At 39.6% G+C, this 139,147-nt stretch overlaps 17 protein-coding genes across 36 annotated transcripts; 9 read left to right on the top strand and 8 right to left on the bottom strand.

Moving 5' to 3' along the window:
• The first annotated feature begins 268 nt into the window (after window positions 1-268).
• LOC103992700 (chaperonin CPN60-like 2, mitochondrial) lies at window positions 269-8,013 on the top strand. Its single transcript, XM_009412509.3, has 18 exons — window positions 269-368; window positions 472-493; window positions 570-719; window positions 1,141-1,300; window positions 1,881-2,056; window positions 2,495-2,590; window positions 2,675-2,779; window positions 4,053-4,139; window positions 4,262-4,351; window positions 4,467-4,547; window positions 4,682-4,750; window positions 4,814-4,891; window positions 5,390-5,485; window positions 5,557-5,656; window positions 5,921-6,024; window positions 6,101-6,206; window positions 7,270-7,348; window positions 7,427-8,013. The coding sequence occupies exons 1-18, from the start codon at window positions 289-291 to the stop codon at window positions 7,533-7,535; spliced, it is 1,788 nt and encodes a 595-aa protein (XP_009410784.2). The 5' UTR covers window positions 269-288; the 3' UTR covers window positions 7,536-8,013.
• Window positions 8,014-10,664: 2,651 nt separating this feature from the next.
• LOC135643363 (uncharacterized) lies at window positions 10,665-21,197 on the bottom strand. Its single transcript, XM_065160204.1, has 7 exons — window positions 20,623-21,197; window positions 20,507-20,535; window positions 19,151-19,207; window positions 18,500-18,686; window positions 17,499-17,681; window positions 17,175-17,359; window positions 10,665-11,001 (listed from the first exon to the last, which is right to left on the bottom strand). The coding sequence occupies exons 1-7, from the start codon at window positions 21,092-21,094 to the stop codon at window positions 10,891-10,893; spliced, it is 1,224 nt and encodes a 407-aa protein (XP_065016276.1). The 5' UTR covers window positions 21,095-21,197; the 3' UTR covers window positions 10,665-10,890.
• Window positions 21,198-26,684: 5,487 nt separating this feature from the next.
• Window positions 26,685-33,838, bottom strand: LOC135642083 (uncharacterized). Its single transcript, XM_065157903.1, has 8 exons — window positions 33,444-33,838; window positions 32,434-32,552; window positions 31,552-31,634; window positions 29,540-29,661; window positions 28,956-29,120; window positions 27,791-27,884; window positions 27,117-27,291; window positions 26,685-26,912 (listed from the first exon to the last, which is right to left on the bottom strand). The coding sequence occupies exons 1-8, from the start codon at window positions 33,484-33,486 to the stop codon at window positions 26,880-26,882; spliced, it is 834 nt and encodes a 277-aa protein (XP_065013975.1). The 5' UTR covers window positions 33,487-33,838; the 3' UTR covers window positions 26,685-26,879.
• A 787-nt stretch (window positions 33,839-34,625) lies between these two features.
• On the bottom strand, window positions 34,626-39,593 carry LOC103992695 (uncharacterized). 2 transcript variants are annotated; one of them, XM_009412504.3, is made up of 9 exons: window positions 39,245-39,592; window positions 39,094-39,161; window positions 38,583-38,730; window positions 38,408-38,488; window positions 37,329-37,415; window positions 36,568-36,653; window positions 35,984-36,104; window positions 35,271-35,405; window positions 34,626-35,083 (listed from the first exon to the last, which is right to left on the bottom strand). In XM_009412504.3, the coding sequence occupies exons 1-8, from the start codon at window positions 39,500-39,502 to the stop codon at window positions 35,313-35,315; spliced, it is 942 nt and encodes a 313-aa protein (XP_009410779.2). In that variant the 5' UTR covers window positions 39,503-39,592; the 3' UTR covers window positions 34,626-35,083; window positions 35,271-35,312. The 2 variants fall into 2 exon arrangements, 1 of the variants encoding a protein (XP_009410779.2); XR_001978978.2 differs by having other exon boundaries at window positions 34,913-35,083; window positions 36,001-36,104; window positions 39,245-39,593.
• A 2,266-nt stretch (window positions 39,594-41,859) lies between these two features.
• On the bottom strand, window positions 41,860-42,995 carry LOC135642480 (cytidine deaminase 1-like). Its single transcript, XM_065158673.1, has one exon. The coding sequence runs from the start codon at window positions 42,949-42,951 to the stop codon at window positions 42,025-42,027; it is 927 nt and encodes a 308-aa protein (XP_065014745.1). The 5' UTR covers window positions 42,952-42,995; the 3' UTR covers window positions 41,860-42,024.
• Window positions 42,996-43,899: 904 nt separating this feature from the next.
• Window positions 43,900-46,981, bottom strand: LOC103992692 (protein CHUP1, chloroplastic-like). 7 transcript variants are annotated; one of them, XM_018828684.2, is made up of 5 exons: window positions 46,653-46,957; window positions 46,244-46,396; window positions 46,054-46,148; window positions 45,185-45,955; window positions 43,900-44,946 (listed from the first exon to the last, which is right to left on the bottom strand). In XM_018828684.2, the coding sequence occupies exons 2-5, from the start codon at window positions 46,386-46,388 to the stop codon at window positions 44,068-44,070; spliced, it is 1,890 nt and encodes a 629-aa protein (XP_018684229.2). In that variant the 5' UTR covers window positions 46,389-46,396; window positions 46,653-46,957; the 3' UTR covers window positions 43,900-44,067. The 7 variants fall into 7 exon arrangements, with proteins under 7 accessions (XP_018684229.2, XP_018684227.2, XP_009410777.2 ...); XM_065158672.1 differs by having other exon boundaries at window positions 44,549-44,687; window positions 44,810-44,946; window positions 46,244-46,981; XM_018828682.2 differs by having other exon boundaries at window positions 46,244-46,956.
• A 652-nt stretch (window positions 46,982-47,633) lies between these two features.
• LOC135642810 (conserved oligomeric Golgi complex subunit 8-like) lies at window positions 47,634-59,708 on the top strand. The gene is made up of 12 exons (XM_065159256.1): window positions 47,634-47,907; window positions 47,974-48,126; window positions 52,179-52,327; window positions 54,065-54,142; window positions 54,266-54,359; window positions 54,479-54,553; window positions 56,596-56,892; window positions 57,589-57,656; window positions 57,747-57,801; window positions 58,472-58,610; window positions 58,894-59,078; window positions 59,160-59,708. Exons 1-12 carry the CDS (start codon window positions 47,752-47,754, stop codon window positions 59,457-59,459), a joined length of 1,749 nt encoding a protein of 582 aa, XP_065015328.1. The 5' UTR covers window positions 47,634-47,751; the 3' UTR covers window positions 59,460-59,708.
• A 7,059-nt stretch (window positions 59,709-66,767) lies between these two features.
• Window positions 66,768-68,910, bottom strand: LOC135642812 (protein ALP1-like). Its single transcript, XM_065159261.1, has one exon. The coding sequence runs from the start codon at window positions 68,424-68,426 to the stop codon at window positions 66,852-66,854; it is 1,575 nt and encodes a 524-aa protein (XP_065015333.1). The 5' UTR covers window positions 68,427-68,910; the 3' UTR covers window positions 66,768-66,851.
• Window positions 68,911-70,549: 1,639 nt separating this feature from the next.
• On the top strand, window positions 70,550-77,855 carry LOC135642811 (probable protein phosphatase 2C 6). Of its 5 annotated transcripts, XR_010498074.1 has the most exons (7): window positions 70,550-70,920; window positions 71,018-72,225; window positions 72,317-72,691; window positions 72,792-72,897; window positions 76,407-76,769; window positions 77,253-77,318; window positions 77,556-77,855. XR_010498074.1 is itself a non-coding variant. In XM_065159259.1 (6 exons), the coding sequence occupies exons 2-5, from the start codon at window positions 71,437-71,439 to the stop codon at window positions 76,745-76,747; spliced, it is 1,611 nt and encodes a 536-aa protein (XP_065015331.1). In that variant the 5' UTR covers window positions 70,550-70,920; window positions 71,018-71,436; the 3' UTR covers window positions 76,748-76,769; window positions 77,253-77,855. The 5 variants fall into 5 exon arrangements, 4 of the variants coding, with proteins under 4 accessions (XP_065015331.1, XP_065015330.1, XP_065015332.1 ...); XM_065159259.1 differs by having other exon boundaries at window positions 77,253-77,855; XM_065159258.1 differs by lacking the exons at window positions 77,253-77,318; window positions 77,556-77,855 and adding an exon at window positions 76,925-77,019.
• Window positions 77,856-82,502: 4,647 nt separating this feature from the next.
• Window positions 82,503-84,431, top strand: LOC135642963 (uncharacterized). The gene has a single exon (XM_065159444.1). The coding sequence runs from the start codon at window positions 82,503-82,505 to the stop codon at window positions 84,429-84,431; it is 1,929 nt and encodes a 642-aa protein (XP_065015516.1).
• A 3,829-nt stretch (window positions 84,432-88,260) lies between these two features.
• Window positions 88,261-89,617, top strand: LOC108953383 (WRKY transcription factor WRKY24-like). 2 transcript variants are annotated; one of them, XM_065158089.1, is made up of 3 exons: window positions 88,261-88,525; window positions 88,614-88,769; window positions 89,034-89,617. In XM_065158089.1, the coding sequence occupies exons 1-3, from the start codon at window positions 88,311-88,313 to the stop codon at window positions 89,131-89,133; spliced, it is 471 nt and encodes a 156-aa protein (XP_065014161.1). In that variant the 5' UTR covers window positions 88,261-88,310; the 3' UTR covers window positions 89,134-89,617. The 2 variants fall into 2 exon arrangements, 1 of the variants encoding a protein (XP_065014161.1); XR_010497885.1 differs by having other exon boundaries at window positions 88,280-88,525; window positions 89,137-89,617.
• A 612-nt stretch (window positions 89,618-90,229) lies between these two features.
• Window positions 90,230-90,882, top strand: LOC103992687 (17.0 kDa class II heat shock protein-like). The gene has a single exon (XM_009412496.3). It carries the CDS (start codon window positions 90,314-90,316, stop codon window positions 90,791-90,793), a length of 480 nt encoding a protein of 159 aa, XP_009410771.2. The 5' UTR covers window positions 90,230-90,313; the 3' UTR covers window positions 90,794-90,882.
• A 1,328-nt stretch (window positions 90,883-92,210) lies between these two features.
• Window positions 92,211-98,708, top strand: LOC135643444 (serine/threonine-protein phosphatase PP2A-1 catalytic subunit-like). Of its 3 annotated transcripts, none has more exons than XM_065160403.1 (6): window positions 92,215-92,755; window positions 93,901-94,015; window positions 95,320-95,428; window positions 95,521-95,598; window positions 96,949-97,127; window positions 98,141-98,708. In XM_065160403.1, the coding sequence occupies exons 1-6, from the start codon at window positions 92,503-92,505 to the stop codon at window positions 98,211-98,213; spliced, it is 807 nt and encodes a 268-aa protein (XP_065016475.1). In that variant the 5' UTR covers window positions 92,215-92,502; the 3' UTR covers window positions 98,214-98,708. The 3 variants fall into 3 exon arrangements, with proteins under 3 accessions (XP_065016476.1, XP_065016475.1, XP_065016474.1); XM_065160402.1 differs by having other exon boundaries at window positions 92,218-92,755; window positions 96,936-97,127; XM_065160404.1 differs by lacking the exons at window positions 96,949-97,127; window positions 98,141-98,708 and adding an exon at window positions 96,296-96,474 and having other exon boundaries at window positions 92,211-92,755.
• Window positions 98,709-110,989: 12,281 nt separating this feature from the next.
• Window positions 110,990-111,807, top strand: LOC135643535 (uncharacterized). The gene has a single exon (XM_065160595.1). The coding sequence runs from the start codon at window positions 111,050-111,052 to the stop codon at window positions 111,656-111,658; it is 609 nt and encodes a 202-aa protein (XP_065016667.1). The 5' UTR covers window positions 110,990-111,049; the 3' UTR covers window positions 111,659-111,807.
• A 995-nt stretch (window positions 111,808-112,802) lies between these two features.
• Window positions 112,803-120,595, bottom strand: LOC135643534 (ras-related protein Rab7-like). The gene is made up of 7 exons (XM_065160594.1): window positions 120,344-120,595; window positions 120,130-120,156; window positions 119,612-119,711; window positions 119,344-119,490; window positions 116,260-116,340; window positions 116,017-116,162; window positions 112,803-113,105 (listed from the first exon to the last, which is right to left on the bottom strand). The coding sequence occupies exons 1-7, from the start codon at window positions 120,394-120,396 to the stop codon at window positions 113,042-113,044; spliced, it is 618 nt and encodes a 205-aa protein (XP_065016666.1). The 5' UTR covers window positions 120,397-120,595; the 3' UTR covers window positions 112,803-113,041.
• Window positions 120,596-121,447: 852 nt separating this feature from the next.
• LOC135643857 (SNF1-related protein kinase regulatory subunit gamma-1-like) lies at window positions 121,448-126,737 on the bottom strand. 3 transcript variants are annotated; one of them, XM_065161227.1, is made up of 7 exons: window positions 126,568-126,737; window positions 126,383-126,498; window positions 124,947-125,169; window positions 124,252-124,694; window positions 123,724-123,990; window positions 122,396-122,568; window positions 121,448-121,994 (listed from the first exon to the last, which is right to left on the bottom strand). In XM_065161227.1, the coding sequence occupies exons 3-7, from the start codon at window positions 125,104-125,106 to the stop codon at window positions 121,709-121,711; spliced, it is 1,329 nt and encodes a 442-aa protein (XP_065017299.1). In that variant the 5' UTR covers window positions 125,107-125,169; window positions 126,383-126,498; window positions 126,568-126,737; the 3' UTR covers window positions 121,448-121,708. The 3 variants fall into 3 exon arrangements, with proteins under 3 accessions (XP_065017299.1, XP_065017300.1, XP_065017298.1); XM_065161228.1 differs by lacking the exon at window positions 126,383-126,498 and having other exon boundaries at window positions 124,252-124,714; XM_065161226.1 differs by lacking the exon at window positions 126,383-126,498.
• A 6,336-nt stretch (window positions 126,738-133,073) lies between these two features.
• On the top strand, window positions 133,074-138,746 carry LOC103992681 (hypersensitive-induced response protein-like protein 1). Of its 4 annotated transcripts, none has more exons than XM_018829454.2 (5): window positions 133,074-133,231; window positions 135,254-135,452; window positions 136,575-136,695; window positions 137,739-137,927; window positions 138,201-138,746. In XM_018829454.2, the coding sequence occupies exons 2-5, from the start codon at window positions 135,264-135,266 to the stop codon at window positions 138,557-138,559; spliced, it is 858 nt and encodes a 285-aa protein (XP_018684999.1). In that variant the 5' UTR covers window positions 133,074-133,231; window positions 135,254-135,263; the 3' UTR covers window positions 138,560-138,746. The 4 variants fall into 4 exon arrangements, with proteins under 4 accessions (XP_018684999.1, XP_009410760.1, XP_009410758.1 ...); XM_009412485.3 differs by lacking the exon at window positions 133,074-133,231 and adding an exon at window positions 133,415-133,595; XM_009412483.3 differs by lacking the exon at window positions 133,074-133,231 and adding an exon at window positions 134,117-134,271.
• The last annotated feature ends 401 nt before the right edge of the window (window positions 138,747-139,147 follow it).

Here is a 139,147-nt window from a genome sequence, read left to right as displayed (position 1 = left end):
TCCACATTTAAAGTGGACAGTGACTGGACTGTACTTCAGCGCTGGCTGCAAATTTAGATTTATGCTGAGTTGCCGCCTTTCGAAGAAAAAGTAAACGTCAGCTCTAACCAATTTAACAGTCAAATTAATATGCAATAAAAGATTCAGTGTGATGAACAAATTGGGCCTCAAAGCCCACCCAACTGTTCTATGGGCCCTTTTTTAGCCCAAATTGCAGGCGACGGACCCTTGCAACCGTCTCTTTCTTCTCAGAGTAATAGCCTACTAAACCCTGAAAACCCTGAAGCAATGTTTCAGCTTCTATCGCGCTCGCTTGGATTCACCATGTATCGGGCAGCGGTAGCCGCCGTTGCTTCCTTTGCGCTCAGGTTTTGTCTCTTCCTTCCTCTTTATCTGAGTTGCCCCTTTCCATTTATTCGGGTGTTCTCATTTCTGATCTTTTCTACCCGTGTTCTCCCTTGTGTGGATCAGGCGATCGTCCTTCCAGAAGCAGGTAGGTTACTACCGCATCTTTTTCCTGTTTGGATAAATATTTTCTTCTTTTGATACTTTGTCAATGTCGGACGAAGAGGGATGCCGGGAGGATTGGGAGCGGTGTACTTCTTTATGCTCGGAGCTACGTCGCAAAGGACATCAATTTTGGGGTTGGGGCTCGGGCGGCAATGCTTCAGGGAGTTAACGAGCTTGCTGAAGCCGTCAAGGTTACCATGGGCCCCAAGGTGGGTCGAAATCCCTTTTTGTCATTGATTCATGTTGCTCTGTGCATGAAACTTTTAACATGACCTAACAATTGAAAAGTTCCCAAAGAACCTTTCACGAGAGTTATGCGACTTTATTATAGATGGAAATTTCGTTAATGTCAAGTAGAATGCTTTCCTTTGTTCTTTTCCTTCAATGAGCTCTTTGGCAGTTCTCAAAAGCGTGCAGTGAATCTTAATTCATCACACATTTACCCTTCTTTGCTGTTTTTCTGATGCATGGGTTATAAATTGAATTGGTGTGGTAATGTTATCATTGATTTGCAAGAGCTTTCTAGTGTTCTGGTTATATATAATTTCACCGAATGACCATTCTTCAGTCTGTCAAGTTGATATAATTATGCTGCATTATTTGATGCCGAGATTTGATTTTCTTTTTTAGGGTCGGACTGTCATCATTGAGAAAAGTCATGGAGGCGTTAAAGTTACAAAAGATGGTGTGACGGTTGCAAAAAGCATTGAGTTTAAGGAGAGATCTAAGAATGTTGGTGCAGATCTTGTGAAGCAAGTCGCTAAAGCCACTAACACTGCTGCAGGAGATGGTAAATTTAGTTATATGTTTTTTCCCTTAGTGTTCATTTTATCAGCACAATTTAGATTATTCCTTAGTGTAACTTAGCGATGTAGGTGACTAGGGCTTGAATCACAGTGCTTAAATCTATATGTGAAATTAGTGAAAGAAATGCTTATAATGAATTGATGGGAGAGGCCTGTTTTATTTGAAGAGCATTTATCATTTTAGGTAACTTCAGTCATAATATAGATTTAAATGTATTATTGCAAACATCAAATAGCTGGTAAAGCTGATGCTAGGCAAATGTGGCAAGCATTCGTAGTTTGTAAAGCAGCTAGTAAAGTTGTACCAGGCAAGTGGGACAAGCTTTCATGGTTTTGTTTGACATTTCTTTTTCTAAATATATAGGACCATGGATGTCCAATTCAGAGTTTATTTGAATAAAGAGCTCTTGATGGAGTTAACAAGGCATTGTCACTATGACATCCATCTAGTACAATATTTCTCTGGATCGATGGGCTATGTATTTAAAATTGATATAATGAATAATTGATATGGGCACATTACAAAAATCTACTTCATTAATTTTCCATTTTGTTGGACAACAGGTACAACTTGTGCAACTGTTCTAACTCAAGCAATACTTGCCGAAGGTTGCAAATCGCTGGCATCTGGAGTTAACGTTATGGACCTACGTCATGGTATTAATATGGCTGTGGATACTATTATTTCCCATTTAAAGCATAGGGCCTGGATGATTAGTACTCCAGAAGAAATCACTCAGGTGAAGATCTTTCTCAGGAAAGAGTTCTTGTTGTTGTATAGACATGTATATTTGCTGTAAGTTCTGATAGCTGGTACTTTGTATCATATTTTTTCTTGTATTATGCCGCATGCTGGAATTTGATTCTGCTTAATGTCTGACTACTGAGCATTAATGTTCATGAAGTTCAATATGTTTTATGTCACATTATGGTAAATGGTGCCTCTTGTCATAATGTCCTGTATTGGACTGCAGACTGGAAGCTGCTCAACATTGACTACCATGTCCATGAAGTTCAATATGTTTTATTTTATCTTGATAACTTATTATTATATATTTTCCTGTACTAAATTGCATCCTGTTTTTTGGTGCTGCTTAATGTTTTACTATGTTTTTGTTTTTGCTTTCTATCTGCACTGGTTACTTTCTTTAGTATGTCATTGAATGCTTGTAAAATAGGTGGCTACCATTTCTGCAAACAATGAACGAGAGATTGGAGAGTTGATTGCCAGAGCAATGGAAAGAGTTGGGAAAGATGGAGTTATCACTGTTTCTGTGAGTATCTTTGAAATCTAAAACATAATTATGCTTCAAACTGATCCAGCTACCTAAAACTTTTGGCTAGTTTACTTGCTGCAGGATGGAAATACATTGGAGAATGAGATGGAAGTGGTGGAGGGAATGAAACTAGGCAGGGGTTATATATCACCTTACTTCATTACAGATGTGAAGACCCAAAAATGTGTGAGTGTTCTTAGCTTCCTTTGGTTAGATTGATAAGCTGACAGCTTCTTAGAACGAGTTCTTACAGTTCTTTCTAGAAATTCAAATGTGGATAATTGTATTTACTAATTCATTTTTTTCTTTTATGACCATGTAATCAAAATAAGAGACATCAATTTTCTTTCACCATTTCAGTTGTAACATGTAGGTTTAATGTTCAATGTGTCACGACCTGGGCTTGGTAGGCTAACTGACCTATCAAGTTCGTTTGACTTAAACTACTGGTCAAAATAACTAAGCTAAAGTTGATAGTAGTTCACTCATCAAACATTTATAAGTCAATTTTAGTCTTGTCCACTTTCGATATGGGACTAATCGAGGTGTTACAATTTCCCCCATTCAAGAGCTTGACATTCTCGTCAAGGCTCAACATAGCCCAGATCAAACCCTAGCATGATGCATGTGAGACATAGTCTAATGGTGGTTCGATGTCGTGACGAGTCATCTAATTTCATTAACGGGTAGGTTTTTCTACTGGAGCCCTATCACCATGCTCAAATATTATGTCAGCTCTGATACCAAATGTCATGACCCGAGCCTAATAGGCTAATTGGCCTATCAGCTTTGCTTAGCTTAAACCACTAACCAAAATACTTAAGTTGAAATTGATAATATTGTACTCATTAGATCCTTATAAGTTAATCTTAGAATTACCCATTTCCGTTATGAGACTAATTGGGATGTTACACAATGTCTTGTTGGAATTTTGTATAGCAGTGATTTTAACTATGAAGATCTTGGATTCTCTATATTTGACTTAGTCATTGGTGATACATGTTACAGTTGTAGCTGAATATTCCCAGAAATGTGATTCTATCAAGATATGTAGCTCGCGTCAACATTGTGTTAGATTTAGATATCATCTGCTAGGATATTCTGGTTGTCATTATACAAGCTCGGTCACAGAATGTTGTTAAGAAATTCAAAGGAATGAACTTCATTGATATAATATTCTGGCAACATCCCCTCAGTGACAATGAGTTTGGACAACATTAGATTTCTCAAATTGGCAGGATCAATGTATGTGATATAAGAGTCATATAGTGTAGGTCTTCAATTACATTTTGTTTGATATGTATAGTTGCTATTGTTTTTACCCAGAAATTAGAACATGTTTTTTTTTTCTTATTTTATTAAGTTTCTGAAGTTGAATGTTTTGACGGTAAACTTCTTGCCAATTGTTGACTGTATTCCTTTTCTCGATTCATTTTCACTTGAATACATTGTTTTCCAGGAACTAGAAAATCCATTGATTCTTATTCATGATAAGAAGATTTCAGACATGAATTCTCTTGTACGAATATTGGAGCTTGCTTTAAAGGTAATACAGCTACAAAGTTTTCTCCTTTACATTTTTCTTGTTAAATGACTACCATATATAATCTAACTAGTAGAAATCTTGTCCAAGGTGACTCAAATGCTTACTTTGATGTGTTTATCTAGAATCATAGAGCACTTCTAATTGTGGCTGAGGATCTAGAAAGCAATGCTCTAGCCATGTTGTTACTGAATAAGCATCGTGCTGGTATCAAGGTACATTCCATATGGAATACAGATGCACGCATACAATAATTCACTTAATCCCCCATTTTATTTATTCTTGCTAATATGGTTTATTAACTTTCTGCTTAATTGGTTGTAATTATAGGTTTGTGCCATCAAGGCTCCTGGTTTTGGTGAAAATAGAAGAGCAAATTTGGAGGATCTTGCCATACTTACAGGAGGCGAGGTTATATGCTTCTCTTGACTTGGAATTTATATGCCCTGGATAGTGATCAGTAACTTTATTCCTCAGCAATCTTTCTTTGATGGATACCATTAATGTTGAGTTCATCATCTTATTTGAGCATTTAAATCATGCAGGTTATCACTGAAGATCATGGCATGAACCTTAAGACAGTCAAAGTGGAAATGCTTGGTACCGCTAAAAAGGTTTGTAGTATTTTATGTGCAATGATGTGAATTCTAAGGTGATACTGATATTTTGTTGTTTAGGTAACTGTCTCTCTTGATGATACTATTATTCTACATGGTGGTGGTGACAAGAAGCTAATTCAAGAAAGGTGTGAACAGGTACTTATGATTAACTTATGAGTGTTGCAATTATTGTTTTCTTAACAAATATATGCTCATCATGAACTACTGGGAAAAAGGTACTATGTTATTCTTTTTTGTTATGATTAGTGAATAAAAGGTATTTTTTAGCTTACTGAAAATAGAAACTAATGTTAGCTTTATGTTGGAAACATTTATATGATTATTTTATTGGATTCATAATACGATTGGCAACTATTTTCCCCTATAAGATATTACGTAGCTGACATAAGTTGACTATGCTGAGCTCTATAATACCTCCATCAAGATAGGACTTCTTCAATTAAGTTCAAGGTTACTTTTCTTGCTATAGTTGGACTTCTAATCCTTTTAGCCAAAACTGTAAGGGTCATGAGAAATTTTGCGTGGTCTCTTTTGCAAGAGTGTTTTGTTGCCAATATATGCTTGAATGATACTAGCATAGGTTTGGTCCCGACTAAGTTTGTGAACCTAAAGACTTTTCTCTTATCTTAATAGCTTAGAACAACTATGGAGAAAAGCACGGCGATGTTTGACAAGGAAAAAGCACAAGAACGGTTATCAAAGCTTTCTGGAGGTGTTGCTGTCCTCAAGGTAAACTTGCTGAAACCCATACTGGAATTGACTCTTTTCCTAGTAACTGCATATTCCCCATCTGTCCATAGATTGGTGGAGCAAGTGAAGCTGAAGTTGGTGAGAAGAAAGACAGGGTTACAGATGCTCTAAATGCTGCAAGAGCAGCTGTCGAAGAGGGAATTTTGCCAGGTACGTTTTTAATAATCACTCCATTTTAATATATATATATGTGTGTGTGTGTGTGTGTGTAATATATATATGTATATATATATACATATATACATATATATATACATATATACATATATATATTATACACACACACACACACACACACACACACATATATATATATAATATTACACACACACACACAAATATATATATATATATTTATATATATATATATAACTCATCTTTGTTTATTCTAATCTTATCTGCGTAATTTTATAGGTGGTGGAGTTTCCCTCTTGTATGCTACAAAGGAGCTTGATAAGATTCAAACCTCCAATAGTGATGAGAATATAGGAGTTCAGATCATTAAGAATGCCCTAAAGGTCCTTACCTGTTTGATTTCTCATGCCTTACTGCATTACCAGTAACTTATCTGCTAACTGGGCTTGGGTTTTGTAGGCACCTACTTTAACTATTGCCGGGAATGCTGGTGTCGATGGTGCAGTAGTTGTTGGCAAACTGCTTGAACAAGAGAATCTTAATTTGGGCTACGATGCTGCTAAAGGTTTGTTTTCTTTTATAGCAATGTATTTTATTCATCTTACACTTAGTATAGGCATATTCTTCAGAAGCATTGGACATGATATGGCAATTTTTCAATAAGCTTCATTGGTCTAGCATTTCCATTTTAGTTTCTGCTATAGTATGCAATGAGATAACAAAGAAAACTGTACTGGAAGGTTAGATCATCCATCCATATTTGTTACTCTTCATGACACTTCCAAAGTTGTGGTAGATTGTTTGGGTGCACCACTGCAGCTAAATATACATAACCTTGTTGCAAATAAGGTTCCAGGATAAGATAGACAATAAACTGTGTTATTTGCTTTATTTGATTTACCTCTTGTACATATGCAGGCATAGCATTGGTATTACCTATAAGTTGTATCGCTGTATTTCATATTTGATTTTGCTTTGATCTTTATTGCTGTTCCTTCAAAGTTGTTTTTAGAGTGGGTTTCATGTCAAGAAATGTTTTTAGGATGATGTGATGTATCATTAAATATCAAGCGAGAGCTCTGTAAGATTCCGAAACTTTGTTTAAATTATGCTTAGCATTTTCATGCTCACGTATGAGGGCTTAGAGGTTGCTGGCAGAGCGTCTGGAAAGGTGTGTATTGTGCTATCACAAGGTTTAAATATGTGCTAAGAGTCTATCACAGACTGCTTTTCATAGTTCACATGCAGGCAGATTCTATGGCAAATAGTACAACCATGCAAGATATCTGGAAATTGAAATGCCGGAAAGTTCTAGCTTCTGGCATTAATATTCTGGAAGTCAGCAAAGTACAAGCTGGTTGTACTTGTAGTGAGGTGAAATTGCACCCATGGGTCATGAATGTTGGTTCAGCAACAATTTCAGTTGAAGTACTATGTTGTAGTTGTTTGTTGTCTTTACTAATGAATAATAAACCATGGTTAAATTAGCTAGTTTGTTAGATGGTTACACTGTTTCTGCCTTCATCGAACAACCAAACATCTGATCCTTATCTTCATACGCCATTTTTGTTCATGTTTTTAATTATTAGAAATGCTAGTAAACACTGACATCTTGGATACTGCCACAGGAGAGTACGTTGACATGGTAGAGGCTGGAATAATCGATCCCTTGAAAGTTGTTAGAACTGCTTTGGTAGATGCTGCCAGGTGACGCTCCATATGTTGATGTGATCACTTTTCTGTTGCTCTCCACGGTTTTTGACATGATTGCAACTTTGATGGCAGTGTTTCTGTCTTGTTGACAACCACTGAAGCAGCAGTCGTCGAGCTTCCTGATGCGAAAAGTGGCCCAAAAGTAAACCGCATGGCGCAGATGGATGACATGGATTATTAATCGGAAGAAATAAAGAGTGACTTCTGATTTTACATGGTTAGTCAACAACATGAGTGTTCCTTGAATGAGGCTGCTCCTTCAATCCACATCAAATTTGGTTGGGATTTTGCGTCTTTGAAGAGTTTTTGTTGTAGCTCAAGGCCATGTGAGTCTAACATCATTTGAGCTTTGGATCATTAAAACTGTTGTAAGGTATATGCCCATTCATTGAGGTGGCTGCACAAGCTGACCAATAATTTTTTATATTTCCTTATTTACTTAGGGCAGGAATATTTAGATTGGGTCCCGAAACAAATAGTCCATGTAGTAGTAGTCTTATGTGTCCAGTCTGAACGTTTGTATTTGGCCCATCCATTTGCCGTTATCAACTCACTGCCGTTGCATCGAGTGTCAAGAAGCCACGAGTTTCTGTTGCGTTGTGATTCGTGTTAACACTAACCTTATGCAAAAAGGAAGTGATTATGCCTTTTGTGTTGAATGAGTTTTGTTTTTTTGTTGTGTGAACAAACTTGGTTTCATCCAATGGGTTTTGATTTCACAGCACTTTCATGTCATGTACTTTTCAGTCATATAATCGAGAGCAGCAAAAATAAACTAATTTTATTTAATTTAAATTTTAAATGTTTTTATCATTAAGTGATACTGTGGTAATAAGGAAAATCAAAGTCATAGGTTCATATTAGAAATTATAAATAAGATGTTAAAACTTGTACATTGCGTTAGCCAGCGCAATGTAGATAGATATCCAGTCTCATTCTGTGTTGAAATCAAAAAGTTATTTTGAAGAACAAAAATAATAGAAATCAATAACACATTCTGTGTTGAAATCAAAAAGTTATTTTGAAGAACAAAAATAATAGAAATCAATAACTCCATAGGGAGTCAAGACAATGCTTTATGATGCTTGTTATTACTTTTCAAGAAAAATAATTTTAATGATCCTCGAAAAGCCCCCTTTTAATGGTCCATATATCTAGAAGTGGAAAATCCGTCGATTAAATATCCCTTATGTTGGTGAACAAATGTACTATTGCTGGTGAGTCAGCACGGCTCAATCCATGGATCGATGTTGGGAGTTCTTTGTCGACTGAGTTGGACGCTGAGGTAGGCCGGGCCTTCGCGACGGGATGTTGATCAACGTTTTTCGGTTCGAGCGTCGTTTGTGTTGAGCAGCGTCTCCCCATTCTCGGGCTGGTTGGCAGCTCGCCTTCATTTACTAGATGGCGATTCCCAGGTCGAGACGCTCGTGGCTCGGGGGTGGCCGCTTGCTCGCAAAAACGGTCTTCGTCGGGTGATTCCCGACTTTGGACCCTCCGACGAGCAAGTCAGTAGTTGTATTGAATCGTTTTTTTGCCTCCCCCCTTTGGCCTGATGCCGACCAGGGGCTTTTATATTATTGTACGAGGGTCGATCGCACGCGGGTTCGACGTGGTAGTTGATCCTCGGGGGATGAGACGGTACTGTGCGACCGTTGTCCCGGACACTCGAGACGGTGTCAAATGGCGCCACCCTAAGCTTTCGAGACGGGACCTGCCAACCAGTGCCTCGGTACGGATTCTGACTTAGCGTGTAGGGGTACTCCCCTTACTGACTTAGATGCCATGGCTGGTGTCGATTGTGACGTGTCTTAGACCCAAAATATACCCTATCACCTTGAACAAAAAAATAAAAAAGTTTATGAACTTCTTACGATTCAAATCAAAGATTTTTGTTTGGTCTCTAAGTGATATGCCTAACTTTGTGACTTGGTGCCATCTTAGAATTGACTCCGACCATTATTAGGTTAAGCAAAAGCTAAGAAGATTTACTTGGACCAACAATATGCTACCGTAAAGAAAGTTCCAAAATATTAAATGTTAATTTCATTCGTGAGGTCTAATATCTTGAATGGCTTATGAATATTATAGTCCATTAGTTTCCCCTTAGTCTAATATTTTTTCAGCATAGTCAAACTTATGTCTAGCACATGGGCTAAGGGGGGTGAATGGGCCAAGGAGGACAATTAATAGTGAAGTCTAGCACATGGATGGTTCAATACCATATCACATCTTGTTAGATACTACATTAGCGACACATCGACCAAGCATCATGCCTATATCAACTCAAGGCCATCTCAAGTACCCAATTAGCCATAACATGCTGTAATATCCATAAAGTGATGTACCTAAGACGTTTTATAGTAATATCATATGATTGATTGGAGTAGGTGAAAGTTAATTCGTGGGAGGCAATTACTTAGAATTGTCAAGCATTATTCAAACATAATAAGTGGCTAAATTGTTATGTTATTATGTATCGTATTAATTTGATGAGATATTTGACTAATGTGTCAGGTTGATAAGGGTTGTTAGATAAGGGATGACATCACATACCAACATTCATGTGCCATATTCCCCCTATCATAGTGAAATGGTCCAACAAAAGTAAGAAACTAAAGATTGTTTAAGTGAAAAATTAGTGTTGGTTTTGAGATTCATGAATATGAAAATCCAATCATCAAGGATCTAATCTACAATTTTATAATTAACTCAAAGGTATCCCATCCTTTGTCAGTAGATTTTGGACAACAGAACTAGATGGAGAACTATCTTATAAATTGATAATGTCAAATTACAAAGGTAGCTTTTCAAGTACTATCTATCGTATTTGGAAGAGAAAGATAATTGACTACTCAAATCTTTTAATTTTTTTTCCCATAGAAATGTGGAGCATTGGCCTCGACTTGCCAGAGCTGGGCTATTTGGTCTTGGGTCCAAGTTAGCTCGATTTGAGTTAGTCAACCCAAATTGACTTGATCGTGTTGGATTGGTCAGTCAAAATCAATATAAACCGAGCTGGTTGGGCAACTTGACCCAACAACCTGTGTCGTCGATCAAAATTGTCTGACTTCGGTTATAAGAAAAAGTCTATTATATTATTGACTGTCCTTTGGATGATTGGTACAGTGGTAAAGGGCAAGACTTTAAAAGGTCGGCTTGGGTTTAACACATCAAAGAGTAGGAACATCAAATTTCTTTTTCCTCTAAATACTCGATTGATGTGATACACCCAACAGGTTCTTCATCATAGATTCAATTTCATATCAAATCAAAAATAATGATCGTATCTAAAACTATCACACAAGACAAATATAGAAGTACTTGGATTCTCGGGGTCTTCAGGTTCATGTTGAAGTCCTAAAGTTGGTCCTATTAATGTGTACATACATAAACATAAATGTGAAATGAACAATACAAGACAAATCTAGTTGAACTTTTGTACCAGTGAAGACCATTATCACGCCAATCTGCAACCACAATCAGCTTGCAGCGTCCATCTACTCCAAATATCAAGACGATCCATGAAACTATTAAGTTCACATATTTGGAGGAAGTTCCCCTCCTTGATACACCTTCCAAGGGCCCCAATAGAATTTTGGCCTCATGATAGGCACCGCTTCACCTGGATGTTCTTCCCAGTATTTTTCCTACACGAACTCATCAAATAAGTTCACGTCAAGGAAATTAAGCATCTTAAACTTTGTTCACCAGATCATAGTACATATATGAACAAGGCAAGTTTAGCCATAAAACAACGGAGGAAGCTCAGCATGATTTGGCAACCCATTGCACTAAACAAGCTAAAAGCAGTCCGGAAGGTGCTTTGTACAGCAAGAAGCATCAATTGTATCCATCGGCAATAGAGGTAAGTTTCATGAGAGAATAACCAATTACACTGATCACAGAAAGATTCAAGAGACATGAACCAACTGAGCGGTGATAAAGAAATATTCAAGAATGACAAACTACATAGCGACAAGAAAAAGAGAGGCAGTTACCAAAAGCAGTGATGCCGAAAGCATAATCACAAGCAGCTACAATAGTGGAAGAAAGAAATTTTCAGTGAAGTTCGTTTGAAGGATCTAAGAACCAGCTCACACACATTCTCTGAAGTAAAAGCAAGAATGATATCTTTGCCTCTTCAAGTGAGAGACGTACCCAAATGCATCGTATCCAGAAAAGTTCAAAGTGGCCTCCTCAGGTTAACTCCTTGAATCATTGTTGGGAAAAACATTGCTCCGATTGCAGTGGACACTCTGTTGTGTGCATGCCAGCCAGTAAAAGAAAGTGATACAACCCACTAGTACTTAGCAAATACAAACCTAGATTAATAACCCTCTGTTTTTCTGCCTTGTTAGGAAATCATGAGTCTTCTGCCAAGACAAAGTATGAATTTAGAGCGAGTCAAGTAGACAACAATTATTGTATTGGTATACTGCTATATTTTTCTTCCCAGATTTAGTCAGATAATCCAAAATATAGCAACTCCATCGCCGATAATGTACTGAGTATAGATACAGAAACATTCCATGAGAACCTTTGGCTGTTTCCTAATAAGGCCCTATCCAAAAATATAGCAACTCCATCGTCAATAATGTACTGAGTATGGATACAGAAACATTCCATGAGAACCTTTGGCTGTTTCCTAATAAGGCCCTAATTAGACGCATGCTGGATATTTTAAAATGCCCTAGGTGCTTAGAATTAGCCTTCCCCAATTAACCATTCGAAAGCCATCAACATCAACATAACAGCCCCATGAAATGCACAAGCATCACTATTAGGTGACACACAAAATCTTAGTACACCTTTCCAAAAGTACACATCATTTTTAAAATGATTAGGCTTTTCAATATCAAACTTACCTATTGTCTATGAACACACTTGAGGAGCCCTTTTATATGGACTCCAGATATCGTTGCTTCTGCACTAGATGTCGGTTATGGCGGTGGTGAACCTCTTCCGAACTTAACTGTGATTGTGGTACACCGAACCGAGGACATGATAGCATCCGGCTCACTCAAACTTGCGTTGAGGTGTCTACCATGTGGCGTTGCGATGTCCACCACATGAAGCTGTGATGCTTGTCATGTAGTGCTGAAGCGCCAGCCACGTGGCACTAAGGTGTTCACTAGGTGTTGAAGGCTAAGGTTCAAATGCTCCAAATCATCTGAAGGTGTAAGGTAATGAATGAGCTTGACCCACTATTTATAGGGGCCGAGCATGACCTTTCATTTACCCTAAGTGATCATTCGACTCTCGGATAATTTGAGATGTGTGACATGGCATCACCAGAATAATCAGGAATTTTTCCAGTCATCATTGTTATCTGTTAGAATCCTCGATAATCCAAGCAACTGACACATGGAGACTCTTGGTGACACCATGTCAGCTTGATGACAGGCCACCATTGCGAAACACCAAGAATCCAATCTTGTCGGATTTTATGCAACGATCGAGATCTCATGCCATGGGCGAAAAGGGCGGTGATGATGCCTTGCACGTGCAGGCGCCATACGAGAACCCTCACACGAGGATCACACCTGCAAAGAACCGAACCCGACGTGTGTGGCCGAACTAGCCCAAAGTGCATCCCGACGACATGCATGGCCGAGTTAGCCCAAAGCACATTTCAACAATGCATGCAAACGAATCAGCCTAAAGCACATTACGATGACGTGCGCAACCAAATCAGCCCAAAGCACATTTCGACGACACACACGGCTGAATCGGCCTAAAGCGCATTTCGACGATGCACACAATCGACTCGACTTAAAACACATTTAGACAATGCGCATGGCCAAATTGATCAAAAGCACATTTCGACGATGCACATGGCCAAATAGACCAAAAGTGCATTTTGACAATGCACATGACTGAATTGGCCCAAAGCACATTTTGACGACGCACATGGCCGAATTGGCACAAAGCACATTTTGATGGTGCATGTGGCCAAATCGCATTTTGACGACATGCATGACTGAATCGGCCCAAAGCACATTTTGACGATGCTCACAACCAAATCAACCTAAAGCGCATGTCAACGATACACACGATCATATCAGCCCACGATATATTTCGGCAACATATGCAGCCTACCAGCCTATAGCGTAATGCAGAGACAAACGCAATCAAGGCAACCGAACGCACACAAATTCATGATATGCTTCAGTGTTGGCAGACCAATTTGGGCCACTTCTTGACTCGACTTCATTATGCTAATGAGCCACGACATGGGTAGCAACTGATAGAGGAATAAAAACATGGGCAACACCTCAGTTAACACCTCGGTACCACATGGCTGACTCCTCAACGCCACATGGCCGACACTACAATGCTACATGGTTGACACCTCAACATAAGGCTAAGTGGGTCGGATGTTATCACGCCCTAAGCTTGGTGCACCACGATTGCAATTAAGTCCGAAAGTGGCACACCACCTTCTTCGTAATTGGCATCTACTATGGAAGTAACGATATCCAAAATCCACTATAAAAGGACTAATCAAGTGTGTTCACAAACACACCTTTTTCTCACAAAAGTTTAACTTGAATCCTTTAAACCTCTTTCTCACTTACGCATCGGAGGGGCATTGTTAGGAGCAATTTCATAAACGAAAAAAGTAACAAGATGTTGCTCAATGCTTATAGAGTTACTGAAACACTTTCATAAAGTTTAAGCTTTACTTAATGTGAATATCTTCTATGTGAAGGAACAAAGTGAACTATAATTCCGTTCCCTTTTATCAAAATATATACTAATTCACATATACTATAAATGACTTCGTCATGGGATATGCACTAATGATCGTGTGTTATAATCTTGATTATTCATGGGGGTTTGAAGGATTGCCCTAATATGTGGTCATATACAGATTCTCTTGAATAGAAGAGGTTGCAATATGTGCATGATATTTCCATAAGTCTCCCAATAGGATTTTAATAACATAAATATAATCATTATTTATATATATTAAATCCTAACATTTCAAAGGTTAAGAAATTATCATAAAATGTAAAATAATATCACCTCGTTGTTCAAGTAACATGCTTATTTCTATAAGGATTAGTAAAATTTAAGCAACACCATGAAAGAAATGAAATCAATAACAACTTTTTTTTTTAAGACAAATTGATAATGGTAGGTAGTCTGAAAACATCTCATTAAAAGAGGTTTTCACAAGTCCTAAAGTTTTCAATTTGTCTTGGAAAAGTGTCACTGATTGATATCACTTTAAAGTGTTGCTTGAATCTCCCTAATCTTTGGAGAAATTTTTAAAATTGCTAGCAAAGTTTATCATTATGTTAAATTGCATATGCAAAACTATTAGCAAAATCTTAATTGATGTTTAATTTCCCTAGAAATGTAGGGCAACTGGGCAGCTTCTAAATTCCATATGTAATATTAAAATCTTTTATATGAATTTATTATATGCATGATTATGAAATTATAAATATTAGCATCTTATTTAAAATAATTGTATTTATCAATTTACTCTTATGACTAGTCATAATCATGCTAGTTGACTTAATAAGGTTATAAATAAAAGGATTATTGTTATGATATCATCGAGGGGATCGATTAGCTTATAACGATTACAATGGGAACCCAACCTCTATAGGTGATTCCTTGAAGCCCGAAGGAGGTTTAATATGTGTGTTGGTCACGGAGCATATTAAAAAATAAAAAAATAAAAATTATATAAGTGTATGAATAAAGTTTAACTCAAAACCTATCAATATAGTGATTGCTTATTGCTCTTATTTAGAGGTATTGGAGGAGGATAACTCTAAAAGAGACCTAAAGTTATATTTTTCATGAGATGTGACTTTACACACATCCGTAACCTGTTACGAGTTCTCCTATACGAGTGAACATGTAAACCGTCATGGACAAAGAACTGGGTACAATCTTTGGAATCTCTCATGAATAATCAAAATTCTCGTGCATAGTCATTAATATGCAACCTTGTGACGAAGTCATTTGTACTATGTGTATAATAGTAGACATTATAAATTAAAAATGATGTATTTTAACACCTAGCTCACTCTGTTTCTTCAAATGAAAGATACCTACACTAAGTGAAACTTAAACTTTACAAAAAACAAGGATCGTTGTTTCGGGTACCTAACCCATTTTGGTGAACTGTCGGACTGGTACATACCAGTGTACCATGTGTCATTACACCAGTACAAATCAATGTTTCAGAGAGGAAGAAAAAGAAAGAGAAGAGGAAAAGATAGCAGGAATAGAGGAGGAATGAGGAAGATGAAGAAGGAAGAAGAGGTGAGAGTGGACTTGGGAAGAAGAGGGAATGCAGCGACGATGACGTCACAAAAGCAACAACATTGTGAAACAATAACAATGACAGCAGCATCGCGAAGCAACGACGACACCGTGAAGTAATGGCAACGGCAACGACAACGACTAAGTAACAACGATTGCGAAGTAACGATGATGGCAGCATTGAACGCAAGAAGAGGGCTCGCAAACAACAGCAACATTGAACATGAGAAGAGGGCTCCCGTTAGCAAGCCCTAATTTCCATTTAGGTTTTTTTTCCTTTCTTAATACCAAGTTGGTCAGGCCCCACCGCTATTTTTGATTTCTTATTATTTTTACTGAACTGGATTAGCCACCTGAAACGGGAATAGTCTGCGTATTGGCCCACGCCCGAACCGATACGTACCGCCCATTTCATATTGTTTTGAGCGGTACATCCATCCTTGATAAGAAGTACTTGACCAATCGCGTAGTATAAGCATCAAGCAACACTATGTTCTCTTTTATTGATTAAGTTTTAATCATCCAAAAACATAAGTTTTTTGGGGATCATTGGAGTTTTTCTGGAGATTCAAAATCTTATAAAAATTAGTTCTTGGTGATTATAATAACTACCTAATTGAAAAGATGTGTTCCTTGGAATAATACCTTTTAAGATACTTTTTAAGGCATTGTTAGAAGCTATAAAGATAGAGTTATAAATACAAAAATTCCACCTCTTTTATTTTTATTTTCAATTGTGTTGTTCAATTTTATTTAGTTTGCTAAAAGAGATCAAGTCAAATATCTCTGCCATTATGCTCATAGGAGGGATGATAAATGTTAAATCTTGGGTACAAATGTCGACTAATTCTCGCATGTAATGAGGAGATGTTGCTTTAAAACAACATTTACCCATCTCGAGGTTCTTTACTGAACTTTTTCTTTAAATTTGTTATCTCAATATTCATTATTTTATTAATCAGATCCATGAACTCTTCCTTTGTTCTAAATTAAATATAGAAAAGAAGTTTCACAATTAGCATTGCTGACTTGTCTAAACATGCATCTAACAAACTAAATAATTATAGATTCACAATTCTACATTATTTCACAAGAGACAAGATGAAACATTAGAGAAGACTCATATTGGGAAAAAAAAGCCATTACCTATTAATTTGGAAAATGAATAGTAGAACCAATCAATTCTCAGTCAACAAGTATTTGTTCTTTTATAATTTTGCATTCACAATAAACCGTATATCTAAAAGAAAAACCAATGCAAGAATAAAATTCTATACTTGAGTATCGTTGCCAATAACTTGCACGAAAAAAAGTGACAGTCACAAAATTATTCAGAAGATAACAATGACTCCATCATACGGTGATCATTAGCAAATCTAGAAAACACACTTACAACATGCCTTACCCGTATAAAATCAATGGTCATAGAAAAGATGAAAAAAACAGAACTCAATATGAAGGGGAAGGGGGAAAAATTTATAGAAATTGACTACTTGACAGAGCTGAAAATCAGATCCAATGAAAAAAAGCGTACCTTATAAAGCTGCTCGGTAATGGCGGATCCGATAACCCCTGTGTAGAAGGCAGCGACATAGATCGAGATAAGAGGGGTGAAGGATTTGGGACGCCTATATGGCTCGATCATATCCCAAAGGACTGTCTTTTCCCATTTGTAGAACTGCCGGTCGGCATACATCCTCCACAATCTACTCGCCATCACTGATTGGCAAACATTACATACAAATATTCTAAGGTCATATTATCGTCCTCAGGACCTTAAACATACTAAACCCCAGGAACGATTTCTAATCTGAATCGGAACCAGACACTTAAGAAACAAACAGAGGAAGAGAAATACCAGAAGCGGGTAGGGAAAGAAAAACTCGGAGAAGAAGGCAAGCGGGTGGTTCCGATGAACCACGAAGTCCAGCATCAAGACGAGGAGGAGGAGATGCTGACGGATTTGCAGGACGGCACGATCGTGGAATAAAAGCGTGAGAGCGGCGAACCTTCGTGACGATGGGTCGGATCCGAATGAAATCTGCTAGGGTCCGAATCCGTTAAAATGAAAAGAGAACCCTAAACCCGATCAGCTGTCCGAAAAATACGTAATTGACCCTCTACCGTCCAATGTTAGTGGGTGATCCAAGACACTTGGGTGAACTCGTCCTTTCATTTCTCTTTCCTGTCGACCACCCGATCACGACGTGAAATATATATATATATATATATATATATATATATATATATATATATATATATATATACTTAATTTTTTATAAATATCATGACCCGAATTCCTTTTTAATAAAAAGATAATTGTTGAAAGAAAAAAAAATGTCGTATTTTTAATCAGAAAAGAAATCATATTTTTCTCTCAACAGTGTAAAAGGGAACTTAACTGAAGAAATAAAAATCAGAAATGGAGCCTAAGTAATTAAATAAAAGAAATAAAATTTCGTATAGTTTCCTTTAGATTATATTTAATTCAGGTGCTCGACTCAGTGCTGGTCCAGAAAAATGCGAGCATCAATTTGAGCTTAGAGTCCAAAAACAAAAAAAAATCAGTAATTGTTTCCTCCTGGCAAGAACTTGGTGGGCATGTGATACACTTGCTATAGTAAAAGGAAAAAAGAATAGTAACACATCTTACGCTGATTCAGTGATCAACTAATTACATTATCAGTTTAACTTTAGGTATGTACAATTTTTTACATATATGATACCAGACACAACACAATTGCATTTCTAAGTTTGTATTTGGAGACTTCATGTGTGACTTTATTTGTATGTGCATTTCTAGTGGACAAACTGCACGTTTCAATGCCTTCCAAAAGGTTTATGACAGATCAGGCTCACCGCAGAATGCGTCCGGCTCAAATGACCTTGCAGATTCATCACTGTATGCCCCAGCTACAGTTCGCTCCCCAGAATCCTTTGATGTATCCCTTGGGTTTTCGATATTGATGAAAAGGAAGGCACATGCGACTAAGGAGATCGCGAGACCTATTAAAGTAAGCTTCACTCTGCTTAACACGGGTTTCACCTGAAGACAAAGTAAAAAATACATTATGATGAGCATTTGATGAATCCGTAAAAAGTACTATCATTTTCCGGACTACTACATGTAATGCTAAATGTTCTAAAAGGAAATCATCCACTAGCTACAAAGAATTCAGGCAAAACCCATCAGAATAAGTAATGTCAATTGCGGTTCCATTGAACTCATTTCAGGTATCAACCTTGTCGTCTCATACTAAACATACGTTTTCATGTGCATCGATTCATATAGTATGCTGCATAACAAATCCACTATATTCAGTCCAGCATCAGTCAATTTTGGCTAGTTGGAAGAACTAAGCATTTGCAAGCCAATCAGCATAAATCTTTTAAACGAACTTGCATGACAACGATTGACTAGTGTATCCTGAAGGAATTCAGTGTAGACCTGAAGGTTACAGAGGATAACCCGAAAAAAGATGTAGTTCGGATATAAATTGGTCAACTTACAGAAAATGAACCTAGAAGACGATCGCGAGCTAAAACTTCAGGGGTCTTCACCCATATCTGTCAACAACGAACAAACATATCACAATACTTAAACCTGAAACTAAAGAGAAAGCAAGCATGCAGTTGGGCATTCAATTGATATTATCAATGGCCCTTTACAAACAAAACATACATTTTTCATGAAAGAAGTGGTGACCCTCATGAAAATTTCAAAAACTCCAAGTGGATATAGTTTTGCACTTATGAAAGTTTATCAGCCCTACTGGCAGTAGGGATGCAAAGAACATTGCAAAGTTAGGTCCAAGTACTCAAAATGTGACACTGGATAAAGCAGAACACTCCAACTCTGGATTATCTCTGGTTTAATTCTCAAAACCATTAATAAGCAAAAGCAACTAAGAACTAATATCCTCTTCTAATGACATCAAATCCTAAAAATTTCCTTCTAGTGCCACCTGCTGAATCAAATAGAAGCCTTCATGCTCTCTAAAAATTTGGCCTTCCATTCATCACTGGCTATCTAATAATTATGTCCGTTGTTGGAGAAGTCGCAGAACTTTTTGTCACAGTGCAATTTGCTTTCAATTTAAAGAAGACGTAGGTCATAAGGAGTGGCAGCTAGTTGCGCCTACATATGCGAGCAGACAATGCAGAATCAGAAAGTGAAGGTGCGGTGTAACTTTAACACTGACTTAAATTAACACCAAATAAAAAAAAGAGTTATAAAAAAAATTCACATTGCATCATTCTTTTTGCACAGCAGATCTTAGGTAGTTTAGGATATTAGACGTGATGTATTACAGATAGAGAGCTTGAGTATTGGGTCAGGGATGTTATGACTCCAATTCATTATGCTCCAGTTCATTTTTTTATATCAGTTTATTCGATTACTAGTAACATAGATCGCATACTATTCTACTCATGTTGCAGGAACTTCTGCACTTGCAACAGGACTATGAGATCGCATGAACTAGAGAGAACCCATTCAATCCTTTAGAGCATCATTATTCTATCAAGCTCATCTGCCATAGCCAACACCATCACAAGATACAGGGATAAGATCTAACTGAGTTTGCAATTTGCTTATTTACAGTTTGCTTTCCATTCAAGAAATTACAGAAAGATCAAAGATTGTGATTAGAATCTTAAGGAAAAAAATACTGAATAGAACCTTTTTTATCTATTTGATTTAATGCTTAACATAAATATAACATCCAAAATCAAGAGGCAAGATTGATAACAACAAAATATGCTCCTTTATCAATGCTTAAAGCTTAAAACACATCCAGACTCAAGAAGGAGAAAAAAGCGCACAATTCGGTACCAAGAAAAGAAGGATCGGCGATACATCCTTACCTGACCATCATACCATCCCGTCTCCTCATCTGTGAGGCGAACAGAAATTTCAATCGGAAATTGTTCGAATTAAGAAAACAAGGGATCGGAAATACGAAAGGAGTGAGCTGTATTACACTCGACAGTGGCGCTGAGCAAGCGGTTGCCGATGTAAGCCCATCCGAGGTACATCCGGAGGACGGCGAGCGTGACGGCGAGAAGACCGGCGGAGACGACCCCGAGGGCGCAGCGGGGGTCGGAGAGGCTGCCGGTTCCGAAGGCGGAGACGGGGAGGCCGACGATGAGGGCGAAGGAGGCGCCGGTGAGGGCGAGGCGGGAGGAGTAGAGGCGGAGGTCGGCGGTGGCCCAGGAGAAGGGGAGGGAGGTTGAGAGGGACTGGTACTCGTTCACCGGCTGCTGATCCAGAGGCACCGGACAGTCCGTCTCTGACGGGCTCCCGTTGCGGAAGGAGGAGGACGAGGAGGCGGATATTGGGCAGATACAATTGCTCTTCTGCTTCTTGTTTGCCGTCCTCCTCGTAAGGACAGGGGTAGAATTAGAAGGGAGCTTGTGTGCGGGGAGGAGAGAGAGGAAAAGAGATGCCGCCATGGAAGGAGCACGGGAGGTGACGCTTCTCCGTCTTCTCCGTTTCTATGGTGGCCTTTGAGTTCGGACTCGGGGGAAAGGGATTGTGCTCCGATGTGGGTAACTACTGTTTCTCTTTCAGCTTTTATTTTTTATTTTTTATTTTTTATTTTTGGCTTCCGTTCTCGGGGTTTGAACTTCCGAGCTTGTGTATTGTTTTTGTTCTCTGAAACTTTGCTTTCAATAGGTATATTCAGTATTTTTTAATAAAAATATCTTAAATCTTTGTATTCATTTTTTAATTAAAAAATAATAGGATATATTATGATGAAAATCTGATTTGAATTTTATGATAAAATATCAAAATCTTACTACCTAACACCATCAATTATAATAAAAAAAATTTGATACATCAGTTTGTTTAGTATTATGAAAAAAAGTCATTGATATCTTGGTCAACCTTATGCGGTCCGAACAATATGTACAGGGTTATCTAAGGTACCTTCGAGATGAAAATATCGAGCATTTAAAGTGTCATATGCAATAAGACCAAAGTCGAAAAAAGTCTCATGACTTAATCCCTCCAATGTCCAGGATAATAACCCGAGGTAGATGAGTGTGGATACGAGTGATCGAAAAATGATCCCCTTTCATTATGTTGAAAATGAGCTTTTATATCTGGCCGTAAAGGGATGAAATATTCTACGATGAGATAATCTCTAACTATCTCAAACAACCTTCCTTTGGCATTTTATCAATGCTAGCCATAGGTATTTTATCGATGCTAGCTATGAGGGGGATAGTTTATGACCGTATATCTTAAACCCTTATCCACATAGGTAGGATGACTTTTATCTTTTCCTTCTACCTTAGACACCATATGGAAGGAGGGGATTGAGATTTCCTAACCTCCAAACCTCGGGCAAAGGAGGGACTGAACATCCATGTCTCAGGCAAAGGTGCTCGCTTTTTTTTTTTTTTTTTTTCCATTGGGCTACATTAGGCAGTAGCCTACCCACCTTAGGTAAAGGAGGGGTCGATGCTTGACCCCTCTATTTTGGGTTTTCTTTTTATTGTATCTCTCATCGTAATAAATTTCTACTAATATAGGTTAGATTTTTTCGACTTACATACCTCAAGAATATTTTGTCTTATGCCTCCTATCATGATGGATTTTTTCTTACATGGGTTATGTTTTCCCGACTTATACGTTTCAAGCACATTTTATCTTATGTCTCTTATCATTGTGGCTTTTCTTTTAAACGGGTTGGGTTTTTCCAACTTACTCACCGCGAGCACATTTTATTTTGTATCTCCCATCGTGATGGGTTTCCTCTTACATGAGTCGGGTTTTTTTGACTCATGCACCTTAGGTATATTTTATCTTGTGCCTCCCATCAGAGCAAGTTTTCCCTTATATGAGTAGGATTTTCTCGACTCATGTGTCTTTAACATATTTTATTTTATATCTCTTATCCTGATGGGTTTTCACTTACGTGGGTCAAGTTTTCTTGGCTAACATACCTCAAGTATATTTTGTTTTGTATCTCTTACTATAACAAATTTCTTCTTACATAGGTCGGGTTTTCCCGACTCATGCATCTCGAGCATATTTTATCTTATACCTCTAGCTATGGTGAGTTTTCTCTTACATAGGTTTAGTTTTTCCAACTCATAAGTCTCGGGCATGTTTTGTTTTATGCCTCTCACAGTGGTGGGTTTCCTCTTACATAGTCGAGTTTTTTCGACTTTGTATCTTGAGCACTTCTGTGCTCTTCAAGGTTCCTCTTACATGAGTTAGGTTGTTCTAACTTATATGTCTTGGACATATTTTATCTTATGCCTCCTGTCATTGTGGGTTTCCTCTTACACGGGTTAGATTTTTTTTACTCACATGCCTTGAACACTTCTACGCTCTCTGAGGTGGTCTTTGTACATTAATTGCTTTTATGCTTTTTGAGATGCCCCTTCATCAATTAGTGTCACTTTTATCAATTAGCGTCACCTCAAATTTGATCCAAAGGGACACTTATCTTCAATATGAGAGAAGAGAGACTGGTCCCTTTCCTATAAATCTCTCTTAACCATGAGGGTGAGGCTCATCCTCTCTCATTTGGGCCTCTGCGATCCCCCTTTAAGAGCTTCTCTCCTTAGCTCTAGTTCTCCTCTACAAAAGGGATCGATCGTTGGTCCTCTTCCTGATGGTAGGTAAATTCCTTAGCATATCATCTTCTAGGCATCTCAATACTTTAGCATCTTGTTCTTCTGCTCATAGTCATCGGATAGCCAAGGAGGTTAGCACTCTGTCCTTGGACAACCCAAGGGTGAATGAAATTCTAACTTAACCCTCATGTAGAGAGTTAGTTCTTGTGAATCCGAAAATTCTTCAAGACTTAGAGTCCATGAAAAACATGTATGATAAAGACTCAATGACAAGCACACAACTCTTGGACCACTTGCGAATCAGGTACTCCATTCTAGTAGTCGAGTTTATTCTATAGGTCTCTCAACCAAATCACCGCCAATATGACCCAATGTTTAGGTTTTTCTACTTATCTTCTAATGCTCTAGAGCCGAGATTTCTTTTTTTTCCTTCATTCGATAATTGTGCCTTACCTCCAATGGTGGAGGATATCACCCTCATATATAGTTCCCAAATCATGATACTACTTGGTAGTGTTCATTAAAGAATGCTGCTACGTTGGTATTACCATGACTTATAAACTATTTGTTACCTACTTTCAAGTGTCTAGCGAAAAGCTGCTACTACCTAGCTGTAGAAGAGGGCTTCAGAGCTAGTAGTGCCCCTTCTAACAATAAATGTTGTAAAGAGCACTATTTCCTCATAGGCATAGGCCAAGATCGGAGATTTAATCTTACATGGTCCATACATTTCATAGATAACACACTTCCTTCTTATCGGACGAGGAAGTGGATCAAGTGCTTCAATTGAGAGACATATTCTCTTCTTCCGAGGTTGTTTGGAAGATGGACGAGGATTGGCTGATCGATGTGGGGTCTCAATCCAACTCCTTGAGGTATGCTTTGAACACTCCGTCTTCTCACTTCTTTCTGCACTTTAAATAATTAATCTATGTAGACTAATGGTTTTGATTTCCTGCATTTATGAACCTTTGAGTTTTGAGGAGAAGAAGGGATGGTTCCTCTTCAGGAATGGCAGTGGCTACCTCGACCCCTTCTCCATTCATTTGAGAGTCATCGCTCGAAGCATCGAGCATGATCTCGCTCAGTCGTCCTTCTACCATTGATAAGTCAAGGAAGAAAAAAGTTGTTAAAAAGGTATCCTATCCTCAATGGGACGAGGAGCTCGAGGTGGGGTGGATTCCCAAATGAGAACTGAATGAAGTACCTCTTGCCTCTAAGACCTCGTCATTTTCAAAGGGCCTTCGAAGCTCAAGGTCATCCTTAGAAAGAAGAGGAGAGAGGTAAAGATCAATGCTAGACCGATGCAAGGGCAAATCCCTATTTCCCTTCATGGCATTATAGATAGCTGACTTACTGAACCCGATTATGGACATGCCACTACAACTAAGATGGGAGACCCTACAAGAAGGGTAGAAGATATGGGGCAAAAGCAGAGCCATAGAGCAATATTACCGAGGGTCCTTATGCTCTAGGATAGTGAAGTAGATTTACCATTCCCCCTTAGAGATTTTAGTTGAAGTGAGCTACCATAATAAAGTATTAGTAAGTTAAGTCATAGCTAACCCTTTCAGTACCTCATTGTTTACCTTATTGTCTTTGACTTATAGCATCATTATTACATCACAACCCTACTTGACTATATATAGAATGTCGACACTATCATTCATAAGTAATTACTTGTGAACGATAATCTCCATGAGGAGGTGGAAGGGCCAAAGAAGGAGAGGGGCAACCCAGCGCTTGTTTTTAAAATAGAGGTTCGAAGAGTCGAGCTAGCGAGGCAACTAGAGGAGGTCGAACGATGCCTCATTAACCATACTGAACAATTAAAGTTGTCTATAGCAACAAACAAAGCATGAAGGATGAGCTACTACGACTTACCCAAGAGTTAAGTTTATTGACATACAACTATGAGCTCGTTTAGCAAATTATCGTGGCCAATAAGTGGATCATGGGTATGATCGAGCAGATTTAGGATATGAAGGAGGTGTTGGAGTTTGAGCAAAGCATGATATCGCGGTATTAAAAGAAAGTGATCGTCGACTACAATGCCTCCATCAGGTTTAAGAAGGGCAAAAGTTCTTTGTTCGAACGTTCATTGAGATAGTTGATGGGCAAATATTCCTATGACATTAGGCCATCCTTTTAGCGTCAAAAATATTATAAAAAGAAGTTATTGACATCCTGGTCAGCTTAAAGTGATCCAAACTTATGTGCATAGGATTGTTTGGAGTCAGCTTAAAGTGATCTAAACTTATGTGCATAGGATTGTTTGGAGTGTCTTTGAGGTAAAAATATCATGCTCCTGATATGTCACTTGCATGAAAACCGAGGTTGAAAGAGGCTTTCCACACAGTTCTTCTAACACTCGTTAGTAGCCCGAGATAGATGAGTATGGATATGAGTGATCAAAAAGCGATCCTCCTTTATTATGAAAGATAAACTTTTATACCTGGTTATAAAGGGATAAAATATTCTATAAAATATTCCATAGCACAACAACCTCTAACCACCTCCAACAACTTCACTTTGATCTTTTATCCACATCGAGATGTAAAAATAATTTATAATCATCTATCTTGAACTTTTATCCACGTGCATATATAAGTAAATATAATCTTTAGCTTCTCTTTTTATCCTAAACACTATATGAAAATCATGGACAGATAAATAATGATACTCTCTCTATCAGAGTATGAATTTTAAAAATAAAATGCATACCAGCAAAACATCTCAAGATGCGTGATTGTATTGGCTTCAAGTCCAATTTGTGGGCCATCTGATATCGAAATTTGGTTCGAAGGAAATTTTGGAGCGTCCCTCGACCAACAATACCCTGATTCCTGTTGGCGGAGAATAGTAGGGCCGAGAACTTGGTTGTGTGTAACGCCCACCTTTGTGCCGGAGAAAAGGGAGATTGATTTGAAACAGGAAATGAAAAGCCGACACTCGTCCCCCAACTCTCCTCTCGGAGATAATATCTGCAACGTCCATGTCAAAGCCGACGGACGACCCCAGGAATTGGATGTCCAACAGGTAACAACAAAAGTGATGGAGAAGTATTGGGAACTCCAAGTAAGCAGAGTCATAACAATTCCTCCATATAAATTTATAATTACATCCTTGATGGAGAGAACTCCATCACTCCCCAGTGGACGCAACCGGCAAGGGCACCAAAGCCACATGAGAAACTCCGGTAGAAACAGAGATGACAGGCATACGTACCAGAGGTGGGATCATCTGCAGGGTTGTCATTCTGTCCAAATTCATCATCAACCATCCACCCAATCCTAGAGATAGTTGGATTTTATCTAACAATAGTAGGATAGGACCCTTCACATACGATGTCCTCGCATTGAACCAAAAATAATAATAACTCCAGGGAAAGATGCTACCTGAGTTCCTCCGAGAAAGCAACAAAAAATGCCATCCACCGGGCTGCAAGAAATAGACTAAGCACTCGTAACATTTATCAATTAGCTTATCCAAGCAAGCTTTCGTACATTTCAACTTCTAAATCACACGCCAAGCCTCTAGTAAAATAGCTTTGAACACCACACATGAATCACCAGCAGCAACATGAGAGAACGCCATCTTGCATGGAAATGGTGTTCTCAAATCTCTGCACAAATCCACAACACATCTACAGCTCTCCCACCACAGCTGCGCCCACAATCTGTAGTCATGTAACTCAAAAGTCACAACACATATATGCTTATTATTAAAGTGGCAACCTTTAAGCACGTCAAAGAATCTAAACATAGAATATCGTATTATCATATTGGTAACAAGGATGACATGATATTATTCTTAGATACTATTATTCTTGGGAAATTCACAATCTGGAAATACTGTATTATCTTTTGCAAGGCCTAAGTACCTGAATGGAGGTTAGGAAGTCTACTACAGTTTTGGCCAGCTCTTCCTGATGCTCAGTATAGCAATGGTTGGCACCTTCAATAATATGTAGCTTGTGACTGGGTATTAGTTTGGCAATTTCCAGGGCATCTTCTACAGGTATAATTTCATCTGCTGAACCATGAACGGTGAAGACCCTGAAATAAATAATCACGTGATCTCCTAGATCTGCATGAAAATTATATAAGAAAAACAAGCAACCTACATAATGCCTTGTAACAAATCCTATTAAGTTTTCAAGCATACCAAAACTAATTTACTTTATATAATTGGAATCAGTTACCAGGCAATCTATCCAAATAATAAGCTATTTCCTTTGGCTTGTGTGCAAACTACTAAATTTATCAGATAAAATATTGCATTACCACAGGATTTGTATGGTTAGATCATTAAAGCAATCTGCTCACTAAGTCAGGGTTGGGATTTTAATGCATGGTTAGTTTAATAACTTCATATTAACAAACATGAGCAAAATGCCACTATTGGCACACCTGCTGCTCCAACTAATCATCCTCTTTATGTCATAACATCTTAAAAAGCAATAGCACATTTATAAAAACTTTTATAAAGGAATTATCACTTGGCGATATAAGCATAATTACTAAAGTGCAAAGCAGTGCAAAATATAATGGTTACCTGCATCCCTTGTCAATTGAGAGACATGCTGCATGCATATCAATGTTTAGCCTATCCATTAGGCTTTCTTCAGTTACCCGAAATAAAACTTTTCCTGTAATACAGTCAAATCCAAGGCACGGTTCAGTAAGACACAATATCAATGGTGAACGTGAACTTCCGAATCTTTTTTTGTAAAACTAAAAAAACAAATCAGAATAAACAAAACAACAGGCAAAGGAACAAGATTAAAAAAACTGGACAGTAAGGAAAGAGCATAAATTTATATGATACAGAAAACACATCATGCCAAATAGGCCAAAGTAACTTCAAATATCAACACAGGATTTTCCTTATTTCAAGATCTGTGTAACTTTCCTCACTACAAGGTTCTATTCTCTTCCATGGTTCCTACTACACACTTATTCAGTACACCAACCCCAAGTGATAAACTTGCTGACCTGTCAACCTCTTGTCAAAGTCCATTTAAAAGCTAGGCAAGATGGATGTGCACTGTTTGAAGAAAAATTTGCCTCTATTTCTTTTTTGCTTTTATCAAACATGTATTAAACAAGAAGCATATGGAACATATAAATAAATTGCCTAATACAGAAAATAAATATAACTAGTGAAGCTGAATATGGAGAAATCTAGTGGATGCATTTAGTCAGGAAGGGACAATTCTAGCTTAAATATATAGTTCTAATAATCCTAACAACAATGCCACAATTTCACAAAGAAAGTTTCATTTAAAAAAATAAAGATATTGCATGTTTCTTTTGGCAGATGACTTTTACTTTTTTAATTATAGTTAGCATTACTTTCTTCTTAACTTACACCTAAAGAACAATCACAATTTGTCACCCTGAATTGGTCTAACTTCCACATGCTTCAACATAGATTCCATCTTTTTCGCTTTCTGCCAAATTTTCATTATTCCTTAATATATATACTGCCTCTTCTCAAAAATCTTAATGTACAGGAGATGTTCCTCTGTTCGAATGGCTGGAACAAACAAAAGAATAAAAGAACATATAAGATACAGAGTCTACAAACATGGGCATGCCATAAATATCAACAAGCATAAATGACATTCACTGGAACATATGGCTATTGACAGAATAAACATTTTCTGTTGAAGGTAGTAACCCAACTAAAAGCTGCATTACTTATTGTAGCCTTGTACCTGTTTTGTCCACCACATCAATGAAACCATCTTTCTTGATTCTCTGGATAAAGTCTTTTCCTAAGAATCTTTCAATGCCTCTATCTAAGGCAAAGCGACCAGAAAGATTAACAACCGTATGCACATCACGGTACCTAGAGGCATATAAGAGCACATCATCTCCCCCTGTAAGAACCATTTCTAGTAAGAAACAAACAACATAAGAAATAACAGGTTTGTTTTACTTTTATGTGAAAATATGATTGAAGCATCAGAACTTTTTCTTCATGGATAAATGATTATACATAATTTTTTGTTGCATATAATGTAAAATTTTATTGGATTAGCAATAGAGTACAAAAGTATCTCTTACATATTTGCAATTGAAAATATTGTATAGTACATTTAAACATCAAAATATAGAGATAAAAGAACTAGTGTATAATGTGAGTGCACTTCAGCTTATTTAATAGAACTAATGAACAAGTCAGCTTGCCATGATATTATATGAAAGCATAACACTTATTAGAACATAACCACCAACATGAGTATAAAAATTGAGGACATAATAAGCTTAAAGACCAACAGGAGAAACCGACATCTACCTTTACTATGTCCAACAATAGCACTTATTTCATACTTTTGCTCAGAGAAATACAAGACAACAGCATGTAAATCTTCAGCCTCTTTCCAGTAGTCGCCAAACTGGAAGACACCCTCACTTTCGCTGGAAATGGAATTCTCATCAGTTTGTTAATAAATGAATAAAAAATTGGCTGCATATATTATTACTGATTTTGTTATCAACATCTAAATGCAGAAGAAATTGAGAAAAAGTCATATAGTTGCCTATAAGTATGATATAATGTCCATCAGAAATAAATTTTCATTAAACCTTACGGACCTATGGCCCATTTGGTTGGCCTATAAGTATCAAAAAATTAATGTGAGACGTTCTAGAATAATGAAAGGAATAATTTATGATGTTTATGTTTCAGATGTTGTTGCAAAAAATAGAGAAAAAGTCAAAAATAAAACATAGATTGTTTCTTCTTAGCATAACAACTAGCAATATGTATTATTTGAGAGTTTGAAAGAAATGGTTATCCAGATTGTTAAGCTTTCTTGGTCAGATAATCTACTCCTAGTATGCGCATCAAGAAGTAATAGTGTTTGAGAAGATATTATGAAATTACTGGCAATCCAGGTGCTAATCCTCAAAGAAATGGGATCCTAAGGTACGTGTATCACAATTCTCAGCCGGCCAGCCTGATCAATTTGTTTTTTGTTCTGGGTATACTTAAGTTTTACAATGTTGCTTTCTGGTTATCAAGTAGAGGAAATCTGCACCCCAAAGTGACCAGTACTTGCACATCAGAAATATTGTTAATTAGGAAAAATCATAGCTATTTTGTAAGGAAACATAGCAATGTTAATGTACCATCCTTCATTAAATGTTCCACTTGGAATTCATGCCCACTAATTTAAATAGTTGTCTTTCAAGTAACAAGCTATGCTACAGGAAATTACAGTTTACATTTCAATTCTTATCTAGCAGAAATGCCAGAAAATTGAGCCTCTTCTTCAGACTAATTTCTTCACCAATCGTTATACCAGAAATATTAGTTCAAAATATGTAAGAATTTAATATAGATTTGATAACGGAACAGTAAGTGACATTTAAAAATGAGTTCTACCTAATAGCAAATGAGCCTAGCATCACTGAACAAAACATAAAACATTAGTAGTTTAGGTGTTCAAGTTTGTCCTAATTTTAAATTGCATTCATAGTAGCCCCGCATTGACAGAAACATCATGCACTGGCACTTCCTTTTAGTAGATGACACCATAATACATCAGAAGATTACAATAGTATTTGCAACTCCGCAGGTATTCATTTTAGAACCATATAATGTCGACTTCATGTTAGAGGTTCAAGTATTTTTTGGTTTTTAGAAAAGCAACGCATATAAGCTAATTCAGATAAAAAATAATTCAATATTTTGTGAAAAATAAAAAAGAAGTCCAAGAAAATATAACATTTTAGTTAAACAAGACTTATGTGAAGTCCACTTCTGAACAAACAAATGGTGGTTTATTTTTTGTTTTACTAAAAGAAGTAGAAAATATGATATTTCTACATTGATGGTGGCCAAAATCTTATGGTTCAGAAGATATTACTGGAATTGTTATATCACATAAGTAAATGGCATATAGTTGCAAAAGATTTAATGCTGTTCAATATGTACAAGGCGCTACGATTTCTGCAATGCAGTACAGTTACAATGTGTATCTGCTAATTTCTTCAAACAAATCAAATATACACACTAGTTAAATATTTTAAAGATTAACAAGATATCAACACTGGTTGCATTCATTCTAATTGTCCCTGTTAAAATTAATCGCTTGGGTCAATACCTAGAACATGCTATTGAAATATATTAACCTTTATATGCTCATCTGTGATTTCCTTGCTTGGATAAGAACAGTTGCATTTGTACAATATAAGGATTATTAGTATTAAGCAACTTATATAAGATGACTACATTACAAGAGCCTACGAATAATCAATAGATCCCCAAATAGCAGTTTTATGGAGTTCTCATTAAGATCATACCCATTTCCAGAAAAATCGAAGCGAAACACTCCGAGACCTTTACTTGTTAATGCAGCAGTAAGGTTAAGTATAATTTCATCATCCTGAAAATGGCACTTGAATTATCAGCTAGCCGAGCATGCCACCAGAACAAAACTCTCAAAAACCTTGTATAATTTATACTGGACGGAAATATGAAAATTTTTGCATGATTAGCTCCACTTTGTTATATTCACTAGTTTACATAACTGAAAAAGTCCAAAAATATCAGAAATTTACCATGTTTCTTCATCACAAAACTGGAACGCAATAAACCAACTAATATATAAGGACAAAGAAATCTTAATGATCAATCCAAGCTTTATTCACACTAGGTCAAACTGCTGCAGACCATTAAAGGAGGTATTTAATTTCTCATAAGAAACCTTCTCAGCATAGCATATGTTTATTCCAATATCTTAGCATATACAAAAATGCAAGACATAACAGTGACAACTCTAAACGAAAACAAACTTTGCTTGAGATCATCACTACAAACACCTTTAAACTGTTTAGAGTTACTATGATCAGATAAATTCTACCGCATTACACGGATGTAATTGTGTCAGTAGCTATCAACTTTGTTTAGAATCATCACCACAAACATTAAGTAGCACTAAACCGATGTAAGTTTGTTGGTATATGCCAACACAGACAAACATAATTATTTCCAAAGTCTCTTGATATTTTGAAACAGATAACCATGCTTTAATGATTCACGAATAAAATGGAGGATGCAAGTCAACACTAAAATTCTAATGAACTCTATGTTACTTGGTGGAAGTAATTACATAAATTTATAGTTTAAGGTAAGAATAACTGAATTCAAACATAACATCTCATGTAGAATCCACAGCAGCCCACCTTCGAAGATCTAAAACCATGGCACAAGATAACAAGCTTCTTTGATCCAGTATCATGTAGCAACCCGACAAGCTTCTCTCCACAACTATTAGTAATAATAACTCTTCGTTGAGATGCAACTGTAACAAAAAAAAAAGTGTGACTTAACAAAAATGAACTGACCAGGTAGAGTCAACAATTTTTTGTCAATCATGGCTGAAGTGTTAACCTGTAATAAACAAAAACTATGGTACTATCTTCTGTCCCTACAAATATAAAAAAACAGCATTTGACAAGAAAAAAAACATGAAGCTCCTAAATTATCACAAACAACAGTAAGATCAATCAGAAAGAATATGACAAAGCTGCTAATCTGCAGAGAAATTATTGTATTTTTTAGCAATAACTCCTTACCAAAACTAATATCAAAACAAACGAAGTATTCAATTTGCTCAGACCAACTAATATGCTAGAGAAAACTTTTTTTTTTAAAAAAAAGATCTAACACGATAATGAGGGTGGGAAGAGGTGGTCGCCCACTTGATTGTTGGCAGTCATACCCACAATTAATTTGATGTTGTAACACACGTTAACACAATGACAAAGGTTAAGCTTTTTTCTAGGATCGAATTAAAGTTTTGGCGTTTATAGGATGCTTGATTCTCAAAGATGGAAGAGGGGGACCAACTTATAGGAAGTATTCCCATTGAATACCCTGAGAAGATGATCGCAAAATAAAGCGAGTGCCTTTCTTACATACTAATTGACTTGATCTCCAACTAACCACTTGGGAAGTGAAATTCCACCGATTTCATTGATCGCCAGTTCCTCCCCCACTAGCCGAAACCTAGGATGATATCACGTCTAGAATATAAGTACACCGTTGTCGCCGTCAAATTGGGTGCGCCAGGGAGGGGCGTGAGTGAAGAGACACATCAAAGAGAACCCCGTTCGTTCTTCGGAAACCGATTTTTGTTATCAACGGCTCTATAAATTTCGTCTGAAAGAATCAAGTTTGTACTAATACTTACGGGAAGCATCTAGGGCATCCTCCGACGGGATCGGTTGCGCCATCGTTAAGTCGAGCGATCTCCCAGTCTCGATGAAGGCACCGTGAAGATTCGGGTCTTGAACAAATCGCCTGCCTCCGGTTCTCCTCTGCCGATCGAGAGAGGCGGGTGGCCAGAAACCTATCCTGCACGCTCAAAATATCTTCGTGATTGGACGAGTGGCTGCAGCATCCAGCCCGGCGCACGTGCTTGGATTTAAGTGTCGCCGTGCCGTGGTGGGATTTTATAATCGGGGCGACAGGACGAGGGCTGGCGGTTGATCCTCTTGCTCCGCAGCCGGACGAGAACTCGGGGTTTTGGGGCATCACCGGTGGCTGTGGCGTCCCACTTGGTTTCATGCTCCATCTGCTTGTTGACCAGACATGGACCGGAAGCAGACTTGTTAGACTAATAAATAGGGGCATATAAATGCAGTACATAATAGACTCGATTCATTTCGGAAGATCTCGACTCTAACTAAACATATGATTTCCTTTGTGATTCGTCGTATATAATCCTTATAGTTAATTATGATTTTTATATGTCATTAATTTTTTCGATCGAAAAAACTGTACATATAAACAAAATACATGAATGAGAAGGATAATTTTTTTAAAAATTTTTAAATTATTAAATATATATTCTTTAAAATATCGTTCTTTTTCCTCCCTCTTCCCATAAGCAACATGTGCTCTCGATTGTCGCCTCTCCTGCACCATTCATCACCGTCGCATAAGAATTGTTCGACCATAATTGCGGCACATAATATAGGAAAAACGATGGTCGAACAAGTTCAATATAGTGATGACGAACGATGTAAGAGAAGTGACAATCAAGCAAAATAGGAGCGATAGCAGTCTAGAGTACAAGTCGAGCAACGACGATTGAGAGCAAAATCGAGTGCAGGAAAAAAGGGTAGAGAAAGAACAATATTTTTTTAAAATATATATTTAATAATTAAAAAATAAAATTATATTTTTATCTTTTTCATTCACGTATCTTTTACACACGTGAATTTTTCCGTCGAAAAAATTAACGATATAAGAAGAATTAAAATTAAATATTTTATATTCATAAATATGAAAACCTCAATATTACTTTTTAAAGTATAAGGATCAAAATGCTAATCATAATTAACTATAGGAGTTTATTTATAATTATCCCTTGAACAACAGAAAAAGCCCACCACATATTTATTACTTGAGTTCCCATTTCACAACCCACGCCAGTCACAATACAGGAATGGCTTGGCTGAAAGAAAACGGTAATATATTCTATCTAGAAGGCTTATGGTGAATGAAACATATACAATTTATATCGTAACAACAGCGATGCCAGTCTACAATGGAACACTGCATTCTGTGAACGGCCGGACCAAACTTTGAACATTTTGCATATAATTTGTTCTTGCTATCAAAGTACTCTGCCATTCACTCGGTCCAGGACACAGCTTCTTTGGCAAACACCTACTCGAAAATGATCTCCGTGAGACTACAAAGGCAATCGATGTGGGGATGGAGACGAAAGCATAGCTCCTACGGCTTTATTAGGTCATGCTGGACATCTGTTTGGGCCTAAATCTGAAGGTGCTGATCATTCTTCTACTGCTACAACGTTGCTGCCTGAATCACGCATGAGAAGCAATTCAAGCAAGCACCTTGACACCAAACAAAGGCGGAATATACAGATAGGTGATAAGAAGCCAATGATATGATACGATTGCTGCACACTCATATAATCGATCCATCATTATTGAAGTCAAAATTCAAACATCGGAAAGTGGCATAAAGGAAAGATTAGCAACTTCACCTTTACTGACTTTCTTTCTTTCTGAGATTTAAGAACACCTTCTCAAAGCAGAGGTGGTTGGTCAGCCGTCTGCTTTCTGGAGTATACAACATACATTGGGTCAGAACGCCCAGGGTTGGGAGATATGTCCACAGCCTGAAAGATTGACAACACATCATGTTGCATGTAAAACCTCTAAATAACTAGAAGATAGGGTTATCAACCTATCACGGTGGACTAGCTGCCGTAACCATGAACGAGCACACACATAAGTATTACTGAGCTATTTCGACCGTCCCAATAGTCGTTTTATTTTCACTGTCGGTACTCAGCATATTCAACATAAAAGAGGCTTCACTCATTTATTATTGACTTCACAGTCATGACTAAAAAAATGCACTTTAAACTCCAAACCTTTTTGCATATCAAAAATCCATCAATCCTAATTGCTTCTAAGTAATTAAGGTTCGGCCACTCTGTATTCAGCTCGACATTGGTCACTAAGAAAATCCTATGGAAAATCATAAATAAACTGCAGACATTTATCAAAAAGCACCAATTATTCAAAAGCATATAAGACCATCCTATATGATCTAATCCCTACTTGACAACTACGAAGAAAAAAAATTGCTAACAAACACAATTTAGGACAAACAAGGTAACAGACAGGAATATCATTTGAGAATATATTAGGAGAAAAAAGATAATTCATGATATAAGGCAATATGACATACGACGGGTGGTTCAAAACCTCCAGCATAATGAAAATAGGCCCCTACAATCCAGGCATGATCAGCATCACCAGTTGATGTCCAAATAGAGATGGCTTTTGTCCAAAAGCATCGATTTGAAAAACTGCAGATCAACATACAGAAAGTCAGCTACAGTAATCTTATAAAAATTGACAGACAAAAGAATCAGCAAAAAAAAAAGGGCCAGACATGCAACTATAATAAATTAGATCAAAATACACACAGTGAACTATGATGTGTTTTCCATTTTTCTTTTTTTTTTCTTTCCCTCTGATTTTTATATTTTTGACACGCCTTTAATATAAACCATAAAAAGAATATTCAGAAACTGTCAAAGATATCAAAATAATTGGAACTTCTCATTTGGGCCTTTGGCCAAAACTGAAACTAAAGTGAAATTTCAATATTTCCTTTGAACGAATTTAAAATAGAAGGTGTGGAGTGTTACCAAATTGAGCTAAGAAGAACTAAAAATGAGCAGCAAAACAAAAATGCTCTCTTCCACGTTTTCCTCTTTTCTATTAGTGGTCAAGTAAAAAATAATGAGTTGCTAGATAGCATATCACCTCATTATAGCCAAACCTCCTGGTTTTAGTATCCGCTGCATCTCTTTGAAAACATCGATCGGCTTGGTCAAGTAATCAACACTAACCTACAAAGTACAGGAAGATAGTTTCCAATATGTTGAGTTAGAACTTGTAAGCCAGCATAAGCTTTGCTATTACATAAGTAACAATTTTTTTAAAAAAAGTGCATCTGATTGACCGCTTATTAATGTGAAAGCACTTGAAAAATAAGTTGATAGACTAGTGACAATGTTGCACACAAAAAGACCAAAGAGCTGCTCAAGTTTTTTTTTCCAAAATATCTGAAGCAAGGTACACCTTGTTAAAGTTTAATAATTTGTCAATGGAAATTAACATATAAACATATTCGTTCTAATAAAAAAAAGCACCAATTGAGGTCATAGTTATTCAAACTAATCATATAATAATAGATCCACAAGTTTCTGAAGAGACATCTCATTCGACCAAAAGGTAGGTCTTAATGATTATTTTAACATAGAATAATCAAATAAATGATTTAAGTTACCATTTCATGAAAAAGACAGATGATAAAGAGACAAAGTTTCAAAGGTAGATGACTACATGTCTAATTATGGATTCCAAACGCAGCTTAAAGTTCATGGCATCCTATCATGACTCCAAATAAAATTATTCTTCACAAGTACAACTAGAATATATAATATGAAGACAGGAGATAGAAAATCACTGGAAAAAACTAATTAATCTAATAACTCTAATATTTCACGAGACTGATCACGTACCACATTGGTTATAACATCAACAGTGTTATCCTCGAACGGAAGCTTAGGGTTAACATTCAGATCTTGCACAATATATTCTGTCAAAACCTGTAAATGTATGAACTTCTTTTAAAATGTAGAAAAAAAGTTTTTATCCAGAAACAAAAAAACTCAGTAGATCATCCAAACTCACTGTGAAAGCATAATATTGTTGCCTCGCATGAAGTGACAGCAAACGCATAACAACTTCCAACTTGTAAGTTCACATGTAATTGAATTATGCAAATTTACAGATAAAAGTAACAGCAACAACAAAAAGCAACTAAAAACGAAAAATGAAACAGGAAAACCACTCTTAGGTTTACCTAGCCAAGAAATTGATTGCGTGTAACATACTATTCACTTTATATGTTGGAACAACAGTCAGAACAACAGTCTTTCCATCCAATAAAACCATAATTATAATTCTTCATTCAGACTGCATGTCTGTCAGGTACTAAAGCCTTCCATCTCTTCCACAACTCTGTCACAAACCATCTATGTTGTTTAACTTCAACCAAACTCCAGCATGCAGAACTCTTCCTGTGCTAATTACCATCAACTCTACAACTCACTTCTGTTGTAAAATATAAACTTCTAGATGCTCAAAACTGATTAATCTTCCCATCTCTCTCTACTTCCTATCCAACATTCTCGTGTTGTTCTATGTAGGTAGTCTTTTGGGCAAACCTAACAAAAGTTTATCCAGCTGTATATCATCCATCTTCACCAAAAATATTAGGAAAATCATTTAAAGGTCAAAGCATAAAATTAAAAAATGAGTAAAGATAAAAGAATAATGGCAAACATAAATTATGTTATATCAAAGAGGAGTAATCCTTAATGAGCTAGTTTGGGGTATATGCTACTAACAAAGAGTCCTACTTTCCACTCAAATTGCTTTGAGAAGATGTTGGATCTCAAGGTGTTGGCATGATTCATTTTGAAATAATAGGGGCAGATACAATCTCAAATTTAATGTATTCTAAAATGGGTCATCTCAGTGGTCAAAAAAGTTATATTTGGTCATCTAAAATTGGCAAATTATCAACAAAACATACCGGATTTCGCTTGAGCTCTTCCTCATTCATGCCCATTCCCACAATTCTGTCCTGCCTGTAGCCAGCTGGATAATGGCTAACCTATATCCAGGAGAAAAGAAAAAAAAAGGTTATGGTGAAAAACAGAGGAAAAAATATGAAAGAGGCCGAACAAAGCAGGCCAAGATTTACTTACCCAACTGCTACATAAATCTACTAGACAAACACCTGATGAATTACTTGGAGGAAATACTTCCGAATAGTACTTGGTAAGAGCACGAATTGCGGGGTCATCAATGTGTGTAACAAAACGAGGCTCTGAGTAGAAAAGAGAATCCGGTGATCTGTCAAGCATGTCAGTCATAGTCAATTAAACCTGGACAGCATTACTATCAAAGCTAACAATCAGGCATCTAATATTCTTGAAAGCATGAATTTAAGACACCACATATTTATGTATTTAAGGACTACAGATCGAAAAAGATTTCCACTATGGAGGATAAAAATGAAAAAAATAAATAAATAAAGAATAATCATAAAGAGAGCCTCTTGCCAAAGAGTTGATAGAAAATGGAAAAAAAGGTCGAGCCTTTTCTGATCGCTGAATACCAACTCTATGACATCGAAATAGCTGTGTTTCAAAAGGCTCAAGCAAGAAGAATGCTGCATCATTAAAGTAAAGAAAACAAGAAGCTAAGGGTGCGTACTCATCAAAGCGGTTGAAATCCTCGTCCTTGAAAGGAAACGTCTCCGGCCACACTACATTTTTCAGAATCTACACCAATCAGCAACGGACGGGTACAGTTCCATCAGAATAGTCCCGAAACAAGGTTAGAGGAAAGAAACAGTGAAGAAGACCTGTTCGACGGGAGAAACGCCTCGCTGGGGTCGAGCCGAGGCCACGAAGGAGCGGCCGCCGCTGCCGGAGGCCATGTGGGCGACCTGGTCGAGGAAGGAGGCGCCGATGCCGAGAAAGAGGCGGCGAGGCGCCCGTCGGAGACCCTGACTACCGTCTAATGTAGGGCGAGCGGCGGCGGCGGCGGCGGGATGAGGGAGGGAAAGCCTTCGAGGGCGAGTCCTAAGGAGAAGCGAGGCCGGAGGAGAAGCGGAAGCCATGGAGAAGGAGGCCACCGGAACGCGTGCGGTAGGGAGGAAGCGATCATCTTTTGGAGGCGCGGGATTGCAGTTGCTGTGGTTGGAGACTGCGAAGACCCGCGTGGCGGTCCGGGCGTCACAAAAACGAAATCGAGACCGTCATCCTTTGGGCTTGTTGAACTCTACTGGGCCTGTACCGCGCAAAGTGGAACAGATGGACATGGCCACGGGCACAGTTGGGCTGTGAGTCGTCAAAGGGTGTCCCGCACGCAGGCTCTCGATGCTGCATGGTGGACAGTTTTGCATTGATGCTACGTTCGGCATGGCTACGTAAAGGCCTATAATTCGAATAGAAACATAAGAATATTGTGGTGCGTTAGATTAACAGGATTGCGCTCACACAATATAGACCGATGGCACACATCTGATTCTTCGAACATTTCCAGAAGACTTGCTCGCTTATCCATCTTGTTTGGACTCGAAACAGTGTGAAAAAGTGGAGAGGGTATAGTAAAACTCACAAGACTACAAAGAGAACCCGTTTGCCTTATTTTGGTCTTTCCTTATCTAAGGGTTCATTAATGGTAACTGATGTATATGTCCTATGAAGGATGGCATTATGGGACAACCATGATGATGTATTTTGCTTGGGTTTTTGACTTGTCCGAGACGAGCAGGATCCCTTTACGCCATTCATCCAGAAGGAGGAGCTAGGAAAATCGTCCTGCTTTAATGTGTACGTGTGGGCCTTCCCACTGGGGATATTAGTGGGTGGAAGGTGAGAAGTGAACTTTGTTGCCCTTTTTCAAGGGTGGAGATAAGCAGGGGTTGATAGAGATTACATCTCCGACTCAAGTATGATTACCCCGTGGCACAACGAGGTGCTGAACTCCAATATCGGAGACATAGTGCTTCGAGAGCCACTGTAGCTTGTCAAGGGCATTCCTGGGGCATTGGAAAGAGGCTTGTTAGGAATGCTCCTAAAGGCTAGGGGGCGAGTAAGGGTTAGATTGCTAGTCATAGTGCTAGAGCCACCTGTTATACAACTAGGGCAAGAGAGGGGTGATTGCTTGCATCAAGTTGGTGAGTGTTTATACTTGATGAGTGAAGCTTAGGAAGGTGTCATATGGGATGAGTAGATACCCCTCATTTGGCCCTAGAGAAAAAAGGTCGGGATTGTTGAATAGATGCTAGTAGCGTCTCAAGGTTTGTGTCGAGGTGGAGGCATCTATCTGTTAGAAGGAGGGCTGATGCCCTCCTTACCCAAAATGAGTTGGGTGTCAGAGATGGTGCTTCTTCGCTAGAACACTCATTGAGAGAAATCATTGATGGATGTTCTTGTGATATTCGAGTCCCACTTCAAGCATCAAAATATTATTGCTTTGGTGTCATTGACTAAAGAGTCAACATGGTCTAGTTTGATCTTGAAGGCATAAGTCCATTATAGGGGTCCACGCAGGCCTCAAGGAGATGACCCAAGTGGGAAGCCGAAGCGATAGGTACGTCTTCGAGGTACTATTAGTCTATTGAAGAGGATTCAGTCCAGAGACATACCTTATCCTTGCCAAAGGGTGCTCTATGTCCTCCCAAAGAACATCTTAATAGTGTTGAGGTCCTACACAAAGGTTGGTGTTGGAGGGATATCCCGACTTGATCCCTCTGATGCTTAAGTTAACAATGTGAAGAAGTGGAGAGGGTATAATAGACATCACAAGAGTACAAATAAAGCATACTCACCCCATTTTATCCTTGGGGGCTTGATTTTTTATCTAAGTGGTTGGTGTCATGAAGTCAATAATAGGTTAGGGTGCCCCTTACCTTGTCTAGGGGATCATTAATGATGGTTGACAAACACATCCTATGAAGGATGGCGTTGGATGGGACAATCGTAATGACTTATTTTGCTTAGGCTTTTGGCTTGTTCGAGACGAGTAGGTGATGGTCCTTTACACCGTTCATCTGGAAGGAGCTTAGAGAATCGAGCTATATTGTCGGGCTTTGATGCATGCATGCATGCAAGTCTTTCCTCAATTGTGGTTAGGGATGCTAATAGGCAGAAGACAATTAGTGGGTCTTGTTGGCCGTTATTCAAAGGTCGAGATAGGTAAAGGCCAACGGATTGTTCTCTTGTCGATGACTACATGGGTTGTGAGAGTTACTCATCCCTTCAGTTAGGTGGCTTCCACGATAAGAGATAGAGTGAATTGACACCATACCATTTTCCAATCAGTAGTCAGGTGAGAAAGCAAGTCAATTAGTTTAGTCGATGAAGTTAATTTTTCTTGACCGTTGATTGTTGATCGAGTATGAAACACTTCCCTCTCTTATTAAAGAGACCCCCCCGCCCAAAAAACATAAAAATAAAAAGAAGAAACACGTACTCAATCGGATTCATCGTAATGTTTATTAGCATTATAGCATACATGTCTCGTCTATTAACAACGTGGCGGCAATATGTCAATTAGACACCCTATCCGATCTGAACCCTTCGTTTTCACTCGCAACGATCGTCTTCATCTCTAAAGCACGGAATCCGCACGAATCTACACCGTAGCGGAGGAGCGGAAGCGATACACGTTGAGGTTGGCACCCGGCGCCACTGCCTCCAGGAAGATTCTCGCAGTCCCCTCGTGGGAAACCGCTGCGGCCTCCTTCTCCACCAGCGCCGCCGCGAAGATACCCCACCCGCGGTGCTCTCCCCCGACTCCTCCGCACGCCGCTACGTATCCTACCATCGCCGCCTGCACCGGCCCCAGGCTCGGGTTGTACGCCGCCGACTCCATGTACGACCCCGCGTACACCCTCCCCTCTCCGTCCGCCACCGCGAAGCCCGCGGCGCACCCGCTGTACGGCGCGTGTGACGCCTTCGCTGCTGCCCCCGCCGCGGCCCTCAGCCGCTGCTGAATCCCTTCTTTCTCGATCCCCTCGTACACTTCCTCGCCGCCGCCGGCGATAACTGCGGACTCGACGGAGCCGAGATCGTTGTCGTGCGGCTCGAGGAGGAGAGGGATGCCCTTGTGAAGGAGGTCGAAGGGGCCGAATCGGTGGGGCAGGAGGGAGGATAGGGGGCGGAAGGCGGCATCCTCGTCCGAGGTGACGACGATCTGGATCTCCCCCGCGCCGCGGATCTCCTGAAGAAACTGGCGGCAGTGGCCGCAGGGAAAGGAGGAGACAGCGATGCAGCTGATGCCGGCCTCACCATGGGCGGCGGCGTTGGCGACCACGAACTGCTCCGCGTGGACGGAGTGGTTAAGCGGCAGGCCAGGGAATTCCAAGTTCACCCCGAGGAAGATCCGGCCGCTCATCCCCAGTCCGACGGCGCCGACGGGGTAGTTGGAGATGGGCGGCCGCGCCAGCCGCAGGGCGGTGGGGACTAGGAGCGGGAGGAGCTCCTTGAGGGCGGCGACTCCCGCCGTCTTGGCCATCGCCTCGGCCTCCTGCGCCGCGATCACGAACTTCCCACTCTCCATCTTCTTTCTTGGTAATTAAGAATCTGAAAGAAACCCAAAATAGAACAAATAAGAGGGAGATTTGGTGTCATCAGACATGCTATTTATATGCTTCGAAAAGAAAAATGTTGAAACCTCTTTTTCTTAGATCATGGTTGGTTGGTGGGGTAGTGCAAATAATTGAATCAAATAATGGTAGTCTATCTACGTCTGTCTTAATAATTGTGGGATGCTTATCTTGTTTCTTTCTCGTCAACCACATTGCTCGTTGATTAATGGTAGACTAAAAAGATATCCTCATACGGAAAATGTACCGAGGGAATGGTCCACGGCTTGGTTGCTTTAGCGCTGCTCTCCTAGTTGAGTGCTTCTTTTCTCTTCTTCTGGTTGTGGTGGATTGTTGTCGAGACCTTATCACCGGTGACGCCACCAACATCTGATGAGGATGGGCGAAGGATGCTTCACCTCTTGCTACACACGAGTAGTCGTTTCTTCGTTGATCGCGTGACGGTGGAATTTGTGCATGCAATGGGGAGGAGAAGTAGCGTGTGCTTTCTGGCGCCATGATCGGGATATGGTTGGCTGAAGAGGATTTCCACCACTCGACCAACGTGACACTGCATAGGATTCGCACTTAGCAAATGGAAGGAGGCTTTCCGGTGATTAGAATACGGTGCCATGCATTATTGGATGGTTCGGTGATCGTCCGACGAGGATGACAACGAAAGAACATAGAAAGTGCCAACCGCGAAGCAGCATGAAGGGCTTAGAGGACATATACTGACTTAAGCTTCATCGAGGTCGTGCATTGCTCCGATGTCATCATCTTGACCATTTGTTTTTCGAATGACGCCTTCGCAACACTGGTGCTTCTTCTGATGAACACTTTCCCTCTGAGGCCAAGTGGAAGCTATTGCATGGATCTTTTCACTCGTTTAAATATTTCGTTGATAGTATGTTTGCCAATAATGCGCATCGGAAAAGTTGATTGACACTAGAGATGAACGTTCATATTACAAAGCTTGGTCCTCGGCCAAATCGAACTGTCGAAGCTAGCAAAGAAGTCACTCGGCGGCTTCTCTAACGATGTATCAGAGCAAGTAGAGACATCGGCATCGACTGTAAGTAGCAGGAATCTTACCGTTGCTTCGGCTCTTCTGATGAAGCGCGAGAGCTCATCAAAGCTTCCGCGTACTTGGTTATCCGAACAGTCTCAGGTTCTCCTTGGTGAAACGAATCATCTTGACCGATCGTAATCGTATTGCCGTCTCCGGTGACCCTCCTTCTGGACTCAAAGGAAGTACCTAGGTCGCTCTTACAGCGTGCGCTCTTGCCCTCTTCTTCTAACCTGGGTCTCCTTTCTCCCGGAAGATTGAAGGGGGATCTGAAGGCAGCTCGAGACCAAGCGGTGTCACCAGTTTTCGCCAGATGACCGGTCAATGAATGCTCCTCGGTGAAGCAAGAGGCGATGCTGTCAAACGAATTTCTTCCGGTCGCCTCGTCGAGGGAACTTCGTCTCTCGGGAGTGGCACAGCTTGAAGGATTTATTGCAGGAGTTCCGTCAACCGAAGCAGCTTTGTTGTTCTTGCTGCCTTTTCTTAGCACCAACTTCTTAAGCTTGCCAAGGAATTTTGGTTTACGTGAGGTGATGATGTCTTTTATCACAAACGGAGGAGTATCATCACCCTCACCAGTCGATTCCAGAGACGAATAGTCCGCTTCGAGGTCCCTAAAACTCACGTCTCTATCATCCAAACCTGCACATGCGTACTCAAGTATGAGTCGTTTGGCTTTCTCCTCTGATTCTGGACTCAAACTGTTACTAAGATCCTTGGCTATCGTTTTCCCGGGAAGCGGATGATGATCCCTCTGGTCATACCTTAGGCAGGCATTGAGCCACCTGAGGTAGACCAGTTCCTCGACGTCCGTGCAGCGATCGGTTTGAAGTTGCTCGATTTCGTTCTTCAACTTCTCATTTGCTTCCCTCAGTAGGTTGACTTCCTCTACGGCTTTTGCCTGCATGATATTGGTGACGGTTAAGATCATTTTCGACCAACTCTGGGTGATGATCTGCGGTCTCCAATTAGACAGAATCTTATGAAAGGAAACATAATAACAAAGCGGTAGAAGACATCCTTGCAGACTAGATAGAGTATTCTATTTAAATGATGCGAGACCAAAATACTAATCTCTAGAGAGGAAACAGTTGATGACGCAAATAAAATAAATCCAAAGCTAAAAGAAATGAAATCACCTGCACTCTATCAAGGGTGGTGGAGATGGACGATTCTGCGGACTCCAGCCTTCGTGCCAAGTCCAAGTTTTCCTGCGTCATCATCGAATTCTCCTTTCTCAGTACACCAGCTTCGTCTTCTAACTCCTTTACCCTCTTCAACTTGTTCTGCACCTCGGCTTCGTCTCGACTCTCTCTGCGCTTTATAGCATGCATCAAGCTGATCCTCTTCTCCAGAGAGCTTATCTTCTCCCTCGCCTGCACGTGAATATATTTCTGTCTCCTCTTGAGATGCTTCACTCTTGCTCTTGCCAATCCAAGCTCTCGCATTGTTCCGGAGAACTCTGACGCCTCAAGTTTGAGCCTTAGGTTCTCATCCATCAAGGACTCGACCTTCAGAGACAAACACTTCGCCTCTACCGAGTTTAATTTCAGCTGGTTCTCGAGTTCTTTAACGGTAGCCTCCTGCAGCTCCTTCAATCCATAATACTCGAGCATTTCCATATCAAGGCTCCTGTTCCTGTCCCAAAGAGCCTGCGCCAAGTTGCTAAGGTACACGATTTCTGCATCCATTTTCGCCTTCTCGTTCTCCAACTCGATGCTGACAGGTTTCTTGGGACAAGAACCCTGTGATTCTTGTTCAGCTTCCTGCAACGGAAGTCCCTCTTCATCCCGTGAACTTGTAGCGGACTGTTCAGTGTCGTCGTCGCTTGTGGTCGCAGTTAGAGCAGTTTTGGTGACGCTGCTGGGCTTTGTGGAGGTGCCATGGATGATGTTCGCCAGAGCGTCTTTCTTTACAAACAACAATACTAATCAGACTATTAGAACGGCTAAGAGGACGAGTATAAACTACGTGGGAGTAATATTTGGAATAGGGGTTCCATTCTTACATTTTGTAGAAATAGGAGCCCATCTTTTAGGCCACTTCCAAAACATATGTGTGCAGCCATGCTATATTTACGACCCTTTTTTGATTCGTCTCCTGCTATTACAACAAGAAATACACAAAATGGGAAAAACAATGCCAGAAGGAAATCATCATGCATCAACTGTGAAGAAAAAAGTAACGGAGGTGCGAACCAGCAGCGGCTGAGGTCGGGAACTTGAGAAGGGAAACGAGGTAGCTGGATAGGTGGACGGCCAGAGCGACGCCGAGTCTTGGAAGCAGAGGTCTGCGGTCCTCCATCTCCATCTCCATCTCCATCTCCAACAACAGCTTCATCATCCCCAACCCTTTAAAACACTAATGGTTATCCTGTACGTCTTCGTATAGCCAGTGATGAAACATGTATATACGATGGAGGAGAAGAATCAATAGATGAAGGAAAGCAAGTAGTCGGTGGTGTTGCGGGAATCGTCAACCCAACTCAAATCTAGCTGCTTCTTACTGTCTTTCTCTCCTTGAGGTGGAGGATGGCTGACGAGAGCTCATCTTCTCCCTTCCCTGTTTTATATCAGCAACACAGAAGAGACGACGGAAGATTCTGACCTGGAGATGGCTGTTTCCTTCCGTTGTTTTGTTGTTGTTGTTGTTAATTTGCGGCTTGGGCTCGTCCCTTTATTGTTCCTATGGAGTATGGACACGCTGCGTTACTACCCTACCGGTGTTCCCGAGGTTTTATGTAGATGGATAGATCTCTCTCGCTTGTCTGGACTGTTAATTCGTCGTTGCCGTGTCTGTGGGTTTATTGCCGAAATTTTCCATGACTGGTCGGTCGTCGCACAACGTGGACGATTTGGCGCGTGTGATCCCGGAGATTGCCGGGAGACGAAGTTTCTCGGGTTCTTCATCCGCATTAATTTCTTCTCTCTCTCTCTCTCTCTCTCGCAATCCAATCTAGTTGAGAAAGAAAAAGAGTTTGGGTCCCGAGACGATTGCTTAGAGGAGCACGATTGTCATAGCATCTTTTCTTGGCAACTCGATCGGCTCTCTGTATGCGCCAGGCGCGTACATAACAACTCCATATATGATTCTATTGTGCGGGACGATGAACATAACGCTCTCAGGAAAGGTAGGTGGATACCCATCAAATGAATAATGCATCGCCTCTAATAACTTGGACAAAAGTAACATTTTCTCCGTCCCTATCTCATCTTCAATTACGATGGACGGATAGTCTCGAGAGGGGCGCATGCAAGAGCCACTCTGAGGGTAGGTGCGGCCTCAGAGTAAAGGTGTAATTATAACCAGTGAGACGGGTTAGTCAATGACATCAGCCATGACGATTAAGAACAGTGAAGATTACCGATCACTCATAACCCAATATTAGAAATCTAGCAAGTTGAACGAGAAGATAAAAATACCCAACCCTCCTACACTTGTTGAGGTCGGATCCTCTCTAGCCCATGACGAATGTCCAACTCGCAGCCCGTCTTTAACGGGCCACGAGGAAGTCTGTTGAGGCCTAATGGGCCCCTTTCTTGTACGTGTTTACCAAATGCGGCGCACGAGTGCGGTTCTCATGGAGCGACTTCCTCGACTCGCCTCTCTGCGTATAGGAGATTGAGGGGTATTGAGTTAGTGGGAAAGAATAGATCTGGAAACGCAGATCGTTTCCGATTGAGCCCAGCTCTTCCTGTCCGTCGCCATGGAAACCGAGACGAGGAGCCCGATCGTCGGCGGAGGAGATGGACAAGAGGAGGTGACGGCGGCGTCGGCGCTTCGCCTCCTCCCCTTCGCCGGGGCCGCACAACAGCACTACGTCTCCGAGCTCCTCTCCTTTACCCTCGATCGCCTTCACAAGGTCACCCTACTTCCTCCCCGTCCTTCAATTTTGTGGCAGATCTGCTGAGGAGGTGTGGTCACGCAGGAGCCGGAGCTTTTGCGCGTCGATGCGGAGCGTATCCGGAGGCAGATGCAGGAGGTGGCAGTGGGAAACTACCGCGCTTTTATTGCCGCAGCGGATGCTGTCTCTGTCATCAAGGAACAACTCTCCGGCTTCGATAAACACCTTGATTCTTTGGTACGCCTTACCCATCCATCGTAAACCCTTCTTACGCTCTGATATACTTTGTGATTCTAGTTATTCATTGCTTTCCTGATGAATTGGCTGCTCCTAACATTTGGATTTTGAACTGTCTTTCGTTGAATCTAATTTTTCCTAGTCTTCTCGTTGCAATGTCTCGTCGACAACATTTGGGTTTCAATCTATCGATTTATTTGAAGTAATCTTCATAGAGGGCTTAGAGGAAGAACATGATATTGGTTGTGACAAAATGGGTGTTGAAAATTATTAAATGTGATGTGATCTCATGAAATGATCGGATGAAAATATATGACCAACTCATCTGGGGACTGTTTGGCTGATGTTTTGAAGGAGTCTGGTTGAAGGCATAGGATTCGGCACAGAGTTTATTCCTATAAGCACGACTTAAACTGATAAAATGAGGGAGGTTGTTGTTCCTTCTCTCCTATAAAGTTTGAGTGTGTCACTGCTTGTTCTATCACTGAGGCTTATATAGTGCTCCTCCTCTCTTTTATTTGGAAACTAGCCTTTTAATCTGTCACATTGTTTCACATCAATCTCTGCATTTGCATATTCATATTTGCCTCTATATGGACAAAAAACATTTTTTGAAGCTTTCTGCTTTTTGCCGATTAACCAAGAGAAAGGGAAACATGTTTAAGGGGTGACTTCTAATTCATACCTAACAAAAAGGAAAAAATCTTTGACTCCTTAGCTTTTCTCCATCATCTTTCATTTGTTGTTGTTTTAATAAAGTCTTTCTTCCTTTTGTACCTGACGTGATTTTTCTTCTTGTTTTATTAAATCTCATGAACATGGATCTTAACCGACCATGGATTTTAATTAAATATGTCAGATCTCATGAACATGGATCTTAACCGATTTCAGTATAGAGCTAGGTCGTCACCCGAAAGTGATGTGAGGCACCTTCACCACCTAGGTGTCCCAAATTGGAAACAATGGGCTAGGGGGTTCACCTGGAAGCGGCCCGTCATGTTGGCGTTCAAATGTGGTGCCAAGTAGGCAAGTGTTCTCATTGTTTTAAACCAATAAGAGTAAAGAAGTTAGTCTAAAAACAGAGGGTTAGGTTAGTAGCTTGGAATATAAGCACTTTTAGAGAAGGGATTATAATTGATAGACACTATGCTTACAAAAAGAATAAATATTATTTGCTTGCAAGAGACTAAGTGCGTAGGAAAAAAATTAGAGAGATTGTGAGTATTGGATTTAAAATTTGGTATATTAGAACAGTTAAACACAGAAAATATAGGAATTATCCTTGATAAGGCTCTTAAGAACAATGTTATAGATATAAAAAAAATTTGAAGATAGAATTATAGTTCTAAAATTTATGAAAGGACAAGATGTTTTGAATATTATCGGTGCTTATGCCCTTCAAGTTAGATTAGATGATCAAACCAAAAGAGAATTTTGGGAAAGCTTAGATGATATCATTCAAGGAATGCCTATAATAAAAAAAACTTATAATTAGAGGGGATTTGAATGGTCATACAAGGCAAATATATGGTGAATATAAATGGGTGCATAGAGGCTATGGTTATAGGAAGTGAAATGAAGATGATAGTATGATTTTGGATATTGCAACTTTGTATGATCTTATGATTGTAAATATTCACTTTAAGAAGAGAAGTGAACATTTGATTATTTATAAGAGTGGTTACGACTATAATCAAATAAATTTTTTTTTCTCACTAGAAAGGTGGATAAGGTTATTTGTAAGAATTGTAAAGTTATACATGGTGAAAGTTTGACGAATCAACATAGGCTAATGGTATTAGATATTTACTGTAGATTATGGAAGAAGAAAAAGATAGTAGAAAAATTTACCAGGACTAGATATAAAGAATCTAAAAAAGAGGCTAAAAAGTGATTAATATGACAAGATATAAAGCTTATGATAATTTTTATAAAAAATTAGGTACTAAAGATAGTGAAAAAGATATATATCGAACTACTAAAGCTAGAAAAGTGTAAGGATTTAGTTAATATTAGATGCATTAAAGATGAAGATTAAAGAATACTTATTAATGATAATGAGATCAAGGAAAGATGAAAAAATATTTTTATAAATTATTTAATAAATATTCCACATAGGACAGATTTAATGATAGATAATAGTAGTAGATTTAATAATCATATATTTGTTCGTAAAATTAGAGCTAGTGAACTAAAATACACATTAAAGAAAATGAAAATAGCTACTAGTGTGAGGCTTGATAGTATCCCTGTTGAGGTCTGAAAAAGTTTAGTGGACAAGGGAGTAGCTTGGTTAGTTAGCTTATTAAACAAAATCATGAGATTCAGAAGGATGCCTGATGAATGGATAAAGAGTTTTTTAGTGTCAATTTATAAAAATAAGAGTGACATACAAATTTGTTCAAATTATTATGGAATTACAATTATGAGTCATACTATAAAATTTTGAAAAAGAATTATTGAAAGTAGTAAAAGGCTTGAAATAAATATCTCTGAAAATAAATTTAGTTTTATGCCTGAAAGATCAACCATAGAAGCTATTTATTTATTAAGATAATTAATGAAAAAGTATAAAAAAAAAGAAAGATTTGCATGTGGTTATTAATTTATTGATTTAAAAAAAGCCTATGATAGGATTTTTAAAGATTTGTTATGGTGGATTTTAGAAAAGAAAGGTGTATCGATTAATTATATTAATGTTATCAAAGTTATGTATAATAATATAACTACTAGTATTAGAACAATAGGGATTGTGTCTAGTGAGCTTCCTATTAGTATAGGATTATATCAAGGATCTGCATTAAGTCCATATCTTTTCACATTGATAATGAATGAATTTACTAGCCACTGACACGATAGACCTCCCTGGTGTATGTTATTTGCTGATGATATTGTCTTAGTTGATGAGAGCCTTAATGGAATTACTTATAAACTTGAGCTGCGAAGACAATAAACTAAAGGTTTTATATTAAATAGGACTAAAATTGAATATAGCAAATCTAATTTTAGTGATTCTAGGAATAGACAGGAGAATATAGTTAAGTTGGATTGGCAATAAATCCCCTTAAGTAAAAGCTTTATGTATCTTGGATCAATTATTCAACAAGATGAGAAATCAATTAAAATATTATTTATAGAGTAAAAACAGGATGGTTAAAATGACGAGGGGTGTTAGGAGTCTTGTGTGATCACCGAATACCTTTGGGATTAGAAGAAAAATTTTATAAGACAGTTGTGAGACCAACAATATTTTATAGATATGAGTATTGGGCAGTTAAGAAATAACATATACAAGAAGTTTGTGTTGTTGATATGAGAATGTTTTGATGGATGTGTGAAGTTGCTAAGAAAGATAGGAAAATAAATACTTTTATTCGTGAACAACTAGGTATCGTTTCAATAGAGGATGTGATGAGAGAAAATCGTTTAAGATGGTATGAGCATGCGCTTAGAAGATATTCAAATTTGATGGTTAGAAGAGGTGAAATAATTAACGTTGGTAGTACGATGAGAGGTAGAGGAAGACCTAAAAATACATTAATAGAAATTATAAATAAAGATTTAATTACTCTGAACTTAACTACACATATGGTTTTTTATAGATCTCAGTGACGACAAAAGATCCATGTAGCTGACCCCAAATAGTTGGGATTTATGGTTTTGTTGCTGTTGTTTTGTCATTATATCTTATTTTCTCTTTGCCATTGTTCTACTTTTAATTTTCAAATTTTGCTCTTTCTTCTTCCATCTTCTCTTTTACCTGCTTCTTATTCTGGCTTTTTTGGATAACAACTTAGACTCTGTACATTTCTTTTCCAGATTACTATTCAGCTGCATTGATAGTTTGATGTCACTGTTGTATGAGTTTTATAAAAACTTAATAGTGTGTTTGTCCTTTATATGTATTTGTAAGATTATTGTTTGAACAAAAATATATTTCATTCTAAATAACATTTATCATGGTGGGTTGACAGGTTTGAGTTATGATGTATTTACATTTATAGGATGTTAAAGAGATCTACACTGACTTTCTAGCTGCATGCTTACTGCAGATAACAGAGATACCAAGTCTCACTGCTGGTTGTACAGAGTTTATTGAATCTGCTCAGCAAATTTTGGAGGAAAGGATGCTCAATCAGACGTTGCTGGCCAATCACACTACTCTACTTGATTTGCTTGAAATTCCTCAGCTAATGGATACGTATGTACTTTATTTTGTAAAATAAATTATACCTGTCAAATCTTATCTTAATGCCTGTACATGGATTCTGCTGCCATAGTTGTACTTATGGAAATTTTAATTAATTTAAATCATATTACATGCATCTTGATGCTAGCAATTTTAGATTTTAATTGTTGTAGATGTTCCATTAGACATATTTTATATATTTTTTATTGTGCTTACTTGCCATGTGGGACATGTTCCATGTACTTATTTCCTCTTTGTGAATTCTTTAGCTTTTCTTCAATTTCCTTTTGAACACAAGGCATTGCTAATTTTGACATTGTGGTTTCATGTACTTATTTTGTTGATTCGTGAATAATTAGTTGTAACTTTGATAGATGAAAGAACTGTTTAATATTACTCGGGAGACCTATATACGTGTAGGTAGAAAATGCAAAACAACTAATTTTACTGGTCTAAATAGAGATAGAGAGACCTAAAATATTTTATTAGAAACTATAAATACAGATTTAAATACTCTTAATGTAACTGAGAATATGATTTTTTTTAAAGATCCATGTAGTTGACCCAAATGTTTGGGATATTACAGCTTTGTTGTTGTTTTTTTTCTAAAAGATTAATTATAAATTTTCATTACATTAAACAACGGATGCTCAAATATGGACTCGAAGTCGCTTGTCGCCTGTCAATGTGTATCTATGTAGGCTGTTCTTTTTTCCTTGTGCAGGATGATCCTAATTCCAACATACAAACTAGATGGATTTACGTTATCATTATGTTAAATCTTGAAGTATCTTGGAAGTGATATCTTTGGTCGACAGCAGAATTTGATAATAATTGGATGTGTATTAGTGTTAGTTTGTAGCTTGTTCTTTGAGCCAAGAAATAAGCTAGTGCTTGCTAAGGGTGTGCAAAGGAACTAATCCAACTGATTAACCAAACTGGACCTTACCAGTGCATCTGTTTTGGTTTGCTTCAATTACATTTTGTCTCATCAAATGCAGAGATGATATATCTGATTCTTACAGATGGAGCATATAATATCATTTATGATAATTAATATATACAAGATATAGTTATCGTGAATTCTATCCTTATAGATGGAGCATATCTTCTGTAAACTATAATATTTATATCGAACAATATTCTACAAATACAATATGATTATAAAAAATGAATATAAAATGCCACAAAAACCAAACATATTTTGGTTAGATTCAGTTTATTTCCTTTACAGATCAATGCAGCATGGTTAGTTCTGCATACTGAACTTGTTTAGTGTAATTCGAATTTTTTTTCAAAATTGAATTGATCTATATGCATTCCTACCAACCACATGTAGTGCTAATTCTGATCATGGTCATTTGTCACCATTTCATGCACGTAGCCCCCTGTCTTCTGTACAATGCAGGACATAATGTTGGACCAGTAATTTGACATCCTTGTTTAACTCTTATTTATAATCAGTTCCTTGAACTATCTTCTGATATTGAAACATGTTTTAAAGTTGATGAATTGTTACCATTAGGTCTTTTGAGGTAACTTGAGATAGCATAATATTCATACTGGTATCCTTTCCCTTTATCTTTTTGGTCAATTTTCTGTTATGGTTGAAAGTTTGGTTATGTTGTGCATTATAATAATATCTTTGTCTTAAATTTATGAGCCTCTTTCCCTGGATATTATCATTTCACTGTCAAGTGGATCCAGGTAGATGCTAGTAACTTGTGAACACGTGTTCGTTCTTTGCAGATGTATAAGGAATGGTAATTATGATGAGGCTCTTGACCTAGAAGCTTTTGTCAACAAGCTGTCAAAAATGCATGCTGAGTAAGTTTTTTCTAGCGACTGAGTTTAGGTCTTGCTATTGTTTTATTTGGAAATAGTCCAACCAGTATTATTATTATCTATATATTCCATTATGATAGCTAGCATTTGATATTTGGAATCAAGGTTACCTGTCATTCAGGCATTGGCAGCAGAAGTCCGGAAGACAACACAATCTCTACTATCTCAACTTCTGCAGAAACTTCGAACCAACATCCAGGTAGTTGTCTAAGTGTGTTAAAAGACCCGTAGTGGATTTGTGAACTTGTGGTTTCCCTGAAATGGTTCATTTGATTTCACAAGATATATTTTTAACTGTGGTTACACAACGATATGCAGTTACCTGAATGCTTGCGCATTGTTGCACATCTGCGACGAATAGGAGTATTTACTGAATCTGAGTTACGTTTACAGGTTGGTCTACTGATGAACGGATTTGTATATTTTTCTTTTGGCTCAAGTAGAATAAATGGACCTTTTGTTAGCTAGAATAAACTACGTTTCTTTGAGCTCAGTAATCTTTGACATCTCAAATATATAATCTTATGTTAGTACATTTTTGCAAATGTATTTTAAATTGAGAGAACCTCCCAAATGTATATTAAATTGCAGATGTTGATGTGAACTTGTGAAGAAACATCTCATTCATTTGATTAATGTTTTACTCCTGACTATAACGTTTTGAAATGTTCATTGTAAAATACTTGGAATAAAACAAATTAACCAAGTTGGAAGACACTAATATGTGATTATATAATTTTGATGCCATATGAATGTTTGTTTCAAAGACTATTGTACCGTGCTAACTGGTGGTATTGGTCCATGGGGGGATCGGTTGGTAGTAGCGTACTGTATGTCTGTATATACCCTGTACGTCGCTACGTATCTTTTTTTGGAAAAAGGTTGAAAAATGACTGAAAATTTATAAATTTTTCAAAAGGTTTTTTTAATCCTAATTTAATGGTAATTTTATTATATTTAATTAAGAATAGAGTGTATATGAGACAAGTAAATGCATAAGGCTGTGATTAACCCTAAGTACCCCTAGTTTGGGCCTAAATGCAAGATGATAGGCCTAATTGAGGTTAACACAAGAAAATGACCTTAATCATGTTTAATCTTTGTGAATATGCATTAATACGCTTCTAATTATATGAAATGATAGATAAAACATAGAAAGAAGTTTAATATTTTTAAATTGCGGAGAAATTCCATTAGATCCTGAGTTTAAATCACTTATTTATCCAAATCAATAGCTTGATTACCACTAATTGTCAATTAGGAACTTTAATCATAGGTGAATGTGAGAAAGAGTGAAAAAGAGGGTGAGAACGAGAGAGTGAATGAGAGCGAGTGAGAGTGAGTGAAAGAGAGGGGAAGGAGGAGATTTAAAGTCCCAAAAGAGACCCCAATGGTCAATTTGATAATTGGGTCAAACTTGACCCAATTTGGAATTTGATCGATATTGACCCATATCGTTTGATACAAATTAGTTTCAACCGTATTGGTCAATACATCACCCATGTCCGATGCCTAACCCTTTTCAAGCATACCACTCAAAATGGGTTGGTCTGCATATCGATCAACTGGCGGACTAGTATGTATCATCCGTTCCATACCATTTTGAGCGGTATGTCAAACATTGGTTTGTTTTGCTAATCTAGAACCTTAATCTTCTAAGAAATTCTAGCATTAAAAATATTTAAAAAAGGAATTTGTAGACAACTTTCTAGTATTAAAGAGGGTTTTCCATAATAATTTACATATTTTGATAAATTTCTGATGATAAGTTTCTAATTGATTGTTTAAATTGCTAATATAGCAAAATCTTAAAGAGCTTAGATGTTTATTCCATTTGGAAGTAATTTTTTGGGTGCTTCAAAATCTTCATGATTCTGCAATTTTGAGTTGAATCATGTGAAAGTATTTTATGGTAACTTTATTCTTGTGTATGATAATTATCAAATGAAAAATAGTTAACTAAACTTAGTTTTGTTAATCAATGTACAAAGAGTCTTATGCCTGCTTTTGGATTATCAGGACATGGAACCCGAAACCTTTTGGCCATAGATATATCTGTGCCTGTGTATGGTCCCTAAAGTATATTTAAATATAGTAATAGAAGACCATGAGAAGTATGCCATAAAAATGTAAACAAGCTTTTGTAAATATGGTCAATGAAGGTTTTCTCTGTTTTCTTAATATGTGCAAGTCCGTATTTTGGGCATTCTAGAGGTGGTACTTTGGTGTTTAATCAGATATAAGATAGAACTGCTTGCATTTTTCCAAACTTTTGATCCTTTGACCAATTGTTCTGACTAATCTTTCAAATTGCTTGATTTATTAATGAATATAGATATATAAATTTTGTTTAAGTGCTTTTTGATTGTCACGAGTTGTGCAGACTTTGTTATGCTTTGAACTAGTCTCACTCACTGGATCTGTTTTATAAACAGTTTTTGAGGTGTAGAGAGACATGGCTTTCAGGCATTCTTGATGACTTGGACCAGAGAAATGTCTATGAGTACTTGAAAGGAATGGTGAATTGCCACAGGATGCATCTATTTGATGTTGTTAACCAATACCGTGCTATATTCAACAATGATAAATCTGGGAGTGAGGAGAACTATGATGGTGGGCTTCTTTTCAGCTGGGCTATGCATCAAATAAAAAGTCACCTTAGCACACTCGAAGCCATGCTTCCAAAAATTACTGAAGGAGGTTCAATGTCGAATATTCTTGACCAATGCATGGTGAGAGATTGTTTCTATGCAGTTTTGTCTTTTAGGTAAACTTTGATCAGCCAGAGCTTAAGATACTTCACCTTATGACTATTCAGCACAACTCCTATTTTGGGTTACAATTTATTTTGGTATTGCTTTGGTGAACTTTATATTTTCTCTGTTGCTAGCATGTAGGATTTTCGGCTACTTGCCAATGTGCACTTGTCTGTGCTTAGAAAACATATTTTTCTCCCATTTAAATATTTAATTTTTTAGGTCCTTAGAAATTCATTTTCTGTCCATATCTTTTTGTAGTCAATCCTTTTTTATGGATTAATTTTTCTAATCCTTTGGCCTTTCAGTTTGATGTCTATGCTTATTTAATTACTAGACTACCAGTTTGTATAATTTTTTGAGGATTTTTGTACTTGATGCTATCTGTTGCATTTTCTGACATTGTTAATGTATGATGCATAATTAAGGGTGTTGAATGCTCTTCGAAGCTGTACATAGCTTGTAGGCTATAACATACGTTTATTATACAAACATTGTTGCTATCTTCTTAGAGTTACATGCCTTCTCTAAACTACTTTGACAAATCTATTTTCCTGATTTCATTAATTTTGTTTTGTCATTTTTGTGAGTATCGGGATTAGTACGAGGCACTTCCTCCAGCTAGTTTTGTTTGCTGTGTTCAATTTAATGTTAATTTTCTGTTGCCTTCAGTACTGTGCAATGGGTCTTGGCTTGGTTGGACTTGATTTCAGAGGCTTGCTGCCTCCACTTTTTGAGGGGTAAATGAGCATCTTTATTTTGTTCTTTTAGACTGAATAATATTAGGTTGTATTGTCATCTTGTAACTAACAATCTTTCGTCTATTACAGTGCAGTTATCAACTTATTTTCAAAGAATATGAGAACTGCTGTTGAGAATTTCCAGGTATCCTTGCAATTAGTACATGTACAAACTTATGGTGATAGTTTATGACTACCTTTTTCAATCATTATTCAAAGAACTAATGCCTTATTTTATTCATACCTAATATGTTCAGAGTGAGCTTTTTTTGTCAAATTGGCCTTTGGCAACTGCTCGTACATAATTCGTTTTTACTACTTTGGCCTTTGTTATAAGTATGTATGACGTAGTTCTGAGAAACTCTATTGAATTACTTGGCTACGTAGATCCATAGCACAATTAGACTCTTGTCATTCACAACACCTAGTTAGTGGAACATATTCTCTTTACTCGATAAACAATTTATTTACACAAGAACCTCAGTTTTCTCTATTTGGTGATGCTATCCGATAATGCCGAAAAATTTTACAGTCACTCGAGACCAATGCCTCCATTTAAAATGTTCTCCATCTAATGTTTAGTTGCCCTCAGTTAGAGATAGAATATCTCAGTAAAATTTCTTAGTACAAGCCAATCTGGTTCAGTGTCATTCATGATCTATGATCTATCCAATGAAGATCTCCGCATCCTATATCATAATGCTCTGCTGATGAAAGTATCATCTCCTTAAATGGTCATAATATTAGTTTCTAATAGAAACGCTATCATACCAAAAAGGTAATGTTAAATGTATTTGTACTTTTTGTTTGGTTAGATTGTCCTAGATTCACATCGTTGGGTTCCTTTGCCATCTGTTGGTTTTGCCACTAATGGAGCAATGGATGAAGGCAAGGATGACATATCACCACCTTCAGTCCTGATGGAGCATCCACCTGTTGCTGTGTTTGTTAATGGTGAGTACAAATACTTGTTTACCACAAATTCTTCTTAGCATGCACTGGTCAGAATGATCAGGTTAATGCTGCGATATACATGAGGTGCAAATAAGCTTTAAGCAATTGCAGTTGTTCAGTTTTTCTATGTGCCTTTGCAATGGGATTGCTCATGGGGGGATGGGGGTTGCCGTAGATATAGCTCAATGGTGAACTTGTTTAACCAACCAACAAGAAGAAAAAGATGCTCCTTAGCACTTTGCTTTTGCGATTTCAATCTTGCAGCTGATATGTTGCTATGCAGGTGTTTCAGCTGCTATGAATGAATTACGACCATGTGCTCCGGTGAGCTTGAAGTACAATCTGGCTCAGGAGGTTGTGAAGGGCCTACAAGCTGTTTCCGACTCCTTGGTGAGATACAATGCCATGCGAGTCCTCCGAAGAAATGAGTCTACCCTCTTTCTGTCACTGTGTCAAGCTTTCATCGAGGTCAGCTGAATTGAATTTATTCTGCTTCATGCTGTTTTCATGAAGTGACACTATTGTATGACTAGCTTGTGGTGTTGATAGGTCGCTTACCCGTATTGTGCAACTTGCTTTGGCCGATGCTATCCAAATGGAGCAACCTTGATCATGGAACACAGAGGCATGTTGGATGGTGTCAGCCAGTTATTAGCAGTGATCCCACCGACGAAAGGATCAAGAAATTCTTTGGACAGCAAGGAAGAGAAGCATCCAACAGATGGCGGTGGTGCTACAATGGCCGAGAATGGGGCTTCGGTTAATGATGAAGAACCAGGGAGTGATAATCGTACTGATCAAAGCAGCACTGGCATAGTGCCAACAGATATGGATATGGATGACAAATAAAGTCCGACAAATGCTTCCATCAGCATGGTTGTCGTGATTAAATGGCATTTTGCCCAAGTTTTACTTGGCAGCAGCTACCATTATATTGTATCAGTACAAGTTGTCTACACATGGTGGTTGACGAGGGTGAGTTTTAACTTTGTGTTTTGAGGCTATATCGACACCAAGTACGACTGCCATTCTTCCGTGTAGTGCTCGCGTACTCTGGAGGAGGAGAATAAAGATCATTTGCGCGTGTGTTTCTGTCGATGTGGTATGTTCCTCAGCCCCTGATCAAGTAACATCATAACAGTCCTGACAAATTTCAGGGTCGGTATGATCTCTCACACGACGTGGTGTCCGTACGCATCGTGTTCGACCGACATAGGCATTGGGTAAAGGTGCGATGCCGCGGACGCCATCGCCAACGGAATTCTCTGTGCCTCCGATCACAAGTGCTCGCCGCTGTTCTGATGAAACCCTCGAGGTACCTCTAATTCGTTCCTTGATACAGGATACTTCGAGAACCTAAACTATGTGTTCTAACTATATCTTCACATCTCCTCACGGGTTGCTCGGCTTTGACTTCTTCGTATGTGTCCAAATGTAATATTCTTTTAGTTAGTTACATGTCGGGAACAGAGGCATACATAAAAAAATTGAAATAAATGTAAATGGGGAATCGACACCATCCGTCTACGGACATTATTCGTTGATGGTTCAACCACCTTCAATAAAGACAGTGTCGACATTATCTTAAAGGATCCAGACCAACAGATATACGAGTAAGCCCTCATATTTGAAAGTATTCGAACCAAACAGATATACGAGCAAGCCCTCATATTCGAATAATTTAAGATATCTAATAATGATGTCAAATATGAAGCACTCATCTCGAAATTTTAGCTCACACATGAATCCCAGGTTCAAGAGTTAACGGTGTTTAGTGACTCACAACTAGTCGTAAGCTAGGTGGGATGAAACTATGAAGCCTGAGATACAATTATGGCAAAATACCCCGTCGAGATACAAATATTAGCTTAAAACCTTTTCTAACTCCAGGTGTTCTAAATACCATGTGAGGAGAATATTGAGGTAGATGCACTCGCCCAATTAGCATCCACTCATCGTGTTGAGCTTCTTAATGCACTCCCGAGCCATCAAGAAGCTCGATACGGTTATAGTTGAAGAGGAATTGAGCTAGATGAATGAGATCCTATATTACAAGAAAGACGAGATTCTCCCAACCGACCCTATAGTGACTTGAAGAGTTAAGCACCACCAAGCCTAGTATTGTCTAATTAAAGGTTGACTATATCGTATGTTTTTCAATCGGTTGCTCCTTATATGTTTAACCCCTCACGAGATCAAGAGGGTACTTGTTGAGGTTCATAAGGGTATTTATGGAGAACACATCGGTGAACGTACCCATGCCTTTAAGGTGCTTTAGCAAAGGTATTAATGGCTAACACTACGCAAGGATGCAATCGAGTATGCCCAAAGGTGTTGCAGGTGTCAGGAATTCACTCAGGTACCACGACAATCAACAATCCCCTTGAGCCCAATCGATTGTGGGTGGTCATTTGCCCAATGAGGTATGAATCTTCTTGGGCCCTTCACACTTGCTTTGGGTCAGTGAAAGTTTCTCATTATAAGGATCAATTACTTCACAAAATGGGTGGAAGACAAGCCGCTAGCATCAATAATCGACAGATAGGTTGAGTGATTTGTATAGAAGAATATCATCACCTACTTCGGGATGCTGAAGGTTCTTATCATATATAACGAGACTTAGTTCAACAACCCAAAATTCAGATAGTTCTGTCAATACTATGAAATCCAACTAAGGTTCAGTGGTGGCTTACCCTCAAACTAATGATTTGTCGAAGTCATCAACCAAGGTATCCTTGAAGGTCTCAAAAGACGAGCAAGGGCATATGGGTAGATAAGTTGTCGAGCATCCTATGAGCCTCCCGAACGACACCAAAGATAGGGTCGGGAGAATCATGCTTAAGTCTAGCATATGGCACTGAGGCCATCCTACCACCTGAGGTAATTTTTCCAAAACTCCATATCGAAAACTTAGATAAGAAAACCTCCAAAGCAGGGCTTTCAGCTGGGCTTGATTTAATCGATAAGACCAGAGCAGCTGCATACCTACGAATTCTAAGATATAAGAAGGCAATGACCAAGCTCTATGACAGAGATATTTGCCCTTGGAAAATTCAATTATGAGACTTAGTACTATGCAAGGTTGAAATAAGTGACCTAACCCGATCTCAAGGAAAGCTAGCACCGAGTTAGGAAGGATCATACTGAGTCATTGAAGTCGTCTAAGATAGAACTTATTGTTTGGGAACAACATAAGTGGGACATTACCAAGAACATAACATATCTCCAACCTAAATAAGTTTTATCATTGAGGCTCATAAGGGGCCTGATCGAGGTACATTTTTAGTTCACAAAAAGTATCTTTTTTAGTTCTCTAAAAGAAAGCTACAGTAGATGGATTGGGTCTTCACAAACAAATTTAGATGCTGAACTACAAAAAAACAAAAGAAAATTGCAACAGATCAGATGCCCGAGCAAGGCGACGAGTCGAGGTTGTCATTGAAAGCTAACTACTTTCCATCTGGATGCCCTAGTCCTCGGGATTATCAGTAAATGGGTCCTCCTTAAGCTCTATTCCTGGATATTGCACCTTGAAACGAACTAAGGTGATCAAAGACCCAAATTTATATGAAGCGAAGTCAGATCTTTCCAACCCTTTTTAAAATCCGATGGATGCTTTGTACTTAGTGATCGCCTCCTCTTGATTCCTTGGCACCTTGCCCTGTTCAACCTTCAGCATCTCCTCGAGCTCCCGGGCTTGCTCTTTCGCTACGCCACCCTTCTTCTCAAGCTCTGAGTTAAGTGTCTTTACCAAGTCCAGCTCTTAGAGGAGCCCCAACAACTCCTCACCAGGTTACTTCCTCAAATGCTTTCCAACTATTATCTAAGGCAATAAGCTCTTGCTCAGTCTCCTTCAACTTTTGAACCAATTTGTCACCCCGAGCTCTCGCCTCAGCAAGAACGACGACAGGAGAATTAGCTCCTGCCTTCCTCAACCTCTACCAGAAGGTCGACATTCTTATGAGCTTTTGGTTGATGACAACACCGACATCCCAAACCCGGTCCAATACGGCCGACATATAATGATGGTGCACAAACATGTCATGACCTATCTTACTAGTACTTCATGGTGATAACCCTGATCAAGCAACACCTCAAAAAAAGAGAGATAAATCTATTTTGCTAGACCCAAACAAAGAGATAATTGATAGTACTACTTCGAGGCTTTGCTTTCATCCCAAACCTTTTGTCCTTCCGCCTCCCCATCTTGGTTGTAGTAGAGAACCCAAAGTCAAAACGGACAGGTCGACTATTGTCGAAGTAACGAAATGCTGGGATTTCCCCTTGCATAGGTCAACCATTGACCTCGGCCCCTCTTCTCCTTAGCCCAAGAGAGAATAGGGGCCCTTGGGACTCTTCACAGGTTTCAGCATTGGCAAAACAAGACTCTTCATAGGCTCCAATGCTGCCAAAACATTACTCTCTATAGGCTTTGGTGTTGGCAAAATAGAGCTTTAGCTAACGATGGACTTCTCGGACCTCCTCCTTAGAAGATGAGGGGCCATCTTCACGACTATTTTATACCCCTTCTTTGGCTGGATGATGCTCACATCTTGGCCTGGTTGGGTCGAACCCACCTCCATGGGTAGCACCTCACGGACAGGAGCCAAGATTATCGAGGTCGCAATTGCGCCAAAAGAGGAGTCACACCCTTGTTTCTTCAAGGAATGCAAGTTCATGCTGATAAAAAAAAAAAAATTGATGTTATAAAACTACATAAAATCAAAAGAAGGGGACCGAGATATATCTCGAAAAGTCAGACTGAGACACATATCAACAAGCTAGTCCTCATCAATCTTTTGTATGACTTCGAACAAAGAAAGACTATCCCTCAATCGAAATACCTGGTCCACTTCCTCGTCCAACAATAGAGGAGAGTTATTATCAAAGGAATGAGTCGATCAAAAAATATTGAACCCCCAATCTCGACCTAGATTTTTTTACAAAGAAAAAAAAAAGCTCCTTAACAATATTTTTACGGAACATATCCCAACACTTTTCACAATGAGGAAATGATAAAGGAATCTAACGCATGAACATTTGAACGCCATGTTACCAATAATCGAATACCAATTAACTATCACATAACGTCTAAGAATCTCACATCAACTTTCCTCGAAGACCACTTGGATATAATTCTCAACCTTATATTTGAATCTTATGAGCACTAATTTAAGTAACAAAGTAGCTTTTGCCGGTAAAACCGAACACATCTGACATAATTTTGCAAGATCTAGCCGAATGCAACTATTTTATGACACCGCAACTTCCGATGAATTTTAGTTGAAGAACTTTGACTTCAACTAAGGTTGAGTCCAATTCCAAATCAGCGGTCAACCATCTTGTCATAAAGCTATGGATCGTCTCAGTAAGAACAATACTACATTAAGCTTCACATCACGGCTAACAGAATTCTACAAAATGGCAACCAAATATAAGATTTTATAACACTAAAAACCACAGAGACGGAACACAACACAAAGTAACTTTCCTCTGATTTAGACACTATCAACACAATTTCAGAAATCAGGTAAAGTTGAGAGTAAATAAATAGCCTATTGCAAGATCATCACCATATGGCAAAATTTTGTCACAGTAAAACAATGAAAGTTCAAAGTATAAATATTGTTAACATCAGCAAGAGCCTTCTTAACAGTTCATACAAAACCAACACAACCAATTTGAACAGCCAGAACAGATGTAATTCAAGGGCCTAGTTATATTGCCATGCAACAATGCCATTTTCCTCACCTTACCTATGCAATCTCAATCGGCTAGCACCAACAGAAAGAGGGTTAGATAGGGCAAGAGAGACATAATTATCTTAGTGGCTTTTGTCAGCACCATGCCAGATTCGGTCGCTGCAGCCAAAGGGTTCACTTGTAGAGAGGGAGATAACCAGAGAGTAGATGAGAATCTATAGACACGGTTGAAAACAAAACAACCAAGACTGGTATATACCTGACAAGTAAATAACAGCCCCACGGAGAACTGGGTTGCAGGCCAGCCCCCATTTTTTTTTTATTTGACAGCAACCTACAACTATGAATCCCTACCTATCTCTCTCATCTTCTCTTTCTCAAATCAAGATTCCTTTGATTTAAAAGATTGTCAAGAGGCAGAAACTTGGAGAAGTTTCAAAGTAAGTGTCAATTCTTTCTAGATAATGTTCAACGGCAATACAAAAAATAAAAAATAAAAATTTCTACACATGAGATCAAGTACTTCAAAATTCAAAGCTGCTAGGCAGAGATCATCCGCATATAATGCTAACCTACTTTATTAAATACAAGGTGCTACCGTTACTGTCATAATTCAGGAACTGCTCTTGCAAACAGAATCTACAATATTCACTCAAAAGGCATCCAAACCAATATAAATTTTCATAAGCATAAGCATATGCACCTTGTCAAACATTTCTACTCTGGGTACCTCGGAACTATCACTGAAGATCCCAAAACCCGTTTTACTTCTCTTATGTCTTTATAAGTCTCATATGCATTAACAAGGTAAGCCATTTTGTATAGTAATTATCATCTAGGATAAATGTATCCCGACGAATGCTCACCAACGATATCCTACATGGATGTGTCTGAAGAGTCAACTATGAACTAGACTTTTGCAGCTGCAGTTGCAAAATGCAAAAGACGTACTTCAAGCAAGCTAGATAAACGAAGGAACCATAATGATCCGGGAGGTAGAACTTGATCACTCATCTTTTAATGTATAACAAGTTAAATTTGTTCAAGTACTCTGTAGATCTCTTGCATGGAAAGATTTTAGGTTCTAATGCCAAACTAAAATGACCCTGCAGGTAGAGCTTGATCTTTTTCTTTTGTTATAGAACAGGCTCCTGTATCTGAGTACTCTGTTCTACTAAAGCCATATTCAGGTCTCCTGCTTGGAGAGGTTTAAGGTTCCTCATGCCAACTCTTTAAACACCACAGCATTTTGACCAACCAAACAAATAGGTTTCGTGATTTGGATTTCGGATTTAAGATAAGAGGTCCAAATGATATAACTCAACTAATGTAATCAGTTTTGAACACTTGAGATACAGCTACAAAAATCATTAGATGGTTAGAGGTCCAAATGACATCAGCTCTTGGCATGTCTAATTTTGCAAGCAAAGGAAGACCACAACTCCATAAAAACACACAAAGTAGTAGCTGACAAAATTTCGAATGGTTTTGCTCCTAACATTTTATACTACCAACCAAGTGACAGTTCTCGAACTCCATATCTTCAATCATTCATCTTCCTAATGATGCTATTTATAAAGCTGTAAAAAAAAAAAAGCCAAGTTGCCAAAGATTCATGTTAGGACCCAGAAATCAGGAAGATGCTTTTCTCATTGAAAGTCATAGAGAAGTATCACCTTGATATGCTGTATAAAAATGTGGCTTAGTGCACAATGCTCCCATTAAAGTGATATCTAGGGAGGGTCATTGCATGCTGTATCTAACTCCTACAAATAGATAAGCTGATTCTGTGGCTGGAATACTTGACACCTGAGTAGAACATATGTAAAAATACCATGGAGCCGAGGCTCATCCTTAGTCCAGACTTCTTACTGTTGTTGGTTAAGTGAACAACCTCTGAACATATCGTTTATGCATTTTTTAGCTAAAATAAAACTCAAAACACGACAAGCTTGACATTTGCCCAATGCATGCAGATCATGTACAATTCTGATCTATTTGATGCCTAAACCAAAGAAAGAAAACATAAGCTCATAATTTGATGAGTGATGGAAAGTTTGCTGTCTTCCAATATCATACACCATTTCTAATTGAACAAGATAAACAAAAGATGTCTTCCAGCATGAATTTTACAGTAAACTCACTTTGTCAATGTCATAAACAATTTGCAAGAACACAATATTTTTCACAAGGTTATCGCTGAAATGGAAACAGAATTGAATATCTTGTGACCACCATTACCCACTTGAAACAAAAAAACAAGCAAAGTTAAGAATGGCATTGATGCATAACATCAAAGAATTCCCTATCAACCTGAACTTTTCTAGTAACTAAGACAACAGCAAATCTGCAACAGGGTCACTGTTTTCTACCTCTCCAAACAGACTCTACACTAACCTAATTAAGTACTCAAACCTTACAGTCATTAGGAACGACCAACCTTGCTTTACAGTCCTACCAACCAAAAAGCCCAATCAGTTTTATTCTGCATGGTTCCATAAATGACAACAAACAAAAGAATTTCAATTTTGTAAAGAAACTAAAAGAAAGCTGTGCCGGCAAGGCCATGATGTAACAAATTATGAGCAATATTGTCCCTGGCCTGTGATGCACTCACCGACCGTATGCTGTTCTCAGGCACCATCTCATCGTCCACCAGTTCGTACTTGAGATCCGGCTCCATCTCCTCCTTCCTTAGCTCACAGATGTTATGCAGTACACAGCAAGCGCCAATAACCACAGGCAAATCCTGCAGTTTTACTTCTGTTCGCTTCTGTAAACAAGTCCACCGCCCCTTCAACCTTGCGAATGCCTCCCGAGCGATCCGCTGAACCTCCCCGATCTTTTCATTGAAGGCATGCTGCGTCCACGTCAAGTTTTGGTGGGTGTACGGCACCAGCACCCAATCCATAAGAGGATAGCCCGAGCTCCCCACGATCCAAGTGTTCTTGAGCATCCCGGCAGCTGCCCTCTGGTGCAGAGCCGATTGCTCGAGCACCTTGTCGTCAGGCATCGATCCGGGCCACCCGATGCAGACGTCCGTGAACACACCGTCGGGGTTGACCACCCCTTGGACGGTGATGGAATAAGATGTCTTTTGATTGCGCTCTGTGTGTCGGCGGTTGAAGTAGGCGGCGACACTTATTTTGGGCGCGATGATAGGTATGTGGGTGGTATACATGGACCCGATGACATTGGGGATTCCCGACGCGGCCTCGAAGTGGGATTTTGCTTCGGCAGCGGCGGCCCCGTCGGGCCACTGGACGAACTTTGGCATGAGAAGGGTCTTGATCGCGGTGCAGACCTCGAGGACGAGCTTGTGGCAAGTGGAGATGCCGAGCCCGAACCGCTTCGAGACGAGCCGGAGCGGCTCGCCGGTGGCCAACCTCCAGATGCACACCGCCACTCGCTGGCGGACGGGGATAGCGGCACGGAGCATCGTGTCCTCCTTCGCTACTGCCGACCCAAGTTCATCGCAGATCAAATCGAACGTGGCGCGGCCCATCCGAAACGCTCGTCGGAACTCCGCCTCGGGGAAATCCGGGTTGTTGCATTGGTCCCACCACGCTCGCGACCGGTCCTTCACCCAAAGCCGCCTCTGCTGGTGGCCGCTTCCGGCGGCGGAAGTGGCAGGGCCAGCGTCGTTCTCGACGGAAGCGGAGGCCGCCGCCGCTGCAGCGGCGACCGCAGAGGCGGCTACTCGAACGCGCTTGGAGCGGAGGGTGTCAGCGTCATCGTCGAGGGCGGAGAAGTTGTCCTCGAGGCGGGAGTAGTAGTCGAGCATGACCTCAGCCTTCCGGTGGTGGTTCTCCTCGAGAAGTGAGAGCTCGCGGCGAGAGTCTTCGTCGGACTCGCGCCGCTCGGACTCATCCTGGGCGTCGATCGCCGCGATGGAGGTCAGCAGATTGGCGATCGATTTCCGCTTCTTCCTCCTCTCCTCACCGGAGGCGGATGCGCCGGCTTCTCGTCTACGGCGACCCTTGGGCATGTCGGAGATCGACGTCGGAGGCGAAGCGGGTGGTGCGGCGGAGTCGTCCTGAAAAAAGGAGATGTAAAAGGAGAAGTCGTCTTCGAGGAGGGGTTGGGTGGTGGCAGCTGCCGGAAAACTATTCATATATGGAAGATATTCCTATCTTTCTATTGATCTATTGCGGCGGTTGGTGGCGTCGTTTGGAGAAGCAAGAAAAAAAAAAGGGTCGGATGACGAAAGGGGCGGACTCGAAAGAGGAATAAAGGCGGAGGCGCAGACCAGATGTGAACGGTGGACGGGGATAAGAGGAGCGGTGGGCGGTTATATAGGTTGCGGGGAAAGGTGCGTGTGAACGCGGTTTTGGGAGCTTTCCGACGAAGGCAGCCATGGAGGCTTCTAGTAGACCGTGGCTCACGCGGCGGGGGGCGGTGAGCGGATCAGGATAAAGTCGAGGGGTGGTGCGAAGCGAGACAAGTTTAGGGGTGCGTGGGGGTGACGTCGGTGTGATGCATTCGTTGTGGAGCACGTTAGCATAAGGGGATAGCGAGAGCTCATGTGATCTGGAGTCGGAGTTCCGTGTTGGTGTGCTACGCGGACCGAACTTTTTGAGGTGGATCATAAAATAGAAACAAGGTCGAAGGGGCATGTGGTTGAAGCCTGGATTGGTGGCGATCAATAATAAGAGGAAGGTGAGGTCGGCAAGAATCGGATCGTGGGGGGTGGGTCTGAGGAACCGAGGATGTATCACATGGTGGCTGGTGGTCTCCTGTTAGCGGAAAACGGACGGCTTTTATTGGACGACGATAGATCGGTTGGTGGTGCGTGGTTTCAACAAATACAGCCGTGTGTTATGAAAGCCAAATGGAAGCCAATTTAATGGGTGATGACTTGGGAAGTAATTGGCATGTGCGAATCAGCAAGGAAATAATATTGTGTTTATAGAATATATTAAAATTTCTAGGCTGGCTTTATTTTGCTTCCTCAAACTGATTCTGATTTGTGTTGCATGCAGATGAGAATTCCGCCCTCCGCGTTGTAAGGAATCGTTTGGATCCAATCCGATTTCACAGGTCCGGCCCTTTCTTATGATCCGCGTTATATTCTTAAGATCCGGCCTTTTATTGTGCCCCAAAGCGCTTTCCACAACCGTGAACGACTCGTTGTTACACATTCATGTGGATGGATCCGTCTCTTCTCATGCGGGTCGCGAAGTAGTAAGCACCGACGGATGGATGAACAGACCGCCGAATCGAAAGCTGATGGATCCCTTCCACAGTCAACGACACAAGTCACGGACCTGAGAGTCGTTAGAGATGGCAGTGAGATAGAAGAGGCGGTGGGACAGGTCGGATGCGACTGCCGATGAACACGTCGATGAAAGGGAGGACCGAAAGATAGAGCCATACCGCGACGGACGCGTGGCGACGGGCACGTCGGTACGCACCGTCGACCCGGCGTCTCCCGCTGCGGTTTCCGTTTCTCTCTTCCTCTCTCTTCTTATCGCATCGGGACGCGTGTCAGGCCTCCGGGGGCAAGGTGTAAGCTAGCTGCCAACGCTCCAAAAAAAGAACCTCTTCCTATCCTTTAATGGCGTACCCGTCTGCCGAGTCCTTCTAATTACCGACGAGCCTGCGTGTGGGTCCCGGTAATTCCTCCAATCCCAAGAATGGGCAGGGATCCTGGTAGAAAAGCATGGAGATAATGATTAGGTCCGGTACTTCTCGTGCAATAAAAGAATGTTTAAGCCACGTGCCAATAAGCCGACCACGTGTTCGGTGCCTACCGGGGCTAGCTTCGATTGGAGACGGATGAAATCATGGGGCGACGATGATTACCTCGGCCATCCAACGGTACAGATCACGTGGCTGACGGTGATCCGGAAGAGGGACGGGTGCGTCGAAAAGAGTCCGGCTCCGTGGACTTCATATTTCTAGGGCTATTTTCGTGATATAAAATCTTCCCCTTACCTCTAATGGCAACGAGATCGCAAAAGTAGGACGGATCTGCTGCTCTAGGGAGACCCAGAGATTCTTCTTTTCTAGGAAGGACCCCAGTCATAGGACCAATGGAAGGGAAGAAACCATTTCGTCCCGGAAGAACTCCAGTCAGAGGACCAATCGAAGGGAAGAACTATCGTGAATGCGGGACGGGCATGCAATAGGTGATCCGTGGATTATTGTGATGGCCTCGCACGACCGACACCTGTCCGTGGTAATCGTCTCCATCCCTATCTTTCCATCAGCCTCCACCAAAATTAACAAGGGTGGGAGAGCACACAAAACAGATCCCTTGCTTTTGGTAGTCAGGAAAATTCCTCTTCTCCTTCTTCCTCCTCGTCTCTCAACTTCTTTCGGGGTGGACGTTGCTTTCTTCCTCGTTCTACTTCTCTCCTCCCTCTCGAATAAAAAGTTAATCTGACGGTGTCAACAAACACGCGCTCGGATCTCTCACTATTTGTCATCGAAGAAGGAGCTGGTGAGAAGCAACAGGTTGGATTTTCTTCTCCGCTCTTCTCTCTTCTTTTTCTACGTCCCCATGGTTGTCATCATTCACTGCTCCTGTCTAGTATGGTGACAAGTGATGGATTGAGTCATGCGTAGCTCTTAATGGAGGAAGCGACGGGTGCCCGCAGCCGCAGGTAACTCAGATCAGAAATGGAGCTGGGATTCGCTTTGATTCTTCTTCTTTTTTTCTGGGGTCATTCCCTCCACCTCACCCCTCTTTGCTTTTTCTAGGGATAAAAAGGTTGCAATTTTGCGCAACAAATTTGGTGCGGTTGTTACGCGCATGTGATTATTGCTGACTCTCCTCTTCTCTTCTTTTACCCTTCTTCTTCCTTCTGGTGTCAATGGAGTGCCCTGTATGAAGGGGAATCGCCGACTCTGGTCCAGTTCCCCGTCTTTCTCTCATCCGAGACCCTGGAATTTTGCTTTCCTTAAGAGGTCAAGCCTTAGATCTGGGATCAGTAGTTGCATCCCGTTGTCAGATCTTTTCGCGATGCGGCACGGCGAACCCGTGAGATGCGGCCGGAGGCGACTTCGAGCGTGATCCACAGGAGGGGGAGGGCATTCGTTAGAAGTCAGTAGGATGTGTCACTTTTGAGCCCAGCGTATAATAACTTCTGACCGCCACGACGGCCCAGGACAAGGAGTTAATGGAGGAGATGCCTCCGGCGGTGGCTTTATCATTTAGGACGGCCAATTCGACCTGTGACAACTCGATGGAGATTGCCTGCCTGAAGCTGATTACCGAGACTGCAGGCCTGCTGCCCAATCCAATGGATGCTGCTGCCACGGGTTTGTCACCTGAGGTCGAGCAATCTGAGGTGGTGGCCATGGAAGAGGGAGGGGATGGGGATGATCTGGACGTCCGCAGAGCGGTGGGTAGTTTCCATGAGGATTTGGTCTCCATGGAGCGCAAATTTTTGGGAGGAATCGCTTGTTCAGCCGCTACTAGTATCGGCGGCAGCAGCAGGAGTATCAACAGCACGGCCGACGAGTTGCTGGATATGGATCTGCCATCCGAGACATGCGCACCAACTGCCCTTGAGGTGGAGAAGAGTGGTGAGATCTTAAACGGGCGTCCTGCTTTTGAGTTCGGTGTTAATGCACTGACAGTAAGCATGGTCGATTCTGATTTTATAATACCAGTAACGCCCATTGTTGAGCTTGCAACTCAGGAAGATCAGCAAAGTCAGGCAAGCAGCAGCAGCAGCAGCAGCAAGCGAAGTGTGTTCTTGGTGGATTACTTACCCTTTTGGGGGCAAGTGTCAATTTGTGGACGAAGGCCAGAGATGGAAGATGCTGTTGTGGCAGTGCCTTATTTTTATGAAATCCCCTTGTGGTTGCTCATCGGTAATCAAGACATAGATGGCCTTGATTCGAGCTTGATTCGCTTGCCAGCCCATTTCTTTGGCGTCTATGATGGCCATGGTGGTTCCCAGGTGCAAAACCTTTTAGCTATCATTCCTAATCATCTGTTGCTATGTTAGGCGACAGTTATAAAGCTTTGCTGGTGGTTCTTTCATGCTGCAGGTCGCTGATTATTGTCGTGAGCGAATCCACCATGTGTTAATAGAGCAGTTAAGGAATTGTGCTAGAGATCTGAGGAGCAATACTTGTGATGATTGGAAGAAGCAGTGGGAGAGAGCCTTCATTAACTGCTTTCAACAGGTTGATGATGAGGTTGGTGGAAAAGTAACTGAAGGGAATTTGGGAAGCTCAGATGATAAATCCAAGGACGAAAAATTTTCTGATACACCATTAATACCTATAGCTCCAGAGACAGTGGGATCTACAGCAGTTGTTGCTGTTATCTGTTCATCACACATCATCATTGCAAACTGTGGGGACTCAAGGGCTGTTCTTTGCCGTGGCAAACAACCTGTGCCTCTGTCAGTTGATCATAAAGTGAGGCTTGTATATTTTGCTTTTATTTTGTGTGTGTATCTCTTTGTTTCAATTGAAAATTTGTGATCTCAACCAAGGGAAAACTCTTCTTGTATATCAGCCAAACAGGGAAGATGAGTATGCAAGAATTGAGGCACAGGGAGGCAAGGTCATACATTGGAATGGATATCGTGTATTCGGTGTTCTTGCCATGTCACGGTCAATTGGTGCGTACCCTTTCCTCTAGGACAATGTCATCAAGGATATCAAAGTTGCTTACAGAAAAACAGATATATTTATATATTACTAATCCTTTTTTTGAGCAAAATTTTGGTAGTCATATTTGTCAATTATGCATAACATAAACTAGTAACCGTATAGTTAAATTTCACTCTGAGAAAATGGCCTTCTATATTACAAATTTACAATAGCATGAAAATGAGAAAAATACAATGGATCTGTTGCTCAATACTTTGTATGATAAATTACCATCATTATACACTATTTATGGTGGTTTCCAGAAAATGAGATGGTTATCTTGTCAACTTTTAGGAAAATGATCGGTAGACAATTTTCTGCATGGAGCAAGAAGTTATAGGGCAGACAAAATATATCTTCATCTTTTAATGAGGAGACCATACCTTGAGAAATTGCTGGCCTACAGAGTATAATGGGATTTCACAGAGAGATGACTCCTATGGTGAATTCTAGAAAATAGAGAGAAGACTCCTGCTGTGACTGCTAGAAAATAGATCCGTGTGTTTTTTTCTGTTTACATTCAAGCAAGATGTTAGGTGTGAATTTTCCATTCTGATTATACAAATTACATGATAGTTGCAAGAATTAGGTACTGCTTATCTATGCATTTCTGTCTTTTGAGGCCTTATCTGATCTTAAAACAAAAGACTTTGTCTTGCTGTAAACAAGCTCTGGCTCACAAAAAAAGAATGTTGGATAAAAGCTGAAAGAGAACCTTTCATGCTGTTAACCTGTAACAGACATGAGAATGTGCAGAATAACCCCGTAATATACCTTTTGCTTAGGTGATCCATGCCTATGGTGTCTACCTTTTAAGAATCAATGATACATGGACTCTTGCTTTCACATCCGCAGGATGCATTATTTAATCCACGTGTATGAGCTGTGCTCTTATCAAACTCGTTAGTTATACAAATCCAGTACTGAAGAATTTTACGATATCAGAAGTTGATTTCAGTGATTTAAAAAGGCGCTCGGGCGAGGCGAGGCGAGGCCCGAGCGCCTCTCTTCGTTTCCAGGCGACGGACTTCAAAGAGGCGTCGCCTAGGCGCTCGCCCGAGCCCAGGCGCCGAGCGCTTCGGGCGAGCGCCTAGGTTAAACCAGGCGACCGAACCAGCGGTTTAGGTCTGGTTCGGTCTCCGCTGCTTTAGTTGGTTCGATTCTGCTTTAGTTGGTTCAATCGAACCAACTAAAGCACTGATATCAGCACGACTTCCCCAACCCTAACCCTGCTCGCCATTCACGCTGTTCGCTGCCACTGTTGCCGCTCGCTGCTCTTGTTACCGTTGCCACTGTCGCCGCTCGTCGCTCTTGCTACCGCAGCCGCTGCCGCTGCTCGCTGTTGTCGCTGCTCGCCGCTGCCGCTGCCACTGTTGTCACTCGTCGTTGTCGCTACCGCTCCCGCTTTTCTCAGCACCCTCGGTCTTCCCTTACACTCTTCTCTTCTCTTTCGCTTCTCCTCTTTCGAAATCGAAAGTATAATGTTAACAGTATACTGTATACAGTTATATTGTATACTGTTAACAGTATACAGTATATTGTTAACTGTATACAGTATAACACTATTATTTTGATTTTAATACTATTAATTTTTATTTATTTGAAATTATTGTTAGGTTTCAGGATAAATGACTAGTGTAAATTTTGAAACTTTTTGTTAATGTGACATTATGATTTTGTATCTTAGATTTTTTTAATTTAATAGTATATTTTTATTTAAAATTTTAAATAATTATATTTATTAATTTTATTATATATTTTTATATTTTAGCGTCTCACGTCGCTCGGGCGAGCACCTAGCGCCTTGAGCGTTTTTGGACCGTGGTGCTTTTTGGCGCCTAGCACTTTTTAAATCACTGGTTGATTTCAATGATTTGTATAAACTGCACTTCCAAAAGTCATGTTCTCACAGTTCTTAGTCTCACAGCATCACAATATAAGAATCATAAATATTATCCTAATTGTTTCTCATGCACATGTTGGCACATTTACATTTTTTCCCTTTGTTGGATCTGGCACATAGATATGTGTCCATGTCACGTGCTCCTGTTTATTCTGATTTTCTTATTTTTATAAATAAAAGTGAGCTGTCATCTCCAGAGGACCATTTCAAGATAAGAGTGAAAATTTAACTATCTCAAGTTTTTATTTCAGTAACTTCATACTGTAACAGTCTTTTGACAGACTAATATGCAAGACTTCTAGCATAGTGCATATTATAAAAACTGATAACAATGGCTTAAATTATACATATCAACCTAGAGAAAACTGCTTGCTAAAGGAAGTGAATTTCTACATAAATGATTTGTCTATATTTTTTTTCCGTAAAACATTAGGCCTTCAAATACAAGAGTCCCAGTTCTGCTGATTTTGAAAATTTTAAAGGTGCAATTTTCTAGTGAGTTTTAGCCTGAAAAGTAAGTTTGGCATTTCCCTTGATTATATAAGAAAATAATTCCTTTGCTGTCTGCATATCACCATCAGGCAATGCAAGAACACAGGCAGCAATATCATTCCCTTCTCGGCTCATCTTACATGTTATAACTGAAGATCTCATTTTCTTAGCTTCTTTTATCAACAAATGTAGTTTGCTTGATGTTGTCAATTGTCTAAATTCAAGCCAGAAGTTCCAATCAAGTTAGATGAAAAGAAAAGAGTATTTGTATCTCAGAAAACCATTGCAACTGATTGTCTAATTAAAAGGCTTATCCATTTTAAAAAGGTATTAGTGAGTTTGTAGATTATTCTGATTATCTTATACACAGGTCTAATGAGATGGCCACTTCTTGGTCACTGTTGCTGATTTTTCTTTTGGTATTTTATCTTGTATAAAGTCTTTCAGGTGAAGTTGCAATCTTCTTTTCTAGGTTCACATTATTAGTCTTGATTGCTCTTGTTTTAACATCTTCAAGATAAATACAATGCTGTGTTTCAAATTACACATACTGATAGTGAGTGTTTGTATTGTTCTGTGCCCATTTTAATCCATGGCATGACAAAGTTTCAAGTTATCAGAACATAAAATTATGTTAGAAGAATTCATGGATTTGTTTTTTGGGAAAATTATCTGGAGTTAAAACGTAAACCAAAGAGTATTATTGTTGAACATAGGAACAAAAACATGGCATTTGAACCTACCTCAATAAGATGATCAATTAACCGTTTGTTATACATTTTTCGCTTGGAACCTCTCTATCTAAGAAGACCAAGATAGTAGCTCTCATATGGAGCGTTCTTATTTTTACAGCCCAGGGGTTTACTGGGCAGAAACAATCAATTTTCCAAACTAATAAACTTTTTGAAAGAGTTGACTTTTGAGGATTCGTTGACACTGCTGTCAAGATCTGACTGCTATCATGTTAAACAAGGTCGAATCAACTTGGTGTTGACAGAATGGAACGCTATTTCTTGTTTTGGCAGCTATTGTATACACGACTTCATTAATTTTGAATACAGTTACTTGCTGGATCATATGCAGGGGACCATTACTTGAAGCCATGGATAATTCCAGTACCAGAAGTTACAATTGTTCCACGATGTAGAGAGGATGAATGTCTTATCCTAGCCAGCGATGGTTTGTGGGATGTCATGTCCAATGAAGAGGTATGCGATATAGCCCGAAGGCGGATACTGCTATGGCACAAAAAGAATGGTATTGTATCATCGCCAGTCAACCATCGAGGTGAGGAAGCTGATCCTGCAGCTCAAGCTGCTGCAGATTTCCTGTCAAAACTTGCCATCCAAAAGGGAAGCAAGGACAACATCACAGTCATTGTGGTAGATCTAAAAGCACAAAGGAAGTTTAAGACCAAGTCTTAGGACGGTCATGGTTATTCATCTGGTTAGTAACTTACTAGAGAATTATAGCATTTCAAACTTGGTAATTCGATGGCCTTAAGTACATTGCTTGGCCCATTTGGTTTTTGTTTTGTGGGCTACAGGGGCTGTACTCTACATACACTATAGAATCTTTATAGGGCTTATGTGTTAATGCAGGTCTCTAGAATCTTGTAATTTTATTTTGTTAAGCCAGGCCATGCGGTTGACATTGCAATCGAGCCAATGTAGCCCTCCATGTGGCTGTTTTATGCTGCCTTGGTGCGGATGCGTTCAGCTGGTGGATATAAGCTTTTCGATTCTACCTCCAAGTTTTGGAGGCTGTGCGATGTCTTCTTGCGCTTCGTTCTGCTTGACGTTGTCTTCATCTCTTGTAAAGAGTTTTCTCGAATGAGATCTATAGATTCCATCTAAGTAGAGGTCTGCTATGCTGATGATATCCGAGGAAAGTACTAATCTGTTTGATTGTTGTGGTTTCACCTTGCAGAGAGGTGATCATCACTGTTGGGCTTCTCAGATTCATGGTAGTTCATCCGAAAACAAAATTAGCTAGGTAACTGCTGTGTTTGGTGAACTTTGTGATTATATATCTGCTATAGGTCAGCTATTCTGCAGCATTTCAAACTTGACAAGGTGGAAATTTAGATGACATTGCTTGGGTCGTTTGTTGGGAGAGCGAAGTGGGAAATTGAACTCCTTGGCAGTACCTGTGATACAGAAGATGTTTTGGCACTTTTGACCTGTAGGATATCCGAATACAACTTGATTTATATTACTTTTTGACTTGTAGGATAGCAAAAGGAAGATGGCGAATTGTGTGGGTTGTTAAACTATCTATTTATTTTGTGGAAGAAGAGAACTCCCTCGGTTGGCGGCTAACGAGACGCTGCAAGGAGGTGTCGGCGGCAGTGCAAGTTTGTTCCGACAATGTTGTGGTGTTTAAATAGATAGTGGTTGTTTGATTGGGAAGCTGATTCGGAGTCAATGGAGATTCTATGTATTTGTCTCGGTTTGATGTCGAGGAGTATCAAACCCGTGCGATTCAAAATGTGTCAAAATTTTACGAAAATATAAAAATTATATTGAAACATACTTGATAAAATCCCTCAAGTCAGTGTTGGTTAAAATGTCGAGTCTTTAAGCATTAAATGCATTGGAATTTGAGAATCTCAAAGTGCTACGGAATGCACCACACAGTCTTCTAGTGTCGAGTACAATTGCGTTCCTTTCTCAAATATTGTGCTAGAAGGTTTTAAGACCCTTGTCTGATAAATATTAGGCTGATTTGATCACATTATCATTCAAATAAGTATTTTGGGTCGTTTTATCCTCGTTTTATCATTCAAATAAGTACTTTGGGTTGTTTTAAGACCCTAGTTATGTTATCATTGAAATAAATGCTTTAGGCTATTTTGATCATGTTGTTATTGATGGGAGTCGAAAGGAGTACTTTAAGCCACTTTGGATGTGACATGAAATTCCGGATGATAGTTTAACAGTGCAGCTACGTCACTTGAGGATTCTCTTTGTTATCAAAGTAGTTGGACCACATCTATCTGCACATGCCAAGTGTCATCATCGCCTTATCTTCCTACAAGGATGTTAATTTGGTCGTAGAATCTACTCAAATTTTATTACTAGCATCTCAAAGTGATAATATGCCTTTCATGTGACACTCTTAGCAAGCTCCACATATCGTCCATTGAATCGTTAAGAATTTAAAAAATTATAATTATGATATTATACGGTTGAAAAATCTAGAGGCGACATCACCGAAAGAATAGAAAAATAAAAATTTTAAATTTCTTAAAAATATATTTATCGTTGTTTAAAGATTTATATGTAAAATCTGTAAAATCAAAAATTACGTATATGAAATATTAGGTTTTACCTAGAGAGATCGTATATTCCTAAATCCTTACAAATCTGTAGGAGAGGATGAATGAGGTCAAATGTCCTTCTCTCTAGCGGTAATCCACACAGTAAGGTTGTGACAATGCTCCTCGAATCGCTGTCCAAATCTCCACAGCTGTTATCTGAGGAGGAGAAGGAGAGAGAAGAAAATAGGAGGTGGCAACCAAGAAGCCTTTGACCTATGGGTGTTCGGTTCCCTCCTATTTATAGAGGTCCTCTGTCAACTTAACCATAATGGATCTTGCCCTATTAGGTATTGAATCTCCATCCAACCACCCAAGCCTCTTAGATTAGTGGATCTCTATCTAATAATCTTTCATTGACTCTTATTGGATCACATCCATAGGATCCAATAATTCAAGAGCTTATTGTTGGATATTCAATAAGGTAGGGCTCCAACAGATATCTCATACTCGAACCTTTATTCGTCGTAATGCCTATCATATGTATATGACTCTTTAGGCATAATATCGAGCTAACCGTGAGTCTTACCTATTAAAACTCTATCTGACTTAATGAATTATTATATTCATAATAATTCACTTGACTTATCGATTGCAAGCATACTAAGCGACTACGTCGCAATCCCTAGACGATATAAGAGAATCCAATCCATTGGACCTATCTGTCCTCAATTACCGTGTATCTATAATCCCTCATTCATCTAATACTCCAGAGACTGTATACCGAGCATGGTACTGTCAGGCTTATGTCGTTTCTACTAGAGTCTCGCTCTAATCGGATTCTCCCGTATAACTCTTTTTCTCTCAATCCGAATGATTCTAGATAGGGATTTATCTGAGTAAGAACACATAAGATATTCCTCTCATGACACCGAGAGTGGATGATCATCTATCGATACTCAATAGTCCTCGTAAGGTTAGTTGTCACTCCCGATAATCGACTATGCTAGATATAGACTTCTAGGCCTATAAGTTTGGTATCAAAGAATAAAGTACTCATATAGAACATCTTGTTGTCTTAAGTCTAAGAACTAGGTACATCATTGGGATAACGAAATTGTTGTCTGACAATGATGTATCATTAACCATCCAACATTCCATGAGTGGATACTCATTCTCCAATTAGCATTTACAGTATAGCTCGTGTCCCCACACGAACAGTTATGAGACCAACTGTAACATTTCATTAGTCCCATATCGGAAGTGGGCAATGAGTATGATTGACTTATATGGACCTGATGAGTGTATTATGTTTAATTCTCATTTAAATATTTTGGTCTATAGTAACTCTAGATGGTCGAGATGAGAGGAGCAACAATAGCAAAAGCAACCATTGTAGGGATCAAGATCCTCATCCACGGCCCACTTGATAATTCATTGTCCATAAATGTATTTAGAGTCTATCCTATCGAGGTGACTTCCGTTGGCATCGAATTTGAATTTTTATTAAAATTAAAATTTTCGGATGTGAAAATGGCATAAACCCTATACGATCGATTCGCATAACTGTTTAAAACTTATGAATTTTATATTTATATTTTACATATAGATTATGAAGATTCGTGTTATCACAATCTCCTCCATGTTATCATAATCTCTAAACTTTCAAAATCACTTTCTCACACGTTATCCAATCAATTGAACCTTCCTTCATATTTAATATTTAGAATCCCAATGGTGAAGTGACCTAAATACTTCAAATCTAATCGGACATTCCACTCTCTTTCATACGCGTCTTATCATACATTTAAGGGTGGGCCCGACTTTGACAGGAGAGAAATAAATAAACAAACTGTTGAGTCATGCTTCCGACGTGGTTGTATAAAGAAAGGGTGTGAGAGTGATTTGGCGAGTCAAAGTCAACTTAGTGGGTTTCAAATTGGCTGTCATTACGTTAGCAATGCTGATGTCATTCGTATTACTATCATTGAATGGCCACCAATCCACCATGCAGGCATCGCCAGCTGCATACAGAGACAAACGCACAGCCTTGCCTCACCACCATTCCTTCTGGCTATTTCGTGCTAATCGAATAGAGGGCTCGGCGGCATTCGGGGTTAAGTATGTGTCATATCATGCGACAGGATTAGTGGGATCATCGGAATGAGTTCCTACGTAGCAGCCTAAGCAACCCTTCTCTTTCTTTTTCTTACCAGAGAACAATAATGTGCAAAAAGAGAGGTCAGCACAGTACGTAGGAATTCAGCCGGCGTCACAGATCCACGGCTAAAGCGATTGTTGTTGATCGCCAGCATCCTAGCCAGAGAGAAGAAACTTCGTGGGTGGGTGGGCTACGTAAGACTTCCGACATGGCGTTGACCTGACGATGTTCTGTTTACGACTAACACTCAGGTTACGGATAATGAGATGATAATTCATTAACGATATTCTGTTTATTACTAATATTCATTCATTGTATTGAGTTTTTCATTAATATTTTTTTTAATAATAAATTGATATTTTGATGAGAAAACATGTTTGATAAGGAAAAAAAATATTATTCCATCGTAACTTGGATGTTTGTACGATGAAACCAACCAATTGCTAGCGTATACCAGCATCTTTCTCGGCTCTCCTGATGTAATCGATGTAAATTTAAATATCTTAAAACTTTAGTCTAACAAACAGTCATGTGACCCTGGGCACGAGTTTAAGGGTTGCCACCAATGGATAGATAAATGGTCGTAACGTGAAATTTCTCACCCATGAAAAACTAAGCTCTTACCATTGACACAGAACCACCCGTCTTATCCTTTTTTTTTCTTTTTTCTGAGCTGAGCTGAGTTGTGATTAAGAGTCGTATATTATCTCTCGTCTCGTCTGTGACAAAGAATCATATGCAAGGATAATCCTTTCTCAAATAATAATAATAATAATAATAATAAGAAGATAATAATAGTTTAAAATCAAATCAAATAAAAAAATTTATTAAAATTTTACAAAAAATAACTTTTTAACTTTAAACAGTATTGACTTGAGATTTGAATTAATCTATAATTATAAATATAATATATTTATAGATGTGAAATACAAGAGTAGTCCATAATCACTGTAACTCTATCTAATCTTATTTTAAAAAAATAAAATAAAAATATTAAATTATTTTTTTAAAAAAAAATATATTTTAATTTTTAAAACTATAATTTTTTAATCCTTAAAATTTTATATAATTTTATTTAAAAAAAATAACATATTAAATTATGATCTTTCACCTGCGTCTCTTCCCCAACTCATAAACTATTGAAAGGTTTCATTCATTCTGTGTAAGCGTATTACCTAAAAGTGATGCTCTCATGTGCGTAACAATAAAAAGAGAAAAACTTCCCACGCTTTCTACCGCGTGTCTGCCAAAAATATCGCTCGAGGTGGGGCCCGACTGCAGCATTCATGTAAAGGTTCCATAATTGACGGAGTGTGCACCTCTCGAAAGCACCCCATCCATGTGTGTGTCAATGTTGCCGATCCACCCTTTCTGATTCCATCAGTCATTAAAACCATACTACGGATAAATATGCATCATTATTTTAACTACTCCACTATGTTTTTACGATTGCCTCCTAATCAAGCATTCTTCAGTTACACTGACAGGTTTACTGTTTGCTTGTGGGGTCCAATCGCTCATCATTGCTGCCGATGCTTCTTCGTTGCTTCATTTCTTTTTGTTGGATAGCAAGAGAAAAGATGGGACTGACACCGATCGTCGCTGTTTGAATCGGACTTCCATGGCACAATTTTCGATTTCATAGCTCCTCCCCCTCCTCTAACCCTTCTGTATGCATCACTCCGACGATTGCAGCAGAGGTGGCCGTGAAACCCCAACACAAAGATTTGCTCGAAGCGAGAGGATTTTACCAGTTTCGATGGAGGAAGATAGAGATGATTCTTCGGCTTCCTCTTCTTCCTCTGGCATTCAGCCGCGGGGGTTGCTAGTACTGTTTGCCATCTTTATCCTGTTCTGCCTCCCCTCCCTCTTCTCTGCTTCCTTTCGTGGCTTTCGCGCGGTGTTCGTCAAGAACGGATGGGACACTCTCAACTTCGTCCTCGTCCTTTTCGCCGTCCTCTGCGGCGTCCTCGGCCGCCGGAACTCCGGCGACGACACCGGCAAGTCCCCCTCCGCTTCATCCCCGAAGGACGTCTGGTACAACGATCACTCGGCGCAGCTTAGCAGCTACCTTGATCACGCTGCGGTGGGCCATTCGACGAGGATGAGGAGGATGAGGAGCAGCAGCTCCTACCCGGACCTGAGGCAGGAGGCCGCGTGGGGCGGCGCCTCCGTCGCTGAAGGGTGGCAGTTCTTCGACGACATCCATCTGTATCGTCGGAGGTCGGATTCAGGTAGCTGGGAAAGCCAGAGGTTTGGGGGGTCGTCGGGCAAGGCCATTCCGGTGGCTTCGTTTGTTATCCGGCAGAGCCGTTCTCCGGTATCGAGATCTCCGCCGAGTCAGCCGCCGCCTACTCCTCCGACCACGGCGCAGCGGTTGCCCAAGAGGAACTTACAAAAGCTTCAGCAGAATGTGGTAGAAAAAGATGCGATCTTTGAAACGTGGAATTCCCAACCGCCATCATCCCCGCCAACGGCGCAGCCTCGGCGGCGACACGGCAGAGGGAGGAGCCTCGAGAAGTTTCCGGGGAGGGAGGTGGAGGGAGACGCGAATCCTGGAACAAGACATAGGAGGAGTAGGACCGTCGAGGATCTCCCAGATTGGAAGGTGGAGCAACATTGGAACACGGGAGCACAGAAGCCACACACGCCACATCCAACGCGTCGGCCACGCTCTCCATCGCCGCCGTCGCAGCCTCATGAGGTGAAGACGAACAATAAGAAGAGGAGAGGAGGAGGTGCCAAGGATATCGCCGCCGCCATCGCTTTATTCTACAAGAAGAAAAAGAGAGGGAGCAAGACGAAGAGGAGCCACGACGATATATCGCTTTACATGGGGGCATCTTCTTCTTCGCCGCCGCGACCCCGGTCTTCCTCTGTCTTGCACCACCTGTTCTCTCACAAGAAGAGTAAGAACCGAGGGTTTCACTCATCATCAACGTCTCCTCCGCATTCCCCTCCGTCGCCGCCATCCCTTCCTTCAACCTGGCGTTCTGCTAAGCAATCCTCTCCTCCTCCCTCGCCACCACCTCCTCCGCCAACCCGCCAATATAAGAGGCAAGCGCCACTGCCTCCGCCACTCCCTCCGGCTCCACCACAGGGTAAGCTCGACATGAGGAAAGAAAAGCTCAATCTTTCTGATTTCCCACTACCTCCGTCGTCGTCACCCCTTCCTTCGACCTGGCGTTATGGTAAGCAATCCTCTCCTCCTCCCTCACCACCACCTCCTCCGCCAACCCGCCAATATAAGATGCAAGCGCCACTGCCTCCGCCACCCCCTCCGGCTCCACCACAGGGTAAGCTCGAGAAGAGGAAAGAAAAGCTCAATCTTTCCGACTTCCCACTACCTCCGTCGTCTCCCCTACTTCCACCGCCACCGCCACCGCCGCTAGCATCCAGTTCACAAGAGCTGTTCTCCGACGATGAGGAGGCGGGGAACACTGACAGTGAAAGATTCGGGGGAACTGCCGCAAACACGGGGGAGAACGGAACGGATGAGGGGGCGGCGGTGTTCTGCCCCAGCCCCGACGTTGACAACAAGTCAGAGCTCTTCATTGCTGGATTCCGCGCGCGTCTGAAGCTCGAGAAGCTGAACTCGATCCGAGAAAAGCAGCGGCAGAGGCAGCAGCAGCAACAAGAAGAGGAGATCATGATGATCGGCAGCCTCTTCGGTGACGATCTCATCTAAAGACAAGCTTCGCCATCTCTCAGCGGCATCTGCTGCCGCCACCACTACCATCGAAATTGAGCTGTTAAATGCTTTATTAGCTGCTTTGTTGCTGCTGCTTGGTTTTAATCTTCTCGTAAATTTCTCTCCTTTGCTGAGAGTTACAGCAGTTCCAACTTCTCATGCATTGACAGAGAACCTTTGGCTACAATTTCAAGTCGACTAGACACAAATGGCTGCTGGCTGTTTCAACTTGTTATGGATCATCGACGTTCGTGGAGAAAATACAAGTAGCAGCTCTGAGAAATCACTGGGTACCCCCTGGCATTGCAAATGAGAAGGGTAGGTGGAAAAGGGGAAGGTTTGGCAGACCTATTGATCTAAACAATGGACCTCATAATCATTATCGAGTTGGAGGAGCAAATTCAAACTGCAAACTGTGGTGATCATAAGATGCTCTCCTATTTCTAAATACAGCACTTCACCGTCGCAAGTAATCTCAGACCACAAGCACGCACGGGAGATTCATTGCAGGTTTTGGTTCCCGGTACTCGGTACTAGTTTACTATCCAAACCATTGACTGAAAAGATGATTAAGCTCAACCCAACAACAATAGATGATTAAGTTCCTCCCTGATCGCTGCAGCAACCGTGCTCAAGAAGAAGTACGGTTCACTGCACCTCGTTGCAGCCATCTTTGACTCTACGTCCGATGCTCCGGTCATTGTTTCTGCATGACATTATAACACTTCTCAATTACAGGTCTTGTCATCATCAATGCTACGACATTCATCCCCTTCCAACTATCCAAAAACAAATGCATGTTGGCGTATCCAAATTTTTTAATCTCTTATTTGGTTATGATTTACTAAGCTACAACTTTCTTAATTGTCCACTATCAATGATCAACATCTCAGAGATCTCAGTCTGGTACTAAATCTAGCCTACAAATTATGGTTACGTCAAGATCGTTTCATCCTCCAAGCTATTCAAGCCTAAATAACTAAGTCCGTCATCCCACTGATATCATCGTGTACGACTATTGTAGAAGCCTGGCATAAGTTGCAAATCATTTTGGCAAATCGCTCATGCACTCGTAAGCTCAGCCTTCTATCAAAAAACAAAGCAAGAGGGAAGTACTATTGCTGATTATCTACAACATATCAAAGTTATCATTGATGACTTGATTTTGATAGGTCATGCGCTCAGTAATGAATAAGTCCTAGTTAATATTCTGAATGATTTAGAAGACGAGTACAAGGAACTCACAGTAGCAATTGGGACATGCAACTCACCTATATCATTCAAAAAATTCTATAATAAATTGACTGATTATGAGATGTATTTAAAACATGATAATAAGTTACGCGGACCAATCATCACAACTCAAGTCATTAAAAAAAATCAAAAAAAAATCTTATATGCTATCGCAACGTACTGTTGTGAGGCTAAGCTTTTGCGTCACAACTATTCGAGACAAAAAGATGGTAACCATCGAAGTCGAAGCATTACGAAAGCTCTCTGTAGCTGAGACCCAAAACCTGCTACAACATATGAGTTATCGAGATTTGGTTGTCAACATATTCATAAAAAATTGGGCTGTAGATCCTATTATTCTGAAGACTCTGTTCTCAAACTCGGATAGAAATCTGGTTTTATGAAGCTACAATACGCTGGACTCCAATCTTATCCAGAGATCAATAAATTAAAATAAAAATCAAAAGAATATCCAGAGATCAATAAATTAAAAAACATATAAAAAAATCGATATAAGATTTAACATGATTCAGTAAATCCCACCTAAATTGATGAAGTCAATTAAAATTTTCACTATGTGACATCAATTCATAGAGCAAATTAAATTAAGGCCTCAAGTTACATGAATTCTTCTGATAGACTCTCTCACATAAATTCTAAAAAATATATTTTTTTTTTCTTATTTTTTTAGAAATAATAAAGAGTATCATCTTTAGAGCATCCCTTATAAAAATTTAAAAATAAATGAGATATTTATAAAAAAAAATCAGATCCTAATTATTATTTTTTTATAAAAAATTTTCTATTTAGTATCTCATTGAGATAACAATTCTAAAAAACTTGAAATGCTTAATAATCTCAATAGAACCAACCTTATTGTGACAATAAAACCATTACAGTCGAGTGAGAATTGCTCGCCCGAAGTGTAGTTTCGGAACTCGAGTGATACGGAGAGACTGGAAATGGAAAACCACTGATTGAACAACAGAGGACGATGCTGCTTATTGATGTTTGAGTATAGAGGATAACGGAAAGCAAAGATTTACTTTATGAGATTTGGTCATGCTGCACTCGATAAGAATGGACGTTCTATTTCTGGAAGAAACCAAGAAAAAAAGTTGCGATGAAAGACGATTAGCTACAATTAAATAAAACGCGTTAAATGTGTTTGTTCTTCTTGCTCTGTCATTCATGGAGGAGCAGGATTTTTAGGGACTATCACATTGTCCTTTGACCTTGCGCAGCTTCCTGATAAGTTCCGAGACATACCTGAACCCAGAAAATTTTGGTAAGCTTCCAGCTGTGATCTGAAATATGAGGGAGACAAATCAATGTTTCCAAGACACAGGTGTCGCGAGGAACGGAGTCTGCAGCAGCTGTAATGATCGAGTTGGTTCGTGCATTAATTTCATCGTCTTCATTGTCAACTGACGATGGTTTCTTCTGCTTCATTGCGAATCACAATATCACTTGGATGTGCACAAGTCGTGGTGACTTGGGCTTCAAGCTTTGTAAAGATGTGACCTCGCCTTTCTGGCGTAGACAGACAAAGTCCGAAACTTGGGAACGCCAACAACGAAACGAGTTTCACGGGGAAAGCAGGACGACCACACGAACCAGAATTCGCGTCCAGGAGAACCAACATCCTATTTAGACAACCGATTGATCGGTTGGGTCTCCCAAATCAGAAGCTTCCCGACCGAGAAGCGGAGATGATGAACCCATTTGGACTCTGTGCTTACCACAATATTTTGCCAGTTATCTGGATGTTTTGTCTTCCAAAACTCGACCATGTAGCAAGTTACTCTGTATGTGTATGTGTGCTCTTCACCGGAGTTACTCTGTTCGAGAGAACCCAATGCCGGAGTCTTAGCGGAACAATATACCCACGACTGTGTCCACAGTGCCGAACAGCAGGGGGAAATTTGGGTGTCTACTCACTTTGTTCACGACAGTGTCCTTTGTTGCTGCCAGCAAATGAAGTGCAGGCAGGGAGAATATTAGCATCGATTCTGATTCTCCGAAGCTGGCGGATGATGATTTGCCATTTTCTCGGTCTTAGTTGCAAGTAAATGGACGGCCACTTGATAGATTATACATTTGTATCTGCCGGTTGGTTATCATTAATTGCATGCCCACTTCCAAGAAGGTTGGAAAACGTTAGACAAGATGGTGTGGTTCTTTTTTGTCAGTGGGTTGTTGACTTTTACTCGCATGTTTTGTTGATAGGCATTCGTTGCGGTGGCTTCGATGCAACTATTGAACCCTCTGAAAGGGTGTTTGTGTTCGTTCCTTAAGCGAATCTACGAGGAAACGCAAGGAGAGAGAATACACGCGCGTTGAATTCATCGTTAAGGAGTTCACACATCAGTGATAGACTACTGCGCGCGCATAGCAGCCACCGGCGAGCAGTAACTTTGCTTGGCATACAGACCTCAACAGTCTATAGACCACGTTGGTTGACTTACAATCTCTTCGTTCACATGAGGACGAGAGGGAAGGAGGCGTGATAAGTATCATGCAAAGACAGAGCGCGTACGTGGTCGACTGTTGTTCACTTCTTCTGCTGGCTAGCCAGCTAGGAATATCTCTCGAGGGTGTTCATCGGACAGGTTGCGGGTGGCTGCAGTATTATAAATAGGAATGCTCCGGTTGAGGGGCTCGGCGTCAGTCGAGATTGATTTCTCGCGACTGCTTTCCTACGTCTCGTTGCAGATCAACATGTTGTCGGAGATCGACGACTATCTGTTTCTTTTTGGAGATCAACAGGAAGAATATGTCATGCTGTCTCCTCTTGAGCATCAGATTGCAGAGGCAAATGACGATGATGTCAACCAAAACAAGCCCCTCGATCACAAGTAAGTACCGAGGTGACCTGAGCTTTTGCTCTTCGGTATCACGATTCATCCTTACCGTACGTGTGTGCGTCCCTCTGCTGGTGTGCAGAAATGGGAATAAGGCGAAGGGCTCGGTGACGGGGAGCAGCAGCAGTATGCGTACCAGAGTTGCATTCAGAACGAAATCAGAGATTGAGAAATTGGATGATGGATATGGCTGGAGAAAGTACGGAAAGAAGATGATGAAGAACAGCCCGAATCCAAGGTAATTAGATTAGCTCCATCTAGAATTTGAAGTTTCTTTTTTGGGGGTACCGATCGATGCATGTAGGGACTGCAACTGCAAGAAAGGCCACAAGCTAGCCATGCGTTGCGTGCTCCCTCTTTCTCATGCACGGTAGCATCTGAAGCCAAGGTGTGGGGATGCAAGTACCTATGAACACCCCGTTGTCTTGAACTAAAGAAACAAAAACCTAGCCTCATCCAAAATGGCCAATGAATGACTACTATTTTCTTATCCTGCACTCAGATTTGCAGCCACTCTTTCTGGCACACAAACACAAGACAAAAACATTTGGGATGTTCAGGTTCTGCAGCAAACTAAGAAAGGCAAGCAAATGAAATCATGACAGGAACTATTACCGCTGTTCGAGCGAAGGATGCAATGTCAAGAAGAGAGTCGAGAGAGAAAGCGAAGACTCGAGGTTCGTGATAACGACATACGAAGGCATCCATAACCATCGCGCCCCCTTGCCTGCGATACCCGCACCGCATCCAACGATCGGAAGACCTCATCCACGCAGCTTTTCTCGCTGAGTAAAACCAGGCAGAGATACTTGCCACGAATCCATGGAAAGAGAGGTCGCTCCCACGCAAAGTTGGAAGGAGGCACATTGCATGCAAACTCAGGTCGCTGATTCAGAGAAGAAGTTATTATACAAAAGTTAGCATAATTTGTTGATCTAGGAATCGTGAATAGAAAAGATGTAGCAACACAGACTTGGTGGTGTTGGCAGTCTTCGATCGATACAAATCTATGCATCTTTGTCACAGTGTTTTGTGGTTGGAAGTAGCTAATATGATGATACATGGATGCCTGGTGGCAGCAGCAAATCAGAGGTGTTGACGCCATGGAAGATTATAACAGCCAGGTTATACTGATGATAACAATCTAAAGTTGGCACTAAAGAGTTTTGAGACCTCCTCGAAGCGTAGGAAAAAGCTATCCACCAAGATTATTATTATTATTTTTATTAATTTAAAAACGATTTTTATTTCAGAAAATGGATGTCAAAAACAAGGATGACACCGCGCATCTCATCTTCCAAAGTCAATCCACGTGCATTATTACAAATTATGTTTCACACACCGTGACAACTCGACAATCTGTCTTCGACTCCGTCGACGAGAATCCATCCGGTGTAAAATAGTCTTGTCCATCAAAGTCTGTGAGCTGTAACCACATACGACCACTGACGTTTCTGCTCATCAGCAACCCATCAGACCTGAGATGTCGTCGTCCGTACGTCCACGTACAGCGCACCTACCGACGGGCCCCAACAGATGACTTACTCCCTCTCGGTCGCGTCCAGGCTTTCTTCCTTTTTCCAGAATGGTGCCGGTACTCGCCTTCTCTGGAGCCTTGAATGACTCTAGCCCGATTCTTTCTCTCTCTCTCTCTCTCTCTCTCTATATATATATATATATATATATATAGAGAGAGAGAGAGAGAGAGAGAGAGAATGGACCGATCCTCTCTTCCGAAGCCTTGAATTAATGCTTTGGTGATTCCTGGCTCGGCGACGAGCGATGGACGCGAGGCTGATGGGGCTCGACGGCCATCTGATGTCGACGCTACACCACCTAGTGGACCTCCCGGACGAGGTGGAGAAGGCACTCAACGCCCCTACTCGGACCTACGTCCGCGACGCCAGGGCCATGGCGGCGACGCCCGCCGACGTGAAGGAGCTCCCGGGCGTCTACGTCTTTGTCGTGGACATGCCTGAGCTCAAGCCCAACGAGATCAAGGTCCAGGTGGAGGACGACTGCGTGCTCGTCGTCAGCGGAGAGCGGCGCCGGAAGGAGGAGGAGGAGGAGGAGAAGGAGGTGAAGTACCTGAGGATGGAGCGGCGGATGGGCAAGTTCATGCGCAGGTTCTCGCTGCCGGACAACGCCAATGCCGACGTTGTCAGCGCCACGTACAAGGACGGGGTGCTCACCATCACCGTCGAGAAGTTGCCGCCGCCTGAGCCGAAGAAGACGAAGACCATCGAGGTTAAAGTTGCGTGATGCTGTCTTAATGCGCCTGCCGCCGGTCAACTGTTTCTCTGCTTGTGCTTGTTACGCGTCTCCTGTGGTTCCCTTTTGTCGATGCTAACGCGGGGTTATATATATATATATATATATATATATATATATATATATATATATATATATATATATATATATATATATATATTCTTGTCTTTTTTATTGCAATTTTTTGGATGCTGTTTTTGTTCACTTTGCATTGAATTAATAAGATATTTGGCATACATAATTTTGTATATTTGGAAACATCTTAGCTTTTTTTTTTGAAAAAAATATCTTTCAATTTTTCTCTTAACAATATATTTCATATGTTTGGAAAAGTCCCAATGTCATATGTTTTCTGTTTTTTTAAATGATATTCCTGTTTTGAATAATATAAGAAATATCTCTCATCAAATTAATAAAATAAAAAAAATAATTTAGTATAATATTTTGATCATTATAATTAGAATACTATAAAACTAATTTGGTCAAATCAACTTTAAATCTGAAAATTTATTATTATAATGGTGTATGAGCAATGACAATCAAAAAATAAAATATCATATCACTTATAATAATTTTTATTATTTTCAATACCTAAACAAAGATATTATAATAGTATTAAACAATACAATAAGAGAACCAAATAAAATCAAAATACATTAGAAATTATTTGATTTTGAAATCATATCACTTAAATAAAAATAAAAAAATAAAAATTATAATTTCTTGATCACGTAATATTTACTTAAAAATATTATAAATAATTTAAATAAAAAATTAATCTTAATTAAAAATTAATTATATTTTTTTTAAAAAAATATATAATATCATAATTATAATATTTTTAATATCTCAATAAATAATATTTTAATATTATTAAAAATATTATAAATGAGTCAAAATAAAATTATTCAAATGATCTACGCTAAGATATCTCTAAATCTGGCGAAAAGAAAAATATCAATGGGGATAGTAAGATTATTTTCGGTATTGTTTAAAATAAATACATCATTTGAGAAAAAGAAAAACGAAAAATAAAAATATTCTTAAAGAAAGATATGGTCAAAAGATCATTTCAGTGGCGCACCCTTTCGTGGCCGCCATTTTCTTAAAATAAAAAATAAAGAAAAAAGAGAAGAATACTTATGCGAGTTTCTCAAAGCTGCATCGTTCCTTCCCCGATCATCATCTCGTTTCGGGTGCATGCGCCTGCAGTATGTGGGACGCATCAATTTTGTCGAGACAACTTCCACCACGATTTCTCCGTCACGAAAGGTGTCTTGGCATGCCCGGATTCACGGCTACAACCCGCTTTCGTGCCTCGACGTGTAACTCAAGTCGTGGCATGGAGCATCCTCCCCCTCGCATCTCATCTCATCTCATCTCCCACGACCAAGTCTCCGCTCGGCATCGGGAACCAATTAAAAATAAGAAAGCAAAAGAAGAGAACGGAGACTGCGAGAAATGCACACACCAAGGCGACTGCGGATCAACCCCCTCTCGCTCTCTCTCTCTCTTCACCGCCCCTTCCTCCTCTCCCCTTCCCCCTTATCTCGAATTTCTTTCCCTTGAAGCTTCGATCCGCTTAATCCCCTCCTCCCCGGTGGTGTACGTCTCGACGGTTCGCCGTCCTCCGAACTTCGGCCGCCCAGATCGGCTTCCCTCGCACGCAGATCGGACGGGTTCGAGGTCCGGGGTGGAAGATGCCGTCCTACGCGGATCTGGACCGCCAGATCGAGCAGCTTAGGGAATGCAAGTTCTTGCCGGAGGCGGAAGTGAAGGTCCTCTGCGACCAAGCCCGGGCAATCCTGGTTGAGGAGTGGAACGTCCAGCCAGTGAGGTGTCCCGTCACCGTCTGCGGCGACATCCACGGACAGTTCTATGATCTCGTCGAACTCTTCCGGATCGGAGGAGAGGCGCCCGACACCAATTACCTCTTTATGGGGGACTACGTAGGTCAGAAGAAGGGATATTTTGTTTCATTGGTGTTACCTGATGGGTGTATTATTGTTATCTAATTTTGATTTTACTTGCTTAGTGAATACTGATTACTTCTATGTTCAGTCAGTTCACTTTTTCTTTAGTTTTTAGTACTCTTCTGCTTACGGTTAGATGATTATTTGATATGCAAGTAATACAACCTCGTGTTCTGGTTCTGCAACATGAGGATTGAAATCGTGTGGAGCAAATTGTAGCTTGTTGAGTGAGAACTTTATTAGTTCTTGTATGCTGGCCTTTTTTTCTTTTTTATTGTAATTGCATGCACTTAGTTGGTCAGAATGTCATATTGAAACACTTATAGAGGACAGAGGCACATCGCTTGATATCTAACATGCTTCATCGGAAGTATTATAATTTTCATCTTCTGTTTAGCTGAACTTTCCACAAGGATGCCAAAAACATCATATTTGGCAACACCAAAGGCGAAAGGTGAACAGATCTCCTGTCTTAGATAATGTATGATATTCAATGTTGGTCCGATGTGTGATATTATACTATCTTGGGCAATATCATAGGCAAATGGTGAATAGCATATTCTGAACAATAATTGTTGCAAGTGTTAGTAAAAATCGAGAACAAAGAGATCCTTATTCGGAACAAAGATTGCAATCAACCACAAGCACCCTGCCAAAGGCCCAAAATAATCCGTGGATATGGAAAACATGACTGTTGAAAAATTGAACGAATGCTTGGGTCCAAATTTTAAATTTTTTTGTGTGCCTGATGTTACAGATAATGAATTGTGAACATTAGTAATGTGCAAATGCATTTGGATCCTTTTCTGTTTTATAAAGAACTCCTGTGATTTTCTTATATCCCATTTGAAATATTATAACGTTATATACTAGCTTCCTAGCCTTATGTATATTTATGTTCTGTTTCTCCATGCAATAAACTAATTTTTTATGATAAAATGTAATGTAAGTTTCTATACTGTCACTTACATGGTTCATATTTTTCCTCACATACTGTCACTCACATATGTATTTTCCCATATGTTAAAATTGCAATGCTGGGATTGCACTTGCTGTATTCCTTATGAGCTGTCATTAGATATTCCAAGTATCTTCTCTTTATGTCAACTACTATGTTTAATGCAGATCGTGGTTATTACTCTGTTGAAACAGTCACACTTTTAGTGGCCTTGAAAGTTCGTTACAGAGATAGAATTACAATCCTTAGGGGCAATCATGAGAGCCGGCAAATAACTCAAGTGTAAGTGTCTATTTCCTCTTTTACAGATGAGATCTGATTTCTATAAGTTTAACTAGGGATATTATAGAGCTCAATGTTGGCAAAATATCCATGTAGTTGATCCCAAATAGAGAGGATGCTATCTTTTCTTTGTTATTTATTAATTAGCAATTTAGATACTATCAATGCAGAGTTTTAATTGAATTTAAATTCTTGATCTGAAAGCAGTTGGTACAGGTCTTGGAACGAGAGTCAGGCAGTGAATTTATTTCCTTATTTAATTTTAATAAAAATCCTACTTTAATTGGATATCATGGATAATTGTTTTATATGACTACCGGAGTTAGCTGGTTGATGTAAATTTAAGTTATACATATATGTCTCATAGATACACTGAAAATTTCTTGTTGCATATAACTTGTCATACTTTTCTCTAGTACTCCTCTCCTCCTTTTGTCTTCTATTACTGCAGCTAACTTTAATTCTTCAAAGTATCCTTGATAGTCTTTGGAGTTTGTTACCTTGCTATATGGAATACAGTAAATTATAGTTGTTAATAACTAAAAGCCATAAGAAAGTCACATCCTTGTAAATGGGAAGTTGGAGGTCACCGAATCACCGAATGTGCATGTAATTACAAAAGATTTGAAGATCTTTATTTAATTTGGCATAGTGTTATGGACTTAGCTGGAATTACCTAAGCTATGAGACATCCTTGCAATATTTGTTCACAAAGGGTTAGGTTAGAAGTAATTTCGTACTGGTCTCGAAGGACCTGCAAAAGAGAAAGTTGATTAGATTTCATAAAAGGATCTGCAAAAGAGTAATTTCGTATTTGTTATAGATTTCATAAAACAAGTCTCAAAGTCTCATGGAAAGGCACAACAAACAAGCAATTCAACAAATACTTAGCGAGAGAGAAAACAAGGACTTTGAAAGAAAAAATGACAGCCACAAGTCAGCAAACGATGGCTCAATCTAGTGTTGAGGAGTAAACTTTGCTGAAAATATGTACTAAGGTGTTAGTCATATAAACAGCATTGTTTATAAAAAGATAAAACCTCGATTTCTCAAATACAGACATGTAAAACACATTGTTTGTGCTTGCGCTTTTTATGCCTTTGAAAACCTCTTTTATCAAATCCTTCTATTGTATCTCAGTAAATATAAACATCTGATGCAAATTAAAAAAGAAGTGAACCTTCTACTCTGCATATAATGGGAGTTCACTCATCGTAATAGTTTCTAATTGGATGAATTCCTTGGTCTTCCATGGAATCTAAACAACTATTACATGTTCATGTGTCATGGAATTTTGGTTTCAGGTATGGTTTTTATGATGAATGCTTGAGAAAGTACGGGAATGCAAATGTGTGGAAGTATTTTACTGATCTATTTGATTATCTGCCTCTTACAGCACTCATTGAGAGTCAGGTTTGGCTTGTTCTCTTGTTTACCTAACATTTATATATCCAATTTAGCCATTTTTAAGTTTCTTAACAAGTGGACTTTGTTTACTGTTGTAGATATTCTGTTTGCATGGTGGTCTGTCCCCATCCTTGGATACATTAGATAACATCCGTGATCTGAACCGTATACAGGAGGTATGCAAAAATCATAATATTTAGAATTATTAATAGAAAGCATTAGCAACAATGATGACCAGTGAGCATGGTTAATACTTAATAGATTAATAGATAAAAAAGGAGGATGGTCCAGTGCAGTGCAAGTCTTTCGCCAGTGTGTGGTTTCCAAAGCTCAAACAGACAATCTTACCCATATTGATGAAGTGGTGGTCTCCATGACCTGACCCTTTGACACCCATGTCACAATAGAGCAACCTTCATGGCACCAAAGCTCATCACCAAACTTTTTCTGTAATCAACATCGAAATAATTTTTCTTGAACTAATAGATTCTTCCTTATGATACAACAGCAAGTCTTTAGAGGTGGTGGTTTTATCTTGTTGTCCTTTCTTCCCTTTAAATACTGTGATGTTTCTGACTTTCCATCATATACCTTTGTGAGCTAGAACTTGGTTTTGGTTTTAGTTTTTCCTCTTCTTTTTCCTTTGTATTTTAATCCAGTCAATGTCACTTAGTTTTATGAGCACTCAACTTCATGAAAGGTTTTAAGGTATTAACATATTTTCAAGAAATTCAGTTAAACTTTGTTTAAATAATTGCCTTTGTTGTTGTTTTGTTTTTGTTGATAGCTGTTAACAAATCCAACTGGCTAGATACTCTACATTCTGCAAAAATACAATTTTTTAACTAATGCAACCATGTGAATTGACTGCAGCCTGGCTCCACGTACACTTTTGACCACTGCTGAGCTGGATCAGTATGACAAAATTATGGAGAAACCTAATTTTCTAATCATTCCTAACCACATTCCAGAAAAAATGTTCTGAGATGGCTAGTCCACTGGAATTATTTGGAACTAAGCAATGTGAGATCCATATATCATGCGTCCAACTGGTACATGGCCGTGGAATGGTTTGTTTTTCGTTATATTAAATTCTGGTGTAATTCTCTAACATGTAATATTAATATCAAACAATTTGGAGGATTAGAACGTACCAAGATCATATCTGACGTATTAACATAAGAAGTTTTGAAATGAATGGTTTGTACACTTTCCTTTAATACGCAGAATAATGATAATAAATAATGTCCATCAGAAATACTCTTAAAATCTAGTGTACCCCTACTTTATTTTAGAATTTTGGTTTGACTAGTTTTACCTTTTTTTCGTGATCAGGTTAAATAGGTAGCTTTTACCTCTGTAAAGACAACCATACTAGTTCCTTTTTTTTAGTCTAATGTTTTATTTTTCTTTATTTTTTCATAAGTGTTCGTCATGCTATTTGGTGTTTCTGCCATCTTATTGGGTTACATAGTTTCCATAAAGAAAATGTAAATGCTTATTTGGTTTATAGGTTCCACATGAAGGGCCTATGTGTGATCTTCTCTGGTCTGATCCTGATGATCGGTGTGGATGGGGAATATCACCAAGGGGAGCGGGATATACATTTGGACAGGACATTGCACAGCATTTTAATCACACAAATGGTCTCAGTCTTATTGCCAGAGCTCATCAACTTGTTATGGAAGGTTTCAATTGGTGCCAGGTGGGTTGAAATGTTAGCTATATATATATCAAATCATTTTGTAGGTTTAAATTAATGTTTTGTTTCTTAAGGTGCATTTCATATCGATTGTTGTGCTGAGAAATTATTGTGAAAAATAACACGCAAATGACTGAATGCATGAGATAGAAATGATCATGAAATGCATGTTGGAATCAGTTGGAGTTTCACATAAATGCAACAGAAACAACTCAAAACATTATTATTCTGTGAACTTCTCTAGATATATGCACATGTGTATATATGTACTATCAAGGATTGCCACCTTGTGGCACTACAGGGCCTGCTGGTACTTTCCTGGGCCGGTACAGTCAACATGCCTTTGTGCTTGCCAACAAAGGCAAAAACTGTAGCCACATGTTGGCACTTTGGCACAAGTCGACATGGAATTTGCTGCTACCTTGCTGGTATGGTACATCTAAACCTGTGTCAACACATACTGTTTGGCATGGCAATTCTTGTATTCTACCTTGTTGCTTAATGTGTTGTTCTCTTCTTTCAAGCATTCTTCATGCTTCTGAAGTTAGGGTAGCCAGATCAAATTCTTCCCTTTGCATGTTTACTACATATGATGATTCACTGGTATGTTGTGTGGTTATTTTGTTAAATTTTTTCCCCATTACTTATGTGTAGCATTGTTCATGGTTTTTAGGACAGACAAGCAAAAGAAAGTAGTTCCTGCTGTATGTTTTCTGTGTATGATAGTTCTCAGTGTGCTGCCTGTTAAGTTTGGTTCTACCTATTCAATTAGATTGCATCATTAGAAAGAGTAGGATTTTAGAATGGGCATCTTCAATCTGTTGATCATTACCATAACTTGTGGGTTGCTCGAGTCAGCTCATAATCATATTTTGTAAAGATTGTCTACAGTATATCATAATATAGTGTGTGTGAATTTCTTCCAGGGATTCATGGTATTCCTCCAAATTTTGTTTCTTTATGTGAGAAATCACCAACTTGATTTAAACATTTTGCATATGTTGGCATGACTGCAGGACAAGAATGTTGTCACAGTGTTTAGCGCACCAAACTACTGTTACCGGTGCGGTAACATGGCAGCAATATTAGAGATCGGGGAGAACATGGATCAGAACTTTCTTCAGTTTGATCCAGCACCACGACAAATTGAGCCCGATATGACTCGCAAAACTCCTGATTACTTTTTGTAGACTTGATAACCCTTGATTGACTCAGAACAATGTTTATTCACCTTACCATTTGTTATGTAGATGTGTCCTCGAAATGAGTTTTGGTAGTTGGGGAGAGCATCACGGTTCCAATTGTTTGTTTGGAGTGCCGAGTTACACTGTTGATGCTGCCCACTTCTTGAGGACTTTGAAGGGAACCTTCAGCGTGCAGTGCTGTTGTATCTGAAAGACAATGCCGAAGCAGCAATAAGCAGCAAGATTTTCTTGTTTGTTTCGTACGGATGGCTGCCTTCAGCTGTCCAACTACAAGTTATCCAGTTGATTGATCTTTTATCCTCTCCTATCTCATCATATTTATGGACAATACTGCTATAAAAACAATAAGAGGGATGATAGGGTTTTTGTTTTTGTTTTCTATTTTGTCTGACAAACGATATTCATTTTATATCCTGACCTTATCTCCCATCTTATGTGTATAGAAAACGAAATTTCATAGGATAGTCATTATAGTATTGGAAAAAACGAATATAATTTATGTAGAAGGGAGTCATGTTATTTTTTCTTTTATTGAATAAATGGTCTCGTTTCTGTGTTCCTATTATAGGAAGTGGTGGTGGTAGTGGAGGTGCGGAACGAGACGATGCATCATGCTACATGATGGGGAATGAACAAAGGTTGTGTTCCTTGCATCAGGAGAGGGAAACAAAAAGGAGGATGCATGAATGAAGGAGAGATAGAGAGGATGGGTGTACGCTGTTAGATTGAACATTCTTGTACTTTTGGATCCGCTTTGTTGCTCTAGCATCCGAGATTGTTTGTCGAAGTCTTCCTCGACCTAACACAACACACGAAAACCCTAATGGGAATAATATAATTTGTTATTCTCTTATCCCATAGCTAGATTAGCTCTCGACGACACAAACTCTACGACAACAATAATAGTCATCAGGGCGTTTTTGGATCCACTTTGCTCTAGTATCCTAGATTGTTCAATGACCCTAGTTTTTTTGTCTTCAAATGCACTAATGCACATGGTTAAAGTCTTCCTCGACCGAAAGCCTTAATGAGAATGATATAATTTGTTATTCTCTTATCCCATAGTTAGATCAACTCTCGACTACACAAACTCTATGACAATAATAATAGCCACACTTTTGGATCCGCTTTGCCCTAGCATCCGAGATTGTTTAATGACCCTAGTTTTTTTGTCTTCAAATGCACTAATCCACATGGTTAAAGTCTTCCTCGACCTAACATAATATGTGAAAGCCCTAATGAGAATGATATAATTTATTATTCCCTTCATCCTATAGCTAGCTCAGCTCTCGACTACACGAACTCTATGATAACAATAATAGTTATTGGTCATAACACCGGTGAATGTCAGTCAACCAACTATAACAATCCCAATATTGGATGTTCACGTTCGATAGCACCCTTAACAAAGGGTGCCCCACGGTCCTCCATTGCCAAAGTGAATGGACCCCTCAATTCCAAATCGATATGCTCTATTCGGAAGCCCAATCAATAAACTTTGACAATCATGCTATAAGAGCGTAGATTCAAAAGATGGGCAAGTGCTTGGAAGATATATGCAAGGAGTTTCACCTTAGTACTAAGAGGAGTATGCAAAGGGCGTATTGAGGTTTCCCTTTATCTAAAAAAAAAAGAATCAATTCCCTTGAGCTTCCGCCCCTTAACGTTGGACTCACAACACCAACCAAACTAAGCATGTGGCCTCAAATGACCATCTACAGTGCATTGGATGCTATAATGTGTCACTCCTTCATAACGAGACTCTACATCATTACCTAAAAATGATATTCTTATCTATAACGTTTTTAATTATACCTTTTTCCTAGCTTATAAACAAGTTTGAACAACACTTTATTGGAAGCTGTAAGTCCAAGTGCACCACAATGGCCCTTATAGAGATTCGGTAAGGGAAGAAATACTAGCAAGCTTCATCTCAAAGTTCACTAGTGAGACTAGAGGGCTTGTTGACACAGATCCCTTATTGCTCATCAAAACTTCCATGTTTCGATTAAGATTATCTCAATTCTTTTAGTTGTTAGTAGAAACCATTTGGCCTTCTTTCCCAAGTTACTCTAACAAGCAAACTAGTATATCATTGTGGAAGCCCCCGTCTTAGAGAAAATGTGTAATGAAGGGTGAAAAGGATAAGGGTTGGATCGAGGATTGACTCAACTCGAAGGAGCATATCAAAGAACGTATTTGTTGAGGATACCTTGAACGTTCACTTTATGCATAAGCATAAGAACCATCCCATGCCTGAAGAGTTCCATTGAGAGGAAGTCATCATTGAGGGAATGGTATTAGGAGGTCATAACACCTCGGCTTGCAAAGTGTATGCAATCGTGAAGCATCAATAACTCGAGGGCAATCTGAAAATCACTTTCAAGGAAGAAAAGATAGAGCACCTTAACCCCAAGCACGATGACACTCCTATTATCTCTAACCTAATAATACATGTATTAGTAAAAAAGGTCATGATTGGCATAAGTAGCTTTGCTGACATACTTTATTATGATACCATCCAAAAGATGAGCCTACTACTAATAATTTTACCTTGATGTCCTTAATACTTAACAAAATTCATGGGCAACTCAATCTCACCCATCCACATTGTTTGCCTCTATGTAACATTTGGGTTAGTTCCCCATTCAAAAATAATGATGATGAAATTTATGGCCATCAATATCCCATTGGCCTACAACACTATTATCGTCAGACTTACGCTAAATCAACTTCGAATAATAGTTTTGACTTACCAAATATCCGTGAAGTTTCCAACGAGGCCTAGAGTTAAAGTATTGAAGGATAACTTAAAAGAGTCACACTAGTGACATTTGATAATAATTTCTCTCCCAAAGTAGACTCTAGCACTTGCGTTGTTTTTGGACCACTCCGATCCATCAAAGCCCTCTTCACATCTTAAAGCAATTAAGCCACTCATTAAAGTTCCTTTGGACAATGCCCACCCAAATTATACCATCAAGGTTAGAGTAGCAATCCTAGGTACCAAGAGGGTGGAACTCATTGACTTCATGAAGGCTAATGCTGAAGTCATAGTGTGGTCCCCAATTAACATGTTGGGAATCGATTTGTGTCACATGATATTACTTAAATATCTCAATCGATACTCATCTAATGAAGCAAAGACTATAAAAATTCACCATGGATCAACTACAGGCCATTGGTGATAAAGTTGATATACTGTTAGAATCTAGGTTTGTTTCTAGAGTTCAATATTTGCATTAGCTCACGTAATCAAGAAAGCTAATAAAAATTGGAGAATGTACATTGATTATACTAATATGAACAAAGCATATCCGAAGGACTCTTATCACCTACCTCATATAGATCAATTGATTGATGCCACTTCGGGTTATGAGTTATTAATATTTATAGACATCTTCTTAGGGTACAATTAGATTTAAATGGCCTAGATGATTAAAAAAATGTACTTCATTTATCACTGATTGAGGCATGCTATCGAGTCATATCATTTAGACTTAAACATACGGGAGTCATATATCAAAAAATGATAAACTGAATGTTCAAGTCTCAGATAAGCTCTAATGTCGAAGCATACATCCATAACTTGATAATGAAGAGCAAATTAGTTGACACACATTACTTATTTGATTAAAATATTTAAAATACCGAAGAAGTTCAAGATGTGACTCAACCCGACTAATTGTATCTTCACAATCAACTTAGTAAAAGTTCTTTAGCTTTATTGTGTTTTAGAGAGAAATATATATGAATCCTAAGAAGGTAAAGGCTATACAAGAGATGTAGCCCCAAAGTTGGGTCCAATGGCTGATAGGGTGTATTATGATGTTAAGCCACTTCGTGTCTAAGTGACCTCAAGTAGTTGCGACATTGGCCTAGTCCTCAAGGTGCTAACCTCAAAAAATTCTATGATATATATTTTGAATAAATAATGATATAATAAAATGGCTCCTTTATTGTTATTATAAGTTTTTACATTATACAATTCATGTCTTTATAAATTTTGAACTCTAATAGAATCGAATCATAGACAAAAATAAAAGAACAAAACAAGGCATAGAGGCTCAAACAATGAAAGATAGGTTGACAACAATGAACCTAAAGGCACCAACATCTAATAGAGAGGCCTGATCATCGTTGAAGTCTATCTTCATGTCCATTGGAATAGTGGCACCCTTTGCATACTTGGGGTATCTTGCCTTGAATCAAGTGAAAGATAAGAGATTTTTGTATTTGAATAAGACATCCCTTAATCTGAGGGGCCCCTTCTTGAATTCGTGGGACTCCTTATATATTAGGATCATCTTATTGCTCGTTTCAAAACTAGCATTGCCTTGGCCTCTAAACTCTCTATCTAGCTTAGTGATTCGAGTGTTCAAGGCTTTGATTTCATCATAATGCTTTAGAAGCTCATCTTCCATCTCACGGTTATGCTCCCAAATCATCTTCAAGTGGTCGATTTGGCTGGAGTCATTTCACATAAGGTTCTCCATATATTGTTGGAACTTGGCTAACTTTATTTTTTGATTCACCACTCTAGCTTTGGACTTAGCTAATTTCACCTCTAAGTTGGCGATGACCTGCAAATTAACTCACTACTTCAACTCCTCCATCTCATCTCGGAGCTATGCAAGATGATGTTGCTTGAGTCACAAACTCAATTTATTAGCCCCATGTTATAATAGTGATATGTCACAAAGTGATGGTATAATCAAAAGATTGATATAAGATTAACTGAACCATTACTTAGCAAACTTACTAACACCATATTTTTCACTGAGATATCTATACACCTGCTTGAAAAGAAGAGAGATAAATGACCCATACATATATCGAGTTACAACATGCCCATACTCACATGCAATGTTAGATGCCTTGTGGTTCACTAGCAATGTGTCCCCTTTTGTCGAGTTGGGCATTCGACATCCTCAATACAAAGGAAAGAGATAATTTAGTTCATGGTTGGGATAATGGTCGCATGCTGGCAATCCTAATAAAGGTAATCAAATAGTGCCATGAGTTAGATATTATATGAGAGAGTGATATTATCCTTTGGCGAACGCACCAGGATGAGTGAATGGCAGGGGGAATGAAGCCTAGCCTCCAATGCATCGACATATAGGCAAAGATATCTATACATCGACTCATAAAAGTGGATCTCAAGCCAAGGTACCTCTATATAACACTCGGCTAGAATGGAGTACCTAACACATTAGCACTCTAAAAACTTAGGAGTCAAGATAGAATCTCAATCATAAAAGCTCTTTATGGTCTGAAGCTCTTTGAAAATCTTTAGATCCACCCTTGCCATTCCCTTGGAAGAGGAAGGCAACTAGACTCCTTTTGACCTTGGGCTATTCAAGGAGAGGACTTTGTCATGCTTAGCCATTTGTTGGATAAGACGATCATCTCTTAATCTATGCTAGGGAAAGAGATGGTATTTCAGAATATCAAGGTGCTAAAGGAGGAAAGACTTAGACGACAAACTTGGAGAGCTAAGAACTTGAGGGCTCAAAGTGCACTAAACCTCCCTTACCTCGGAGAAGTCCTTTATAGCTCTGAATGACTCTTCGCCTATTAGAAATATTTTTACCTTTTCTATCTTCTCTCTCGTAGACTTCTCACTCGAGAGACTTCTACCCAAAGGCTCTTATCTCATCTAGAATGTTGACTCATGCCTCAAAGGTTTACTAGCAAATCGAGTCATATCTCATGGGCTAAACATATCTCATAATTGTTGTCGAGTCATATCTCATAGTCAAGTCAACTGCCTAGATGAAGATTAACCGATGCATCGTTATTGGGCTAAGAATCGAATATCGCTCGATGTGCCCTTCATGGGCTAAACATCCAAGGCTACTTAGTGCATCATTTTCGAATTAAGCATCGAAGTGTTAGGACCCTTTTTCTAAGCTTTTGAATAATGTTTGTTGAGTCTGTTTAGTCCAATTGTTTATTGAGTCGGTTTGGTTCAGTTAGAGTCAAGTAGAGGTTTATTTAATATTTATTTATTATTAGAGTTCAAGTCCTGATGGACTCTGGGTGGAACTCTATAAATAGGGATGTAATTGCTTCTTTTCAATAATCTATGAAAAATACTATTGTCTTTGGACAAACCCTAGGAGGCCGATCCCCTCGAAGAGATCAAGGAGGGCCGATCCCCTCGAAGCGATCATTATCATCCTCATTTCTCCCCTTTCTTCGACGATAAGACTTTAGGGTATTATCATTTGGTATCAGAGCCTACGATAAGACTTTAGAGTCTTATCATTTGGTATCAGAGCCTACGATAAGACTTTAGGGTCTTATCATTTGGTATCAGAGCCTACGATAAGACTTTAGAGTCTTATCATTTGGTATCAGAGCCTACGATAAGACTTTAGGATCTTATCATTTGGTATCAGAGCGGCGATCCTTGGCATTCTTGCTGTAGTGTTGCCGTAGCTATCAAAAAAAAAAAAAATTATGTGAGGAAGGGTGAAGCCGACAGCCACGAACGTTGATCCTCTCAACCGAGAAGGAACATCTGCGTCTTGGTCAACGACCACCGTTGCCTCATCTCCACCACCGTCGCTATTGCCCCGCCAGCAGTCGTCACCACCGCTGCTGCCCCTTGCTGCAGTTATCTTCATCTTCGTTAAAAAAAAAAAAAAAAAGGAAAAGAAAAGAAAAGAAAAGAAAAGAAAGAAGAAGAAGAAGAAGCCGCAGCCACCACTGCTTCCCCCGCCGGACCCCTGCTTCCGGCCAGCCCAGCCGCCGCCGCTGCTTCCCGGCCGAGGGATCACCACTGCCGCCGCTGTCGCCCAGCCAGCAGCCACCGCCACCGCCGCCGCCGCTGCCCCCACCCGGCCATCGACCTCTCCTCCTCGCTTCCCCATCTCACTCGAGCGAGAAGGACTGCCGGCGCCGATCCCAGCCAGCGGACCACCCCATCGCCGCTTCTACCGTCGGCGATGCCGCCCTAGTCTGCCATCGTGCCGCCCCCCCCCCCTTGGGTCGCAGCCGCAGCCGCCGGTTGTCGCAGCCCCTCCTTGCAGCGGTTGCAGAAACAGAGTTCCTCTGTTGCCGAAGCCCCTCGTCGATCGCAGCCGCGCCTCCTCCAGCGCTCCTCTTCCCCTCGAGCGCCGTCGTCGCCCAGCCGACCCACCACCGCTGCCAGCCATCGTGCGACGACCGCCGCACGCCTCCCAGCAGCCGATCCTCCTTGCTCTGCATCTGTAGTGCCAGAAACAGGGCAACTCACCGGTTGCCCTTGTTCCCAACCGTGACACCGCCGACTCCTCCTTCTCCGCCGCTGTCGCTGCTTCTCGGCCGCACGATCGCAGCCGCAGCCGCCGGTTGCCGCAGCCCTCGTTGCAACGGTTGCAGAAACAGAGTTTCCTCTGTTGCTTCAGCCCCCGTCGATCCGGCCGCGACCCTCGCTGCCTCCTTCTCCACCGCCAACGCTGCGCTCCGGCCAGCGACCACCGCTGCTTCCAGCCACCGCAGCCTTCTCCTCAACCGATCGCGATCCTTCCGGCCAACTCCTTCGGTGGTGCGACAAAAACAGAACCACCACGCAGCAACAAAAACAGTGGCGCCCTCTGCTGCCGTAGCCGTCAATTGTAACCACCATCGTCGCTCCCGGCCAACGACCAACAGCAGCAAGTACGCTGCCTTTCCTCTTCTCAACCTCGGCCGCATCAACGCCGCCTCCCCCTTGCTTAGCATATTCTGCCACAACCACAGGTTGCTATCACCGCAGCCTCAACCCCGTTGCTCGGCGATCGCCCCTTGGGTCGCAGCAACTACAGCCACATCAACGCAATCGCCTTCCAACCCCGGCGCTCTCACCTCACGCAGCGATAAAAATAAGGCAGCTACTCTTCCTCCAACGCAGCGACCGCAGCACTGTCCTTGGCGTCCACCTCCTCGGCAACTTCGCATCGACAGTATTTATGCCCTTACCGACACAAAAAATAAGAGTTGAGATTACAGATTTGCAGTCTTACGAAATGGCCACCGATAACTCAGTGAAAGCACAAATGAAAGCATTGTAAATTAGAATTGAGAACCGATTATAAGAAGTACTTAATGATTTCAAAAAGGATTTACTGGGGAGCCTTAGTAAATTTCAACAAGGTGGGAGCTCAAGTTCTACATTGCATAGATCTGGAAATACTAGAAAAGGGCCCCAAGATTATGACACAATCTACTCAGACATGAAGGTGGATGGACAGCTCTAAAAAATTTGTCAGACTTCTACAACGTTGGAATATCAAAGTAGGTTTGAAAGATTATCAAATCAATTTAGAGATTGGTCAGAACGACAACTTCTGGATACATTTATTGAAGGTCTTATTCCAGAGATTCGGTATGAAGTTAAGGCTCGTCAACCCCGCACTATGATAGCTGCGAGCTCATTTGCACATCTGCATGAGAAAAAAATCAACAGGAAAAATCATGGAAACAGAAGTGACAACAACCAGATGATTAGTAAACCACTGGCCCCATCTATTCCCAACCAAAGCCTTGACACCCGAAGACTAACCCAAGAAGAACTCAATGAAAGATTAGCAAAGAGTTTGTATTATGATGAAAAATAGAGTATGGAGCATCGATGTAAACAAGGGCAACTTCTGATGATTGAACCAATTGGAGAGGAACCGAAAGCTAAGAATATGGACTTCGATCATGAAGGTATAAATTCTAATGCACAGGTTGGACCTACCATACATACAATGCATGCATTAGTCGACTACTCTAACCCGCAAACTATGGAAGTTGGTGAAACTCTAGAACATCAGCCTGTTATAGTTTTGATTGATACTGGTAGCACTAACAATTCTATGGACAGTGAGACTGTTGACCGATTGGCCCATCACATTGAAGACTATGACATATTCAAAGTAAAGATCATTGACGGATGGATTTTCACTTGTGATAGCAAAGGTTCAAAGATAAAATTGATTATACAGGGACAGAAGTTTCATGTAACGATTACTACACTAAAAAATCAACCTGTTGCTTACACTCTCAAAAAGTGGAGACCATACTTACTTGATCAACGGGTTGTGATGCGTTGCAGATAGTCTATGGCTAAAGTGTTGAAGAGAAGCTCCCTGAGATTGATGCTGCTCAGCCTTGAGGACAAGGCTGATTTGAAGAGGGAGGAACTGTTAGGACCCTTTTTCTAAGCTTTTGAATAATGTTTGTTGAGTCTGTTTAGTCCAATTGTTTATTGAGTCGGTTTGGTTCAGTTAGAGTCAAGTAGATGTTTATTTAATATTTATTTATTATTAGAGTTCAAGTCCTGATGGACTCTGGGTGAAATTCTATAAATAGGGATGTAATTGCTTCTTTTCAATAATCTATAAAAAATACTATTGTCTTTGGACAAACCCTAGGAGGCCGATCCCCTCGAAGTGATCAAGGAGGGCCGATCCCCTCGAAGAGATCAAGGAGGGCCGATCCCCTCGAAGCGATCAAGGAGGGTCGATCCCCTCGAAGAGATCAAGGAGGGCCGATCCCCTCGAAGCGATCATTATCATCCTCATTTCTCCCCTTTCTTCGACGATAAAACTTTAGGGTCTTATCATTTGGTATCAGAGCCTACGATAAGACTTTAGAGTCTTATCACGAAGATTGCCCGATGCATTCTTCTCGAGCTATCCATCTAAGGCCTTCCATTATTCCCTTTTTGGGCTAAGCATCGAAGGCCGCTTGATTTATTTATTTTGGACTAAATATGAAAGGTTGTTCGATGTATTCTTATTGGGCTAAGCATCAAAGACCATCTTATATGCTTTCATTGGGTTACGCATCGATGGATGTTTGATGCACCCTTCTAAAATCAAACATCGAAAATAGTTTGATACATTTTTCTTGGGCTAAGTATCAAAGATAATCTAATGCACATTCATCGAGCTAAATATCGAGGGTTGCCTAATACACTCTTATTGGGCTAAGCATCCGAGGCCAATAATCCCTATGACGGACCAAACTTGACCACCTCCATAAAGATACTAGTGGCTGACGTATCGAGTCAATAAAATTACCATGATTCGAGACCCCGTAATCAATATTGATCTTGGTGCAAGTTGACCTTGCATCAAACACCCGATGGCATATCAAACAAATCAGATGGCTCCTAGCACAAGTTGGTCAGGCATTTTAGGTTAACCACCGACATCTTTCACTATTAGCACAAGTTGACGGAATCGAAACCGTGGATTTTAGAACATAGGAACTTGAGTCTTATAAAGTCTGGTCTCTAGTGGCGCATTAACAAATGGGATTGTCATGAGGTGGACGAAACATGACTCCACATTCTTGAGGGGAGGGGATGAAACATGATTTCATCGCATGTTCATCGTAATATGGTGATGGCATTCTTAACTCTCTGATGCATATGTCATAGACAGACATTTTTCGACTACGTTTCAGAAGAGTAATGTTCCCATTACAACAATTTACCAAGAAGCTTCGATTGAAAGAATGAGAACTCCAATCCACCGTGTTGAAAGCAGCTGTTCCCCATCTCGCTTCTCTTTTAGAAGAACAGATTGACAAAGCGAGCAAAGTATCAAACAAACGCGTTAGATTTCCATCATCCATGCCATAGTCACTGGAGCTTTTTTTTTTTTGACGGAAACCAACTTTGTGACGATGAGTTCATACCAAATAAAGGACCTAAAAGTCAACAAAACAAAAAGAGGGTAGTTTCCTTCCAACTCCACAGCCTCCGTCCTGACTTGGAGGCCACTCTCGGTTGTCCGTCAGACACCATTGACTCCGGCGACTAAATGTCACCCGAGGAAATTTCCAGGAAGCTTCCCCGGGATGATGCCGTGCTGGCCACGTTTCTCGAACTTATGCCGACAGCAAATAGACTTCGATTTGCACGACTCACTCGGTCGTTTCGAAATTGTTATGCTTGTTATGTCGACGATGTCGTTGTTGTATTTTGCTCCAATGTTTCTATCTACCGACGCAACCACAGAGGGAACTATGCAATGAGAAGAACTCAACTTCAAAATGACCGAGATTGATGCCATAAATATGACTTGAGATTGATTTCCAATGCTGTCGTATTTGAAAACCATATAATCGTGGTCAACTCAACTTGATATGATAAAATATGACTTGATTTAGATTGTTTCCAAATGCTATCACATTTGAAAACCATATACTTTAGTTGGCCACTATTCTACATCTCACTCCTTCAATGGTAAGCTCCTTTTCAGTCAAAATTAATTTATATAAATCACTTCGATTAGACATAAAATCAAAATGAAAATAACCTTAATTACTCGTAAATTAAAGTGTCAACTACAGTGGCTAAGTAATAAAATAAAAAATATGAGAATTCTACTCTTTTAAGGAGTTGGAGAGTCATAATATCTTTATGATGTATTAATAATAATTAAATTATTTATTGAGTTTTAATTAGATATCATATGTCGAATGTATCCTTACGATCAAGTATGATACTTTTCGATTTATGATCGAAAAAATAGAAGATAAGAACAATTATTGAAGAAGTTTTAGCTTGAATACAGTAATATGTTCCTCTTCTATTTATACAGATTATGAGAAAGGATTTTCCTCATTTTTTCAATCTTATCTTCTATCATATTATTCATATTGTTAATACGGTAGATGAGATAGTTGGGAAGGTAAAATCTATCCAACTACCACGATGAGATTTTTTCATTGTTTGATTTCCATAGACCCATTCACACCTTGACTTTTTTTTTTTCGTTTTATGTTTTAATTATTATTATTTGTTCTTAGAAGCTATGAGGTGTAATTTAATAGTTTTCATGTCATTTTTTAAAATTTATCCATTACAAAAAGAAAAGATTTATTTATGATGCACATAAAAGGAGTAGTCGTCATGGTATCGATCGATTATGTAATGGTTATCCACCCAATGACGTGCCTCTAAATAAGAATAATATTTTATTTTCCCTCGCATCACGTGTTACAAAAGTTTAGAATGTACTATTGGAATTGATCCAAAGCTGATGAACGATGAAGAGGATCGAGTCACAAACACGGCTTTGAGCAGACATTTGACTTTTGACTGGATCAACACAAACGATAATAATAATAATAATTATTATTATTATTATTTATTATTATTATTATTGTACCGGAGGATATCTTCAACAACATCTTATAATATATTCAAGATCGATATAAATAAACAATCAGTCGATCACTACCTACCACGTTAACGCTAGAAGGTTCATGATAGGAAAAATGCTCAAACAACCTAACACCGTCAAAACAGTTTGGGTTAGTTATCGAGTTGTTTTTACTGTGAAATATTCGTGAAAATATTTCTAAGAACATAGGGGTAGCTCGGGTCAGTTATGAACTATCATTCTTGTAAGATATTTATAGAAATATTTTTAGAAGTTAGGGATAGCTTGAGTCGGTTACGAACTACATCCCTACAAAATCTTTATGAAATATTTCTTCTCCTCATGTTATCGATGACTCTACGCATACAGATCAAAGGTCATCCCGTGTTTACGAACACATTAGAGTTTTTTTCTTTTGAGAAAGGATAATTAAAATTAAATTGAAAAGGTGAATAGAAAAATAAAAAAAATTGATTGGCGTTGTAATGTTGGTGACGGCGTGGCGCTCTTATATAACAGGGACGACGACGTGGGAAGCGATGAACAGCAGGCCCTTCCCTGATAAAGCCTTTGCACTTCGCTTGTGATGGAGAGAGGAAAGGTCCGGAGGCAATTGGTTCCCGATGGCTGTCATGGATATGTATCCACCGTGGTGGGCTCCTCCGGTGAGGCCGATGCTCTCACCGACGGCTCGTGGATGCAAGCCTTTGGGTTGGCCTTCCTCTCTATCAATTCCCTCACAGCCCTCTATCGCTCCAGGGACGACCCTTGGAACGCAGCTTTCATTCTCGCCTCCTATCTCGTTCTGTTGGCACTCTTCCTCTGCCTCCGTCTCTTCGACAGCCCCCACCCGGACTCCCTTAAGAGGAGGGGAGCGCTTAAGATGGCCGTGTGGACCCTCTCCACCATTCTCGTCGCCATGTTCTCCTATCGCGTCGCCGCCATCATGCCCTTCCCGGTCGCCATCCTAGTGTGGTGCATGTCCGGGCTCACCATCTCCGGCAGCTTCTACGCTTTCTTCGTCCACCAGAGCCAGGATGACGACTCTTGTGGCGCTCCATCGAAGCCCTGCAAGGTGTGTGATTCGTCGGTCAGGTGGGGGTTGGATTTCGAGAGTGGCACGCCGATCCGCGCGCGCGACATGGATATGCCTGCCAAGTTGTCGTGCTCCACGTACGTACGGCCGGTCACGTAAGAAGACTGAACCCACGCTCCCTGAATAAGTGTCGGTGTGGAGATCTCGTCGTCTGGGTCCGCTCATACGTACGTACATCTGATCGATCTGCGGGAGGCTACGCCGTCACGCCTGACATTTTTCCAGTGCAGTGCATCCAACCATATGGCATCATCCTTCCGATCGACGCTGAGAACACACTTCCGGCCTCAAGCAACAACCACATTCGAATCTTCTTCACTAATAAAACACATGTACCAGTCTTCTTTCAGCAAGAAACCATCATCATCCTCTTGCGATCGTAATTCTTCTCTCTACTCACTGTCCTGTGATATATACGAGGCGCAACATTTGAGTTTGCTACTGCCATGTTCTCCCGGCACACATCCGATCGATGCATGGCTCCTATTTCACAAGGCCATTTTGGATGAGCAGAGGAGAATAACGGACGATTAAGACTTGTGCCTGGCTTCAATACCAGGCAAGTGAAAAGCTTCATAGGGGTCTCCGACAACGAACTCATTACCGAAATGACCATGAAAGTTCCTATAAAACATTTAATGCTTCAATCAAAGCTTACCTGCTTGATCAAGACACAGAAACTTTTTCTATATGGCCGACGAAACATCGCGAATCCATGGCACAATCAGATAAACCATAGAGCATCCTAATCCATGTCACGACCAAATCGAGTGGCCAAGCATCTCAATCCTATGATAAGGCTGGATTAGATAACTATACGATGAAATATAAAATGAAAAATAGATCATAAGAAGCTCGACACCCTCCACGTATCAAAATGCAAGACAACTGAAGAAAATTGAACAAACAAACACTTCAAGTTACATCACCGCCAACTCGAGGCCTTATCAGCTGTGTGTCAACAAAGTAAAGCACGTTATTGGTACTATGATGCTAACTCGATATGCCTGACTGAACCAAAGCATCAGATACTCAAAATCGAAGATGTGAAAAAAAGAAAAAAGAAAAAAAAAAAAGAGTACTACTCAATCGCATAATCATTATTATAGCCATTGCGTATCTGATGATGAATTAAAGAAACTAGACCAGCAGAAACGAAAAACAAAGTAGCTGGGGCCATTCTGCGCCAGACCAGTAGATAATCCTGCCTTTGTCATATGATACACTGCTCCAAGCATGGGTGTGACCCTAAAATGTGGCTTATTCTCACCTCTTTGTTTTTTTTAAAGATATGTTTGACAACAGAACTTGCGAGGACACCAAAAACTAGAGAAACATGCATCACAAACTAAGTATAGAATATAGTGTACATGTGATGGGGTACATCAGCCAATAAAAATGGCCAAAATCAGAAACAAAACATGCAAAACATCAATCAATCAACAGATCAAGACGGTAGAGGTGAATCTGCCACAGCTCACCCTAACAAGCACACCCACCTCTTTGCTCTGTTTGTGAAGCAGGTTCTGGGATGGCCTGGAAATATCTGCAGACAAAAAAGTAAGATGTGTGAAACAGTACTCTGGATTCCAAGAATCAGGTTAAAAAAATGAGATTACAAAGAATCAAAAGCATGACAACATTCTGTAGGATATCATCCTTTGAAAAAATAACACCTTCAAGCTTCATTTTTCTAACCATAGATACTTCTCTCTAAATACAAAACAAGGAGCATCAGAAAATGATCAAACTAGAAGATGATAATTTTTGGAAGAAAAAAGTAAAACTAATAGAGCCGTTTGAAGAATTATCAGACTGACCATCTTCTGAAACAAACACTAGACTTGTTTTCTAGACTACATTGGATCCTTGAAATCTAAACCCATATCTTGGCTAGAATAAAGGCGAATGCAGGTTGGCTTAGAAGTCATGATATACAGAACTGGTAAGATGTCAGGATATAAGACATAGGCCACAGGATGTGCAGTGATACAAGTGACCAAACTTCAGGTAACAGACACTGTATTAGAAGGTACCTTGGATAGAGACACATGAAGTAATGGAGCTAATAGAACCTGCACCTGTGTTACCAGATGCTTCCTCTTTCGAGTCCTAATCTGAATCCTAGTTGAACGCCAGCTAAGAATGAAAGGACAATATTTGCATTTCCTTGTATAATCCTCTGGCGAGAAAGTTATTATGAATTTGCTACTTCAAAATCACAACAGGAGCACAGAAATCATCTGTATAATTATTGTTTGATGCCTATTTTTCTTCCTACATCATCATGTATCAAACAACACAATCTTCTAATTTCCCTAGCATTGAAAAGTTTCATTTGTAGTTCATAGATACTTAGGTTTGTTGACAGCCAATCTAGCTTAGAAGCTGAAGTAATCTATGCAAGCCGGAGAAACTTCTCAAAATACAATGATGATAGCACGTTGAAGTATCAATATTTGCAGGCCCCCTGAGAACTTCTCAAATAACAATGATGCTAGTATGTTGATGTATCAATCTTTGCAAGCCTGAAGTTTTCTCAAAAAACAATGACAATATTGTGTAACATATCATACTATCACAGAGTAGGTCCAAAACTGGCGTGAAGGCCCATCCTTAGGTTATCCTTTCTGATATACCAGTTCATCTTAAATTAAACACTGCCTTCGATAATTTTTCACATTACACGCTTTGAACATATTGAAGAATAACATAGCCCCATGTGATAACTATTAATAACTATTAATTGCCATTTATAAAGTACAATGAACATGTTTCATGGCATTGTAGGTATGTATATCTATTATATGGGAATTGTATGTATGTGATGCAAAACCAATTTAGTTTACCTCTTACTGAATAATTTATTTGTTTAGAGGTATTTTGCATATGTCATAGGTTACCACATGGTAGATAAAGAAAGCAAATGTAAAAAAGGAAGAAATTAAAGTCAGTGTTGATTGAAGATCTTAAAGATTCATCTCTAAGAAGATGAAAGTGTATCAGTCAATAATAACATCAAATAAATATCATCAAAAATACAAAATTATTCTTCAAACCAAGTCAAGAATATTATCTTCTTCGAGGAAAAGAATAAATCAAATATTTGATTTGAAATAATTATAATTATTTTTATTTTAATATTTTCATTTTTCTCTCTTATGCTTGAGCATATAATAAGGGCCAGAACATTATAATGCATGATGAGAATATGAATCAATAAAACTCTTTTTCCACATTGTGTGTGAGTGGTGTGAGCCTGTAAGGCTCCAAGTGTTTTTCCGATAGAATGATTTCATTATCCACACGGTGTGATATGTATGGAGGCATGAGACCTTCATTCATCTTGGAAGTTCACTACTTGAGCCCAAGCGAGCTTGGTAATTATTTTTTTATTATCTTGTCATTATTATCAGTCACTTCCTTTTTTTTTTTTAGTCCTCTATTATAAAAAATCAACTATTACTCATCCTACATCAAATTTAGTACAAGACTTTTCATTTAGTCAAGATATTCTATCATCAAAGTCGATTCATACTTCAATTATACAAAGTCGGGACAAGCCCCTAGGCAGCAAGAGTATATGATGCTGAATCAATTTAGTTTATCTCTTCTGGAATAAATTTAATTAGTTTAGAGGTATTTTGTAAATGTCATAAGTTGCCACATGACAATATCTACCCAAAGAGAGAAAAAATAAATAAATATAGAAAAAAGAAGAAATCAAATTCGATCTTTGTTGAAGATTACAATCTCGATTGAAAATCTTAAGGTTCATCTCTACGAAGTCTATCAATCAATAATAACATCAAAAGGTATCAATTATAAGAAGATTATTATTCAAATCAAGTCAATAATATTATTTTCTTTAGTAGAAAGAAGAGATCATAAATTTTATATGATGTAATTATAATTTTTTATCTTTTTCCTTTTCTCTTGTATTTGAGCTTATAAAAAGTACTAGAACATTGTAATGCATGATGAGAATATGAATCAATAAATTACATGCTATTCCCACATTGTGTGTGGCCAGTGTGAAGCCACAAATGTTTTTCTGATGGAATAATTTCATTGTCCAAGTGCAAGACATGCAAAGGTCAGAGACCTTCATATGGAAGTTTGCTCCTTAAGCCAAAGCGATTCCGATAGTTATCTTTTTTTTATTATATTTTCATTATTATTATTCTGTTCCTATATTTCTTGTCCTCTATTATCAGAGAAAAAATCCAATACTCATATGCATCTTTGGCAGTATGTACAATCCTATTGCATATCCATTATGTTTGTACTTTGCAATATGGGAAACTGACTTGATACTTTATGAACATGAAAAGGTTACAGAAGTATTAAAAAAAATACACCAACTGGCAGTAAGTCAAACAAGGCAACCTACAAGAACAACAAGCATAGTGATGAGAAAGAACTATGTAAATTTCAGATTAGCCCAATATACTTACATGTCCTGATCACGATCATGCTGCAGAGCAAGTTGAGCCACCTGAAGAAAAGCAGCATCAACATTGTAATCCTCTTTTGCAGAGGTTTCGAAGTAAGGCATATTGCCTCTGGAAGCACACCATTCTTTGGCTTTTTTCTCTGAAACCTGCATGATATTGAATGAAAACAAAAGGGTAGGAAGAAATATGGAAAAGATAAAGAAAATATCCATGAAGAAGTCAATATAGTATCCTCCACCATACCACTCTACTGTTTCCACCATCCACATCAATTTTGTTTCCGAGTAAAATGAATGGAAATGTTGTTGGATCAGATGGGCTAGCCTGCAGAAATTATATGGTACAGATACAAATAAGAGCACATCTGAACCAACATTAAGAATACAAACTACAAAACTGACATAACTGTTAGGAAGAATGAAAACTTCTACACAACAAAGAAACACGACTATCGAAAGTAAATAATATGAGTGCTCAAGCTAAAGAGTAAAAAAGAGATCGCTCTGGCCATTTATAATTACATCGTGTTGTGATATAAGAAGGTACAAAACAATCTAGAACATGACTAAGATAAATATCAAATTAATAAGGATTCAACTTTTTCAATATTGATATTTTTGGTGACCATGCACTTGATAAGCACCACTTGCTCACTTGATAGGAGGGGAAGCCTAATGGAAGTGTGAATTTTTTCTTTCTTATAAGGCCTTTAAAAGATGAACAAACTCAAACTTTATAGTCCCCGGGGTTCCAAATACGAGAAGACCCAAATTTCAAGTAATTTTATATTTAAAAGTAAGGTTCAAATCTTGATTGTACTGGTCGGTATGGACCAGTATTTACTGATCCAATGAAGGTCAGATGTCCAAACTTATAGCTTAATACCAGTATAACACCATTCATTTTTATTATTTAATGAATGTATCGAATGATATGAACTGGTAAAGATCCGTATATCAACCCACATATAGGTACCATATTGATCTAATAGATCATGATGTCTGGTATTGGTTCAAGTTTTGAAATCCTTGCTAAAAGGGGTGAAAACATGTAAAAGAAAAGGTAAGTCATAGACCTGATTGACACAAAGTCACAAACACTACTCCAAGCAACTCTTTTACAACAGAAAGGTTACTCCATGGATCTTTTACTTCATTGGACTCTAATTTGGAGCTGACTCTGCTTCACATTGTTTTTCTTTTTCAGAATATACCAAATGGTTAACCTATTACATTAAAACATCACGAAATTTGGAGATCAAGGTGTAACACTAATCCTTTTCCAGATGAGGATGTGCTTCAGTCTTAATTAATCTTGTACAACCTCCCATTGTGCTCTCAAACAATAATAAAATAGCTGAAGGAAAATAAGCTAATGAAAGTAGCACTATCCACATTTCAAAGTGGAGATTCAGAAACCAAGTTTGCATTTTTCCCCTCCTTGCATAATTTCATTCCTTGAGGCTGGGACTTCAACAGAACACTGATGATATCAAATTTTCTTAGAAGAAAAAAACACTAAAGCAAGCACGAAGCACAATTTTTTTATAAGGTCTGAGAAATAAGATCCTAAACTTCATCAGAATTTATCTTCTTTTTTTTTTCCACCACAAAACAAACAATTAAGTCGCACATAAATGCACCAACATTGTTTGAATCATATCCTAACATATCACACATAGCTTCCCTATCTTTAAAAATATAGCAATATGTAGAGGCAACAGAGAGATGATACCTTAGACTGTAAACCATTTTCATCTGACAGCATCATTTATCGTCAACTTATGTTCAAAGTGGCATTCTGCCAACCACTGCCGTATAGCGTATCGGACCCATATCAAAGCCTGGCGGTAACGGTGTACCGACACACCATATCCTGGTCCGTACCAGTGTTACGAAGACAAAGAAGGAGAAGAGGAAGGAGGAAATGGTCGAATTAGGCTTTTTATTCTTTATTAACAGACAAGGCTTTCCAAATTTGTTTATGTCCATTTTTTTGGTTATACATGAATCAACTAAGTAGTATATACTTGAGATCATAGTTACCAAAATCACTAACAGTCATAAAAAACACGACTGGGATCAGTAGAACTAGGTTGGGATGATCAGGGAGATTAAGATTGAACAAGAAAAATAACTTAAAATAAGAAAAATAAAAACTGAAAAATAGGAAAAACATAAAATTGTCATATGCTAAAATATCTCATTTACCTTTATATTTCATAAATTATACATCTTTTCTGAAGAAAAAAAATGAAATCAACATATTATGATAAAAATTCTGAAAAAAAAGTTGAAGAATTCATAAATATAACCATGCTTACCAAAAGATTATATTGAACATATAAATGTATTATTGCAGTGAATAGCAATGGTGTATACTTTATAAAAAATACTCAACACATCCTCTTGCAATTTTGAAGAAAATAATTTGTTCTAATGTGAGCCTAATGCTTTTATAATAATGCAGATTAAAAATAGGCGATAAAGAAAAAAACTTAATTTGAAAATACCACACACAAGATTTGGGATTAGGTTTAAATATCATGGCATCCCCCTTCTCTATAAAAGCATCTCTATTTCCTTATGAAATTAAGAAAAACATTCTCAACTCCACATTTCTTTTACTCTCAGTATTTACATGGATAGCAAATTGCAACAATAATGGAAGATAAAAAATATAATGGTGTCTGTAAGATAGCAAATAAAATACAAATGACATCACCTATTATATTTCATGGTCACATGTGTTTCTTATTTATTCTTCTTCTCCTCCTTCCCCCTTTCCTTTTTCGAGTCTATCAAATTTGCCGGAATTGGCCAGCAATTCTGGTTGAGTTTCATCATTTAGCCAATTTTGACTGATTTCTAAACCAAAGGCCCAGAAAATGAGACTAATCACATAAACCTTGGATTGATTCCATAACAGATTGAATCATGATATCAAAATAAGCTAACAATACAAACTATGCTTGAGATGATGTTAACTTCTTCAAATTGATGAATATTGAGGCCATGGCCACAATATTGACGACTATGCAAATCCATGTGTTGAAATCAGTTCCCTTCAACTAATGATGACTCCACCAAGAAATAGCATGCCTCAAGAGTGTCTAATTATACTGAATTTAATTCAAAATTTCTTGAACTTCACAAAAAGCAGCCAAAAGAGTACAGTTTGGGAGTTTTGAGTTACTACGAATGCAAAAAGGATTATTCAATGATCACAGAGAGGATTCAAGGTAGTCCTTCCGAGAGCATTGTCACAAACAAGTTTTAGGTAACTTGCGCAAAAAGGTGAAAAATAGAAGGCCATGTAACTTGATACCTGGTTAAGAAACTCATCATGCCAGTTATCAAGAGTGTCAAACGATCTGCGAACATTGACATCATAGACCAAGACGCAGCAGTCGGCCCCTCTGTAGAAGGCAACTCCAAGACTTTGAAACCTTTCCTGACCTGCAGTATCCCAAATCTACAAAAGAAAATAGCTTACTTTTGCACAAATTTCAAGAAGAAAACCATAGAAAAATAATATAAAGGGTGAATGAAAAAGAACAAGAAGAAAGTAGTGGGTGATTCAAGAGGGAGCTCACCTGCAACGTGACAAGCCTGTCATCTACCAGAATTTCCTTGGTAACAAAATCAGCACCAATGGTAGCTTTGTACTGCTGGGTGAACTTCTTGTGCACATATCTAATGGTGAGGTTTAAGAGACAACATTGTTCCCATACAGCTGATTGAAAAAGTATAGATGCCTAATGCAAAAGATTGCAGTATAACCAACATCTGCTGAGTACAACAGGTCCGATGCCAATAAATTATCACCACAAAACTAAGATTCAGAAAGATCACGAAATTACGAAAGAAAAGAACAATAACAGAGCCTCGACTGGAGAGGGAAAAAAAAAAGCCAATATCAAAAATTAAAAAAAAAAAGATAAAAACGCAAAGATACATCTTATCCATTAGAGATATAGGTTAAAAAAGTTGTCAGAATTTCAAACTCTTAAAAGTCTTAGGCGAATTCACATTGCGCATGCAATCGCATCAAATTAGCAACTACCTTCTGGTCTAGAAGGACAGACAAGGCGCAAGGAGCTATCAAGGATACTGATTCATCAACGACGTCTTGCCCACGCTTCAGATCAAAACAAAAGAAATAAAGAGTTAGAAAACCACAAATAGAAAATCAAATGATCCGACGTAAGATCCGAGGCGCAACGACGGCGAACCCTAGAAGACCAAGGGATCCAAAGCAAGGCAAAACCCGAAGGACAAACGAAGGGACATCAGGATGAAGGGAAGAAGGCGAGGGAACCCTTTACCCGCTGTCGCCGAGGACGATGACCTTAAGCAAGGTTCGCCTCCGGGTGGCCATGGCGGAAGAGTAAACCGGCCCGAAAGCGAGCCGCCCAACACGAACGAACGGAACAGAAAAGGAGAAGCGCCTCTGCGATTGCTACGGCTATTATGGGTGCCCGAAATGAAATAGGGTTCGATCACATTACCAAATCAATAAGGTCGAATATAAAGAGGAGGGGGGTGGTGAGGTCCGCCATTGTACAGCTATTTCTCAAGCGTTGCGTGGGCGAACGTGAGACCACGCTGCGCCGACCCAAAGTAGCATACGAGACAGCTAAGGCTTTTCTTGTTTTTCTTTATTATTTCATAACATAATAAATACGTTACGGGAAGCCACTCTAACGTTCACGTTGCCAACGTTGCGGCGATCAGGACCGTGCACGATGAACGCGACGGCAGATGATCGATTCGGAGTGTTTATTATTATTATTATTATTTTTAATGTTCGTATATGGGAGTGGCTCGGGTCGGTTTTCGGACGGTTGGGATGATGTTGATATTATTAATAGTCCCCACGAGTCAGCCAACCCATCTTCCCCTCCCGATCCGTCGTTTGACTCGCGCCGGTGACGGGAACAGCTCCGGGTCAGGGGCCGTTGCCCAAGATGCACGCGACTCTTAAATTTTGCTTTGCCCCCGACTTAACCATAAAGGACGTCGACAACGATCGGCTTTCGAATTCTAATATGATATTGTGAAAATAGGTCTCGGCGGTATTATCCTCTCTCCAGTTGTTCAACCTCAAGCATGGTTGCAACCTCCAGTAGTGATCCTCTCACCAGTAGTTCAACATCAAACATAACAACAGTACATTTAGAAGAAAACAAGAGAAACCATCTAATGGAGAAAGACTCTCCAACGTCAGCTGATTGGCCTCGGAACAGATGGGTGATCGAAGAGAAAAGAAACACAAAAGCATAAAGCACAAGCGGTTGGAACCCACCCTCAGGCTTCTCGTCCTCGAAAAGCACTTCAAGCGACACGCTGCCAAGGTCCCCAACTACAACCCAAATTTGAATAAGAATCACAAGAACCGGTTCACGGTTTGAAGACCATAGGCACCAGCATGAGCAGTTCGAACGTCGAATCTTCAAAAAGCTGACATGAAACTAACATTTCAGCCCCCACCCAATAATTACATGCGGTTCATGCTGATGTTGCAGCTTCACTAAAAGCTAAGATAGAACATGTCTAAAAAACCACCCCAAGGACAACATTAACAATAACATATCCATTGGCAATAGAATCAGAAAGTAAGAGCGCATGGGCATCTAATTCTCTGACATTGATCTTCCCAGCCGTAATCTAACTACTTCCTGCAGATGTTTTCATCGGCTCTGCAACTCCTTCACGGCACATCCAAAATATGTGTCAAAATGATAAGGAGGCTCATAGATGAAACAAGAGATGACATCCCTCAGTGTGATAACCCCGACGACTTCTTTTTCATCACCTTCAACTACATAAATCCGGTGAACAGATTTGGAAGCCAGACTATCTATGATGCTCCCGAGGCATGCATCAGGTGCACAAGTTACTGGTGCCACCGCATGATTCCTGGAATCTTGACTGACCAAATCTGAAGTCCTCAGGAAATCCATGACAGTCAACTGCCTGAAACAGATAACCGAACTATTGTCAACGAAAGGGAAAAGCAGAAATAAGTTGGATGGAAAATAAGTACGGTATTCAGCCATGTTGGACAGGTGACCTTGTCAAGCATGACCGGACATAGAACCGATGCCAAGGAACCTTTAATGTATGCATCTTTTTGCCAATAACTCATCTACATCTAAGGGCATTTCCCTTGATTTAGCGCAATCATGCATCAAGCATGGAAGGATTCATCCAATATAACTTCCTTCAATATGGACTTAGGTATGGTATGAAACCACAAATGCAATTATTTAGTCGTTATTGGAAGATAATCAACAAAGAGAATCCTTGCAAATAAATCTGCAACAAGGTTATGACAACTAAAATTTTAGAAGTAAACCACTTTCAGCATTTAATACCTGAAATTGGAAAACAGGCCAGGCTTTAGCAGCAAAAACCTGATATCTCGAATGCTCACACTACCAATGATTTTATGGTTGGGGCCCTCAACAACAGGAAGCCCACCTATACGGTTGTCTTTCATACACTTGAAGGCTTCTAGGATCAAGTCGTCACTTTTAATACTGATCACCTGAAAGACATCAGTTCAAAGTTCATCATAAAAACAGGAAAACGAGAATAGTTCAGAGATTCTTTTTGTTGCTTCAAATAAAGATCAGAGTCGATGATAATGTCTGTCTCTCTCTACAAGACCTAAAATTTTTACAATACTGCATAAAAAGTTATACAAATCACCATTCAACTTTTCCAAGTAAGGTGTCCAGGCTGGTCTCAGGTTGGTATGATATGTGTCGTGTACTAGGCTACAGTGCTCGGTACAGTACAGGGCGGTCCGTGTACCGCTGGCCTGTCAGACCGGTACGTACCGCCCGTACCGGGCGGTACGGTCCGGTACGACAGACCTTGTTCATATGAACATTTTCTATATATAATGTTGCTTGCAATAGATAATCAGGAATCCAATACAAAGTCATGCAACCTGAATATACATCAAAATTATATGCTTATTAAACAGAACTGTTAAAATAGAATGCAAAATGTCAAAAATATATTCTACTTCCACATACAACCATATAACACTTGATGCATTGTAGCTTGTGCTATACTAGACCCTCCAAAGTAAAAAATTTGACAACAGCAAACAATTCTTTCTTTAAGATAAGAAGTAGAAATACCTATTAGCTGAAGGAAAGAATTCAAAGAATAAATTCAAAGAAAAAAAATACCACTAATAAGACTAGAGGGAAAATTAGCTTAAAGACATATGTTAGAGACACAGCAGGAGAATGGACATTTACATGGGTATAGCACGAGAATCCAATATATAGAGAATCAGCATGTGGATAAAGACTGAATCTCCATTCCACATTGCATAAAATAAGAAATCTTGTTAAGCTTGAGGGTTATAATGTTTATGTAAACAGAATTCCGACACAGAGTATTACTTTTCCAATGTACATTGGTGATGGCTCAGCACTTCCAGAGATCTTTTATCATCCTTAAAATAAGAAAAAAATAAAGATAAAAAAGAATATAAATGAGTCAGCAACACAAAAGTCCTAGAATAGGAACCAATCAAAGACCTAGAATAGGAACCAAAATTGTGTACAATAATCTTCTTAAACAATTAAAAAGAGGCAAAATTGACAATGATTTAACATTACTAGAATCACTAATTAAAACTTTATGCATGAGAGCACTAATTCACAAGAGCTGCAGGAGTAACCTCTTCAGATGACATAAAAGGAAGTCCAAGGTCTGAAAGAGGGTATGCAGCAATGCAGTCAAACCAGTCCCTCCCTGCGCATTGCTGGAGACCTTGTACAACTGCTGTCTGGGTAATAAAATTTGTAACATGTGGCTTGCCAGATTCAACAACTGGGACACTTCTTAGTCTGTATTTTGATAGCAACAGCAAAACGGTGAGCATGGAACTGTCTAGCCCAACAGGGAGAAATGGTGCCCAGCGATATGATTCCATGATTGATTTAACCTGGAACCATAATAGATTAAGACAAGTCAATCTGAAAACATCAACAGGTTAATGACAATAACAGATGGTCCAACCAAACCTTCACAATAGCTAATTGCCAAACACACAATAGAAATAGTTCTTCTTCTTTTGAGCAAAATGATAGGGAAACCATGAGAAAAAAATTGCAGAGAAAAAAAAAGGGGAAGTAAACAGCTACAAAAAAAATTTGGACTCCTTTTTGAGACTACTAAAGCAATAAAAAATATATATAATGCTTACTGTTGTTGATTTAAAAGGTTCCTCTTCAAGAAGGGTCTTGTAGAAATCCTCTCCCAGATTATCAACAGCTGAAGGAGCATCCTTCCCCATTCCTTTTTCTGTAGCTACTCCACCGGCTATAGCTGCTCCAACAGCAGCAATGGTCAACCCAGCAACTGCAGCTGGTCCAGTTGCACCCAGGACTGCTGCTCCAAGAGCTCCAACTGCTCCTGCTCCCACCCCTGCAGTTGTTGCTGAACTTGCTGATAGAGCGATAGCTGCAAGCTCTGCATTCTCTAGAACCCAGAGAATGATTGCAGCATAATCAATAATTCCAAGATATCTCTCCCTCCAATCTATGCTATTCTCTCCATTTGAATGTGTTACAGGAGCAGTCATTATATTATGCTCTGACAGAATTCGAACTGCATCAACAATTGGCATGTCTCCTGGTATCTCAATTACTGCACCAGAAGTGTAAAATCTGAAGTCCAGATGTGACAAAGGACTCAATAATGTAACGAATGCAAAACACCTCAGACAGGCATGCATTTAAAAAGTAAAAAATATTAAATAAATCACATGAGATCCAATCTTGCATAAGGGAAATAAACCAGAAAACAATTTCAAGAAAGAAATAGAGAACAGAAAGAAGAGCATGAATCCCCATGTTAAATATGACAATATCATAACTAACAATGCACAATCGCAGTTACCTTTTCCTCCTGGTACTTCTGGGAATGATGAAACTGGAATCTGTGCAAATGCAGAAGTCAGACATTCCTGCAAAGCATATGGCAATTTTTTCTTCGACTGGATTGCCTCAAAATAAGCATCACAATTTGGAAGCCTGGAACTCTTTTCAGTAGGAGCCATTCCCAAGAATAATAATATATATCATGAACTGACTCAGAATTCCAATGCAGAAAAGCTATACAACTGCATAACAACATATATTAGTTATCCATGAACCTATTCAAGACAATTAAAGGTGATCCATAGTGAAATTACAGTGTCTCTCAAATCTAAATAGAACAATTTTATAAATGACAAAAGTTTTTACAAAAAGAATTATGTAACAATAAGTAATCCAGCACACAAGAGCATGACGCAACATGTGGAACTTCACAATTATGTTAACCTTTAAAAACAATTAGCAACATAACTCCTCTGCATAGAAGCAACCTCAAGGGTTTCCGTCATAAATGTTCTCTGCCACCACAGGCAAGTCAACAGCTCAGTCATCTAGATCCTAAGCATGAGTCCAGAAAATGTGGATTGTCATCTACTAATCATGTTTAGAAAAAATCCTCAACATAGATTGATGTCTAATTTATTTCAGTACCTCCTCTTATTTCTCTAGAAGAGAGTTAGTATCAGATAGTGACTGACCATAACCCATTACTAGGGGAAATACCAATTTGAATATGGTTAATAGGATAAAGGGCATATTGAAACCAAAATGCACCTTTCTGTATCTCACGCTATCCTCTTCCTCAATAACTGCTTTCCGGAACCGTGACTCAGAAACCCCAAGGTAAGGTCTGGGTCAATGTATACAAGCTATATTCTATGTTTAGAGATGCTATTTCTATGACTTGAATCATGGACCCAGATCGCTAATTGTTAATGAGCAACCTTACAGTTGTATCAAGACATGTCCTGAAAACCTGAACAGGTCATGATTTTTGAGATAAATATCAGGAGTATTCAGCTTTCTTATTGGAACATGATTTCAAGTCTTGCTTTACTTTAGAAATAAACAAAGGGTAAATTCACTAATCATTTCTTCATGCGTCAACCTGATGATGAATGATAGTCCATTAAATCAAGGAGATATATGTTTCAGACTAAATCGTGCTTGCCAAGATTAGCCAGAACCATGTACCATCAATTGGGCATAAGAAGGTACATCAATAAATACACCAGATGAAATTACAGAGGAATTGAAAAATGCACAATGGCGAATCCCGACTCTCCGTTACCAACACTTGTCGATAGTTGAGAAAGTAAGAACGCAACAAGAAAGGACACCATCCACCTAATATAAGCAAAAATTCTAGCTTTATTTCGTGATCCCATGAAGCATTTGGGCAGTCCAATTAACAAGCGTACGGCAAGCATAAAAGCAAACATGTGACACGCATCATACCACGAAGGCAATATACAAATTGTGACAAGCTTCGTTCGGGAATGACCTCTTCAGCAGTAAAACTACATACCCATCTCTCACCAAACTTGATCGGAATCATAATGAGAACAAAAGCACTGTTATCACAATCATAATCAGGACTCGATTTGTTGGTGAAAGAGGGGAAACTATAACAAGGACCATACCAATAGCCAATCGCAACTCACTCGTCGCAGATAGATCTCAAGGAAGAAAGGCACTCCTCGATCGATGTGCTCATTTCGTTCCCGACGCAATTTCTGAAGCGGGGATGAAGTCGTTGCAGACTGTCGCAATTTGCGAGCTCCTCAGGAGCCATATCCTCGCCACGTTCAGTGCGAAGACTCCACGCGTCCCACTAAACTTCCGGGGCAGGGGGTTCCCCGTCTTCAGTCAGACAGCGAGCAGGACTCCCCACTCTGTCGCCTTGACATCAGACGGGTGGGAGCCACAGGGTGACGTGGATCCTGGATTCTGATCGAGACCGAACAGTTAATCCCTACTCACCTCCCGATCCCTCCTAACAGAGGGCCGATGGTCTGCAAAGTCCGGCAGAGCCAATTAATTTCCGGTGTCGCCATTCCTGCGGCTGAGTCTTCTCCCAGCTCTCGTCTCCTATTGCCGTGAGATTCGCTTCGACTTGGACTCATCCATGCATACATGGGTTGTCTCTCGTGACCGGAGAATTATACCCAAACACTCCTTGATTCTTTTCCGGATGTTTTAGCCGCAAGTGTCAACAAAGATGGATGGGCGAAAGATTTCTTCACCGACACCGAGTCTTGATCCAAAATAACAAGTTCGGCTCTACCCGGACTTCCGTTCAGACGCGTATAAGTATTGGCTGACCCCTGTTTACTGCTGTGCAAAAAGAAAAAGAAAATAGAGAAATAAACCATATACTCATGTTTTTTTTAAGTAATTAATAAAAAAAAAACTTGACTTGGGAATTCACTATTTTTGTTAATAAAAACTATTTTTCCTTATGAGTAAAAGAAAAAAAAAAAAGGAGTACATCACCAGTCAATTTTTATTCGACATATGACCATTACATAATGTTTAAGGTGGAAGGAGAAGATGAAGGCCACACTCCACCTGTTTGCCGACATGGGCATGGGTATAAGGCAAGAGGTTATGGGTGGGTCTCCCATTGTTGGAGGTGATTAGAGGCTACTCTCCATAGAATATTTAATGAAATATCTTATCTTTTTATAATTAAATATAAAAGCTCATATTCAATACAATAATACGAGAGTATCTTTTTTTACCACTTATGTGTACACTCATATACCTCGGACGACTAACTTGTATGTTTGAGCGATCGAGTCAAGAGACCTCTCTCAACCTCGGCATCTTGAGAGCTTGAGGTTTTTACCTCAAAGGCATATTAGACAAATCTACACATAGGATCTAGACCACGTCGAGTTGTCAATGACTTCTTTTCTTAATATTTTCTATGTTACAAGGAGGGCTTGATGTCACAGGAACGACCACCCACCGACCCTCTTGATAAATGCTTAAGCGAAGAGCCCTTGCCCTCGACCCATAGTATTTTCACCCAAGGGGGGGCAACAACCACCCTTTCTTTATATGAGTACATCCATCTCATCGCATATGTCGATGTGATACTAGTGTCTATTCAATGACTTGGATCTCTCATCCTTAGGGATGATCTCGAGCCACCTACTCATTCCCACCAATATGTTTTAAAATCTCACTTAGCAAGTGTAGACGCTAACAAGCATAATATAGGCAATCACTCTACTTTTACCCTAGTTAACCTAGCATGTGGTGTCATTAGCTCAACCGCTATCATTAGCCCCACCGTAACTAGCACTAACACTCGCCAACATTTCCCGACCCAATGTGGTGCTGACATCCTAAGAGCGCCCGAGACCCCTCGAACCACCAATCGAGGGGGCACTTTGGTCCATAAATATCAAATTTAATGGACCGCACTACTACTCTTCTCTACTTGAATATGAGGCCTAGTTAGTAGAGTCGATGAAGGATTCCTTATGGATCCAACTACGGACCAACATTTAGAGGAGATGCGATGCGAGGTCTAATAATCAAAAGGGGAAGAGCTGATCGACCCTACCTTAGGTCGATAACAGTTCATCTAGAAATCCAGGAGGAACTGATTCTAGTAAACTTCCGCCTCCAATCTTGGATATATTTGATGATAATGCCAACTCGATAGAGCATACTGTAGCTTTTTGTGCCCTAGTGTTGTTGTATGACACTTTAGATATCTTGATGTGCCACACCTTTCCAACCATATTAAGAGTCCCAGCATGAGAATAATATACTCGCCTAAGGTTGTTTTTCATCAATTCGTTTGCCTAGCTTGCAAAGGAGTTCAAACTTTACTTCCTCAGAAACGTATGCCCATAACCATTAACAACAAAGCTCCTTGGACTTAGGTAGGAGGAAGAAGAAATGCTCGTAAACTTCATCACTCAATTCACGAGCAAGTCCCAAGGTGTGCTAGATGCCCATCTATCATTAATAATACAAACTTTATGATGGGGCTAAAGCCCTCTAACCTATTCTAGTTGTTGATAAAGAGATCACTAGTAATTATACTAGAGGGACTTTAAAAGGCCAATTAACACATCACTATCGAGGAAATGTCTCGAGCAAACATGGGGAGTAATGCAAGAGGTTATAGTAGGAATAGCCACAATCAGCCCCTACCATAAGGTCACAATAGCAAAAGAGAAACAAACATCTTGAGTTACCTCGCCCAAGGTCCAAGCTAAGACTCATAAGTATGACTAGAATTGAAAATTTTCTACAAGTAAAAGAGAAGGGGCTAACCCTCACCATTGAAAATCTCATTGGCAAAAAGAGATAATTCTAAATACTATTGGTTCAACTAGGATTATGATCATGACATAAAGGATTATGCAACTTGAAAGAGCAGATTGAAGAACTCATACATTGGGGACATCTCGAGCAATTCGTTTAAAAGCACTGAGAACCCTCATCCTAACCTCAAGGGCCAATGCAGGGGCAAATTGATATTGTCATTAATAGACTCATCTCCGGGGGAGACAACTCTTCAAGTCATAAGGCTTATGCTAGAGCTATCATTGAAAAGCTCCCAAGGATAGAGGATGATCTGGAGATAACCTTTAAGGAGAAAGAGACGGAGTACCTCAACCAAAATCATGATAATGACTTGATAGTTTCTATATAGATGATTAATGCTAGGTGAAGAGGGTCATAATTGATATAAGTAGCTTTATTAATATCCTCTACTTTGATGCTATACAAAAACTTGAGCCGTCAACCCTATAACTTCTTCGCTGATGGGGTTCACTAGCAATTCCATCTCGCATCTTGGGATTGTGAACTTGCATACTATATTCGGAGACGAGGCTAGCTCTAAAATAATGCCAACTAAATTTATGGTAGTAGATATCCCCTTAGCATACAATGCGATAATATGCCGACCCACATTGAATAGACTAAAGTGATGGTTACCTACCATATAGTGATGAAGTTTTCGATGAGACCGATATTAGAGAGTTGAGAAGTAACTCAAGAGAATCGCATTAGTGGTACCTGATGGTGGTTTCCCTATCAAAGAGGGCCTCACCTAATGTGCTACCTATGAACCACTGAGACTGCACTAAGTCTATCCCACATCCTAAGCCAGTAAAGTTATTAATTGAAGCACCCTTAAACAAGACAGAGTGCTTTGGAAAGTTGAAGTCAGCAACCTAACTAAATCTTGGGATAGGTTAATGCCAAACTAGGAAGAGTCATATTGAGTCATCGAGATCATCTAAGATGAAACTTATCACCTTAGGACAATAGAAAGGGTGATATCTCCAAGGACATAGAACATTATGAACTTAAATAGGTTTTACCCCTAAGACATCCCTCGGAGTTAGGTCGGGGTGACTATGCCTCGAGTGTTAAGCCTTGGTTTACAATGTCTTCACATCAGTTATAAAAAAAAAAGTATATATTTAAGGTATAAGCATTGCAATTTGAGGAAAGAAAGTTTCATTACTTGAAAAGGCTACACCAACTCAGTAGGGCTTTACATCCAAAATGAGACCTTAACTTATTGAGGCAGAGATTGGTCGAGTGGACAAGCCCGACAATACAACTATGACAAGACATAGGGACTAAGTCGAGTAGGCAAGCTCAATAATACAGTAAAGACCAGCACCTCATAAGACAAGGATCAACTCCTCTCAAAACCTCACAACTTACTCGATGAAATTAGAGTTGTATGCCCTTATTAGACTTAGCTCTTGATGAGGTAACTCTCAACCTCTTCTAGTTGCCTTGCTAGCTCAACTCCTTGAGCCTTTGCCTTAACAATAAGCACTAGGTCTCTTCTTTTCTTCTTCAGCCCTTTTATGTCTTCATGGAGATTATCGATCAGGAGAGAGTATTGATGAATGATGGAGCTAACGTCTCGCACATGGTCAAAAAGGGCCATGACGTAATAGTGATGCTATAAGCCAAAGACAAAAGAGGCACGTTGGAAAGTGCAAAAATGATAAATATATGAAGGCCACATCGGAAAGTGTAAAAGTGACTAATGTATGAAGACCACCTCAAAAAGTGCAGAAGTGATCGATGTGTGAAGACCACCTCGAAACATATGAAAGAAACCCACCACATATAGGAGATATAAGAGAAGATGTCTCAGAGGCACATGAGTCGAGAGAACCCGACCTACATAATAAGAAATCTACTATGACAGGAGGCACAATATAAAATATGCCAGAGCTATGTGAGTCAGGAAAACCCGACCCACATAATAAGAAATTTGCTACAACGGAAGGTACGAGACAAAAAGTGCTAAAAGTGTGTGAGTCAAGAAAACCTAATCTACGTAATAAGAAATCTGCTACGATTGAAGGTATAAGATGAAATGTGTCTGAAGCGTATGAGTCGCGAAAACCCGACTCGTGTATTAAGAAATTTGCCATGATGGGAGGCACAAGATCAAATGTGTCTGAGATGTATGAGCCGAAAAAATCTAACCTATATAAGAATAAAGTCATTACAATAGGGGGTATAAGACAAAATGTGCTCAATGTGCATGAGTTGAGAAAAGTCGACTTGCATAAGAGTAAGTTTGTCACCATGGAAGACACAAGAGAAAGAATGCTCAAAGTAGGGAGGTAGAGTATCGACCCCCTATTTTACTTGATCTGGGTGGTAGATCATTACCCAATATAGTCCATTGTCCTAAAGGCTCATCAATAAATAAATAAAAAAACGAGCACCTTGAGTACAAACGAGGCCTCCATGTAATAAGAAAAAAGATGAGAACCTCGCCTTCGCCCAAGGTGGGGAGGTTGGGAAGCTCAACCCCTACCTTCACTAAAGATAGGGAGATTTTGTTTCGCCTTCGTTAAAGATGGGGAGATCAGGAAACCTAACCTTTGCCTTCACTTGAGGCAAGGATGTCGGGAAATCTGATCCCCGCCTTTGCCCGAGGCATGGAGGTCAGGAAACTTGAAGCACCACGTGCTAGATAAACTAGACATCGCACTTCGAACCCCTATTGCAAGAGTCCCAAAGTATGCCTTGGGAGGGGATAAATGATAGAGAGTACTCCGTTAGTCAATCTTCATCTAATATGTGATCGCCATGTAGTATCCGGGGTGAAAGAAGAAGATGGAGGTCATTCTCCACTTGTCTACCCACGTGGGTAAGGGTCCAAGGCAGGTGGTTATGGGCTACCCCCCTTGTCGCCAACGTGGACAAGAGACCATGGTGAGATTGTTCGAGATAGTTAGAGACTATTCTTCTAAGAATATTTCATAAAATATTTATTTTCAACACAATGACAAGTGGTTATCTTTTTATCCTTTTCAACATAATGACAAGGATAAAATATTTATTTTCAACACAATGACAAGGGGTTATCTTTTCAACATAAAATATTTTATCCTTTTACGACCAAGTATAAAGTTTATTTTCAACACAATGACAAGGGGTTATCTTTTTTGACAACTCAATCCACACTTATATAACTCGGATTATTAATTTGGACATCAAAGGGATCGGGTCGATAAATCTCTTTCGACCTTTATCTTTATGTAAGTGACACATCGAGAGCTATATGTTTTCACCTTGGAGATATCTTGAACAACCCTACACATTAGTTCGACCACGTCTAACTGATCAAGACATCAATGACTTTTTTTCTCAACACAAAGCTAATGTGTTCGCACTTAACAATATATATAATGATGAAACAGAGGACAGACGGTGGGTGGTAGAGGTGATTGATGCTGACTAGGAAAGGAAAACTGGGTTAACAGCAGTTTTGGTGTTACATTTAATTAATGCAGGAGGCGGAGGAGTTTATGTGAAGTTTGTTTTTCCGCTTTGCCTGAGAAGGCCCCGCAGCATAAGAAGACTCGCCCTTGGAATCCGCGAATGCTCCCCTTGTTTTTGACAACCACAAACGATGTACATAGTTTGTTCCGCGTGACTGACGTCCAACGTTGCCCGATTGAGCCCCGGTTGCCTCCGCCTTCCAGCTCAAACAGCGGACACGGTGAACCCCGAGACACGTCAGGTCTGAAAAGATAAAAAAAAACGGCCACAACAAACTGGTGGGTGCTGAGCCCACTTCCTTGGTATTTCCTGTTTGATCTAAGCAGATGATACAGGATCTTCCGGTTTCCCGTCACGCTCGCACCGCGGCTTTTATGGTGTACCTGCGAAACCCCCTCGGCGTAGACGGAACCTCGCGAAGGTCTCTCGAGGGCTGACTGTCTCTCTAACGGAGTCGCGGACGCACGGCGGCGACGCTCCGTCTTCTCTCGACATAAGCACAGAGAGGTGTGTAAAAGAAAGGCTTCTGCCCGCTGGCATGCTTCTTCGATTTTCGCGTAGTTTTCTGCAGCCCTTTTTCCGTGCGATCTTCGTTTTGGGTTCCATCCGGTGCTCGGACGACGACGATTCTCCCCGTCGCTCTGGGCTTTCTTTTACTCCTTTCTTTCTTTGTGTGGTTTCATAGGGTTTCCGTGTCCTCCTCGCTCTGTTGCTTATTGGTGCGGTAGTGTTAGTCACCGACACGTCCTTGCTCTCGTGATTCGACGCTTCCGATGATGCGTGCCAAGCAAGTGAAAGTACTTTGAATTAGAAAAGGTTTCTGTTGCCCTTTTCTAGTGGATAGTGTGGTGGAAAGAAGAGTGTTATGAAGGTTGCCTCCTCTTCGAATCTGTGCTACTGTTTTTAATGTCTGTCTCTTTCTTCTTAGCTTTGTTCGAATGCCACTCAACCCATCATCCTCTTTGTTAATTGTTACATAATTCTGTCAAGTTCCACGAAAAAATAACACAAAGGCCAGTATCGAATCACACTGTTTCTTTTTCAATTATCAGAATCATAATTCTTTGGAGAAGCAGAACCCACGCGACGCCTTCTCATCCTTGTTTGTACAGTGCTCATACAGAAGCTTTCCAACTAAATCTGGACAAAACAGCAACATATACTAAATTGTATGAATCTGCTTCTGTACGATGAGTTGAATGCAACGGGGACACTTTGATTGTTCTCTGTTCGTTATCCCTGCATCTCCCTTTCGTCTAAAGCCACGATTTTGAATGCTCTCTCATAGGAGATATTTGTTGTGGCTAATATTGACATTGTGGAAAAGTTGGTCTCTATCATAAGCGAATGCAGTCACTGTGTGGCTCCACCTTGTGAGCGAAACAGTGAAGGATAATGTTGCCAACAGCGGCATCCACTTGGCAATAATTGCTATTGTCTGCTTCTTTAGATATCTTATTCTGTGTGTTGGGAGATAGATAGCATACCTCTCATCATCTTCTGGCATCTCGATTTGATCTTGTGTCATATTTATCTCGTATTTCCAGGTTTTATTTTGTCCTTCACAGGTGTCCTCACAGGGTGCCAAATAGATTTTGATTTTGGCGAAGAAAAAAAAAATCTCCTTATGATTTATGGTTTTCATTTCATAAATTGTTTGCTAGAATGTTGGCTGTGGAGTCTTTCAAGTAGAAATTTGTAACAACTTATACAATCATTGTGTTCGATGAGAACAAGGTCATAATCCTTTAGGGAAACATTTTGCCTGATTCCTTGTATGATAAAAAAACTAAACTTATTTTTCGCACAGGAAATAGCTCCTGTTATGATCGCGAATCAAATTGTATGTAGTTTCTGTTATGATTGCAGATGAAATTTATGCTTGACATACAGTCATGGTTTGTCTCAAAATGTTACTGTGTCCAGAGATACAATTTCAGAACCTCAAATATTTTTTGGTTCTCCGTGGTGATATATAAATTCACGCATTCTTATTTCATCTCAACTACTTGTGGAAGCTCTTGGATATGTTTTTTCTCTAAGGTGAAGCCTGATACTATATAAGCTATTTTATCAAACTCATAAGTCTATAGTTGATCTCCATATTACTCACTGTATGCTTTTGCTGAAATTGTCTTCTCTATTTCTCTAAATTACCATGCATGACAGTATGTACAGTCCTGTATTTGTTTTTGTATCTTTATTTCTAAATTACCATAAAATAGTATTTGTTTTTAATATCCCTTTTTCTGCTGTAAGGAAGGTTGAATCTACTCCTTTATGCTAATTGAAATTGTGAATCTTTTTTTGGTGCTAATGAGCAACAAGAATTAGGTATCTTTCTTTCTAAATTACCATAAAATAGTACTTGTTTTTTAATACTCCTTTTTCTGCTGTAAGGAAGGTTGAATCTACTCCTTTATGCTAATTGAAATTGTGAATCTTTTTTGGTGCTAATGAGCAACAAGAATTAGGTATTTTGACATTTCATGTTGCATGATTGAACTAATACATCATTTGGGATATTAGGCGATAAACGATGGGTCAAGCACTTTGCTGTGTGACAGTAGATCAATCTTCTGTCGCAATTAAGGAATCATTCGGAAAGTTTGAGGATGTTCTTCTGCCCGGATGCCATTGTATGCCTTGGTTCCTTGGGAAAAAAGTTTCTGGGCGGCTCTCACTAAGGTTGCAACAGCTGGATGTTAAATGTGAAACAAAAACAAAGGTCTTTTCCTTACTATTTTTATGTTTTAAGTGCAATCGTTGTGCATGTCATTTAAAACAAATCATTTACCATCATTTGTCTAGTATTAATGCTAGTCTAGCATATTGATGTCATGTGAAGTCTCTCGTGAAGCTTGTTGTCCCCTAATTTCTTCTAAAATTTCATGCTTGATAAGAAATGTATATCCCCATCAAATCAGCCATCTAGGCATGTATTATTTATTGTTAGCCTTTATAATTCTTGTTGTTCAAGAAAGGCCACAAAACAAAATCGTTATAGAAAAGTTTGAGAGCATAGGTTATTCCATGCATGGTTTGTCTTTCTGGTCCGTACCGATGTATCGACCAGCTGTCGGTACAATATGTACTGTGCTGTACCGAGTGTACTGGCATATGACATATGAGGGTGTATCGATATACCGCATGTATTGGTCTTTTGTCGTCCTGGTATGTTCCGCCCATACCGTGCGGTACATTGTGGTACGATGAACCTTGATTCCATGGATTCTATGCATACTATTGGTGACACTTGGTTTAATATTTGCAACCTAGATACATGCTGCCATATAATTTATTAAGTAGTTTGTGTGTTATTTTAGATACATGCATGTGGCTTCTTGGTCCTTTGCAATGACTCGTATGTGAGTGTAGCAACTTTCCTTTTCTCTGTGCACCTTTTCAGTCAGACATTTTATGAAGGTTTTCCTCCGATCATGTCTAGATGTTGAAGTAACTAATGTTTTTCCAGACTGAGACTCCTCTCGAATTCGCTCACAGTGAAATTCTGGATTATAGCCACTATTTTGTTGACATGAATTGCACATCATTGCACCCCTTATTGTTTTGTGGGTCTGTAACTTACTTATTTGCAATAATCATGACAGTCTTTTGCTTTCCTTTTCCACCTTTAGTTGTTTATCTTTCTATTTAACTTTTGCACTATATTCAATGCATTGGGTGCCTTCTGAGCTTAACATTGATCTCTATGTTCTTTACAATTAGATATGGAGTATGTTGGAGCAGCACTTTTATGATTGTTTTTAGAAATAATCTCTTCAATACTATGCCACTTTTATTGCTGCAACCATGCAGAAAATGAACATCATTTGTTTGCTACATGCAGGATAATGTTTTTGTGAATGTTGTCGCATCTGTACAGTACCATGCTCTGGCTGAGAAAGCAAGTGATGCATTTTACAAGCTGAGCAACACAAGATCTCAAATACAAGCCTATGTGTTTGACGGTATACAGAAATCAATGCTAAGTATTTGTTTCTCACATGCAAAGCATAACAAATTGATAATAACCAAATGTTGATTGATCTGTTATCTTTTGAAGCATTGTGACATCCTTTTGTGTAGCTATATTATTTTAGCAATGGGTCTTTCAAATGCTCATACATAAGTCAGTCATACAAATAAATTTCTCATAGTGATATGAATGCAAAAGATTGGTCATGTGCGAGTATGGATTGAAGCATGGAATCATTTTCCTTCAGTGCCCTTTTGACATCATATCTATTTTCCATGTTTCAAAACAGAAATTACTGTGAGTGAAGAAAATCATATAGGATATCTACTTCCGAGTTTTTGGAATAAAAAATAAGCACGGTGAATGAAGAAAATCATATAGGATATGAGAAGAGTGAGGGACGAGGAAGGTTTATCTGCTTAACTGTAGCTTATTATTTCCTATATAATGGGCTGACAAACTCACAAGCAATGACCAGGATAATGTTTTTGTATACATTAGATTTGTTATCTTGGGATCAGGTAAACTTGCAGCATTTTCTTTATTGTGAAAACTTTGCAAAACAAAGCTAGGTCTACTGCCACTTGTCATCTATATTAGAACAGTTATTGGAGGTTTTGGTAACTACTAGTAGTTGCAGTGCTCTGTTTCTGTAGATGTCTCAAAAAATGCAAAAGTTACACCATGTTCCTTTTTATTTGTATATCAAGTATGATTTTGTGAGAATGGTAGAGTGCAGAATGAACTTTAGTGGGCTTGAATATTTTGAGTGACAATCAACCATTAGCAACAAGCCTCCTAAATGTTCTTAAGAGCTGCAAACATATTGATCCTATCAATGCAGTGATTCCCGCATACCTGTTTTCGCTGGTATTAGTGACTAAAATAATGAATATTTAAACTACATTTTGCTTGTATTGTTTGCTAAAAGGTGAATATTTAAACAACTGCACGGACACATGGTACTTCATTTCTTTTTTCTCTTCAGAATTATGGTTCCCAATTTTACCAAAAATATCTTTTCCATGTTCTCAGTAATCAGAGCGAGCGTCCCAAAACTGAACCTGGATGATGCTTTTGAGCAGAAGAATGACATTGCAAAGGCAGTGGAAAACGAACTTGAGAAGGCTATGTCAGCTTATGGTTATGAAATCGTGCAGACACTCATTGTTGATATTGAACCAGACGTACATGTCAAACGAGCAATGAATGAAATCAATGCAGGTCAGTTATCGTTAAGTATTTGTGAAATATGCAAGCAAAAGAGAATCATCACATTACAAATGCAGCAACAATGACTAATAAGGTTGCAGTCTTCTTTACATCTGGTTACAGTCAGCACAAAATAACTGCCTTTGTTCATGGTGCTACGGGGCTCTTGGACTAATGTGCACTCATTACTTTTTGATGATCACAGTTTCTTAGGAGCGATCATAGTAAGCTTAGATGCATATGTTCCATTTGTGATTCTAAACCAAGTTTGTGTTCTCTTTTCAGCTGCAAGGTTAAGGGTGGCAGCGAATGAGAAGGCTGAGGCTGAGAAGATCATCCAAATCAAGCGGGCAGAGGGCGAGGCAGAAGCCAAGTATCTGTCAGGTCTAGGTATTGCCCGTCAACGCCAAGCCATCGTAGATGGCCTGAGGGACAGTGTGCTCGGCTTCTCGGTCAACGTACCAGGCACCACAGCAAAGGATGTGATGGACATGGTCCTAATCACACAATACTTCGACACCATGAAGGAGATCGGTGCACAGTCCAAATCTTCGGCTGTTTTCATACCTCATGGGCCTGGCTCTGTCCGTGATGTTGCAGACCAGATCCGTGATGGACTGCTTCAAGCATCCACTCACAACTGAATTCCTCGTATATAGGTGCCGTATGGTTCTATCATCAGTTACTAAATTGCATGTTTGATGTGTGATACTATGGCCTATGCTTTTCTGTACTTTCGATTGTGATGTCGAGGGACCAGAGACTCGCTAGAAATGGCTTTATGATACATAATACATGTGTGGATGTGGAAATCGAGATGTGCTTCCTGCATTTGTTCAAATGACTGGTGTCACTGATTAAGTCAACAGGGGACGTGCAGAAGAATAAGCTATTGCCATAAACCTCAAGGCTTTCTTCTTCCAACTGAAGGGCTTCGGTCATCTACATTGGAACAAAAGGCACCAAGGAGCTTATCGACTCACCGAGGGTTTCAATCATTTGCAGTTGTTTTGTTGTCCCAACACATGTACGATACCAACTGTCACCGTGACACGTTGATCTACATTTCAAACGCTTTGTCAGTCTGACACATCCACCAAATACCATAATTAGATTAATACGATGCATCATAATACTAACCATAACATTCGACGATTCGATTGGTAATGCCTGAGGTTTCCATATCGCCGTCGCAAAAATTAATTGTCTACTATAGTTAATTATTTGACTTC

This window comes from Musa acuminata, chromosome BXJ3-7 (genome assembly GCF_036884655.1).
Source record: "Musa acuminata AAA Group cultivar baxijiao chromosome BXJ3-7, Cavendish_Baxijiao_AAA, whole genome shotgun sequence".
NCBI lineage: Eukaryota > Viridiplantae > Streptophyta > Magnoliopsida > Zingiberales > Musaceae > Musa > Musa acuminata.
The sequence above is the reverse complement of the archived record's forward strand: the minus strand, read 5'-3'. Positions and strand labels throughout refer to the sequence as shown.

Excerpts from the sequence above, each read along its gene's own strand:
- LOC135642963 (XM_065159444.1), top strand. The coding sequence starts at position 82,503 with ATGGAGGAAGATAGAGATGATTCTTCGGCTTCCTCTTCTTCCTCTGGC.
- LOC135643444 (XM_065160402.1), top strand. The coding sequence starts at position 92,503 with ATGCCGTCCTACGCGGATCTGGACCGCCAGATCGAGCAGCTTAGGGAA. Across the intron at positions 95,429-95,520 it reads CAGCACTCATTGAGAGTCAG|ATATTCTGTTTGCATGGTGG; the intron begins GTTTGGCTTGTT and ends TTACTGTTGTAG. Across the intron at positions 95,599-96,935 it reads ATCTGAACCGTATACAGGAG|GTTCCACATGAAGGGCCTAT; the intron begins GTATGCAAAAAT and ends TTTGGTTTATAG.
- LOC135642480 (XM_065158673.1), bottom strand. The coding sequence starts at position 42,951 with ATGGAGAGTGGGAAGTTCGTGATCGCGGCGCAGGAGGCCGAGGCGATG.
- LOC135642810 (XM_065159256.1), top strand. The coding sequence starts at position 47,752 with ATGGAAACCGAGACGAGGAGCCCGATCGTCGGCGGAGGAGATGGACAA. Across the intron at positions 58,611-58,893 it reads TGTTGCTGTGTTTGTTAATG|GTGTTTCAGCTGCTATGAAT; the intron begins GTGAGTACAAAT and ends GTTGCTATGCAG. Across the intron at positions 59,079-59,159 it reads TGTGTCAAGCTTTCATCGAG|GTCGCTTACCCGTATTGTGC; the intron begins GTCAGCTGAATT and ends TGGTGTTGATAG.
- LOC135643534 (XM_065160594.1), bottom strand. The coding sequence starts at position 120,396 with ATGGCCACCCGGAGGCGAACCTTGCTTAAGGTCATCGTCCTCGGCGAC. Across the intron at positions 119,491-119,611 it reads ACAGGCTTGTCACGTTGCAG|ATTTGGGATACTGCAGGTCA; the intron begins GTGAGCTCCCTC and ends TTTCTTTTGTAG. Across the intron at positions 116,341-119,343 it reads ATGATGAGTTTCTTAACCAG|GCTAGCCCATCTGATCCAAC; the intron begins GTATCAAGTTAC and ends TAATTTCTGCAG.
- LOC135643363 (XM_065160204.1), bottom strand. The coding sequence starts at position 21,094 with ATGGCGGCATCTCTTTTCCTCTCTCTCCTCCCCGCACACAAGCTCCCT. Across the intron at positions 19,208-20,506 it reads CGGGATGGTATGATGGTCAG|ATATGGGTGAAGACCCCTGA; the intron begins GTAAGGATGTAT and ends CGTTGTTGACAG. Across the intron at positions 18,687-19,150 it reads GTCTTCTAGGTTCATTTTCT|GTGAAACCCGTGTTAAGCAG; the intron begins GTAAGTTGACCA and ends CTTTGTCTTCAG.
- LOC103992692 (XM_018828684.2), bottom strand. The coding sequence starts at position 46,388 with ATGATGAAGCTGTTGTTGGAGATGGAGATGGAGATGGAGATGGAGGAC. Across the intron at positions 45,956-46,053 it reads GGCTCCTATTTCTACAAAAT|AAAGACGCTCTGGCGAACAT; the intron begins GTAAGAATGGAA and ends TTGTTTGTAAAG. Across the intron at positions 44,947-45,184 it reads CCACCCTTGATAGAGTGCAG|GCAAAAGCCGTAGAGGAAGT; the intron begins GTGATTTCATTT and ends AATATCATGCAG.
- LOC108953383 (XM_065158089.1), top strand. The coding sequence starts at position 88,311 with ATGCTCCGGTTGAGGGGCTCGGCGTCAGTCGAGATTGATTTCTCGCGA. Across the intron at positions 88,526-88,613 it reads AACAAGCCCCTCGATCACAA|AAATGGGAATAAGGCGAAGG; the intron begins GTAAGTACCGAG and ends GCTGGTGTGCAG. Across the intron at positions 88,770-89,033 it reads AAGAACAGCCCGAATCCAAG|ATTTGCAGCCACTCTTTCTG; the intron begins GTAATTAGATTA and ends TCCTGCACTCAG.
- LOC103992695 (XM_009412504.3), bottom strand. The coding sequence starts at position 39,502 with ATGGCTTCCGCTTCTCCTCCGGCCTCGCTTCTCCTTAGGACTCGCCCT. Across the intron at positions 38,731-39,093 it reads GATTTCAACCGCTTTGATGA|ATCACCGGATTCTCTTTTCT; the intron begins GTACGCACCCTT and ends CATGCTTGACAG. Across the intron at positions 35,406-35,983 it reads GAGGTTTTGAACCACCCGTC|GCTGTGGACATATCTCCCAA; the intron begins GTATGTCATATT and ends TCAATCTTTCAG.
- LOC103992681 (XM_018829454.2), top strand. The coding sequence starts at position 135,264 with ATGGGTCAAGCACTTTGCTGTGTGACAGTAGATCAATCTTCTGTCGCA. Across the intron at positions 135,453-136,574 it reads AATGTGAAACAAAAACAAAG|GATAATGTTTTTGTGAATGT; the intron begins GTCTTTTCCTTA and ends TGCTACATGCAG. Across the intron at positions 137,928-138,200 it reads AATGAATGAAATCAATGCAG|CTGCAAGGTTAAGGGTGGCA; the intron begins GTCAGTTATCGT and ends TTCTCTTTTCAG.
- LOC135642811 (XM_065159259.1), top strand. The coding sequence starts at position 71,437 with ATGGAGGAGATGCCTCCGGCGGTGGCTTTATCATTTAGGACGGCCAAT. Across the intron at positions 72,226-72,316 it reads ATGGCCATGGTGGTTCCCAG|GTCGCTGATTATTGTCGTGA; the intron begins GTGCAAAACCTT and ends TTCATGCTGCAG. Across the intron at positions 72,898-76,406 it reads TGCCATGTCACGGTCAATTG|GGGACCATTACTTGAAGCCA; the intron begins GTGCGTACCCTT and ends GATCATATGCAG.
- LOC135642083 (XM_065157903.1), bottom strand. The coding sequence starts at position 33,486 with ATGGCGCAACCGATCCCGTCGGAGGATGCCCTAGATGCTTCCC. Across the intron at positions 27,292-27,790 it reads TCAATTGACAAGGGATGCAG|GGTCTTCACCGTTCATGGTT; the intron begins GTAACCATTATA and ends TATTTATTTCAG. Across the intron at positions 26,913-27,116 it reads ACTTCCTAACCTCCATTCAG|ATTGTGGGCGCAGCTGTGGT; the intron begins GTACTTAGGCCT and ends ACATGACTACAG.
- LOC103992700 (XM_009412509.3), top strand. The coding sequence starts at position 289 with ATGTTTCAGCTTCTATCGCGCTCGCTTGGATTCACCATGTATCGGGCA. Across the intron at positions 4,751-4,813 it reads TGCTTGGTACCGCTAAAAAG|GTAACTGTCTCTCTTGATGA; the intron begins GTTTGTAGTATT and ends TTTGTTGTTTAG. Across the intron at positions 7,349-7,426 it reads GCTTTGGTAGATGCTGCCAG|TGTTTCTGTCTTGTTGACAA; the intron begins GTGACGCTCCAT and ends CTTTGATGGCAG.
- LOC135642812 (XM_065159261.1), bottom strand. The coding sequence starts at position 68,426 with ATGAATAGTTTTCCGGCAGCTGCCACCACCCAACCCCTCCTCGAAGAC.
- LOC103992687 (XM_009412496.3), top strand. The coding sequence starts at position 90,314 with ATGGACGCGAGGCTGATGGGGCTCGACGGCCATCTGATGTCGACGCTA.
- LOC135643857 (XM_065161227.1), bottom strand. The coding sequence starts at position 125,106 with ATGGCTCCTACTGAAAAGAGTTCCAGGCTTCCAAATTGTGATGCTTAT. Across the intron at positions 123,991-124,251 it reads AACCTTTTAAATCAACAACA|GTTAAATCAATCATGGAATC; the intron begins GTAAGCATTATA and ends TTATGGTTCCAG. Across the intron at positions 121,995-122,395 it reads GGCCTGTTTTCCAATTTCAG|GCAGTTGACTGTCATGGATT; the intron begins GTATTAAATGCT and ends TATCTGTTTCAG.
- LOC135643535 (XM_065160595.1), top strand. The coding sequence starts at position 111,050 with ATGGAGAGAGGAAAGGTCCGGAGGCAATTGGTTCCCGATGGCTGTCAT.